The 122,432-nt window shown below is 48.6% G+C and overlaps 6 protein-coding genes and 2 non-coding genes across 14 annotated transcripts; 4 read left to right on the forward strand and 4 right to left on the reverse strand.

The window, feature by feature from the left end:
* The first annotated feature begins 230 nt into the window (after nt 1–230).
* Nucleotides 231–41,620, forward strand: CEP250 (centrosomal protein 250). Its single transcript, XM_090286310.1, has 34 exons — nt 231–328; nt 2,873–2,978; nt 5,007–5,058; nt 6,794–7,082; nt 7,550–7,606; nt 8,544–8,626; nt 8,852–9,017; nt 9,789–9,895; nt 10,148–10,399; nt 11,839–11,935; nt 13,638–13,739; nt 14,249–14,407; nt 14,894–15,072; nt 15,397–15,579; nt 16,863–17,007; nt 17,951–18,097; nt 19,315–19,545; nt 20,339–20,532; nt 20,757–20,884; nt 21,081–21,250; nt 23,525–23,692; nt 24,070–24,204; nt 25,552–25,695; nt 26,318–26,451; nt 28,395–28,533; nt 29,502–29,844; nt 30,334–30,455; nt 31,483–31,603; nt 32,675–32,796; nt 33,265–35,874; nt 38,305–38,460; nt 38,965–39,066; nt 39,566–39,625; nt 40,983–41,620. The coding sequence occupies exons 4-34, from the start codon at nt 6,897–6,899 to the stop codon at nt 41,250–41,252; spliced, it is 7,212 nt and encodes a 2,403-aa protein (XP_090142436.1). The 5' UTR covers nt 231–328; nt 2,873–2,978; nt 5,007–5,058; nt 6,794–6,896; the 3' UTR covers nt 41,253–41,620.
* Nucleotides 41,621–52,688: 11,068 nt separating this feature from the next.
* LOC150003484 (CMP-N-acetylneuraminate-beta-galactosamide-alpha-2,3-sialyltransferase 2-like) lies at nt 52,689–54,647 on the reverse strand. Its single transcript, XM_090285044.1, has 6 exons — nt 54,396–54,647; nt 54,062–54,297; nt 53,779–53,976; nt 53,581–53,629; nt 53,346–53,480; nt 52,689–52,844 (listed from the first exon to the last, which is right to left on the reverse strand). Exons 1-6 carry the CDS (start codon nt 54,645–54,647, stop codon nt 52,689–52,691), a joined length of 1,026 nt encoding a protein of 341 aa, XP_090141170.1.
* Nucleotides 54,648–60,060: 5,413 nt separating this feature from the next.
* CUNH20orf173 (chromosome unknown C20orf173 homolog) lies at nt 60,061–61,463 on the reverse strand. The gene is made up of 4 exons (XM_090285045.1): nt 61,152–61,463; nt 60,757–60,920; nt 60,513–60,606; nt 60,061–60,237 (listed from the first exon to the last, which is right to left on the reverse strand). Exons 1-4 carry the CDS (start codon nt 61,461–61,463, stop codon nt 60,061–60,063), a joined length of 747 nt encoding a protein of 248 aa, XP_090141171.1.
* A 4,556-nt stretch (nt 61,464–66,019) lies between these two features.
* On the forward strand, nt 66,020–77,824 carry ERGIC3 (ERGIC and golgi 3). Of its 7 annotated transcripts, XM_090286316.1 has the most exons (14): nt 66,025–66,167; nt 66,306–66,376; nt 66,497–66,584; nt 66,803–66,922; nt 71,272–71,365; nt 72,209–72,374; nt 72,518–72,575; nt 74,783–74,797; nt 75,449–75,480; nt 76,242–76,338; nt 76,415–76,479; nt 77,172–77,308; nt 77,385–77,440; nt 77,628–77,824. In XM_090286316.1, the coding sequence occupies exons 1-14, from the start codon at nt 66,080–66,082 to the stop codon at nt 77,705–77,707; spliced, it is 1,167 nt and encodes a 388-aa protein (XP_090142442.1). In that variant the 5' UTR covers nt 66,025–66,079; the 3' UTR covers nt 77,708–77,824. The 7 variants fall into 7 exon arrangements, with proteins under 7 accessions (XP_090142440.1, XP_090142437.1, XP_090142441.1 ...); XM_090286317.1 differs by lacking the exon at nt 74,783–74,797 and having other exon boundaries at nt 66,026–66,167; XM_090286314.1 differs by lacking the exons at nt 77,385–77,440; nt 77,628–77,824 and having other exon boundaries at nt 66,020–66,167; nt 76,396–76,479; nt 77,154–77,278.
* An 878-nt stretch (nt 77,825–78,702) lies between these two features.
* On the reverse strand, nt 78,703–111,971 carry LOC150003487 (fer-1-like protein 4). Its single transcript, XM_090286318.1, has 45 exons — nt 111,890–111,971; nt 111,560–111,615; nt 111,076–111,164; nt 110,876–110,975; nt 109,620–109,711; nt 109,389–109,430; nt 108,964–109,128; nt 108,405–108,465; nt 108,152–108,283; nt 107,820–107,882; nt 107,657–107,741; nt 107,290–107,449; nt 106,990–107,173; nt 106,716–106,902; nt 105,759–106,117; nt 105,239–105,347; nt 104,879–105,053; nt 104,666–104,786; nt 104,160–104,260; nt 99,463–99,550; nt 99,269–99,385; nt 98,546–98,698; nt 97,657–97,810; nt 97,423–97,547; nt 96,858–96,992; nt 96,561–96,734; nt 95,990–96,106; nt 95,734–95,895; nt 93,346–93,541; nt 93,148–93,206; nt 92,928–93,059; nt 92,284–92,326; nt 92,089–92,189; nt 91,875–92,012; nt 91,664–91,780; nt 84,873–85,000; nt 84,514–84,684; nt 83,936–84,090; nt 83,195–83,355; nt 82,547–82,632; nt 81,270–81,368; nt 80,806–81,047; nt 80,047–80,327; nt 79,868–79,968; nt 78,703–79,748 (listed from the first exon to the last, which is right to left on the reverse strand). Exons 1-45 carry the CDS (start codon nt 111,966–111,968, stop codon nt 79,544–79,546), a joined length of 6,000 nt encoding a protein of 1,999 aa, XP_090142444.1. The 5' UTR covers nt 111,969–111,971; the 3' UTR covers nt 78,703–79,543.
* Nucleotides 88,502–88,627, forward strand: LOC150003488 (small nucleolar RNA SNORA40). Its single transcript, XR_016512900.1, has one exon. It is a non-coding gene; the product is annotated as a small nucleolar RNA SNORA40 (small nucleolar RNA).
* A 1,621-nt stretch (nt 111,972–113,592) lies between the features above and the next one.
* Nucleotides 113,593–113,665, reverse strand: TRNAK-CUU (transfer RNA lysine (anticodon CUU)). The gene has a single exon. It is a non-coding gene; the product is annotated as a tRNA-Lys (tRNA).
* A 2,126-nt stretch (nt 113,666–115,791) lies between these two features.
* On the forward strand, nt 115,792–120,149 carry SPAG4 (sperm associated antigen 4). Its single transcript, XM_090286319.1, has 12 exons — nt 115,792–116,167; nt 116,606–116,710; nt 116,952–117,018; nt 117,216–117,277; nt 117,508–117,551; nt 117,859–117,881; nt 118,002–118,110; nt 118,368–118,443; nt 118,618–118,733; nt 119,108–119,275; nt 119,767–119,856; nt 119,948–120,149. The coding sequence occupies exons 1-12, from the start codon at nt 115,852–115,854 to the stop codon at nt 120,095–120,097; spliced, it is 1,326 nt and encodes a 441-aa protein (XP_090142445.1). The 5' UTR covers nt 115,792–115,851; the 3' UTR covers nt 120,098–120,149.
* The last annotated feature ends 2,283 nt before the right edge of the window (nt 120,150–122,432 follow it).

A 122,432-nucleotide genomic window follows, 5' to 3' on the forward strand; every position in this document is an offset into this window, starting at 1 on the left:
CCCTTTGTCGAATCCAACAACCCTGGCCGCCGTCATTTCTGGCTAGGAATCTTACTTTTTAGAATATAATCTTCCCTTTTCTACTGTGCCACTCCAGTAAATCGGCTGCCAGTAGTCAACATGGCGGGAGGCCCCTAAGGCGGTGCGGTCCTCCTATAGGCGCGCTAGTAGGAGGGGAGGGACTCTCGGAAAGGGCGGGAGTTTGGGGGAGGCGGGGCGGGGCGAGGCCCCAGGCGGGTGGTGGGCCCTGTCTCAGGTCAGGCCTTAGCTGCGGCTTTAGCCGCTGCGGCGCGGAGGAACCAGCTGGGGATCCATGGAGCTGAACGTGGTGAGGTGGGGCCTTAAGGGCAGGTGGGAGGTACCCAGGTTAACGGTCTGAGGCCCACAGACCCGCCCGGCTAAGGCGCCTTGGGGACTCAGGTTCGGGCAGCGGCCTCAGTTTTGCCGGAGGACCCCAGGGCCCACCGAGAAGTTGGGACCTGCTCTGGGGCTCCCGGCTCCTTGCCTCCGCGTCCTGCTGTCGCCACCACTCTGGGCTCCAGTCCGCGCAGAAAGGGACCTTCCCGATCCTCTCTGCCAACAGCCTAAGAGCCCAGGGTTGTCAGGTTAATAAGGCGCTGCGCTCGCCAGCCCATCCCGCTCCCTCTGCCCTTGGGGTTTTTTGCTGTGATCTGTCCGAAAGCCCCGGCCCACTCGCCCATACTCTGAAACTTTAATTCTTCGCTCAAGTGTCACAGATCCCTTCCTCGGAAACCTTTCCCAGCCTTTCTACGGGCGCAGTTAATCTCGCTGCTCGGTGTTTGCACTTGCTGCACCGAGTCACTTTTCCTGCCTTCTTTTACGGCCATGCACATGTTGGGGCGTTATGCTTTGCCTTTTTCGTCTCTGTATCCCAGAGTCTAGCACATGATGATGATAATAGCATTTATTGAACAGCCACAAAATGTCAGGTGCTACTTAATGCATTGCGTGTTAAAGGTCCATTTTATCTTCTCAGCAATTCCATAAGTTGGATTCTGTATCCTCACATTTTTTGCAAGAAAAAGTTGAGGCACTCATGGATCAATAATCTCAAAGGGCTTTTTTTAAAAAACGAAGATTGCAAATAACGTCGTGAGAGACTTAAGTGCCATACAAACTACATGATCTGTTTTTTACCTTTAGAAGGTTACAAAACTGTCAGCATTTTGCAAGACCCTTGGTGATATGGATCATGTAACCTAATGTCCTTATATTCATTCAGGCACTGTTTTAGGAGCTGGGAATTCAGGAGGCAATAAAACAATGTTCCTGCACTTGGGAAATTTACATTCTGAATAGGTATATTACACACAATAAGCTGGGATGGACAGATGAAGCATGGTAAGGTAAAAAGAAATTTGTGTGAGGGTGTGGTGGTATTTTATTTTGCGTGGTTAGGGAATAAGTTACTGAGAAGGTGACATTTGAACAGAGACTTGAAGGTGGTAAGGGAGTGAATCATGAAGGCAACTGGAGGAAGAGGCCCTGAGATGTGTTCCAAGCTTGGTATGTTCCAAGCATGTATAGCAAGGAAGGCTGCATGGTTGGAAGAGGAGTAAGAATGGGAGTTAAGACAATTGCGAGTTAAAATAATTAGGACCCTGTTAGCCATTATAATGATCATGGTTTATACTCTGAGTAGTATTGGAGGGTTCTGAGTGGCATAATCTGTCACTGTTTTAAAAGGATGACTTTGACTAACTACTCTGTTGAGAAAAAACAAATATCGAAAGCAAAGTTGAAAGCATCATTACCATCTAGGTAACTTTTGCAGCAATCCAGATGTATTAGTTATCTAATTTCGTGTGTGTGTGTGCAAGTAACTACCCCAAAATTTAGTAGCTCGAAGCAACAATCATTTATTATCATACACTTGTGGGTTGGAAATCCAGGAGCAGTTTAGCAGGATGTTTCTGGCTTAGGATCTCCCAGAAAACTGGAGTCAAACTGATGACTGATCTGCTCCCAAGATGGTTCCTTATCACTGAGCCTCTTTCTTCATGGGGCTGCCTGAGTGTCTTCAGGACACAGGAGAGAGTGTGAGGGGAGTCAGGAGGAGAACTGTACTGCCTTTTATGATCTTGTCCGAGAAGTCATTTTGACTTTATTCAACTTTATTAACTTTATTCCAGCTCACTCTTAAGGGGAGAAAATTAGGCTCCACCTCTTAAAGGGAGAAGTATCAAAGAATTAATAGGCATACCTTAAAGCCACCACAGCAGGCGAGAGAGAGTGGCTTGGCTCATGATGGTGGTTGTCAGAGGTTGAAAAGTGATAGGACCTGGTAGAGTCAACAGGATTTGCTGATGGGTTGGTTATAGGGTGTGGGGGAAATGGGGGAAATATGACTGTAAGGCTTTTGGCTTCAGCAACCAGAAAGATGGAATTGCCATTTACTGAAATGAGGAAGATTGGAAGAGCAGGAGTTCACTTTTGGACAAGTTAACTGGTATTTTAAGATTTTACTTACTTACTTTTAGAGAGAGGGAAAGAAACATGGATGTGCAAGAGAATCATAAGTCGATTGCCTCTCTCACACCCCCAGCTGGGGACCTTGTCCGCAACCCAGGCACGTGCCCTGACGCGGAATGGAACCGGAGACCTTTCAGTTTGTGGGTTGATGCCCAACCCACTGAGCCACACGGGTCAGGGCTGGACAAATTAGCATTAAGATGCCTGTTAAACATCAATGCAGAAAAGTTAAATAGATGTTTGGATTTAGTATAGGAGTGTGACATTCCAGAAGGAAGTGTGGGCTGGAGATCTAACACTGGGAGTCATGGGTGTATAGATGCTTTTCTCTCTTTTTTTTAATCCTTACCTGAGGATGTTTTTTTCATTGCTTTTATAGAGAGAGGAACATTGATGTGAGAGAGAAACATTGATTGGTTGCCTCCCAAGCACTCCCAGACCAGGGATCACAGGTGGCTGGACCCAGGATTGGACCCGAAACCTAGGTATGTGCCCTGGACCGGGAATTGAACCCATAACCTTTCTGTTATGGAAGACACTCCAGCCAACTGCGCCACACCAGTCAGGGCTAGATGCTATTTTAAGCCCTGAAACTGAATGAGATTACCTAGGAAATAAAAGTAGATGGAGAAGAGATCTGAAGCCTGAGCTCTGCGACCTCCAGCTTTTAGATATTGGGGAGATGAGGAGAGCCAGCAAAAGAGATTGAAGGGAGAGATTAGAGAGGCTCCCATAAAGAGATTTATATAAGGAGCTGCACGTTAATTTTTTTCTGCAGTAAGTAACAAATGGTGTCTTCAGACAAATATATAGTTTCTTTGCTCAGGAAATAAAATGTTTATACCCTCAAGTGTTTTTCCTTCTTTGTTTTAGGTGAAAAATTCTATTTAATAACAGCAGTCCACATTTTAGTCCTTGCAGCATTTACACCTCTACTCTAAGTTTAGGTGGTGTTGCTTCTGTCTTAAACTTTATTTAAACACTTATTTTGGAGTATTTTGAGTGAGGGGAGACTAAATACGTAATTTATGTCACTCTTCTATCACTGTCCACCCTAGATTCAGAGGCTACTGCCCTTCCCAGTCTGGACCCTGGCAAAAGTAGGAAGTTGGTGTTGTTCATTTCAGTATCACTGGTAGGCAGACTGCCTGGAATTCATGACCTGGAATTCATGAGTGTTTATGGGATAAATTAATGTATAAAAGAAGTGATTCTTTTTCCTTTTCCTACAGTAATGATAATATCTATTCAGTGGTTTACAGTTTACAAAGCACAGTGACATCCATTATCCCATTTGAATGCAATCCAGTCTGTTACCATTTGCCAACTACTGACCTTTTCCTTTTCTGAGGGACATTGAAACCTACCTTTTTTGGAGCTGTGCTAGTTTATTTTCTGGCTGGTCTGACAGCCTGTTCATAAAAGGGTGCTGAACTACATTTTGAGGAAGAGAGAACTAAATCTTAATTTCAGAAAGATTCCTGATATAATTTTTCTCTTCCCCTTCCCTCTTTTTATTCTTCTTTTAGGGAATTTTAGTTTTATAGGGATGTTTTTATTTTTATTTTGGTTTTAATCATAAAACACTGCAAATAATTTGTAAAATAAACTTTATTTTTTTAGAACAATTTTAGATTTACAGAAAAATTTCATAGTACAGAGAGTTTGCATGTACCCTGCACCCAGTTTTTCCTATTAGTAGCATCTTACATCAGTATGGTACATTTGCTGCAATTTCAATTCATTTTTTGAGGTAAATGGGGCATGTAAATAAAATGTGAACAGAATGAAGTTACTTCATCTCTGTAGACTTCAGGTTTCTTATTGTAAAATTAGAGGGTTAGACTAAATTTCTAAATTTATTTATTTATTTATTGCTTTGAGAGAGAGAGAGAGAGAGAGAGAGAGAGAGAGAGAAACATAGATTTGTTGTTCCAGTTATTTATGCATTCGTTGGTCGACTTGTATATGCCCTGACTAGGGATCAAACCCACAACCTTAGCATATCAGGACAATACTCTAACTAACTGAGTTCCCTGACCAGGGCAGACTAAATTTTTAAATAGCTCTAAAAATATTTAATTATCTGCTAAGGTAAAATAATCATATGATTCAATTTCTTTACTGAGGTATTACTATCATCTTAAATAATATTTGCATATTAACAGCAATCTTCTCCTAAAAGAGGATTTAATATGAGAATTCTGGGAACTGTGATATGGCTGCTTATACAGATATTAGGTTGAACTACATGAAATTATTATTCTTACAGGTTTTAAAAATGGGCACATATTGGCAATTTCATTAGGTTCAACCAAATATTTTGGGGGGTGGGGATTCAAAAGAGAGTAAGGGAGCCTTTATGGCCTCTGAGACTCCCACAATGTACAAAAGCCTAGCCTACTCATAACAGTATAGTATTAGGGGGAAAAAGGCTCCTCGGGTCCCTTAAAGCAGCTTGTAGCTACTCTTATTGTTGGTAGTGTTGGCAGTTAAGAGCTGTTTCCCAGCAGGTTTGTGACTCCAACCAGCAGAGAGATTGAGCCTGCATCTTACAGAGCCATGGTGAGTTGGTTGACACAGCCTTGGTGGGAAGCAAGGGCAGGAAAGGAAGATGTTTGTAGTACGAGAAAGCTGTATTAACCAGGTTTATAGGATAGGAAGGGGCAGCTGGAGGCATCGGTACCACTAAGCCTTTATTGGTGCCACTCAACTCTTCCTACCTGATGCACTTCCCTTGCTGTCTGCTACACGCTCTGCAGTTGCCCAGGGGGTAACATAAATTACTAAACTGAGTTTTCCTCTGTAACTCTTGTTGTAAGAGAAACACAAGGTCAAGTGCAATGGTAAATGACAACTGAAATCTGCTATTGGTGTGAGGGAGAGAATAGGCTGGGGGAGGGGCAGAGACTGGTGAACTGGAGAGCATCAGCTGTATCTAAAGGGGACAGACACTGTCCAATTGCAGGAGGTTGTTGCCTTGTGTGACAGTGGGTCAAGGGTCACTAACTGTTCTGATTTTCCAGAAATATGAATTGTTTTATGCATTTTCCCAATGGTAAATGTTGGCCCCTAATTTAAATTCTTTAAAATTCTTTGTATGGGCCACACAATGGTTGAAAAGAGGCATCAGGCCATATTTGTAACCTCTGGCCAAGGGTTTAGATCTGCCAGGAGAAAGACCCATACCCATTTCTTGATTATGCATTGTTGATACCTCCTTACTAATAACTTACATGAACTAGCTCTTGCCTTTGAGGCACTCACACATTAGTAGAGGAGATAGACAAATAACAATAAAATGTAATATAGACATTATATTTTCTCTCTCATGTATTATATAAAAACATTTTCATTATATAATGTCTACTTGATAGAATACTGTGTGTGTGTGTATGTCTGGGAGGATGTGATAGGAAGTGACATTTGGGCCAGGATGCAAGAGGTTAACAGTTCGAGTCATTAAGGGGATTTGGGGCCATTTTCTTGATAGGTAGTTGGAAATACAGATATCTCTTAACCCCTCTGGTTGGAGTCCTGGGGTTAATAAAATGAGAGAACTCTAACCTGTCTCCCTCCTCCCGGGTTTTAGAGGCCTAAGAAACTCAGAGATCATGTAGCTGGTAACCCTCATTTTTAGACAAGGAGACTGAAAGGGAAATGGCATGCTCAAGGTCACAGAGCCCATTAGAGGCAGAGCTTGGACTTGCACCTGGAACTCATCTGGGGCACTGTGCCTGCCTCTCTCCTGGATGCATCTGAAGCTTACTGGTTAGGTTGGCCGTCCCTGCCTGCAGTGGCCCACTGCCCTGCTTTGGCCCAGCTCCTGATCGGGGAGGAGGGCTTGCCATCCTGCTGAAGCTGCTTCCTTCTTCCCTCTCTCTGTCTGATCCCCTGCCTGCAATGCCTGCTACTTCATTTCTTTGTTGGAGAGTCCAACTATTTGTGTTCAAATCCCTAATCAACCAAATGCCAACTGTATGAACTAGGACAGATTGCTTAATTGTTCTAAGCCTCAGTTTCCTCATCCTCTTGGCCTAGTGCAGAGTTCCAAAAGGTATGCCAGGAAACACTAGTCCTATGAACTTGTTTCATGATCAGACAAATTCAGGAAATGATGCTCATCAAAGCCCCCCTTACAGACTGAGGTCCATCTTAGTATTTTCAAGGCTCTAAGAGGTCCTGTAGTAAAGGAACCTGTTTACTTTGTCCAGCTCTGTCAGACTTCATGAGTATTTGCTGAATAAATTAGAGTCTTGCAGACAGTCCTTTTAACTCCATTGTGTGCTTTGGTCCCCAGCTCAAGAGGAGGTCCAAGTGGCAAAGCAATGATTAGAGACCCTACAGTGAGCGAACAGCCTCTGGCTGCATAGGGGCCTGTGGGCTTACTGTCTGGTGCCTCCATGGAGACGGGAGGCCCCAGGTTGAACAATATGAAGCCCCAGTCACTGCAGCTGGTGCTGGAGGAGCAGGTGCTGGCGCTGCAGCAGCAGATGGCAGAGAACCAGGCAGCCTCCTGGCGGAAGCTGAAGAGCTCCCAGGAGGCCCAGCAGAGGCAAGCAGTCCTTGTGAGGAAGCTGCAGGCCAAGGTGAGGTAGCTGCCCTTTCAGGGAGGGGTAGAGAGGCGCACACCTCTTAGAGTTGGCTGCTGAGGTGGGATAAGGGTTGCAAGAGGCAGAACCGTATGGTGGGAAAGTCCCAAACATCCTTTCTTTTAAGGCTCACAGTTATCCCATGAGATATATATTATCTCCCTTTAAAAGATGGTGTTCACAAGGGTTAAATTAGTTGTCTAGGTTTGCTCCCCTAGTCTAGAGCCAGGACCTACCATAGGTTTTCTGGTTCCAAAGCCCATGATCTTGCCTGTAATACAAGAGATATAGTGAAAGTATTATGTAGCTGCCCACATAGAAACTATGCAGTTGTGTGGCCTTACCTCAATATCATCACCCAGTCCCCTGGTCACAGCAGGTTTGCCCAAGATTCCTGAGGCCTTCACTCTGGGCAGTTTGTCCCAGCTGTGCCCATTGCTCTCACCCCGCCCTGTTTGCTTCAGGTGTTGCAGTACCGGAGCTGGTGCCAGGAGCTGGAGAAGCGGCTGGAAACCACTGGGGTGAGTGAGGCTGTTCTGTGCTGCCCCCAACCCTGAGCCCTCGGGTGCACACACCTGTCAGGCCCCGCTTGCTGAGAGAGGTTGGGGGTGATAAAGCGGTGTTTGATAGAAGCCCCTCTTCAGCCCTGGAGGGCTTTATCACGCAGACACCTGCATTGGACCTAGCTGCTCCCAGCCTGTCAGACTCCAACCGTTGGCTCCCTTAAGACAATATGCAGCTTCAGGAGACTTAATCAGATTAGAAGGGTTATGGAAGCAGAGGGAAGAAATGCATTTTTCCTCCAGAAGGTGTCAGTGTTTATCTGTCGTAGAGAGATGTGTGCCTTTGCAGGCCGAAAAAACATGTTTCTGGCAGAGGGCTTTGTTTGTGCTCTTGGCTGGGGAGAACTGGCTTTGAGCCTCATTTGCCCTTGTTCCAGTTCCCTCTCAGCACCTTCTCACATTCCCCTCCGGAAAGTTCAGAGGAAGGAAAGAACCAAAACTTACTGAGTACTAGTCTATGTGGGCCAGGCACCATTAGGCATTGTCATATAGTTATGTCACTTAATCCGCAAAACAACCTTCTGAGGGGAATGCTGTCGCCCTCATTTTGTAGCTGAGTGTTTTTGTGGTTCAAAGTTAAGTAACTTCCCTGAGTCCAAAAATCGGTGTGGTAGAAGTCAAGGCCGTCAGTGAAAGATACCACCTTAGGCTTTTTAGGTTGGAAGTTCTTTTCACTACCGAATGCCGCCTTTCGGGGGAATTCGCGGGTCCACTTTTGCAGGCAGTGATGCCGTGGACTTACTTTCAGGATGCAGTGATTGAGAAAAGAGGCATATTGTTAACAAAGGGGAGAAAGAATAAAAAGAAAGCAGCTACTATAGCAGGGGGCATCAGGAAAGTGGTCTGAGTGATGTTCTCTTTGGAGGTAAATGTGGCTTGTCTCTGTCTGACTAAGGGATCGATCCCTCAGAGGTGGGAAAATGTGGAGGAGCCAAACCTGGAACAGCTGCTAATCCGACTGGAGGAGGAGCAACAGAGGTGACGGACCCCAAATTCTCTGGCCTGGGTGCTTGGCCCGTGGGTGGAGAAGGCTAATGGGAAACCTCTGTCCCGAGGGCTAACACGGATTGCAACCATGGACTTTCAGCCTTAGCCCTCCAATCCTGGCAATGGAAAATTCCAGAGCTTGTCATCTTACTCCAAGAAGTCCACGGATGGACCAGGCCTTGATTTTGCACTTGCTCCTACCCCTCCCCAGTGCAGGTGTGAGAGTCTAGCAGAGGTGAACACCCAGCTTCGGCTGCACATGGAAGAAGCTGACGTGGTAAATAAAGCGCTTCGGGAAGATGTGGACAAGTTGACAGTCGATTGGAGCCGGGCCCGGGATGAGCTAATGAGGAAGGAGAGCCAGTGGCGGATGGAGCAGGAGGTAGGAGGGACGTGGGGCTGGGACTCTGGGCACTACCCTGATCAGTGTTGGAAGGGGTTTACTTTAGGACTTGGTTGGAAACTGGGCTGTCATCGTAAAGTCTCTGACCATCCTTACCACTCATGTGGACAGCTTTGCCCTGCCTGGGCCTTCATCTTAGGTCTGCCCTTACCTGCTTAGTTGAGGTTTTGCTGGCAGATGACTCAACACTCAAAGCAACTCTGTTCCTCTGGAAGTGACTAGCTTAGGTTTTAGATGGATCTGAAAGCTTACTGACTCCCTTGTCTGGAGGTCTGCCTATGTAGATACTAAGGAGGTGGCTATTGAAATTGAATGGGGAAGAAAGATCAGATATGGGCCGTAGGGAATTTTCAGATCTCAGCAAAAGGATACTAATGTTTCTGAGCCTTTGCTCTGTGCCAGGTATTGCATTAGGTGATTTACATATGTTATGCCATTTAATCCTTCTTATAAGCCTGATAATGTAATAGATCCCATTTGTTGAGCAGCTACTGTTTATCCTTTTCTAATCTAGCTCAGAGGAAGGTCATAAATCCAGGCCATATATCCCAGGTCCTTGGGCCTCTTGAATCCGTCTGCTAACTTTATTAAGCTCTTCAGTGAAACTTTAGTAGAGACACCCACTTATAAGCTATCTCCTGTAAGTCCCTCCTTCCCTCCCCACCAGTAGTCAGGAGGAATCCAAGACTCCTGTGTTGGCAAAAGATAGCCCTCTGCCCTTTGGTATGACCTGGGTTTCTGGACACACAGTTCTTCAAGGGCTACCTGAAAGGGGAGCACGGTCGCCTTCTCAGTCTATGGCGGGAGGTGGTGACCTTCCGACGCCACTTCCTGGAAATGAAGTCAGCCACTGACAGGTTAGTGGGGCATTTAGAAGGGACGAGGTTTGCCTCTACCATTCTGGACTAGGATGGTGGGCTGCTGTGGAAGGGGATCAGATGCCAGAGGGCCGGGGTTGGGGGGAAGTAGGTGAGTGGAACAGTTGATGGGGAGCAATGGTGTTACTGGATTCAGATGATTTCTCCCAGACTTGGTCCTCACTGGGCCTCATCTCCATGTTCCCCTCCCTGGTCCCTGTTGGAGTCTACTCTTTCCTTGCCTGTTTTCAGAGACTTGACAGAGCTCAAGGCTGAACATGTGAGGCTTTCAGGATCCCTACTGACCTGTTGTCTGCGCTTGACTATGGGAGCACAATCTCGGGAGTCTGATGGATCTGGGAGACTAGATGGGAGTGAGCCAGCCCAGCTGCTGCTGCTATTAGCCAAGACCCAGGAGCTGGAGAAGGAAGCCCATGAAAGGAGCCAGGAGTTAATGCAGCTGAAGAGCCAAGGGGACCTGGAGAAGGCTGAGCTTCAGGATCGGTGAGATGGGCTGGGGTCCTAGAAAGGGGTCACTGAGGGAAAGTTGACTCCTGTAGGGTGTTAGAGATAGGTGGAGAAGGTAGGAAGAGCATCCCTCCCACGAAAGGGGAAGGAGATGTGCCAGAAGGAGTCTAGTTTGAAACCCAGAGCCACAGGTGTGGCCCTGTCACTGCTCTCTGCTCTCAGAGTATCTTGCAGCTCAGTTGCCTTACAGAGCTAGCTGTGACTCTGTCCTCTGCCAACACCAAACTTTGCCATTCGCAGACCAGCCAAGCTCTTCCATGCTTCACTGCCGTTGTACATGCTGACTTAGCCTGGAATGCCTCCTTTCCTTATCTCTCAGCCTTGTCCTTTAAGACATAGGTCAAATGCCACCTCCTCTGTGAAGCCTTCTCTGATCTCAATAGCCTGTTAAATTACTATGCCCAGATGTGGTCTTTGGACCTGCTTGATATAGCACTGATCTCATTGTATCTTATTGTTTAGTTTCATTTTTTTTGTTAGGCATTTTTTATTTTTTGGATTATAATAAAATAGGATTTTTAAAAAAATAATGGTAAGGACAGGGACATAAGCCAAGAGCTGGTTTGAATCTCAGGGCAAAGTTCAGTTTATACCCCATGGCCTGGGTTGTATCACCACCTGTTGGTGGGGTCCATAAATTGCAGTTTGTTTTGTTTGGTTGTGAAGGTGCTGGGAAGCACAGCAGAGACTTAGTAAGTTTTGTGTCTCTAGTGCTTTGCACTTCATCTGTCGTATAGTAGATGATAAATGTTTGTTGAGTGATGCGATAATTAAGTAAATGTGCAGTGAGTTAAGGCTCTTAGAGTTGGTACAGAATAAATTATTAAGATTTTTGAAAAAAGTTTTTAGACTCCTGAGTGACATTAATTCAAGAAATATTTATTTAGCTTCCCATGTAACACCAGGCGCTGAGCTCCAGGATAGAGAATTAAAATGACAAAGACATGTGGCGGTTTTCCTGGTCTTTGAAATTAGTGTCAGGGAGGTTGATCATAAGCTCCCCCAAGGTACACCTCCTTTTTCCCTATCAGAGTGAAAAACTTGGGCTGGAGGGACCTTGGGACTATCCCATGTGGCATTTCTGATGTTCTCATTGACTTCAGGGTGCTTGACTTCAAGATCAAGTGGGGCCTGGAAGGGCCTGGGCCAGGGCTTACCTTCAGCTCTCAGGCCCCCAAACACGTGTTCCAGCCTTGAGATGTGGTAAATCCCTGCATGTGTCTGAGTGGCTTTCGGCTTCCCCCCAGTCCACAGCGATAGTATCCTGTGGTATTCAGGGAGTGCAGGGGCTGGGGGCACCCGGGACTCTGTGGGGGCTGCAGTGGGAATGTCTGTGTTGGGGATGAGTGTGCTGCACAGTCGCTCTGTCCACATGAGGGGCTGCCCAGGTGACAATGCTGTGCTCTTCTCTTCAGGGTGACCGAGCTCTCTGCTCTCCTGACCCAGTCTCAGAAGCAAAATGAAGATTATGAAAAGATGGTAAAGGCTCTGAGAGAGACCATGGAGATCCTGGTACATGGTCCTTTGTTTTGGAAGCAGTTGGGAGTGGGCCTCTAATTTCCTTGTCCTTCAGGAGCAGGCAGTGGAGGGTACCAGTTAAATCTTTCTCAATGAGATCCCTTAAAGCTAAAAAGTAAATTTTGGCTGAATCTGAAGATTAATTAAACTCATTCCTTTATTCATTCAAGAAATAGTAACTGTCTACTATCCCCTACTGTATTCCTGAGGAGACTACAATGATATGGGCATGCAGTCTGTCCTTATTAGAAAGAGGCACACACATGAAGAGGCACACTGGCAAACTAGGAAGGGGATATGTGGAGAAATTCAAAGCCTGGTCATAAGGGAAGCAACTGAGGAGTGTGGCGAGGTCAGCCCAGAGAGGGGAGGGCTTGCGGAAACCATGATGGCCGCCTTCACGTCTCTGAAGGACTGACACTGGGGAAGAGAGATGACTTTTTTTTATGCTCTCCGGATGGACACAAGCAATGTCAATGACTAGAAGGGACAGGGTGGTAAGGGTGTGGCTAACAATTAGAGCTGTTCAGTAGGTGAACAGTCTGTCTTGGGAAGGAGTGAGGTTTGAGTCACTAGTTTACCATCTGCCAGGGCTGTTATCAAAGGGATTCTCTGAGGTTGGGCGTTAGAATCTCTGGCTTGGTCCCACATGTCCTTTCGTCTCTGAGAATTTTCAGGTCTCTGCTTTTGGGCAGACCCTGAACCCTTATCTACATACACCCCCTAGTCTTCTTATCCAGGCTGGAATCAGCTGGAAGCTGGACATTTGTGTGCCTTTTTTGGTTCCTCTTTGTCAGGAACTTGCAAAATTCAAATGTCTGCAGGGCCCAGGTAAGATAACTGAGTGAAGAATTCTGATTTTTCCAGAATTCAGTATAGGGGACTCTTGGTCTCAATATTTAAGTAAACAAGGAAGAGTAGTAGGGACTGCAGGACCCTGAAGAATACATGTCTCATTGGGAAGAGGTATCTGTTGCTCAGCTTCAGTAAATTATTGCCATGTAGGAATGAGGGCTCTTATGGCCCATTTGTTAACTTTTTGAGAAGCCAGAAGTTTAGATCTTAATTCATAAAATGTCTCAGTTTTATAAATGTTGGTTCAACAAAACATCACTGCAGATCTATGTCTTTAGGTCTTCACTAACACAAAATGCTAGGGAGAAGAGAGGAAATTGTGAGGCTTCAAGTATATTTCTAGTTTGGGGGCTAGAGGTTTCTCTGGTTTAACGTTATGTCTCAAGCATCAATTTTTTTGTTTAGACACAGTAACTGTCCTCCAGTGATAGCTTACATTTATTGAGCATTTGCTTTATGCCAGGCACTATGTTGAGTAATTTGCATGCATCTTTCCATTTAAGATTCAAAACCTGTTAAGTAGTTACTGTGACTTATTTGTATTTTAAAGAGAAGGCAGCTCAAAGGAGCAGTTGCATAAAGTTACCAAGCTAATAAGTGATAGGGCAAGAGCTCTAATCTAGGCAGCCTAATGTGGAGCTCCTGATCGCTAATCTGAGTTCTTCATTACCGCATCCTGTTGTCTTCAGAATCCTGGGACCGCGTTAGCATTCACACGTGGTCAGGGAAAAAGTGGGGTTGACAGAATAGACAGAATGAGACTCTGGTTGATTTAGGGCCTGAAATGATAAATTCTTTTCTGAGAGTTTGGCTCTTCGGCTCTATTTTGTTCCCTGTTCAGGAGACAAATCACACAGAATTAATGGAACACGAGATATCTCTTAGTAGGAATGCCCAAGAGGAGAAGTTGTCTTTACAGCAGGCGATCAAGGATATAACCCAGGTACTGGTAAGCCTCCTGCTCAAGGTCACCAGGTTATGCCCCACTCCTCCCCAGGCCTCCAGGTACTCTCAGTCATGCCAAGATTTCCACTCTCTGAGATGTTCGGACTTAGGGTCAGGAGCGTATTTGAAGCCTACAACCTTCCGGGCAGCTAAGCACTCATGTGTTCGCACTGCCTGCTAGAACAGGTCCTCTGGCTTATTGCCGGCTGTGATTCTCAGGCCAGTGGCTGGACTCGGAGATACATTACCTCAAAAGCCTCTACTTCATGTCTTCATTTATTATTACATCAGAGAGTGCTCTAGCCTTGTTGCTAGTCCTAGGATTGGGTGACGGAAGGGGAAGAGTTGAAGGAACCAACTTTTTTGCTCTTAGATACCCTCCTCCCGCTCCCCAGGGAGAGGACCCAAGAAGGAAAACATCCAGTTTGCCCAGGCTGTAGTGTTAGTCCCCTGTATGGATGGTAGGCCTTGGTCACTAGGGTGGTGACCCTACTGTGTGGGTTTCAGGTCATGGTGGAAGAAGGGGACAGTATGTCCCAAGGCTCTGGTCATGAGAGCACCATGGAGTTGGACTCTAGTGACTTCTGCCAGTTTGATTCCCAGGACCCAGACAAGGCTCTTATGCTGGTGCGTTCAGTGATGACTCGGAGACGCCAGGCTGTGCAGGTGAGAACCCAGTGTTCCCTCAGCCACACAGTGGGTGTCTAAAGTGACTTGTGTCCCAGGTGCTCCTAGCCTAGACTGCCCCTTTCCCTATGTTGACCAGTCATGAGGTGTTTTGTCAACACCCCCAAAGTGCCCAGTAGACTCTCTGTGTCTGCCCAGTTGTATGCGTGGGTAGCAGGCACATTCTCTGTGCCAATGAATGCAGAGATCGGCAGTGGGAGCCCTGGGAGAATATGGGTGAGTGATCCCCGGTTCTAAGGGCTTCCCCACACACTGTACATTTGAAGATGATGAGCTCTGAGACTGTAGGGGCCACAGAAGCCAAGTAATCTGATCTCTGCCTTCTTGACTGGTCGCGCCTCTCCTTAGCTTACCCATGTTACCGTAGCCCCCGGCCCTTGCCCAGCCCTACGTTCAGGCTTCTGACATCCCTCCTTTGCCTGCCCTCTTGTTCCCCATCTCACTTCTGTTACTCTCCCTCCACAGGAGCTAAGGCAGCAGCTTTCAGGCTGTCAAGAAGCTGTGAGCTTCTTGCAGCAGCAGCATAATCAGTGGGAGGAAGAGGGTGAGGCCTTGAGACAGCGGTTACAGAAGCTCACTGGGGAGCGCGACACTCTGGCGGGGCAGACTGTGGACCTCCAGGGAGAAGTGGACTCGCTCAGCAAGTGAGCAGGGGTTGCTCATTCTGCCCTTCCTCCCCTGGCTCAGTCCTCACATGGTCATTGACCTTCTCCCATCGTGTTCCTGGTTGGCTGACCCTGCTCTCCCTGAAGCCCAGGGCTGCTCAGGGCTGCCTCGCTTTGTGCTCTCTTGTTCCTGCTCACTCAGTTTTGGGTTCTTGTGATGATAAAAAAAAGTTTCCTGCTCAAAAGGGAAGGGGAGATATTTAAAGGAAACAGATGCCTCTGTCCTTTGACCCTGTGATGTCTGCTTCCAGGAAGGACTCTAGGTTCCAAGGTTTCTGCTCATCTCTGGTCTCCTTCTTCCAGGGAGCGAGAGCTCCTGCAGAAGACCAGGGAAGAGCTGCAGCAGCAGCTGGAGGTGCTGGAGCAGGAGGCCTGGCGCCTGCGAAGGACAAACGTGGAGCTGCAGCTGCAGGGGGACTCCGCTCAGGGCGAGAAGGAGGAGCAGCAGGAGGTGCTGCACCTGGCTGTCCGTGAGAGGGAGCGCCTGTGAGTGTGACCTGTCCCCTCCTCACTGGGGCTTGATCTTCCTGCAGTTCCACACCCTTCTCCACCCACTCCCCTCTTTTAGGGAGTGGAGTAGATTGAAGCCTGGCATGCATTGAGCTCAGATTAGCTTACTGCTCCTTCCTTTGCAGAAAAATGAATGCAGAAAGTTCATCCAGGCTTTGTTCAGCACCCGTAAGGGATGAGGCACAGTGGGGGATACAGAAATAGATAAGACACAGGCCCTACTCCCAAGCAGTCTGATGGGGAAGCCAGACAAAGAACTAACTATGGCATGAGGCCAGATGAAGTATGAGCTAAGTAGACTTTCAGGCCAGGTCCTTCGGGAGCTCCTAGGGGTAACAGTTAATTATTGAAAGCTTCATGAAGGAAAGGGTAGCCTTTGAGCTGGGCCTGGACATGTTTTGATTTGTAAAGAATGAGAGAAGGGCTAAAGGAACAGATTAGCAAAGGCAAGAAGGCAGGAACATTAATGGCATGTTCAGAGTAGCCTGGGCTGGCTAAAAGGTAGTACTTACCCTGGGAAGTAAGGGGAAATGAGCAGGTCAGGAAAGGGGGTTCCTGAGTAAAAGGACCCAGCTAATCTGTAAAAAGCAAGGCCTTTCAAGCTGGGCAAAAGCTTGGTTTAAATTATGACTCTGCCTCTTGGACAGATTACTTTATTTGTAGAATGGGGTTGATAATATTTACCTTGAAGAGTCATTGGGCAGATTAGAGAAGTGTTTTGCAAAATGCCAGCATAGAGCCTGGTATATGGTGGGTTTTGAGTACCTGGTGGCAGGGACTGTATCTTCCTCCCCTGTGCCCTCCCTCCTTGCACCTAGTTGGCACAAATAGTGGAATCTTGAAGGATTGCTATAAGAATCATGACTTGTGCAAGGAATGGGTCTTCCTGTACCAAGGAAAAGAACTAACAACCCACAAAAATAATTGTCTTTAAATTTAATTTGTTTGAATTGATAATACTTTTATCAGTATTTGTATGACTCAAAAGTCAAAACTATTGAAAAAGATATACACAGAGAAAGTCTTACTCCCCTCTGCTTCATTCATCAGTGCTGTTTTATGCAGATTATGCATAATTCTTATTTTCCCCAACTTCTTACATACACTGTTCTGTTTCTTGCTTTTTTCTACTTTCTGTCTTGGAGATCTTTTCAGTTAATTTACTTCTTTGCATATCAAAGGTAATTATATTCCTGTTACCTTTTGGGGTGTGGCCACTCCCTAAGATTTCCTCTAGCCCCCTCTCCTTCCCACCTTAGTCAGGAGACACTGGCGGGCCTGGAAGCCAAACAGTCAGAATCACTCAGTGAACTGATCACTCTTCGGGAAGCCCTGGAGTCAAGTCGCCTGGAAGGGGAGTTGCTGAGGCAGGAGCAAAGAGAAGTGGTCGCAGCGCTGGCGAGGGTGCGTAGGCCTCCCCCTCATTGCTGGGTGGGGTGGGCCGCTTAGAAAGCTATGTTTCTAGGAAAAGGTTATGCAGCCTGCCTCACTCTTCTCCTGCAAGCCATGACCCTTTATATTTCTTGCCTCATTTACTAGTCTCTGCTTTTGGGTTCTTTCCCTCCCAACATACTCTCTATATTGAAATTAGAATGGTTTTCCAAAGTAAGGATTGGTTATGTTAGTCTCTTTTCTAAAACCAGTTAGCGGCTTCCTAGCTCCTTGGTGCTGCATTCAAAGGCCTTGGCCATCTGCCCCAAACAGCTTCTAGCCTCCGCTTCGTTCCAGATCCCTGTCCTAACTCCTCCTATGCCTTTACTCCTGCCACAAAGCCCTAATGCGATCTGTTTCACCGTGTTTTCATGACTCTAATACTTGGCATGTGTTGGACTCCTCCCTTTGCCCGGACTGCTTCTTTCCTCCCCATTTAGTACGAGCCATTCCTCATCTCAGAAGTACCCAACTGAGTTGTCCACTCGTCTGCCAAGCATTTCTGATTCCCCTGGTCCGAATCAATGCTTTCTCTGTGCTCCCAGAGTGCTTTGTGCTTACGTCGTCTGTGGTATCATGACAGTTGCAGTCATTTACTCATCCTGATGTCTGTGCTTCTATACTGTGAGCTCCTCTCACTCCTCAACGAATGAAGAAATGAATGAAGCTGCTAAACGGTTTTAGAAAAGAGACTGACATAATCGATTCAGACTTCAGAAAAACCATTTTAATTCCAATAAAGAGAGTATACTGGGAGGAAAGAATGAATGAAGGGAAAACTTGTTGGGAAGGTGAGGGCAGGAGTGGGGTGTTAACGAACCTCTGTACAAGGAGAGCAGCAGGTGGTGGAGGTGAGAGCTGTGAGCTGCTGCGGGAAACCTGGAAGTAAGAAACCTGGAACTCTCTTTGTTCTTAGGCAGAGCAGTCCATTGTGGAGCTGTCCAGCTCTGAGAACAGCCTGAAGGCGGAGGTAGCGGACCTTCGGGCTGCAGCTGCCAAGCTCAGCGCCTTAAATGAGGCTTTGGCCTTAGACAAAGTTGGGCTGAGCCAGCAGCTTCTCCAGGTGAGCAAAGATTTTTCTGATGTGTAGGCCGGGGCCCTCACTGTGGGTAAGCCAGTGAAGGATGAAGCTGATGCCTAGGATGAGAAAGTCCTTAAATGGATCAGCCCAAGACAGATCAGCTTCCCAAACATGGTCCTGAAATGAACAAAAAGAACATTTACAATGCAGAGAAGAGCAGGCTGTATGGACTGGTGTAGCTAGCCATTAAAAATAGCTCCCTCCCACACCTATAACAGAACTACCTTTGGGCTTAGGGTAAAATCACCAGGGCTAGGAAGGAGGCTCATGCCCTTAGGAAAGAAGACTAGATTTTTATTTTATTTATTTATTTTTATTGTTGGAGAGAGGGGAAGAGAGGGAGGAAGAAAGGGAGAGAAATATCGATGTGAGAGAGAAACAGATTGGTTGCCTCTCGTATGCACCCCGACTGGGGACCGAACCCACAACCTGGGCATGTACCCTGAGTAGGAATCAAACCAGTGACCTTCTGCTTTGTAGGATGACATTCTACCAATTGAGCTACACCAGTCAGGGCTGGGTTTTTATTTTTTTTATTTATTTTTATGAGGATAGCAATTTATTAGCAAACAAATGACACCTTTAGATCTCAACACATATATGGTCTAACATAGGAAGGCTAGGTTTTTCATCCTGTTGCATGAGATACCAGCAACCACCAGAAAAGCATCTGCTAAAGCACCTAAGTCTCAAAGAATCTTCTCTAGAGGTTACAATTTTTTTTTCTTTTTTATTTAAAGAGAGGGAGAGGAACAGCAATGTGTGGTTGCCTCTCGTGTGCCCCCAACTGGGAACCTGGTCCATAACCTAGGCATGTGCCCTGATTGGGAATCAAACCAGCAACTCTTTGGTTTGCAGGCCGGCGCTCAGTCCACTGAGCCACACCAGCCAGGGCAGGAGGTTGCAAATTTAATGTCTCTTCGATACCTGTTCCCTTAAGCCCCAGAAATCTTCAATGTTTTCTTACTCTGGATTTTTTGAGTAAGATTTTGCCTTTTTTATCTCTATTCCGAACTTCAGTTCATCCAGTACCTGGTATATAGACACTAGACCAAATGACTACATAGTTCCCCTCTTATAAGCACTCCTGTGTTCATCTTTGGAGAACAGGTTTATATCCCATGTGGATTTCTGTGTCAGCCCCTGATCTCTAACCTGTAACCATTTGTCTTTGGTGCCCTTCCCTCACTGGTCAGTAGTTAGAACAGGAGAACCAGTCTGTGTGCTGCAGAACAGAGGCCGCAGAGCAGGCGAGAAACGCTTTGCAGGCAGACCTGGCAGAGGCAGAGAGGAGCAGAGAAGTCCTGTGGGAAAAGAACACTCACCTGGTGGCCCAGCTGCAGAAAGCGGAGGAGACCGGGGCTGAGCTGCAGGCAGATCTCAGGGGCATCCAAGAAGAGAAGAAAGAACTTCAAGAGAAACTAAGCGAGGTAAGGCAAAACGCAGACCGTCACATTAAGGGATAATACATGCTCATTGTAAAACACTACAGAGGTGATTCAGAAAGTGACAAAGTCTTACTTCCTACAAATGACCGGTGTTGCTAGTTTGGGGTGTATCTACCAATTTTTAAAAAGACTTTCTACAGAAATCCTCCAGTGATTCCCCATTACTTCACACACCCCAGTTTGAATTCGATGCTCTGATAGTACCTAGGGCACATTTCAACTATCACCCCCTTCATACTATAATATAATTATCTGTTTACATGTCTTCATCATTAGATCAAAAGCTCCTTGAAGTCAAGGCTATGCCTTATTTGTTTCTGTTCCTCCAGCTTTTAGTACAGTGTCTAACACAGAGCAGGGGCTCAGCAAGTTTTTTTCTGAATCAGTGACCCAGCTCAAAGGTCATCTTTCTCCTCTACCAAATTTCTCATTGCCCTAATAATTATACATAATCTCCCTTCTCAGAGTCCCTTTCTTAGGGCACTGACCACTTTCTTTCTGATATATGTGTGTGTCTTCTCCTTTAGACTAAAAGCTCCTTAAAGGTAGGTCTCTTGCAGCCCTGGCACAGGCTCTGGCTCAAAGGACAGCTTGCTTCCTGGGTTGGGGTCTCTATGCGTTGATAGGGAAATACATAAATACCAGTTGGTATGAGAGGGCAATGCCCAGGGCTCCCAGAGCTGGGTCCAGAATCTCTGAGGGGCCCTGACCTGTGGTAGCAACTCTGGGGGGAATCCTGCCCCTGTTCTGTGTCTCACCAATTTCTTCCCCTCAGGCTCGTCACCAGCAGGAGGCAGCCTCAGCTCAGCTGGAGCAGCTGCATCAGGAGACAAAGCGACAGGAAGATGTGCTGGCCAGGGAAGTCCAGGAGAAGGAGGCCCTAGTACGGGAGAGGGCGGCTCTAGAGGTGCGGCTGCAGGCTGTGGAGCGGGACCGGCAGGACCTCTCTGATCAACTCCTGGGGCTCAGGTAGGGCCCAGACCCAGTTCAGGCAAGGGCAGAGAGAGCTTTGCAAGGCAAAGGGTGGCCAAGCTAAGTTCCCTGCCCAGACCGTATGGGTTCTACATGAAATATGAATTTGTTGATGCCCCCCCTAACTTCTCCAGGTAGTCAGTACTTAGAACCCCACTCCTCTTAAGGAAGGGTGAGGGGCTTGATGGGTAAGAACTCTTCCTGATTCCTGAACCTGACAGCTCAGCCAAGGAGCTACTGGAGAGCAGTCTGTTTGAGGCCCAACAACAAAATTCTCTGATAGAGGTCACCAAGGGGCAGCTGGAGGTCCAGATTCAAACTGTTACTCAAGCCAAGGAAGTAATCCAAGGTGAGGACCTAACTGAGATGGGCACACTCTTGTTCCCTGGGGATCTTGAAAGCCAAGAAGGGAGTGGGAAGCTCTGGAGGGCCTTCTCCAACCAGACCCAGGGCCTCTGAGATGGGAGTTGTTCATCAGGTCTGGGAGAGGAATAAAAGGAGGCGGGCAGAGGCTCAGAGACCAGATCCTGTCCCTGGCATCTTAGGGGAAGTGAGGTGCTTGAAGCTGGAACTGGACACTGAACGGAGCCGGGCAGAGCAGGAGCGGGAAATAGCAGCTAGACAGCTGGCCCGGGCTGAACAAGAGGGGCAGACTGCCCTGCAACAGCAGAAGTCAGCCCATGAAGGGGAGGTGAAGCGGCTCCAGGAGAAATGGGTAGGTGGTGGATGTAGCTGGGGGTGGGAGAGGCAGACCTGGCCTCCCTCAGTGAGTGCTGCTCCTGCTGGCTCTCTGTCCGGATATTACCACTTATAAGAGTGAAATCTGAACAGGACTAGCCTGGTTACCAAGGTGCAAACTTCAGCTGCTAGCTCTTTTTTTTTCAATTTTATTTTCCAATTCCAGTTTACATTCAATATTATTTGTATTAGTTTCAGGAGTAGTTAGACAACCACATATTTTACGAAGTGTTCCCCCCATATTTCCAGTACCCACCTGGTACCACACTTAATTATTACAATGTTAGTGACTGTGCTGTACTTTACATCCCCGTGACTATTTTGAAACTACAGATTTATACTTCTTAATTCTTTCCCCTTTTTTACCCAGACCCCCAACCTCCCTCCCCTCTAGCAATCACCAGTCTGTTCTCTGTCTCTGAGTCTGTTTCTATTTTGTTTGTTGATTTTGTTCTTTAGATTCCACATGTAAGTGATGAAATCATATGGTGGTGTTTGTCTTTCTCTGACTAACTTATTTCACTTAGCATAATACCCTCTAGGTTCATCCACACTCTTGCAAATGGTAAGATTTCATTTATTTTATGGCTGAGTAATGTTCCATTATATATATTTACCACAATTTTTTTTATTCACTCGTCTATTTTGGGCCACTTGGGCTGCTTCCACATCTTGCCTGTTGTAAATACTGCTGCAGTGAACATAGGGTATATATATTTTTTTGAGTTAGTGTTTTGGGTTTCTTTGGTCCAGCTTTTAGCTCTTAAATAATATGTGAAAAACACTAAGAACAATTTCTAGCATATATTGAGCTCTAAATATGTTATTATTATTGTTTGGGTGTGTACAGAGAGTTAAGAGTAGATCCTGGGATTCAGAATTGTTAAACTGGCCCCAGGCTGGGAAGGGAGCAGAGGAATGAATGAATGCCTTGCACCCATTCTTGCCCAATTCAGCACTGTGTTTCTTTTATCTTTTAATAACATACCTTAGGCCATTTTCTTTTATTGTGATTGTAAGTGTATCTGGATTCGTTTCCACCATCTTATGCTATTTGTCCTGCCTTTTTATGTCTTTTAGGGAGGGGAGATCACCTTTCTTAACTTCTTCTAGAGGGTTAAATTGAAAGATTAAGTTGTAGTATTTTCTCACTTCTTTTTTTCTCTCTACTGCTTTGGATCATTATTTTTTATTCTTTTAGTTGTTTTCTTTAACATTTTAAAGTATATACTCAAAATCTCTAGTAGGATAACAGAAGGAAACCAGACTTTGAGTGGTGAGCACACAATAGAGTACTCAGATAACTAATTATAATGCTGTAGACCTGAAATTGATGTCATGTTATTAACCAGTGTTACCACAATAAATTTAATTTTTAAAAAAAACCTTAAGTTAATCCGTATATTTACCTTTTCCCTAAATGACACAGAACCATTCAGAGTATTTTTCCTGCATTTATTCCTCTTGACCTATATACAATTTTACTGATGATGATAGAGATTAAACTCTGAATTCTTTCTGTATGCTAAGCACCATTTAAAGTGCTTTACATGACTTATCTTAATGCTCAAAACAACCCTAAGAGGACACTGTTGTTATCCTCATTTTTCTAGACGAGGAAACTGAGACACAGAGATGTGATTGAAATTAAGTGAGGTCACATTAGTCATGTTAGACCGAGGATTGTAGTGGCCCGGCCCCTGAGCCCTTCACCACTATCCTGAGAGCCTAACAGCAGGTGCTGGGTTAGTTGGGGAGGTTAGGGAAGGCTTTGGTCACTGGTGGACCTCTGAGAGGACCAGGGTGCTGCATCCTAATGCTCTTGTGTCATTTAACAGGAGACATCCCTACTGGGCTCTTCTTGACTTTTCAGAAGGCTAACTCCACCACCCTGAGCAGGGGAAAGTGGGCAACAGAGAGCGGGTCTGCCACCTCAGTTCATTGTTAGCAACTGTCAACCATGATGTGGTTGCTTTAAAACAGCGGCTACTCATAGCTTATATTAAGGACAGTTGCACTTTGATGTGTGATGTCATTTTATTTTTTTATAAATCTCATTTGAGTCTCATAAAGTTTGGTGAGTTAGGTAAGACAGGGATTATTGGCCTCACTTCACAGATGAGGAAACAGGCTTAGAGCAGTACCAAGGTCATACACTGGTGTGCATTGGGCTTCTTCTTCTCAGCCAGGTCTTCCCCTGCCTCCTTTCCTCTCCCACTTGGTTGTCACAGTGTTCCCTCTGTATGACCAGGAGAAAGAGTGCTCCCGGCACCAGCAGGAACTGGATAAGGCTCTGGAGCGCCTAGAGAGGGAGAAAATGGAGCTAGAAACAAGGCTGAGGGAGCAGCAGGCAGAAACCGAGGCTCTCCAGACCCAGAGGGAAGAAGAACGGGCTGAGGCCAAGAGCGCCCTGTGCCAGGTGGGAGGCTGGACAGCCAACCTGCGGTCCCCCTACCGCTAAACACTTCCTTTTCTCCTCCAAGAGCAGTGCCGCTGGGGCTTCTAGAAGAGAATGTAGCTGCTTGCTTGGGTACCAGTGAGCATTAGCTGCAGGGTCGGCAATATGTCATACTTCCTGAGGGAGGGCTGATGTTTACCACATCCTGTCAGCTAGAAAACCAGTGGCAATCTTTGCACTTCCTGGTTCTCAGTCAGGAGGTCCAGACCTTCGTTGGTTCTCAGCCCCCGCCCCGTTCACCGGAAGAGCCGCAGAGCTGCTGGGATGTGCTGGTGGCCTGGTGGGTGAGCATGGTGACCCCGGTCCAACAAGCCCTTGCCTTCCTGCCCCCCCAACAGATGCAGGTTGAAACAGAGAAGGAGAGGATGTCCCTCCTGGAGACACTGCTGCAGACCCAGAAGGAACTGGCTGATGCCAGCCAGCAACTGGAACGGCTGAGGCAGGACATGAAGGCTCAGAAGTTGAAGGAGCAGGTATGGAGCGTGGTCCCGATCAGGGAAGGAAAGGGAACTGTGGTTTACTCATTCAACATTGGGCCAGGCACCGCGCTAGCTGCTGACACATGGCAGGGTAAGTGTGGCCTGCAGTGCACGTGACAGTCGCTGTCCCTCACCTCAAGGAGCTTGCATTCTAGCTGCAGAGACACACAGAGATGAGCAGGCACAAAATGAATGAAGTAATTACAGGTTGCAGTAGGTGCTGTAAAGGAAGTGAGTAAGGTGATATAACTGAAAGTGATTCAGAGGTGGGCCACTTTAGGCAGGTGGTCAGGGAGAACCCCAATGGGAAGGTAACATCTGAGCTGACACATGAGGTTAAAGAGAGCCAGCCCCATGGAACAAGGGGAATGATGCTTGAAAACATTACGCTAAGTGAAAGAAACCAGTCACAAGAAGCCATACACTGTATTACGCCATTTATAGGAAATGTCCAGAATAGGCCAATCTATAGAGACAAGGAGTAGATGAATGGTTGGGAGGGAGAATAAGGGATGGGGACGTTACAGGGTTTCTTTCTGAGGTGATGAAAATGTTCTAGAATTGATTGTGGTGATAGCTGCAAATCTCTGTGAATAGAATGCACTGAAAAACATTGAATTTTACACTTCAAATGGTGACTTGTATGGCATGTGACCTATATCTTAATAAATCTTAAAAAGCAAAGAAGCCAGCCATTTGAAGAATAGTTTAGGCAGAGGAAATAGGCATCATAAGGGCCCTGGGACAGACAGCAAAAGGCTTGGGGAGTCCAAGGACAGAAAGGATGTGGCGTGGCTCCAGCATGATGGATTCAGGAGTGAGTGGAGAGACGGGCAGAAGCCCTTTGTCAGCCATGGTAGGAGCCTGGATGTTGTTCTGAGGACAGTGGGAAACTGTTGGATGGCATTTAAAAAGCAGAAAAAGACATGATTTAGTATATATATTTGAAAATACTTTATTGATGCCTAGAGAATTGTGTGTGTGTTTATGCCTGTGTGTGCATGTGTGTTGGGGTGGGCCATAGTGTGTAGTGGAAGTAGGGCCGGGCAGCAGGAGGCTGTTGTGATGGTCTGGGGAAGGGACCGCTGCCAACTCAGGGACCCTGACCGAGGAGTCCTGGGTGAGCCAGTGTACTTTGTGAGGGAGGAGAGGAATAGGAGGTGAGGAGTGGAGGTGGTGGAACATGACGGAAACAATGTGGATTGCTGGGTTCTGCCTCAGCTTTTGCTAATCCAGCTAAAAAATTAGTTGTATTATACAACATGGATTTCTACAACATGAACTCTAGACCAAGGCCCCTGTGAATACTTCCTCTCTCACAGCTGTCTTCTCCCTTTGCAGGAGACCACTGGGATGCTGCAGACCCAGCTCCGGGAGGCTCAGCGGGAGCTGGAGCAAGCAGCCCAGCAGCACAGAGATGACCTCGCTGCCCTCCAAGAAGAGGGCAGCTCCCTCCTGCAGGATAAGAGAAACCTGCAGGAGCAGGTGCCTCTTCCTCCCTCCCAGCCCCACAGCCCTTCCCCAGAATAGCCAGGCTGCCTCACTCCCTGCTGCAGGACAAGGGAACCCTGGGAGCTTGGGAGGGGAGGCCCCAGTACTGAGTGGAAGATTGAAGGATGCTGCGAACTGAGCACATGCCCCTGGAGCCTGGGGTAGTCATCTGTCTGCGGTGATCACAGAACTTAGATTTTCTCAGACAGTCCGGGTGTCGGTGGTTCTTCTCCTCCTCCTCATAGATCAGTATTTTTACCCAAATTGGTTTTTTAATTCTGATTGCTTTTCCTTCTCAGAACCCTATATCAGATGGTGTTCTGATTGTTTATTTAAAAACATACAATCACTACACACTTGCCCATCACTTTGCCTTTGGGTGTAGCTATGTTCAGCCAGGATTTTCATTTGTGCCTGCCTTCTTCCAGCATGTGTGAGTCTGGGAGACAGACCACGAAGCTGAATGGTGTTTGGGGAGGGGCTGGTGAAGAAGAGTGTATAAGGATTGGAGATGAGCTGGTGACTGTGGTAAACCTGGAAGGACCATGAAGCCCTAGATGAGGAGCATCCTTCCACTGGCCCCCTGCCCTTGGTTCTCATGCCCTTAATTTTCTAGGTGGAAGACTTGAAGTCTCAGCTGGTTTCCAAGGATGATTCCTGGAGGCTGGTGGAGCAGGAGACTCAGGAGAAGCTGAGGGAGGTCCAGGAGTGTAGCCGAATTCAGAAGGAGTTGGAGAGAGACAAAGCCAGGTAGGTTAGACAAGCTATGGAGCTGGCTTTTGCCCGTCTGGCTACAGTGGCCACTGATGTTGACAGTTATTAGCTCAGATCATCTAGCTGGGGTTTTTTTAAAGATTTTATTTATTGAATTTTTAGAGAGAAGGGAAGGAAGGAAGAAAAAGAGGGAGAGAAACACCGATACACGAGAGATACATTGATTGGTTGCCTCTCACACGCCCCAAGCTGGGGATGTGGCCTGCAACCCAGGCATGTGCCCTGACTGGGAATTAAACCGGTGACTTTTGGGTCTGCAGGCCAGCACTCAACCCATTGAGCCACACCAGCCAGGGCTAGCCTTTTTTTAATTGAATTTATTGGGGTGACACTGGTTAATAAAATTGTATGGTTTTCATGAGTACAATTCTATAATACATCATCTGTACATTGTATTGTGTGTTAGGTCACCTCGCCTTTCATGTCTCCAACTGTGGGCTGTACAGGTAGCCAAGTAGGTAGGATACATGTAGTCTCTGTCTTCAAAGCCTACACTTTACTTAGTAAATATTTAGACAAATGCATTATGTACCAGGCACTATGCCAGAGGTTGGGATACAGTGATAAACAAGACAGTAAGGTCCCTGTTTCAACAGAATTTATAGTTTTGTGGGGAAGGCATTCATCAAATAACCCCCAAAATAAATTATTGCAGATTATATTTCATGGCAAGAAGGAAAGAAATCGGAAGCTGAAATAGAAATGGGGGCGGGCTGGGGATGGGCTTTCTTTAGATGTTAGGGAAGACCTTCCTCAGGAGGTTGCTTTTAAACTGATCACTGAAGGAGGAAATGGAGCCCCCACGCAAAGGGGTGGGAGGGTTCGGTACAGCAGGGACAGAAATCGCATGCAGTGGCTCAGAGCTTGGGGTGTTTGGGGAACCTGAAGGTGTGGCGTGACTGGAGCCTGGTGACTAAGGACAGTGACCTGAGCTGGACAGATCCATATCATTCAGGATTTTATAGGTCACAGGAAGGAGCTGGTAGTTATTTTAGGTTTGGTAGGGAACCATTGCAGGATTTTAAATAGGCAACTCAACACAATCCAATTGATGACGTATTTATTATAAGGGGTAGTGATGACATGAAACATCAGGAATAGCGGAAGATCGCCCAGAATGAAAAGCAGCGTGTCTTCTCAGGCCTGTGGGAGTCTGGGGAGGGCCAAATCCTTTCGTTGATGAAACTAGAGGCAGGAAGACAAGTTAAGAGACTGGTACAGTTATCTAGATGAGAGATACTAAAGCTGAACCAGGGTAAGGGAGTGAGATGGGAGGGGGAAGGGATCTACTGGATGTTAAGGAAATTGGGATCAGTTATTTACAATCATAGATTGGGTTTAGGTGGGATGAGAGAGAACTCTGTGATATGGTCAGTGCTTCTACGTTGGGGTTCACTGAGCTTGGGAACATAATAAGGGATCATTGGGGGCAGGGGAGGTGCAGAGGGGACAAAAGAATTGGACATGTTGAATTTGAGGTATGGTATAGATATTTCTGGAATTTCCCAGAGCAGAGTAAACTATGAAGTTACAGTGAGGTATCATATGCAAGAAGTATCTAAAAGCATTCAGTAGGTGCTCAATAAATAGAAGCTTTTATTGTCACACTGTAATCGTTATCATTACTATTTTTTTTTAATAACTTGTTTATTTATTTATTTATTTTTAGAGAGAGGGGAAAGGAGAAAGAGAGGGAAAGAAACATCACTATGTGGTTGCCTCTCACTCGCGCCCCCAACTGGGGACCTGACGTGCAACCTAGTCATGTGCCCTGACTGGGAATCGAACTAGCGACATTTGGCTTGCAGGCCGCCTATTTCTATTTTGATTACCAATGCTATGTTTGGAACAGTCAGATGAGAAGGTAGTTCTTTATTCCCTGAGAGAATAGCCTAGCCCTCTGACCCCTCTCCTTCTAGCCTGACTATGTCTCTGATGGAAAAGGAACAGAGACTCCTTGTTTTAGAAGAAGCTGACTCTGTTCGACAACAAGAGCTGAGCTCTCTGCGCCAGGACATGCAGGAGGCCCAGGAAGGGCAGAAAGAGCTCAGTGCCCAGGTACTTCCCACCCTGGTGACGGGCCCTGTTCCCTGGTGGCAGCCTGCTCCTGGGGTTGGGGGGTGATTGCTCAAAGTCGTTCCTGAGGAGGACCTTTCTCTTTTTCCTCATTACAGGGTATGCTGGCACTTCAGCAGGACTGGGCAGGGTGGGGGTTTGGGAACCTGACCCAGAGTGGAGAACAGCTCCCAGTGCGGACCCTGATGGCCCAGAACATAGTGCCCAGAGGGGCAGAGCTCACACAGGCCTGGTTCAAGCGTGGTCACATCCCAGTGTGCTTGGTCTGCTTGGCAGGACACTGCAGGGGAGATAAGTACTCCAGGTTAGGTAGGCAGCAGCAAGGGGACTTCCAGGAACTCGGTCTGCTAACGAGGACCCCAGTCCCTGGGTACAGAGGAACGATGGAGTTGGGAGGGGTCGAGCGAGGGGGTAAGAAATGGAGAGTAGACCGCAGCAGATAAGGACCTAGACCCTGAGTTTGACTCCCAGCTCTCCTGCTTCTGGGTATGAGCATCGGTTTCTTCATTCATGAAACAAGGATGATAATTTTTAACCATTATAGGTTTATACAAAGTGTCATGAACACAATAAGCATTTAATAAATGGTAGTCATTATTGTGACTGGTCTTATTAGACTCCGTGTCAGGGTTTCAGGTAGAGTTCTAATCATAGCAGGGAGTTGGCAAAGTTGCCCAGGAACTAGGGCCAAAACTCACTTATGTAGCTTACACCCACATGTCAGGAGTGAGTAGGCAGCCTTGCAGGTCAGATCTAGGGCAGCATTCATTGCAGAGCCCCACTACCTGCTGGGGAGCTGAGCCCACTGAAAACCTCCCAGCCCTGATAAAGGTTTGCGCAGGGATTGAGAAGGGTTGGGCTTGGGCTTGGGCCTGGGCCTGGAAGTGGGGCACAGTCTGAGGAGCGGGTATCTACCCCCCACTCAGAGTAACTACACTCCCTCCCTGCAGGTGGAATTACTGAAGCAGGAGGTGAAGGAAAAAGAGGCTGATTTTCTGGCCCAGGAAGCACAGCTGCTGGAGGAGCTAGAGGCATCTCGAGTCACAGAGCAGCAGCTGCAAGCTTCCTTGTGGGCCCAGGAAGCCAAGGCAGCCCAGCTGCAGCTGCGACTGCGCAGCACAGAAAGCCAGCTGGAGACACTGGTGGCAGAACAGCAGCCTGGGCACCACGCTCAGGCCCAGCTAGCCAGCCTCTATTCTGTCCTGCAGCGTGCTCTGGGGTCTGTTTGTGAGAGCAGGCCTGAGCTGAGTGGTGGGGGAGACTCTGCTCCCTCCCTCTGGGGCCCTGAGCCAGGTGAGGCTGCCACCCAGCGGCTCAGTCCTTTGGGCCAAAGCCAGGCCTAGCTCCCAGGGAAGAAGGAAGGAAAATGTGGTTCCTTAGACAGTGAGCATCAAGGCTAAAGCCATAGGCTCTGGAACTAATCCAAACAGTTTGAACACTCAGCTCTGCCATTTGCTTGATGCGTGTCCTTGGGTAGGTCACCTGTCCTCTCTGAGCTTGATTTTTCTCAACTACAAAATGAGGGTGCTAACCATTCCTACCTCTCAGGATTTTCTAAGGAGTTTATGAGGTTACAGAGGTCAAATAGGTCACACAGTGCCTGGCATATATTAAAAGCCTAACAAATGATAGCTAGCCACAGCGCCTGGCACACAGGCAGAAAGTGCATGATGAGTGAACTACTTAGAAGGGCTTCCTTGAGGAGAGGAGGCATCAGTGGGAAGGCCAAGGCCATGTTTCCATGGTGCAGCCCAGTCAGGAGGTGTTTCCTCATTTGTTCAGATCAAAATGGAGCGAGGATCCTCTTTAAGAGAGGGCCTGTCCTGACGGCTCTCTCAGCTGAGGCGGTGGCATCTGCACTCCACAAGCTCCACCAAGACCTGTGGAAGACTCAGCAGGCCCGGGTATGTTTCCCCGCTCTCCCCCCTAGACCTCTTCACCTCCCCCAAAAGAGTCATGCAGCAGTTTGAGCTGTTTTTTCCTGAGATCAGGTTGGGATGAGTTCCACCTTGATCACTTACTGCCTGGCAACCGTGAACCAAGCATTTAGTTTCCTGGGCCTTGGTTTTGCTAGTAAAGTGGGGCAAACCGTGCCTGTCTCCCAGGGTGGGGAGGGTTAAATCAGTGAGGGAGTTATGTGAGCCCTGTAAACTAAAAACCCTGTACAGATGTATGATACCCTGTAAACTAAAAACCCTGTACAGAAGTATGATACTGTTTTGCACCCTTGTCCTCTCAACCAGGAATTATTCTTGGTGCCAAGCCTCCAAGAAAAAACCAACAAATTGAGACCACTGAGATTTGAGGTTGCCGTTTGTAGGAACATTCTAAGCCTAAGAATGAATTAAATGTCCTGCCAATTCCACTTCAGAGGGAACCTATCCGCCAATAAAAATTGAGTGCTAGCCACCCTGAGCTGGGGACACAAGATGCAAAAAGACCTGATCTCTGCCCTCAAGAAAGCTCATGATGTGGCTGAGGAGCCAAACTGCATTCTAAGATAAAGCAGAACCTATAGAATTAACTGGATCAATAACAGATGTATATGATGATAATAGGAAGAAGGGACAATACATTCTGACTCAATGAAAGTCAGAAGGAAGGAAGAAGTGACCTCTGAGCTAAGCTTTGAAGAAGAAGTTGCAGGAGAGGAAAGGTGACCCTGAGCTGAGACTTCAGCAGGAATTCTGTTTCAAATGACATAGATGGGACAGAAGGGAGTTCTAGGCTCCAGTCAGCTAGAGCAAAGCTTGTCATCACTTCAGGAAGCCAAATGCATATGTGTTCAGAAGTAAACCCAGCAACAGGGGAGTAGATACTGATGGCAGGTCCCCAAAGAGGCTGAGAGAGAAGAGAGGGCTTGGGCCTTGGACTGGGATAGCTTTGTGGGAGATGAGGATCTTGAGTTTAACCATGCCCTTTCTTCCCCAGGATGATCTGAGGGATCAGGCACAGAAGCTGGAACAGCGTCTCGTGGATACAGAAGCTGAGAAGAGCCAGCTCCACACAGAGTTGCAGGATCTGCAAAGACAACTCTCCCAGAACCAGGAAGGTGAGAAGCTCAAGGCTGGCAGGGGGTTTTGTAGGGAGCAGAGAGGAAAGGGGAAGTCCAGAAGGGGCAGCGATAGGCCTAGCAGCCACTCTTCACTGCTTACCACGACTGTGAGAAGATGCCTAGAGGCACCTCCACATGGGTGATGACCCCGTGAACTACTTCTCTGCTTTACATGGCCTTTGAAGGCCATCCTGGCTGAAGGGATTCGGAGGAACAGATTTGATGAAGTGAGAAGTTGCTGGCCAGGCTTCCATTTTCTCTGTCTGCAGATTTAAAAACTGGCAACCCAGGGCCAAGAATGTGAAGACATTATAAAATTCTTTATTTTTTGTCATTTATCCATGTTACTTATTTTTGTCATTTTCAACTATGTCCTCAAAAATGACTAACATTTTTATCCTCAAAAATGATTAACAAAAATGATTGACAGCAGGATTATGGACTGTTTGGGAGAGAGCAGGAGGGGGAGTCTGGGGAGAACGATCTGGGCCACAGCCAGGGCTGAGAAAGGTGATGATTACTTGGAAAGAAAGGAGAGGGGAGGATCTTGAGGCTCAAGTCTCTACTGCAGAAGAGAAGAGGACAACTTGGGGAGTGGGTCTGGGCTTTGAAAGTGTCCCAGAGGCCTCCCTGAGAGCCATACACACAGAGCTGGGTTCTGGTGCATTTGGCAGAAATGGTGGGGATGGGGCGCAGCCAGAAGAGCAACCCGGGTATCTAGGAACTTCAGCAAAATCATAGAGTTGGGGACTGGCAAGGATCTCCAACATGATCAGCTCAACCCTGTCTGGAATACAGGGCTGAGGTTCACGATGAGGAATTGTCGGGATGGTTAACTGTCAGGCAGTGCTGGAGTCGGGCAGCACAGGCGTGAGTCTGGAAGCATCCAGGAGCCTAGACAGACAGGAGCAGCTGGTGGATGGGTGATGTCTCTGAAACTAGATGTAATTCTCTCCTTGGCCTTCTTCCCCTTTGCTTCTGTTCCCCATTTACCATCTGCCTCTACCTCCTTCTTTTCTTCCACCTCCAACCATGGGCCTTGCTCCACTACCTCTCCTCTTCCCAAAGAGAAATCCAAGTGGGAGGAAAAGCAGAAGTCCCTAGAGTCTGAGCTGACGGAACTGCATGGGACGGTGGCATCTTTACAGAGCCGCCTGCGGCGAGCAGAGCTGCAGGGAATGGAAGCCCAGGTATAGTGGTACTGGCTTGGAGGACGGGGGTGCTTCAGGAGTGGTCCCTCAGGACCCAGGCTCTAGCTCCCAGGCCCATTTTGGCCCGTGGTCCTACCCCATCCATACGTAGTGCCCAACTTCCTTCAGCAGGGTCTATTTCTCTGACTGTCCCCACACCCCTGAGGGCCATTCTGAAAGCCCCAGTGAATTGGACTTCAATTGAAGTTGAAATTTTTGGCCCTTGCCTTCAAGAACCAGAGTCAGGGATGGCTCATTGGCACCAGGCTTCCTCCTCTGGGCACAACAGAGCGCTGGGACATGGCAGAGGTGTCCTTTCAAGGCATTAGCCTAACTGGAATGCATGAGCTCTTTTGGTCCAAGTCCTTGGCAATGCTGGTGCTGCAAAGTAAGGAAAGAAAGGGCCTCTGTTAGAATGACGGTGTCACAGAAGTGTAGTCTAAGGTGGCTGTGCATCTTGTTTTCCAGAATGAGCGAGAGTTGCTTCAGGCAGCCAAGGAGAAGCTGACAGCCCAAGTGCAACATCTGCAAGCATCTGTTGCAGAAGCCAGGGCTCAGGCAAGTGCTGCTGGGGTCCTGGAAGAAGACCTGCGAACTGCCCGCTCAGCCCTGAAACTGAAGAACGAGGAGGTGGAGAGTGAGCGCGAGAGAGCCCAGGCTCTGCAGGAGCAGGGTGAGCTGAAGGTGGCCCAAGGGAAGGCTTTGCAGGAGAACCTGGCTATCCTGGCCCAGGCGCTATCCGAAAGAGAAGGGGAAGTGGAGGCTTTGCAGGAAAAAATCCAGGAACTGGAGAAGCAGCGGGAAATGCAAAAGGCGGCTTTGGAGTTGCTGTCTCTGGACCTAAAGAAGAGGAACCAAGAGGTGGATCTGCAACAGGAACAGATTCAGGAGCTGGAGAGGTGCCGGTCTGTTTTAGAGCATCTGCCCATGGCCGTCCAGGAGCGAGAGCAGAAGCTGACTGTGCAGAGGGAGCAGATCAGAGAGCTCGAGAAGGATCAAGAGACACAGAGGAATGTCTTGGAGCATCAGCTTCTAGAACTCAAGAAGAAGGATCAAGTGATCGAATCCCAGAAAGGACAGATTCAGGATCTGAAGAAGCAGCTGGTTACGCTGGAGTGCCTGGCCCTGGAGCTAGAAGAAACCCATCGCAAAACGGAGAGCCAGCAAAAGGCAATGAAGGAGCTGGAGGGCCAGAGGGAAATGCAGAGGGTGGCTCTGACTGACCTTACACTGGACCTAGAAGAAAGGAGCCAGGAGCTGCAGGCGCAGAGCAGCCAGATCCAGGAGCTGGAGAGCCACCGCAGCCTTCTGGCGAGAGAGCTGCAGGAGAAGGACCAGGAGGTGAAGTCCCGGCGAGAACAGATCGAGGAGCTGCAGAGGCAGAAAGAGCATCTGACTCAGGACCTCCAGAGGAGGGACCAGGAGATGGTGCTGCAGAAGGAGAGGATTCAAGTCCTAGAAAATCAGAGGACACTGCAGACCAAGCTCCTAGAGGAGGACCTGGAACAGATCAAGCTGTGCTTGAGAGAGCGAGACCGGGAGCTGGCCTCGCAGAGGCAGCTGATGCAGGAGCGGGCAGAGGAGGGGAAGGGCCAGAATAAAGCCCAGCGAGGGAGCCTAGAGCACCTGAAGCTGATCCTGCGTGATAAGGAGAAGGAGGTGGAATGCCAGCAGGAGCGCATCCAGGAACTTCAGGAGCACAAGGGCCAGCTGGAGCAGCAGCTCCAGGGCCTGCACAGGAAGGTGGGTGAGACCAGCCTACTCCTGACCCAGCGAGAGCAGGAGATCGTGGTCCTGCAGCAGCACCTGCAGGAAGCCAGGGAACAGGGGGAGCTGAGAGAGCAGTCCCTCCAGGGCCAGCTAGAAGAGGCCCAGAGAGCCCTGGCCCAGAGGGACCAGGAGCTGGAGGCCCTGCAGCAGCAAGAGTGGCAGGCCCAGGGGCAGGAGGAGAGTGTGAAGGAAGAGGCAAGCGCACTGCAGAGAGCGCTGGAGCAGGCCCACGCGACACTGAAAGAGCGCCAGGGCGAGCTGGAGGACCACAAGGCACATGTGCAGAGGCTCCAGGAAGAGCTGGAAATGGAGGGACGGCGGGTACAGGCCCTGGAGGAGGTGCTGGGAGACCTGAGGGCTGAGTCTCGGGAGCAGGAGCAGGCTCTGCTGGCCCTGCAGCAGCAGCACGCGGAGCGGGAACAGGAACATGAGGCGGAGGCCAGGGCCCTGCAGGACAGTTGGCTGCAGGCCAAGGCGACTCTCAAGGAGCGGGACCAGGAGCTGGAGGCCCTGCGGGTGGACAACCAGTCCTCCCAGCACCGGGAGGAGGCTGCCCGGGGCCAGGCTGAGGCTCTGCAGGAGGCCCTCAGCAAGGCTCAGGCTGCCGTGCGGGAGAAGGAGCAGCATCTCCTTCGACAGGCTGAACTGAGCCACAGCCTGGAGGCCAGCACGGCCACGCTGCAGGCTGCCCTGGACTCCTGCCAGGCACAAGCCCGGCAGCTGGAGGAGGTCCTGAGGAAGCGGGAAGGTGAGATCCAGGACCAGGCTCTCCGGCACCAGGCAGCCATGCAGGAGCTGCAGCAGGCACTTGCACAGAGGGACGAAGAAGTCAGATGTCAGAAGAAGCAGAAGCAGCTACTGGAGAAGTCTCTGGCCCAGAGGCTCCGAGAGGACGTGATCCAGGAGACACAGAATCTGGGGCCGGAGAGAGAAGAGAAAGAGATGAGGGGCCTTCGTGAGAGCCTCAGGGAGCTCCAGCTGACTCTAGCGCAAAGGGAAGAGGAGATCCTGGAGCTGAGGGAGCAAAGGAAGCATCTGGAGGACTCAGCCCACAGCCACAAAGCCTCCTTAGGGGAGGAGCCCTCTCCAAAGTGGGATTCTGCAGGACCCAGGCTGCAGCAGGAGCTGGAGCGACTGCAGGCAGCCCTGAGACAGACGGAGGCCAGGGAGATCGAGTGGAGGGAGAAGGCGCAGGACTTGGCGCTGTCCCTGGCCCAGAGCAAGGCCAGTGTCAGCAGTCTGCAGGAGGTAGCCATGTTCCTTCAAGCATCTGTGCTAGAGCGGGATGCAGAACAGCAGAGGCTGCAGGTGAGTCACACAGTGGGTCGTAAGGACTGGTGGGCAGAGCCCTGTGTGGCTGAACTGAGGGGCTGCCTGCCACCCTGCACTTGTGGCACCTCAGGGTGTGGGAAAGCTGAGATCACAAGCCCCTCAGTGTGTGTGGAATCCAGATTGTTGTGTTAGTCTGAGGGGATACAAAGAGAGTAAGACGCCCACAGTCCCTGCCCTCACACCGCTTTCGGTCTAGTGGATAAGCAGTTAGAATGCAGTGCCTAATTATAATCCATGCCTCACTGGGGAAGTTTCCTGTGCTCCAAGTGTACTAGTGGGACAGCCTACCCTTCCTGGGGGTGTGTCCCGAAAGGCTTCCTGGTAAAAGTGGTGTTTAAGGTTAGATCTGAAGGGACCAGCAAGGAATCAGCCAAGCACAGGTGGGGGAGGAGCTTTCTGGGGAAGACGGAGAACAGGGAGCATCTGTGTGGGGAGTTCAGGCTCCCGGAACATCGGAACATCGAGGAGGAGTTGGCAAGGGAAGAGAGGCCTGCAGGGGCCCCATCGCCCAGGGCTTGGAAGTCATGTTAACGATGTGGACGACCACTGGGAAGCAGACAAAGGGTTGGGGCAGGGGAGTGACATGATCACATGTACCGCTCAGGAAGGTCACTCAGGCTGCTGTGAGCAGCAACAGCAGACCTGGGGAGACCAACTGGGAGGCTCTGTAGTAGAAGTCAGGTGTCGGTGGACCCAGGTGATCCTAGGACATCAGACAGCTGATTGGCTGAGAGACTGGGAAGTAGAGGAAGGACAGAAAGACATCAGCTCCTAGGTTTCTGCTCACTGAGATGGAGGAAGGCAGGCTTGGGAAGAGGAGGGGAGTGAGTTTGGTTTGGAAATGGCATGAGGTGCCTATGGAACATGCAGGGGAGATGTCCAGCAGGCAGATCTGTAAAGTGATCTGAAGTTAAAGGATGCAATTGAGACTAGAGGCTTTGGAGTCATCAGCGGTGAGGAATCAGTTGGCTCCTCAGTAGAATGGTGAGTGAGGAAGGACGTGACCTTAGGATGTAACATTTCACCCCAAGGTCGGGGGCCGTGTCTTAGTCATCTCCGCAACCCCTAGCCCTGAGCACATGGCACACACAGTAGGCAGTCAGGAAACCTGGGCTGACTCTTAGATCTGGAGAGGTGCTGTCTCTTTTGCCAAGAGCCAAGCCAGTTTCTTCTGGGGGATAAACTCTGCATCTTTGTGCTGAGCCCCAGAGAACCTCCTTCATTGTCTCAGACACACAGCTCCGAAGGAACTTGGCTTCTGGGAGCCCCAGTACTCTTTGGAGTCAACTTCCTAGGCTGGCAATACAGTTCTGCAATTTATCAGCTGTGTGACCCTAGGTAAGTGCCTTCACCTCTCTGACCCTTGGCTTTCTCATGGAAAAAATAGGTAGTGATGGTACTAGCCCCATAGTGCCATTTTGTGTATGAAATGAGATGGTATGTACGAAGTGCATAGGAAGGAAGCATTCAATACGTGGAACAACTTTCCTATTTCCAGGGCTTTCTTACCAGACAAAGAAAAGATAAGGTATACAGTTGGGCAGGAGGGTACTTTCTGTCCATATTATTGGGTTACTGAGCAGTATTCACTCAATAATGTAGCTCCAGTTGGGGTCTCCCCTCCCACACCCACTCACAGCCATTCTCGGCGGTGCAGATAGACACTTAAGAAGCTACACCATCGTCTCTCGAGACGGACGGCTGCCGACGACCCCTTCATCACAGGGGTGCCATTTTTTATTTTAAGCATTTTATGTGCCAGGCATCGTTACTCTCACTTTCTTCCACAACAACCCTGAAAAGCAGAAACTGTTATTATTTTCATTTTATAGTTGAGGAATGGCAGTTCAGAGAGGTAGAATCACTTGCCCAAGGTCATACAGCTAGTAAATGGCAGGAGAATTAGATCCAAGCAGTCTTTTCACTATGGAGCGCTTCCTGTCTCCCAGACAGCCTGCAGCCGCACATGCACACTCGTCTCTTCTTGCCCGTCATCATTTATGAAACACAGGGCGCCTAGAACATAGCTAGCACTAGGTTCCCCACTTCTCTAAAGGGATTTAACTCCAAAGGTTTGATTTCTGCTTCACGGAGCATATAATCATTTTACGAAAGAGAACATTGGGGCTTGGAGAGAGCTCATCTCCTGACCAAAGTCATCTAGCCAGTAAGTGATGATGTAATACCCAGCTCTGCGTGGCTCCAGGTACACAGCTGGGGCAGGTGAGCTGGGGGCCTGGTGGGAACCAATGGCCCAAGAGGGAGCTCCTGCCCGGGGGCTTGTCCTCTTCTCTTGGGAATTGTATCCTGAATCCCAGACCTGTCAGGCTGGTTCCTTCAAGCCTGTATCTGCTCCCCACCTGTCTAAGGGGCTGCCCAGGTGAGATTCACAGCTCTCTCCCACAGGTCTCGGGAGTGGAGGGCGAGCCCGCTGCTGGGACAGAGGAGAAGCAGCCGTGGGCACAAAGGCTGGAGCAACTACAGCAAGTAGTGGCACAGCTCGAGGTTGACCGGAGCAGGTTGCAGCACCACAACGTCCAGCTGCAGACCACCCTGGAGCAGGTAGCTTCTATCCTCAGCTCCTTCCTTCGGGGTCCAGTGGGCATGATCTCTACTTCCGGTGCAGCCCCCCGAGCAAGGGCTGGGAAATTGCAGCCGCAGAGCCAAACTCAGCCTGCTGCCCACCTCTGAAGATGAAGTTTTATGTGAACGCAGCCACACCCAGTCATTCACATACTGTCTACGGCTGCTTGCGGGCCACAGTAATGGAGTTGAATAGTTGCAACAGAGATCAAATGGCCTACAGAGCCTAAAATACCACAGAAATGCTGGCCGACCCTTGCTCCAAAGACCTGAGAGGCCAGCCCTGCCTCTCCTGCCCAGACTTTTGTCCCTGCACTCAGCACTGCCTTGGCATGTGCTCCCCACAGCCGGGAGTTGAGCTTCCCATGACTGCTGGCCCCTTACACTCAGACCCACACGTGCTCTGGCCTTCGCTCGAAAAGGGCAGCTCTGCACCAGCCCCAGCACCAAGCCGAGCCCTGACTTCTCACTTGCATCTGGCAGGTGGAGCGAGAGCGGAGAAAGCTGAAGAAGGATTTCCTGCGTGTATCACGGACAGGGGTCCCAGAGAGCAGCGAAGCCACAGCATCATCACCCACACCTCAGGTTTATCTCTTTTCATTGACTGTAGCTTCAGGAGAGCCCATTCCCAGCCACCAGAAACAGCCCACTGCACAGCTACCTTTGCAAGGGGGCCACAGCCAATTCCACCAATCCAGAGAGCCCCTCCTGACTGGTTTCTGCCCCAGCCAATGCGACTCAGTCTGTCCTGACCCAGGAAGGAGGCCCAACGTCGGGGGTGGGGGGCGGGGATAACACAGAGCATGTGCATGGTGGTGTATTTCTGTAAGTGAAAAGGTGCCTTCCGAACCCAGTACCATCCACACCTTTCAGAAGTTCAGCATCAGGTCTCTGCAGGCATCACCCATTGGACTGGTTTGGGCCTCTCCTTGCCCCAGGGTCATGGTGACCCAAAGCACTCAGTCCGAGTTCAGACACTTCTGACCCGCAACCCCCGGCCCTGGCACCCAGCATTGTGGTGAGCTGGCTGAAGCCCCAGGATGGGGAGGCCTCTTCCAACAGGAATGGCATTTGTCTTCCGCAGAATGGAAGAGGGCAGAAGGGTTCCTCAGAGGCCAAGCCCATGGCTGAACTGCAGAAAGAGGTACGTTCTAGAAGGATCTGTTTAATGAGCCCCCTTTCCCTCCCTTGCACTCAGGCAACCAGCTTTATGCCTGCTGTGTGCCTGGCCTGTTACGAACCTCCCGCAGGGAGCAGGGAAACAGTTCCCCCTCAGAGAACTTCACTCTGCATGGGAGACAAGAAGAGCCCAGTTCTAACTCACCCTCCTCCCATGTGGTCAGGGTGGGGGTGGGGAGGAAAGCGTGCTCCAGGCCCCAGACCTCCAGGTTCCTACTTAGGAGGGGGAAGGACAGGGAAGAGGACTAAGGAGCAGAGGAGTCTAGGAGCACAATCTAGAGCAAGTGGAAGTCTCCGGGCCTCCTCTGCCCACTCCTGAACCCTCACAGGCAGGTCTGGCCAGCACACCAGGCGGAGTAGCCTGGCCCCAGCCCCCACCGAGATCCATACCTCAGAGCTCAGGTCAGTCCGCCAGGCTCAGAGAAACGGTAAAATGCCTTCTGGCCTCTTAGGTCTCACTAAAGGTTCCCCCTGTCTTTCAAGGCCCAAGAGTAAAAAGAACTGTGGAATATTTACTTCTGAGAAATCAAGTCACTGCTGGCAGGGCCTGACTATACAGCTAAGCCTGAGCTATTCCTTTGAATTCATACAAAGCAGTCCCTGAGACGGGGCCCAGATTGGGATGAGGCAAGAGAGGCTCCTTGGGAGTAGAACTAGGGGGCCCTAACTGTCGTCCTGGCGTGCCTCCTTAAATGTTGCACCCGAGGAGGCTCCCTTCCTCATCCTAGTCCTGTGTGTGCTGAGCTCCCAATAGTCTCAGTATACGCCTGAGAGGTGGAGGACTGATTAATCAGGGATTCTCAACCCTGGCTGCACATCAGGACCGCCTGGGGGGCTTTGAAAAAAAATCCTGGTGCCCAGGCGTTTCCCCAGTCTAATTAAGTCAGTATATTTCTCAAAAGCTTCCAAAAAGGACACGATGGAACTTTCTGAGGTGATTAAAATATTCTGTATCTTGAATGAGATAGCGATTATATCAATATATGGGTATGTACATTGTCGAATTCATCAAGACATACACCAAAACCTAGGCATTCTATTACATGTCAGTAATTCCTCAGTAAAGGTGAGGAATAGTTTTGTTGTTGTTCAAGCTCCCCACCTGAGTCTCCTGTGCAGCCAGGGGTTGACAATCACTGGATTCTATGGTTCCCAGGGGGCCCTCCCCCAAATGCTATAAAGCCTGATCCTGAGATTTGTAGATGTGATCACGTTTATTCAAACGCTGGTCTGACAGCCACAGGAGCAGAGCAGGAGGAGCTGGGGCAGCTTCGAGACCCTCAACTGCTTGCTCTCTCCCTCTTGGTTTTCCTGCCCACCAGGTAGCCCTGCTGAGGGCCCAGCTGGCCTTGGAGCGGAAGCAGAAGCAGGACTACATCGCTCGCTCGGTCCAGACCAGCCGGGAGCTAGTAGGCCTGCACCACAGCCTCTCCCACTCCCTTCTCGCTGTGGCCCAAGCCCCTGAGGCCACTGTCTTGGAAGCTGAGACCCGCAAGCTGGATGAGTCCCTGACTCAAAGTCTGACCTCCCCGGGGCCAGTCCTGCTATGCCCTAGCCCCAGCCCCAGTGCTTCCCAAGCCACCTCCAGGTAGCAACCTCAGCCAGGGCAGGATGCAGGCCAGCCTGCGAGCACACAGACGGACAGATGGCTGCAGAGTGGGTCGTGGCTCCTCCACACAGCTGCAGGCTTGCCAAAGGACAGGTCTAGCTCTGCCACCCAACCTGGGAGTCCCAGGTCAGCCGGCATTCCCAGGAAGAGGGAAGGAAACCTGCAAGGCTGGGGGAAGGCCCCCGTGACACGGGAATGAGGCACATTACCCTTGCCTGCCAGCCTGCAGAGTCGCCCAGAGGAGCGCCTTGCCCTGGCCCAGGGGCATTTACTGCCTGTTGTCTAGAATTTATTACCCCAGCCCTTACCTTCTTTTTCATCTTCCCTTCAACAATAAACCTTGGATCTTCACATTTGTCCTCTGCTGCTATCCCCTCTTGTGCAGCTGGGCGGTGGTAGCACCGCGGGCCCTGTGAAGGAGGAATTTGCTAAAGATTCCTGTCAGGTGGCATGAATTTATCATCTGCCTGCGTTCTGATAGAGAAGGATTCCAGAAGATACAGAATCAAAGCCCTGTCCACAGGGAGCCGGAATCCAACTGCCAAGAACAGACGGACACTCGTCAATGAGTCACAGTTCTGTGTGCTGACGAGAAGTGCTGCAGGGACTCCAGGGACTGAGGAAGGCAGGCCTGAGCTGCAGAGGTGGTGGGAGAGGGCTAGCATGCTGGGGAGAAGACTGGTCTGCTTGGCAGTGTTGGGGCGGAGGTAGGATGGGTAGGGAGGGAGGTTATGGAGGCCTTGGGACCTCATGGATAGTGAGGAATTATTGTATGTTCTTGCCTGAAATCATATTCTGGGGCTTCAAACACTGAGTTGACTTGTGGCTAAAGTCAGTCTCTGAAATTCAGAAGCTCTGTGGCCTCATTCCCATCTGCTCTGGGTGAATGTCCATGGGGTGTCCCTCACTGGACATATCAGCTGGAACCAGCTCTGGTCCCCTGTAGCCCAACCGGGTAGCAAGGTGTAAGGAGCATGCACAGGGCAGCACTTGGCACTATGGACTGGCCCTGGTGGAGGCAGTCTGGACTGAACCCAGTTCACAGGCTTAAGACCTGTCATTGGCAACTTCCCTCAAAACCTAAAAGAGAACAGTTTTCTCCTCTGGCACTCCAACCATGATCTGGAATTCCTCTTACCCAAGCCTGAAGATGGAGCTAAGAATGTGGGGGTTTGAGAGCAGCACCGCACACACCCAGACCTGCCTACCGGGGCCTAGGCCCCATTGCATCCCATTGCCCCACAGAGTAGAAATGGAGCTGTTCATGACCCGGAGTTTTGTTCCAAAAACCCATGAATAAGACTGAGCAAACAGATATTTAGTAAAAAGATAGTACAGGACCCCCCCAGAGATGCTGGCCTTGTTCCTGCCTCTGGGCAGATTCTCAGCTAGCCTTTTCTATGCTAGGAGTTCTCAAGGACAAGCAAGACTTCTCTTGGATCCTTACTTCTTTGACATCCAACTCTGATTTTGTGGCTTAGAGGCTGACCGAGGACACTTTTTCACCTTGGAGCTTCTCAGGACTGTTACCAAGAGGTCGTGAGCCAAGGCTTTGAGTCCCCCATAGCTATTGGTTGCAAGGGAGAGAGCTTCCAGCAGGTGAAAGGTATTTTAGAGGCTGCCAAACAAGGCCTTCATTCAGTAATAAACTAATTATTCTTTCCTCCCCATCCAACCAGTCTAGACCCCAGGCTATGGTCTCCCGTCCCCACCGGATATTAGGTCGGGTTGGCCTTCAGTCCAGCTGTAGACTGATCTTGCTCTCACACTAGCTGTGAATGGCTTTCTACTCTAACTTTTCCTTGACCAATATGGTGGGCTTGCCTGTGTGGAGGGTCCTCCCAGTAATGGTGCCAATTGCTCATCTCCAGCTCCAAGCCCAAGGAGAGAGACCTGACATGGAGGAGCATAAAGGGAGGTCTTCCAGGCAGGACCCAACTTTGCCTATGGGCATCAAGCCTTCTTGTCACATGCAACAGGGCATAACCAGAGCAGTGTCTCTGGTGGGTGGGGCATGTCTGACTAGCCAGCCAATTCTCATGGATACATTTGATGGACTGATCACCAGAACCCAGGGGAAAAGAAGGTCAGACCCGAGTGTGGAGGCCTCCTTTCATGAAATGCCCCCCGGCCCCCGCCCCCAACCCAACCTTCTCCTTGTCTGCTTTGATAGAGGCTCGTATAGGCCAAAAAGTCCTGAGAGCAGGAGGGGACAAGAGTTGAGTCAGTCTGGGAAGTGCTCTTGTTCCTAGGGAGGCCTGGCTCGGGTGCAGCGCCCTGTCTCCGTAAGCCTCCGCTTTGTGCCGCAGAGTAACAATCACATCACAGCACGGCTCCCTTCGCTTCTCTGCCCACAGAGCACAGGCAAGCAGAGAAGAAAAGCTGGTGGTGTGTGTTGGGGATGAGGACGGTGGGGAGTTTACAATCACAGGCTGCAGAGTGAGGGCAAGGTCGACATTTACCCCTCTGCCCAGGCCCGGGGCCTCCACCAGGCCCCACCTGAGGGAAGATGTCCTTTTCTGTGTTGGCTCAGGACCGTTGCAGCTCACACTACATCCAGAGGCTTCAATGACACCAGCAGCAGGTGGGAGTTCTTGCCAGGTTGCAGGCATTCTCAGGTGCATCCTGCGTAGGGGCGTCCCCTTGCCCTTGTTCTCAGAGTCCAGAAGTGAGGCCTGACTTCATTTTGCAGAGGTAGGAAAGGAAGGGCCAGGGCTCACAACCTGGCTCTGCTCAGCACCTCCCCTCCTGCCCCCACTGGAGCACAACTTGGTCCTCACCACGGGTTATCCCATGTTCCAAAGATTTCTGATTCCCTGAGTTCCCCACTGTATAGCAAAGAACTTTGGGGGTGGAGGAGGGCGGGTCTCAAGGTCTGGCTGTGGGGATCAGCCTGACTTGGGTTAGGTTTCTGGGCATCGGTGCCTATGGAGAGGAGTGCAGACCTCTTCTCACTTCACTCCCATGTTCTGGCACAGAGAGGAGGCTGGGCCCCATTGCAGTAGAGCAGGGGCTCAGGGAGGGGATGCGACTCAGAGCCCAGGACCTCTGGAGACAGGGGTTCTCCAACCCCATCAGGAGCTCATGGCCCATCGGAAGCACTGGGCAAACCAGGTGGACGCCCTGTGGGCGGAGGCAGGCTCTGTGGAGAGGCCTGGTAAGCAGCCTCAGAGCCTCTGTAGCTCTGGGGCCAGCAGCAGACCCTCCTAAGGTAACCTGTGGAGCTGGGGATACCTCACCCACAGAAGCACCAAGGCAACTTTCAGCTTTAGACTTTGCATGCAGGCCTCATCTCAGCCCATGGGACGGGTCCCTTTTCAGGCAGCTGATTGGTTCAGTTTTGTCTTGGACAGATGACACTTCCAGCTGTGTCCCCACCCGTACCTCAGCCCCACACACAATACCTCACCTCCTACCTTTGGACCTAATAACCAGTTATGTGCTCCCAGAGCTGAGGAAAGGAGTAGCTGAGCTCTAAAATGTGGGTCCTGAAGAGCAAGGGTAATGGTGGACAGGGGCAGGGAGGAGGCATGAGTAGGGGCTGCCAGTGCGCTCCATGCAAGGCTATCCCTCTGTGGATTGGGCCACTGCAGGGAGGGGGCAGGCCCAGCCCTGCTCACCACACTTAGAAAGTGGGTCTGGGAGGAGGAAGAACAAGAACATGGGGTCCCAGGACCCCTGTGCCCTGGGGATTAGAATGTACTCAGTCGACCCCTCTGGGGCCAGAGGTTGCCTAGACCCCGAAGGAAGTGAGGAAGGGAAGTGTGGCTTCTTCAAAGAAAGGACTACTTCCCTGGTCTGCTGATCTCACTCAGCTCATTTACACCAGCAGCCTTTGTTCCCAGTGCCACCAGCTCTGTATACCTTCCTAGGGCCTGAAGCTTGACACCAGTGGGAAAAAAGTTGAACGGGTCAGGGCTCAGCAGAGAGATGTGAGTCTCTGCCAAGGCTGGATGGTGTCCCTCTGAGCATGGGTGCTCCTTGTTCCCCTCACACGGTCATTGGTGTGAGGCAGGGAAAAAGATGAGAATTAGTCTTCAGGTTTGGTTCTTCTTTAATTAGTACCAGTAGTTGCTGAGGTGAGGGAATGAGGAAAGGCTTTTATTCAGTGCCTGCTAATTCGTGCATTGCTCCTGCACTTCCTCTCTCGTTTCCTGTCGTCTCTCCTGTATCTGAATATTCCAGGACTATCAGTCAGAGCCAAGAGTCTAAGGCTTGTTGCTGGCCAAGAGTAGTCTCCCATCTGAGCTGGCTGTTTTTTTCACCTTTTGCTGTTGCATTAGGACTCCACAAGCCATACTTTGGATGTGACTGTCCTCCCTGAGTAAGGGCCCACCTCTTCAGCTTGTCAGCCCAACCCCAAACAGTGAAGCCTTGTGAGTGAGATAGGATGGGCTGGTTGCTGCCCCGCCCCTAAGCCAGCTTTTCATTCATTTGGCAAACACTCATTAAACCTGTGTGTCATAAGCTCCACAATAAGCATCGAAAGGGGTAGTTCATCTCCACGGGAGACAGAGCCTGGACACAGGCACTAGCAGAATGACCTCGATGCCCAGAAGAGACTCTGGCTGCTCAGGATGTGGCCAGGTAAAGTGTCACAGGACATCTTGGATGAAGAGGAGGCTTGAGGACCCTTCCAAAGTGTTCATCAAGGTAATTGGATTCACTGGGTGTGTGGAGTCCAGGGGTGCACCTGTGGGTTCTGGGTGCAATGGTAGCCTCTTGGAGTTGTACCAGCTAGCATCTTCAGATTAGACCTTTCTGACCAAAGAGCAGAAACATCGGCCACAGGTGAGCGTCAAGGCAGCTCACAAACCTAAAACCCATCATTATGGTGTTGTTTCTGTCCCAAGGGCAAGTGGCAGGCTGACTCCAGCACCAAGCACTAGGAAAAGCAGGAAGCTACGATCACAGATCCCACCACATCTCACTGTCCGGGGAGCCTCCATCACTTCCTCAGCCCTCCTCACCACTCCTCCTTCCAACACTTCCCCTCCCTTCGCCACAGCTACCTGCTGTGCCATACAGGGTGCTCTGCTGAGGAGGCTGAGAGGAGACAGGGGATGGGTGGCATCCGGTTTGTCCTGTGACCTCCCTGGAGAAAGGGTTGATGCCCAATGGGTTCTTTCATGCCAGCCCTGTTATATCAGGGCCCCTGCCATATAAGTCACATTGTGAGTTCCTGTATGTCAGCTTTGTGGATTAGACCACCTTCACCTTGGCATTCAGCCCCGGATCCAGCTGGTAAGGGAGGACTTGGAAATCAAGTATAATGGTGACAGGAATGAAAAGGGCAAGAATACATACCAAGGCTTTGAGAGGAATGCTGTCTAGTCCCAATGCAGGGTTGTTAAGCATGAAGCAGGGAGGGAAAAGGAAGAGCCTTTGGTCCCTTTTGAGAAATGAATCTACACAAAAACTTTGTAATGTGGTTAAAAGTAAATATCTACCCAACCAAACTGTTTTTGGTCAATTTTATTTTTATTTAGTTCAGATGAAACAATTGTATGCACATGTTTTAAAAATTAAATAGAAAAGAAGGCAGCAATTTCCTACCCCATTCTTTTCCAACCTCTCTCCAGGGGCAACCAATATTTTTTTAACTGTCTTTATAGTGGGTAACTTTATTCCTCTGAGTAATGTGTGTATGTAAAGCCATAATGGGTTCAGTATCTGGAACAAGATGGTGATGGGTAGCTTCACTGGCCACACTTTTGGGGGTTCTTGGAATCTGGCTCTGAGCCCAACACTAAGATCACTTTAGTGTCCTTGGGGAAGTGGTAAATGTGCTCTAAGTTGTAACAGGGGTATTTGCGTTTTGTTAGGTTGTGTTTGTTGGATGTATTAGATATTTGTTTGGGATACCCAGTCACTGAACACCCTAGTTAACTGTGGCTGTTTGTATATCTTGAACTACTGCTTCTACCAAGAAGGCAGGATAAATGATCCCTCTCCAGTTGATGTACTAAGTCTCCTCCAATGAATTGTTTTTGTATCTCTTTGAGTATTATGGTTTCAAGGATTTTTACGTATTCATTGTGATTCTATCATGACAACTGCTATTTCTGATGCTCAAATTGTCCCATATTTAATGTTCAAGGTGGCCTTGTAATTTTCTTGTCCAAACCTGGAATCTTTTAGTGGAAAAAGTATTTAGAAAATAAAATCTGAGTTCCAGGATTGATCATTGCTGCTGGGATGTTATGACATTTAGACTATTCAGATGACAGAGCAGAAAGTGTGCTTTGAAAATTATAAGTTCAAGGTGGTGATGTTGCACAATATGAATTCACTTAATGCTACTGAACTATGCAATTTAAAATTATTTAAATGGCTGGAGCAACTAATCCAAAACTTTATATGAAACCACAAAAGACCCCAAATAGCCAATAAAATCTTGAGAAAGAATCAAATGGGAGATATCATACTTCCCAATTTCAAAGTATATTACAAAGCTACAATAATCAAAACAGTATGGTTATGGGGACTTCTGGCCAAGATGGAGGTGTAGACAGACATGTTGCATCTCCCTCCACAACTCAGAAGGAATACAACTACCTCAAAACTAGAAACAACCAGAAGTTCCAGAAAATTGAGCTGTATGGAAGTTCAACAAACAAAGATATAAAGAAGAAATACTCATCCAGACAGGCAGGAGGGTCGGAGCTGGGGCAGAAAGGACTCGGTGTGGTGGTGGCAGCAGCAGTGGCAACAGCAGCAGGCTAGAGGAAAGCTGAGTTATCCTTTTTAAAAAGTCAGGAGGGACACCTGGGGAGCGCTCCCAGCCCCTCACCAGACCCGGCAGCTCACTGTCCCAGCACCGGAGAAAATCAAGCCTCATTGCTTTTGACTGTGCAAACCAGTGGGGGTTGGGACGGAGGCAGAAAATGCTGGTCTCTCAGCAGAATCTGCTTGTTTAAAGGGCCCCCACAGACCGAGAACATCCGCAGACTCACCCGCTCTGGGAACAACAGCCAGGGCAGCAGCTAGATGGGCGCCAGTCCAGTGCGGAAGTGGGAGAGGTGCCTGGAAAAGGGGCGAGTGCCAGGCAAGCAGCATTGTTCCTTCTCAGACCCCTCCCCTGCATACAGCGCCACAACGTGGTGAAACAGGTCGCACGTTACTGATGAATACCTAAGGCTCCACCCCTTACAATGTAGTAGGAGTGACAGCTCTCCCTGGGACACAGAAACAAACAAACACAGGAGACTTCTGGCCAAGATGGAGGCCTACAGTGACGCGATCCATCTCCCTCCACAACTAAGAAGGAATACAACTACTGTAAAACAAGAAATAACCAGAAGTTCCAGAAAATAAATGAAAGTCCAACATATGAAATTTAAAAAAGTGGTGCTCATCCGGACAGGTAGGAGGGGCAAATCTGGGAAGAAGAGGTCAAGCTGTGCTGTCCGCGGCGGCGGCAGTGACGGCGTCAGGGCAGTGGTAAGCACAGACACCTGGTTTTAGGTGAAGGTGAGAAGTGCCTGGGGAGCACCCCTGGCTGCAGACCAGACCCGTCAGCTTGCGATTCCAAAGCCAGGGAAGGCAGACCTCCATTGCCTTGGACTGTGAGGCCCAGAGTGGGTGGGGAAGGAAGAGGAGGCTCCTGGTCTCTCAGCAGAGAGTGAACGACAGGAAACCATCTTGGACCCCCACCCCCGCAGAAAACGCCAGTGTGGTGAGACGGGTCGCCCGGCTGTGACGAGTGCATGGGGCTCTGCCCCCTATAGCATAGGAGGTTTGACAGCCCTGCCCAGGAAGCAAAGGTAAATACCAAACAGTCAGGATGGCACAGATCATGATAGAGATCCCAGTGATGCAGCTGACCACACAGCAAATATCTAATCTAACGAAACAGCAGAAGGGAAATCTTTCTGAGGCTTAGTTCAGAGCTTTGCTTATAAAAATGCTTACAGACCTAACAGCAGACCTTAAACAAGACAGGGAAGGAATGAAGGCTAGTCCTGCTGAAATGAACAAAAACACATATGAAACTAGTGGTGTGGGCAAGAAAACCAGGGATCAAATCAACAACTCAGAACATAGGGAAGGGACAGTCAATCAGTGCAGAAAGAGGAAATGAGAAGTGAGGAAAATGAGGAGAGGCTCAGAAACTTATCAGACAGCTATAAGCGGGCCAACATCTGAATCATAGGGCTGCCAGAAGGTGAAGAAGAAGAACTAGAAATTGAAAAATTATGTGAAAAAATAATGAAGCAGAACTTCCCTAACTTGGGGAAGGAAATAGACTTACAGGTCCAGGAAGCACAGAGAGTTCAAAAAAAAAAACTGGACCCAGGGAGAACCACACCAAGACACGTTATAATCAAAATGTCGAAAATTAAGGATAAAGAGAGAATCTTAAAAGCAGCAAGACAGAATAAGAGAATTACATACAAAGGGGTCCCAATAAGACCCTCAGCTAATTTCTCAAAAGAAACTCTGTAGGCAAGAAGGGACTGGCAAGAAATATTCAAAGTAATGAAAAGCAAAAACCTACAACCACGATTACTCTATCCAGCGAAGCTGTCATTCAGAATAGAAGGGCAGAGAAAGTGCTTCCAGGACAAAGTAAAACTGAAGGAGTTCATCATATCCAAACCACTGTTATATGAAATGTTAAAGGGACTTGTTTAGAAGAAAGAGGGTCAGAACTATGAACATTAAAATAAAAACTACATTATAACAACCAACAACAGAAGCTAGGGAATTGAAACAAAGGCAGACTAAGTAGGCAGAGAGTGTGGGAAAAGAATTATAGGTATGGGGAACATTTTGGGGGGAGGTCAGTGGGGAGGGGGAAGGGGGAAAGGGAGGGAGATGATACAAGAATTAAGAAGCGTAGTAGGAGGAAGTGGAGTAGATCGAAAGATGTTGAGAAGAACTATATGCACAACCAATGGACATGGACTAAGTTGGGGACAACTGGAGGGAGTGGTATCACTGGGTGGAGGGGAACAAAGGGAAAAGAAATTGGGACAACTGTAACAGCATAATCAATGAAGCATATTAAAAAAAACAGTATGGTTATGGCATAAAAATATATAGAAATCACTGGAATAGAATAGAATATCTAGAAATAAATCCTCACTTATATGGTCAATTAATCATCAATAAAGGAGACAATAAGTGGTGTTTGTAAAACTGGACAGATAACATGCAAAAAATAAAAAAGGAAGAAAGAAAACAGGCCACTTTTTTTACCATATACAAAAAAAATAATAATAACTTCAAAATGGATTAGAGTTAAAGTCAAACCTGAAACCATAAGACTCTTAAAACATGGGCAGTAAATTCTTTTACAGTACATCAGTGTTAGCAATATATTTTTGGCTGTGCCTCTTTGGGCGAGGGCAACAAAAGCAAAAATAACAGGACTATATCAGACTAAAAAGGGTTTGTACAGCAAAAGAAATCACTAACAAGACAACCTATTAAATGGGAGAAGATATATGTGATAAGGGATTAATATCCAAAATATATAAGGAATGCAAACAATTTACACCAAAAAGCCAAATCCAATTCAAAAATGGGCAGAAGACCTGAATACACATTTCTCAAAGAAAAATAGAGATGGCAATAGACATATAAAAAGATGCTCAACATCTCTAATTACCACAGAAATGCAAATCTAAACCACAATATTACCTCACACCTGTCAGAAAGGCAATCATCAAAAAATCAACAAATATTACTCTATCCAGCAAAGCTGTCATTCAGGATAGAAGGGCAGAGAAAGTGTTTCCAGGACAAAGTAAAACTGAAGGAGTTCATTAGATCCAAGCCACTGTATACGAGATGTTAAAGGGACTTGTTTAGAAGAAGGAGGATCAAAACTATGAACATTAAAATGAAAGCTATATCACAACAACCAATAGCAGAAGCTAAGGAATTGAAACAAAGGCAAACTAAGTAGGCAACGAGAGTGGGAAAAGAATTATAGGTAGGGGGAACATATTGGGAGGAGGTCAGTGGGGAGGTGGAAGGGGGAAAAGGGAGGGAGATGGTGCAGGAATTAAGAAGCATAGTAGGAGGGAGTGGAGTAGACAGGAAGATGTTGAGAAGAACTATATGCACAACCAGTGTTATGGACTAAGGGGGGATACAACTGGAGGGAGGAGGGGAGCAGGGGGGAAATAAATTGGGACAACTGTAACAGCATAATCAATAATAATAAAAAAATTTCACAAATCAAAAAAAAAATCAACAAATAAGTACTGATGAGGATGTGGAGAAAAGGGAACCCTTGTACACTGTTGGTCGGATTGTAAATTTGTGCAAAACAGTATGGAGATTCCTCAAAAAGTTAAAAATAGATTTGCCATATAACCTAGTCAAACCATTTCTGAGTATTTGAAGAAAATAAAAACACAACTCAAAAAGTTATATGCATCCCTATGTTCATTGCCACATTATTTGCAATAGCCAAGACATGGAAGCAACCTCAGTGTCCATCAATAGCTGAGTGGATAGAGAAGATGTGGTATATATATAATGGATTATTACTCAGCAATAAAAAAGAATTAAATCTTGCCTTTGTGAACATATGAATGGACCTAGAGGGTATTATGTTAAGTGAAATTAGTCAGACAGAGAAAGACAAATACCATATGATTTCACTTATATGTGGACTCTAAAGATAAAGCAAATGAATAAACAAAACAGACAGACCCATAGATAGGCAACAAGCTGATAGTTCCCAAAGGGGACGGGGTGGGGAGGTGGGTTAAAAAATAAATAAAATGGTTAAAATGGTCAATTTTATGTATATTATACCATGATAAAAATATTTTTAAAATTGAGTTAATACTGATATTTCCAATTTGAATTTACTGTCACAGGGTTTTTACTATACATATTTGATTGCGTATTTGGTTCCTAATAACATTAGTGTAATTACTTATTTACTTTATTCCATGATATATATTATACAGTTTCAAAAATAATAGCAATGTTATAATAAATCTATTGAGTGAAGTTTAAAATTTCTTAGTAGTTCTTTTTGCCCACAGAGTTCTCTGCTACAAAGGATACACAGCATATTGTGTTCTAAGAAAACTTGAAATAATTTTTTCTCGGTGATGATGTTATAAATTTGATATTCAGTTAGGTCCATTTGATTTGTCTTTAACTTTAGGGTTTGCCTTTTCCCCTTTTTCATTTAATTTTATTTAGGGATACAGTAAATATATACATGAGTAACGCAGTGACATGTTTGCTGTTGAGAAGCTGGAAGAGAAAGCGTTCTCTAAGGCCACCAGGAATCCAATGAGAGAAAGAAGCTAGGGTTTTATTCAGTAGCAGAATGATCTCCATTCAGGGTCCTCTTGAAGCCCCAATGCCTCTGACACTCCAAGGTCCCCTTGATTACCTGTCAGCCTCCTGCAGCCTCCAGTGGCTGAACAGGCTGACAACCAGTTCAGCTGTAGACAGCAACCTTCCCCTCACACTGCAGGCGAAAGATGATCTCTCTCTCACTTGTGAAACTGTGCATGTTGCTTGTGAACCAGTATTTATCATCCCAGTAATGGGACCACCTCAGTAACCGGTCTGTCCCAAAACCGAACAAAGATACCTGGTAGATAGGATAAGACAGGAGAGAACCATGGGGTGGCAGGGTAGGTCCTGTCCTGCATCCATGCCCACCTACCTGTCTTTCAGCAAACACTCACTGAACAGCAAGCTGGGAGGAAAACGGAGCTCACCTTCTCCAGGGAAGACAGACTCTGAACACTGACCCAAGAGCCCAGAAAAGAGAGCATCAACTAGCAGCTCCTCCTCATATTGGTGGAAGAGAGAGAATTCTCCAGGGAGACAAGGAAAGGGCATTCCAGGCAGAGGGAACAGCATGTGAGAAGTCACAAGGCAGCTGATGTGTTTGGGGAATGCCAACAAGCCCAGTGTGTGAGCCTGGGAGAGAGGAGGGGAGAAGTCAGATCATGCAAGGTCTTGAAAGCCAGGCAGAAAACTTTAGACTTAACCTAAAGTCCCTGGGGAAAACAGCCATCATCATCATCATCATCATCATTTTAGTGGCAGAGGGATAAAAGTCTGTGAGTTGCAGAAGACACCTTACCTGGTCACAGGTGTGCAATGCATAAAGCAAAGCCACGAACCCCAAAGATGGAAAATAGTCGTTTCCATCATTTGGTTGTAAGTTCAGCCAACGGTATTGCACATACTGGAGGAAGGTGAGGCTGATGATGGAGACCTGGGGAAAACAGAGGAGTGCTGACCTGAGGCCACCTCATGGTTGCCCACAGCCACAGTGTCCTCCTACTCCTTCCCTTTTTCCTTCCTGAGCCTCTCACCTTGTCTTTGCTCTGTCTACTTCCATTGGGGAACTTGGCTATTTGAAATCTAGAAAAGGATTGGGAGTGGGGGAGTTTCAGAGTCATTGACACAGCAGTTCCAAGCTTACATAAGCCCTTGGGGTGCCCAAATGCAGCAAGGGTCTCTCTGAAGTCCCCCCTGCCACCCCCTACAGGCCCCTCCCCTTGCCACCATACCCAGGGTTTCTCGGCTTCCAGATGAAATCCTGATTGTCCAGTGCTTTCATGAACCACTCCAGGCCAGATGCATTTAAAGGGAGCAGCAGCAGTTGGGTGCCAGGATACTGAGTGCTGGCTGTGTCAGGGTACATGATGCGTATGGTGGTCACATTCCCCACGTCTGTCTCAAAGCCTTGGACAGGGGCCTGGTTCATCCTGGGAAGGAGGGCAGGATGGACTTTGGGGGAGGAGGAGGATTTGGCCTGACCTTCCTGGTCTCCTCCTCCTACCCTGCACCCACCTGAGGACCACGTCATGCTGGTTAATCCTGAAGCCAAGGCCAGAACCCTGAAGGAATCTTGAGTTTCCAACCACTGCGCAGGTCCGGCAGCTGGACCCCTCATGGCCCAGGGAAGGGCTAGAAGACATTTTAATCAGCTGCTGCTTCTGATTCTCAGGCTCCCTCTCTGACTTCATGCCCTGAAGTTCATAGCATAGGAGGGAGGATTTTAGGGGCTTATTCCAGATGCCCACTACCTGTGAAAGAAGGTGAGAACCTGGGCTGCGAAGGGAGGGAGGGCCAGGGCCTGGGGTCATGGGCAAGGAGTGGACAGAGACCAAGATTGTGCACTGACCAACCACGCCATCAGAGCATCAGAGGACATGGGCTCTTCTGACCTCAGCAGGGGCTCGATGGCCCTTTCAAAGCGTCTGTCAAACCAGTCAGAGTCTCCAGGAGTGTGGAGGCAGGCAGAGCACTCGCGGGTCTCAGATGGACACATACAATCTCTGAAGGTGTCGCTGGGGCAGTTGCAGGTCCTTGGGTGTATTCTGGCCTTTTTACTGAGGTCATTCTGACTAGACTCCCTGCCCAGGAAGAAGGCCATCAACCACAACATGAACATACAGACAACTACCAGACTCAGCTTCCTGTACTGAGCCTTCATCTCTGGCCCTGACGATGGTACCTTTGGAGACAGACAGTAGATTGGCTCTGAAACCTGGTTGGGAAGGAGGAGGGGCTGGGGTCAACAGACAATCCCAGTGGCCCCTGTCCTGGGGCTTCTATCCCTCCCCCGACCCTTTACCCCACACCTCCTCCTAACACTTCACCTCTTGCCTCCCCAACTACCTGCCAACCACTAAAAGAAACCCTGCCAAAGTCTGAGGCTAGAGGCTGAAAGGACAGGAGAGGTGACACTTGTGTCCTACAGTCTCCTAGAGGAGACCGATGCCCAGTGAGGTCTTTCATGCCAGCCCAGTTATATCAGGAACCTCATCACAGAGACCACATTGTGATCTCCTCTGTGTAGGCTACTGGCAAGGCAGCCTCCACCCTGGCATTCAACCCAGAGTCAGCTGACAAGGAAGGCTTGGAAGTTGGGTCAAAGGGGTGGGAGGGCGAGGAGGGAACAACTATGGGACAAGCCTGGTGTGGATGAGCAAGACACACAATGGGGAACAGAAGGGCAGCTTGGAACCTCCTGGATCAGAGAGAACTTACCACATTGGTATAGTCAATCCTTAAAACCTCCTAGGGGTTGGATTTCTTTTCTTTTTGAAAATTATTACCAAGGTATATACATGGAAATATTTTTTACAAAAACATCATGTAGTTTGGAAATGTTTTTAATGGGGAACAGCAGCCTGCTCTCCTCCACTCCTCCTTCCCTTAAGGCCTCTCTTCACAAGCCTTCCCTTCTAACTGTTCTTCCTGGCATTTGCTTCGATATCTCTAAACACTTATACCGTGATGTTACATATGGACTACCTGCTCTACATGATCATATCATTATGCTTAGTAACAGCCACTTGGTCACTTTGTAACTTTACATAATGGACCCTAACCTATATTTTCCATCTTGTCACTTCAAGACAAGGTTTCTTTTCCCTTTTTTCAATCCTCACCTGAGGACATGTTCATGGGTTTTGAGGGGGAGGGGGAAGAGAAATACCAATGTGAGGAAAACATTGATTGGTTACCTCCTGTACGTGCCCCAACCTAGGTATGTGCCCTGACTGGGGATCAAACCTGGAACTTTTTTGGTGTACGGGACCATACTCCAATCAACTGAGCCACCTGGCCAGGACAAGACAAGGTTTCTTGAAGCCCTTTCTCTAAAATGATTATATTGTGTCTGTATTTGTCAACTGTTTTGTCTTTACATTTCCCAATATTGGTATTTTGAACTTTTATGTCATCAAGGATAACGCATTCTTTTATGAAATTATCCTGTTGCATCATTAAGTTTCACATGCTTTGTTTATAGCAGTGCTATCCAAAAGAAATATGTGAGCCACATATACAATTTTCTGGTATCCAAAGTTTTAAAAAATGGAAAAAGAAACAGAGGAAATCCATTTGTGCCTTTTGATTACCTTCATCCTTTTCCTCAACCCTTGTTTCTATGAGGTTGTTTTTTTTTTTTTAGATTATTATATAAGGCCATATGGTATTTGTCTTTCTTGTCTTATTTCACTTAGAAGAATGCCCTCAAAGTCCATCCATGTTGTTGCAAATGACAGGATTTCCTTCTTTCTTACATGGCTGAATAATATTTGTATGTATGATGGATGTGTTATATATATGTTTATATTTGACATTTTCCTTATCCATTCAGCCATGATAAGAGACTTAGGTCGTTTCCATGTCTTAGATATTGTAAAAATGCTGCAATAAACATGAAAGTGCAGATATCACTTTGAGATAGTGATTTTATTTCTTTCAGCTATATATCCAGAAGTGGAATTGCTGGGTCATATGGTAGATAATATGGTAGTTCTGCTTTTAATTTTTTGAGAAATCTCCAAACTCTTTTTCATAGTGGTTGCACCAAATTTACAACAGTGCTCAAGGATTCCCTTTTCTCCACATCCTCATCAGCACTTTTAGCCATTCTAAATGGTGTCAGGTGAGAGCTCATTGAGGTTTTGGTTTGCGTTTCTCTAATGATTAGTGATGCTGAGCACCTTTGCATGTTCCTGTTGACTATTTATATGCCTTCTTTGGAAAAAATTTCTCTTTAGGTACTCTGCTCATTTTTAAAGCTAATTGTTCATTTTTTTCTATTGACTTGTATGAGTAACTTAAATATTTTGGATATTAACTCCTTATCATATAATTTGCAAGTATATTCTCCCATTCCATAGTTGTCTTTTCATTTTGTTAATGGTTTCCTTTGCTGTGCATAAGCTTTTGATGCTGTCCCACTTCCTATTTGCTTTTGTTGTCTTTGAGAATTGACTAGTATAATAAAAACAAACAAACAAACTATTACCCAAGCATGCAACTTTCTTTGGTGAGTTCATGCACACCTCAACTTGTCAACAGTTCTTCCACAACTAAAATTAAATTCTAATTACTATAATTATTTTAAAGACTTTTAAGTTTACTTTTAGAGAGAGGGAGAGAAACATCAATGTGTGAGAGATACATTGATTGCCAGCTGGGCACCTGGCCTGCAACCCAGGCGTGTGCCCTGACTGGGAATCGAACCTGTGACCTTTTGGTTCATAGGCCAGCACTCTATCCACTGAGCCACACCATCCAGGGCTAATTACTATAATTTTTTTATTGTGATAAAAACACACAAGAAAATGTACCATGTTAACCATCTTTAAGTGTGCAGTGTAGTAGTATTAAGAGTATTCACATTGTTGTGAAACAGAGCTTCCGAATTTTTTCATCTTGCAAAACAGAAAGACTACACCCATTAAACAATGACTTTCATTACTCTCCATCCACCTCGACCCCGAGAAACCACCATTATACTTTCTGTTCCTATCAGTTTGACTACTCTAATGAGGAATCATATACCATATTTGCCTCTCTGTGTCTGGTTTATTTCAATTTCACTTAGCATAATGTCCCTCAAGCTTCTTCCATGTTGCAGCATGTTACAGGATTTCCTTCCTTATTATGTCTTTAAGTATTATAAAGTATTAAATATATATAAGGTATATATATATATATATATATATATATATATATATATCATTAAAAACCATGGGTAAAGAAAAAAAAACAACCCTGGGTGCTCCTTCTTTGCCAGATGTTAACACTATTGGGAATTTTGTGTTTATTATTCCCTTGATTTTTTTCATTTTTTACACATCTATGTATAGCTAAACAGTGTATTATTTAATTTTGTATGCTTTTAATGTTATAGTTGTAATAATATTACATGCATTTGTGTTCAACTCCTTTTAAAAAAATTTTTTTTAATTAATTTATTTTTAGAGAGACAGAAAGGGAGAAAGAGAGGGAGAGAAACATCAATGTGTGGTTTGCCTCTTGCACGCCCCTGACTGGGGACCTGGCCCACAACACAGGCACGTGCCCTGACTGGGAACTGAACCGGTGACCCTTTGGTTCGCAGGCTGATGCTCAATCCTCTGAGCCACACCAGGCAGGGCACAATTCCTTTTCAATTGAGGTGAAATTCACATAACATGCAATGAACCGTTTAAGTGCACAATTCAGTGGCATTTAGTATACTCACAATGTTGTGTGGCCACCAGGTCTCCCTACCCTTAACACTTTTTAAAAACATCCGTACTCATCAAATAATCATTCACCATCCTCTTCTGCCCCAACCCCTGGTAACCACTAATCTGCTATTTGTATGGATTTGCCTTTTCTGGATAGGTCATATACAAGGAATCATACATATAATATGTGCTCTTTTGTGCCTGGCTTCTTTCACTAAGCATAATGTTTTTGAATTTCATCCAAGTTGCAGCATGTATTAATACTCTGCTCCTTAAAAAATTTTTTTTAATCCTCACCCGAGGATATACTTATTGATTTTAGAGAGAAGAGAAGGGAGGGAGATAGAGAGGGAGAGAAACATCCATCAGCCACCTCAGATGCCCAGATACCAGAAATAAAAAGAGAATTGAAAAATAGAATGAGTCCTCGCTGGTGTGGTTCAGTGGATTGTGCACTGGCCTGGCCTGGGAACCAATCGAGGGGCTCATGCTTCCATTGCAGGCAGGGTTCCCAGTTGGAAGCGTGCAGGAGGAGGCTGATAGATGTTTCTCTTCCTCTTTTTCCCTCCCTTCCTCTATCTTTAAAAATAAATAGGAAGGAAGGAAGGAAGGAAGGAAGGAAGGAAGGAAAGAAGGAGGGAGGGAGGGAGGGAGGGATAGAGGGAGGCAGGGAGGGAGGAAGGGGGGGAAGGAGGGAGGAGGAGAAAAAAAGACAGCATGGGGAGCACTTGAGCTGCTGGAGCAGCTGCCTAGGAATTCAGGAGTCCAGTGCCCATGTGGGCAGAGGACCCTGAGCCCAGGGGAGGCAGAGAATTGGAACGGAGGCCCCTACAAAACCCCGAACCTTCAGTGAAAAGCTGAGCTAGAAAAAATTTTACTCTCCAGCATAAAATGAAATGAGGAGGCTCATCCCTTTTATCCCATGGGAAAAGAGCCTCAGAGAACTCAGTCTGGGCTTGTACTTTGCATGGGGTCAGGCCTAAATTTACACCATGTGCATGATCCAAGGACTCAGGCAGAGAAAGTCACAGAAACATTGGCCTTGAGATCTGGAAATCAAGGCTGGCACTTCCTCCCCTGACACTGTCCTCACAGGTAAGAGAATCAGACCAGGATTTTATTCAGTATCCAACTGACATCCACACAATTTCCTCTTGCCCTTCTCTGCTGTAAGTCCTCAGAGTTCTACTTTTGCTGCTACAATCCCAAGACTCTCCTGCTTTCAGGACCAAAGGACTAATATTCGTGTGGACCAGCAGGGCATCACATATGGATGGTGAACTTGCCCACTACACACTTGCTGACTTCCATTTCCACTTCTGTGCTAGGCAGCAACCTCCTTAGGGCCACTATTCTGATTAACATTCTCCCACTTTCCTGGCTTCTCTGATCCAAATCCAAAATGGGCATCCTGGTGAGAGAGAGAGAAATGTATGTGTTAACAGATGAATCCTGCCCTGGTCCTACCTCCCCTCATTCAACATTAAGTGTGACAGGCTGCCTCCTGGAGCTGGGAAGAGAATGTAACTCACCTTCTCCAGGAAAGACAGACTGAACACACAGACCCCAGAGCCCAGAAAAGAGAGCATCAGCTAGCCCCTCCTCCTCATATTGGAGGAAGAGAGAGGATTCCCCAGGGAGGCAAGGGAAGGGCATTCCAGGCAGAAGGAACAGTGTGTGAGAAGGCATGAGGCAGCTGGTGTGTTTGGGCAATGCCAACAAACCCAACATGTGAGCCTGGGAGAAAGGAGGGGAGAGGAAGGGTCAGATCATGCAGGGTCTTGAAAGCCAGGCAGAAGTTTTTAGGATCTATGCTGAAGGCATAGGGGAGGAAAGTTTTAAGTGCAAAGGAATACAACTCTTAACTGGGTCATAGAAGGACAAGGCACAGAAGAGAGCCACGAGCCCCAGGGATGGATACTGGTCCTGGTTATCCAGCCTGTCGCCCTGGCTGTTCCTGAGGAAGGTGGGGCTGATTACCAGGACCTGGGGAAGAACAGCGTGAGGGCCTACCTGGGGCCCTTCCCACAGCAGCCCACAGCCATATCTTACTCCTTCCTGTCCCCTTACCTGGTCTTTGCTATCTTCCATTCCACTAGGGAACTAGATCATCTTCCAAAATCTAAGAAAGAATTAGGAGGTGGGGAAATATCAGCAGCCCCTGAGACTTGGGAGTGTCCTGCAGCTGCCCTCAGTAGGTTACCCTGCAGTGATCACCCCTCACCCCCATGCTAAGAATGTCTGAGTTCCCAGACCATCACCTCTTGACTCAGAGCATTTGAAGTCCATGCCAGACCAGAAAGCTTCAGGAGAAGCAGGAGTAGGTGTCTCCAAGAGCCCTGGACTCCAGCAGTCCTATGGCAGGTGAAGCCAATGGTTTTGTTCCCTGCCATCCTGAAGCCCTGAACAGGGGCCGGGTTCATCCTGGGAAGGAGAACAGAAACTGGCACAAGTCTGGGGGCAGGCCTGGACCTTCCTGCTCCCTGCCCTCTCCTCAGCACCCACCTGAAGACCACAGTGTGTTGGGTGACATTACCAAGGCCAGAAGCTTGCAGGACCTTCGAGTTCCCCACCAGCACACAAGTCCCACAATGCCTTACTGAGGGCCTGGGAATCACCTTGAACAGCTTCTCCCACACTCTGCCCAGCTCACTTGCTGAGTCCATGCCCTGGAAACAGCCGGAGGAAGGAGACTGAGGGCTAGGACCCAGGTGTCAGCTCCCGGTGGAAGGGAAGCAGACCCAGGTGGGTGAAACCCCCATCCAGAGGTCGGGCTGAGGCTCTAAGGATGGGAGGTGCACTAAGCCAGGGCCAAGGGCAGGGGTTTGGGCCAGAAAGTGGGGGATGGGCTAGACCTGGGAAGAACAGGGGAGGGGTTAGGCCCAGTCTTGACCACTGACCAACCACCAGAGCACAGCATCGGAGGTCATGAACTCTACTGTCCTCATCAGGTACCCTGAGGTCTTCTCATAGGCTGCATCAAACCAGTTCTGTTCTCTGACTGTGTGGTGGCAGAGGGAGCAGTTGAGGGTCCCAGATGGACAGCCACAGTTCTTGAACTTGAATGAAAGGCAGTTGCCACACCAAGGTACCGAGTATGTCAGTTTTCCCTGGGGTGCCAATTCAGGCTTCTGATACAGGCAGGGGATTGTCAGCCACAAGATGAGCACCCAGAAGACCCAGAGGACAAAGATCTGCCACACACGCTTCATGTCTGACCCAGGCAATGGTTTCCGTGGCAGGCATCAGACTGGCTTCTCTATTGGGTCAAGGAAAGAAGAGGTATGAGGCCATAATCAGTCCCACAAACCTCTGTCCCATGGGCCTCTATGGCTCCCCAACCCTTCCCCCTCCACACTGTACCTCGTCCCAACCCCTCATTTTCTGTCTCCTTAACCATTTGCTCACCTCCAAATAGGACTCTAACTGGGTCTGGGATGGGTGTGTCCTGTATCCTCCCTGCAGGAGGAGAGCTTAGCTCTCGGTTGGGTCCATCTGCCACCCAGTTATGGCATAGATCTCATCACAAAGTACACATTGTGACCCTCCTTTAGCCTGCCTGGGCGAAGCCACCACGCTCTCCTGTCTGTAGCACACGGATGCCTACACTGCCTACACAAAGAAAGGGGCCAACTTTGTCTTTTTAATTCTGCATCCCTAAGACTTAGAACCATTTACTAAACATTTATGGGATGCATGGACAGAACTGAGAGGGAATTTAAATCCAGTTTATGTGTGATGACCCCTCTCCAATTGAGAAATCGGCTCAGACCTCTCTTCTCTTCTCTAGACCCTGTACCTACAGACTGTTGGACCTCACTGAGATGTCTCAGAGACCTCTCACACTGCACAAGCCTGAGACTGAACTCAGGACTTTTCCCTTTAAACCAATTCCTTCCCAAGACTTCTCTGTCCCTCAGTGGTCCCACCGCTGACCCAGTTACTGAAGCCAGGAGCCCATGCATGTGCTATCTTTGATTTCTCTCTCTCCTTTGATTTCCAGATCCATTTTTAAGGCCATTTGCTTCTATCTCCAAACTGCCTTCTTCTCTTCATCTCCACTCAATTCAAGGGGGAAAAGGTCAGAAACCCTTTTATTATGTTTTTAAATCAAAATGTTTTCTTTCATGGGATGAGAACAGTAAAACAGTTTGTCTTATCTAGTGGAAATATGCACTGGGTATTTTGTAGCTTTTAAAACAATTCACCAAAAACTCTCGAGTAAGGTCTATAGTCCAGCTAATTGCATTGTACCAATGTCTTTTCCTGGTTTGAATAATGTACTATTGGTACTATATGGTAAGAGAAACTGGGTGATGGGTACATGGGACCTACCTTTACTATTTTTACAATTTCTTATGTGCCTATACTTATTTAAAAATAAAGAAAATTTTAAATCATCTAGAAAAAGATGCCCAGTAAGCTTTAGTGATGTTTTATTTATGTCAAATGATAAAATAATTTTTTACCACTGTAAAACACTAAAAAACTTTACCTTTTTAACCATTTTCAAGTGTACAATTCAGTGACAATACATTCACAATGTTACGCAACCATTGCCACTAGCTAGTTCCAGAACCCCACACCCATTAAGCAGTCATTCCCCACTTTTCTCTTCTCTAGCCCTTGGGGGTGGGGTGGGGGAATGATCTTTTAAAAATTAAAAATATCTCAAAACGTTAGCTTTGCTTTTCAACAACTTTATCAAGGCATGATTTACACACCATAAAATGCACACATTTTAAGTGTACAATTCAATGACTTTTAGTAAACTGATAAGAGTTGTGCAAGCATTACCACCAATCAGTTTTAGGACATTACCATCAAAGATCGCTCATTCACATCTGTAGTCAATCCCATTCATGTTAGGCAAACACTAACCTGTTTTCTCTATAGATTTGTCTTGTTTAGTCATTTCATATAAATGGAATTATACAGTATGTATAATTATGATGTCTCAGAAATGTTTTATTGAGGCCTCAAGATATTATCTCCTCTCTCTATATAGTCATTAATACCCAATATACAAAGAAGAACACACACACCCCGTCCCAATCTATTTTGACAATGATAATAAGGCAAGTAAAATATGGTCATGGGAGGTTCAAGCTACACTGATTAAAAATACTTTGTGAAACCATTTTCTTCCCATCTATTTGATTCCAATAAAAAGCCACTTCCTTCCAAAGCCTTTTTAAACTAATGTAGCATCTTACCAAATTATAGCTTCTAGAAACACGTGTTACCTTTCAATGAGCAAAATCATTTACATAAAAGGGCTTTGTAAACTGTAAATGTCTGTGTTAATATGAATTATTATTGTGCTTAAAAGAAAAAGGAAAGGAAAGGAAAAGCAAAAGCTGTAAATTGCTAGCACACCAGCTCCATGAACCAGCACTCCCTGACCCATGCCCAGAGCCACAAAGTCAGTTCACGACTTTACTGCCTTTTTCAACTCCTTTACTTTAGTGCCCGGGAATTTTCTTGTTTTTTCATGAGTCAGCTATATGTTCAAAGGGATACTTGTTCAGCATTTCAACATGCTTTGCAGCAGGAAGGTTAAGTTTACATATTGCTGGAACTAGAATTAGAACCTTTATAATTAATTTTCTCATTGGTTATTTTATGACTTATGTAATTATTTAAATAATGCTCTACAAATATTTTTAAAAGGTTCTTCCTTAGGTGAATTGCACTGTAGTGCAAATAAAAAGTATTCGCCTGAGATTCTTCTTAGCTCAGTGCTTCTCAAACTTGAGTATTCATCAGAATCACCTGGAAGGCTTAATAAAAACACAGAATGCTGAGCACATCCCCAAAGTTTCCCATTCGGTTTTCCTGGGGTGGGAGGATGAGAATTTGCACTTCTAACAAGTTTCCAGGTGGCAACAATGCTGCTGGTCCAGGGGAGAACCACTGCCTTAGCTTAACATAATTCAGCCAGCAAAGTATTTTACAGAGAAAAACTGATTCCTTTACTAAAATGGATGCTCATATTTGAATTATATTTTTCCTTTCTCAAGAGGGGCTTCGAATATTTTCCTTCCACAGTCTGTAACGGCTTCCTAACTGGTGTCTCTGCCCTGTTCTATCCATTCCTTCATCCACTCTTCACCCAGCAACTGGCATGACCTTAAATTAATTTCCTGCTTGGATCCTTAAAATGCCATCCCATTGCACTCAGAATGAAATCCAAAACCCTCACTCATCTCACCCATTTTTCAGTCATTCTGGCTTTTTCCTGTTTCTAGAAATTGCCAGGTCCCATCCTGCCCCAGGACCTTTGCATTTGCTGTTCCTCTTCGTGAACACATTACTCCCTCCCACTCGTACCCTCAGCACTTCACCTCCCTAGTTCCTCCCCTTTCTTCAAGTTGTATTTTACATGTCACTCATTTGGGATTCCTCCCCTGGCCCCTGTATTATTGAAGTCCCTAAGAAGCTCTCCTAATTGGGCCCTGAGATGCCCTGACACGTCCTTATTCACCATGGTATAAATACGTATTAAAGGAGTGAAGGAGTGAGTCATTTAGTCTGGAGTCTCACTGAGGAGGGAGGGCTTTGAAGTCAAACATGCCTGAGCACAGAATGGACACAGGTCAGAGAGGACAATTTCTGCTAAGGTTACCCCTGGGGATCCATCTGAGAACAGGTGCCTCTCACACTTAGTGGTGGAAGCTTATGCACGGAAAAGACCCAGGCTCTGGAAGCAGAAGAAAGAGGTCGTGGATCCTAGCTTGGCTCCATTAATGAACCCTGCAACTTTGGGCAAAATCGATTCACCTCTTGGCTTCCCCATCTATAAAATGGAGTTTGAAATAGGACCTGCCTCCCAGGGCTGGTTTGATGGTAGAATGGATAACAACACTCAGGATATCGTCAGTTTTTAATTAATAGGAGTTAGTCCTTTCCTCTCCCCTTCCCTAGCAACTGAAGCCTGAGGGCAGGAGGGGGACTCTGGTATTGCTCAGCCTCTCCTGAGTCACCGCCACAGGCACCCAGCTTCAGTGTCCCTCCTCCTCTTCCTGGAAGCCCTCTCTAACCTAGCATGTCAGTCACTTTACACCCCTCATCCAAGTCCTGGTCTGATATCACTGAAAAGATTTGAGCCGTGCACCCCCGTGAGCCAGGCTCAGGAGAAGCACTGATGCTGTTTGAGTAAAATCAACCCCAAGGCCCCGGCTCCCGGAGTCCTTTGAGGTCCAGAATAAATGGGTTGGAATCAGGCCCTGCCATTAATCGGCTGGGATATCGGGCAAGTTGCCTAGCTTCTCCAAGTCAGTTTCTCCTCCAGAAAATGGATGTCGCACCTACTTTCTACAGTTGTGATTCTCAAACTGTAACCTGGGGGCAACACCTAGAGGTTCTGATTCCGCAGGTCTGTGGTGGGGCCCGATAACTTTCATTTCTAACCAGTTTCCAGCTAATAATGAGGCTGCTGGTTGGGGACACTTTGAAAACCACACTTCTAGGAGGTTCCAAGTTGTTCCAAGAGTCTGATGTGACACCCTAGGCGATGGTCCCAGCGCAAGCTAGACAAACGAATGCTGCTATTGCTGTCTGTACCCCGCAGAGACCTCCTCCGGGCACCCTGGTCCACAGAGGACCACCCTGACTGAGGGAGCACTTGCCAGTGGGTGGCGTCAAGACAAGGTCGCCTGTAGCACCTATGGGACGGACGGCCAGAGAGAGGATGCGGGTGAGGGGTGGGGCCGACCGTGCGCATAGCTGCGCCTGCGTGCTGAGAGGGGGTGGGGCTCAAGCCCCGGGCCGGAAGCTGGAAGCTGCAGGGGCGGGCCAGCTGGCATCGCCTTTCCGGCGGGTCCCCATGGAGGCGCTGGGGAAGCTGAAGCAGTTCGATGCCTACCCTAAGACTCTGGAGGACTTCCGGGTCAAGACCTGTGGGGGCGCCACGGGTAGGCGGTGGCTGGGCCAGGGTCTCGGGGGGAGGGTTGTCCTGGAGCTTGGCCGGCGCTCCTGCACTCTGTCTGGCCTGCCTAGGGCAGAGGGGGGATGAACAGAGTCCATTCTGACCCTCGCTCCCTGCCCTGCAGTGACCATTGTCAGTGGCCTTCTCATGCTGCTGCTGTTCCTGTCCGAGCTGCAGTATTACCTAACCACAGAGGTAAGGGGCGGGGCCGGGTACGTTTTCGGACCTTGACATTATAGGAATGGGATCTTTAGGAATGGGAATGGGGAAAGAAGAGGCATGGGGCCAAATCCTACTAAGGTAGTACTGCCCCAGGTGCATCCTGAACTCTACGTGGACAAGTCACGGGGAGATAAACTGAAGATCAACATCGATGTATTTTTTCCGCACATGCCTTGTGCCTGTGAGTACCTTCCCCAATGTGGGAGTTGCAAGTCCCAAGGTTCTCAGGTGGGTTTTCAGATGTACCCCTCCAGCCTTAGGTTCTGGACTGGACCCCAGGACAGCCCCCTTCCCCGAACCCACTGCTGCCCCAAGACAGGCCCAGCATCCCGTAATCTTCAAAACCCAGGTTCCCTTGCCCCTGGATCTCAGTAGCTTACCCTGGCTTCCTATTTCCAGATCTGAGCATTGATGCCATGGATGTGGCTGGTGAACAGCAGCTGGACGTGGAACACAACCTGTTCAAGCAACGGCTGGATAAGGATGGCATCCCCGTGAGCTCAGAGGCTGAGCGTCATGGTAACTGGGGGAGGAGGCCTGATCTCAGATCCCAGAACTGGACATGCCCAAGCCCTACATCTGGCAAGTGGGCTGTGGCTGGCCCAGTGACCAATGAAGCAGCTAAGACCCAGAGACGTCAAATGGCTTGCGTAGGGTCCTCCAGCTATTAATCAAAGAGTGAGCTGAAATCCAGGCTTCTAGCCTTTATATGTTGAGAAGAGTACCTGGCTATCATTCTCAGAGGTCCCCAATCCTTGCATATCATGTAACAGAAGTTTGAGGATAGGTCCTGTTGCCTTGAGAGACTTCCTCTGGATGGACCCAAGCTTCTCTGAGTGTTTGTTTTCCCATCTTTGTGGTTGAATTGAACCCTTAATGCTCTTTCCTTTTGGAATGTAGGGTAGCTTAAAGTTAAGGGTTTACATTCTTGAGTTAGATTACCTGAGTTCAGATGCAGCTTTGTCTTTTTCAGTCTATGACCTCAGCTATAAAGTTGTGGTAAACAATGGTACCCACCACATGGAATTATAGGATCAGATGAAGTTAATATGTGTACAATGCCTAGTACAGTGGTCATTCACTTTTAGTTTTTTCTCCTCTCTCTCAGCAGCCTCCCAATACCTTCATTAATTCAATTTCCCACCATACAAAGCCCTTCTCAAAGCTATGATTTTCATACCTTAGGGATTGCTCTGTTGGTGAGCTTTATCATTTATTCGTTCAATACATACTTGTTGAACACCAATAAAACCAATAGGACTTGCTGTAGGATTGCAGTCAAGGCTTTGGTTCCAAGGCTTTTGGCCTGAGCAAATGAATGAATTGAGATAAGAATGACCAGAGAGGAGGAAGAGGATTTTTGTGTCTGAGTGGGAGAGGCAGGGGAATATTAGATATCTGCTACTGTGTAACAAATTACCCCAAAAGTTAGTAGTTCTGGTTTAGGGTCTTATGAGATTGCATTGCAGCTCTTGGCTAGAGCTGCAGTCATCTGAAGGCTTGATTGGAGCCGGAGGATCTGCATCTAAAGGCACTCACACATCTAGCTGTTGGCAAGATGCCTCAGTGGCTTCACCACCTGGGCCTTTCATAGGGCTGCTTGAGTGTCCTCACAACTTAGCAGCTGGCTTCCCCCTGTGCAAGTGATCTAGGAGAGGGGAAACCCATGTCTTTTATGAGCTAGCCTCAAAAGTTGCACACCATCATTTCTGCAATATACTGGTGGTTACACAGGTCCACCCTATTCATGGTGGAAGGGGAATGCATAAGGATGTCCTTTCCAGGAGATGAGCATCAGTGATCCTTAGGGGAGGATCAGGATTTGAGGAGAAATTTCAGGTTTGAAGCATGTTAAATTTGGGATGCCCACTTTATACCCTAGTGATGTTAAGGAGGCAATTAGATGTACTAGTCTAGACTTTGGGGAAACGCTAGAGAAATAAATGTAAGAGTTATCAGTTTATAGATACTATTTAAAGCCATTGGACTAAATGACAAAACCTAGAGAGTCAATGTAGGTAGAGGAGAGGTCTAGGGATAGTACCCTGAGCCCCTGTCAGGAAATGAGGACCCAAGAAGGAGTATTGAGAAGGATTAGCCATTAACATAGAAGAGGACCAAGAGATGTACCAAAAGCCAAGCAGAGGAAGAGTTTCAAGGAGAGTGAGCAACTGTCAAAAGCTACTGATGGTGCAGTAAAATGAGGAGTGAGAATTGATCACTGCCCTTGGTAACAGTGAGGACTTTGAAAGGAATAGTTTTGATATTGCTGGGAATGAAAATCTAATCAAAGAGCAGAAAAGGAAGTCGGGACATCTAGTATAGATGACCCTTTCAGGAGTTTTGCTGTAAGAGAGAGCAGAGAAGGGGGGGGGTGGGGGCGTTGCTGAAGGAGAGCTTGGGAGTGGGGGTGAGTTTGGTGGTAAGATTGAGGTTCTGTTGTTTCTCTTTTCTTAGTGGAAATTGACAGCAAGGTTATTAGCTAAGAGTGAAGAAAGGGGAAGGGATTTTGGAAGTGTAAGGAGAGAGGAAAGCATAAATTAACCATCTCCGAGAATGGGAGAGTGAACTCACTCGTGAAATAAAGTAGAGTTGGACCGTCATGCAGTCTTAAGGGAGGCACAGGCAGCAGTAGTCACAGAGCTGAATTTAGCGTTTGGCTTTTGCTAGGCTTGTACAATGAAGGGAGAGAGGACTAATGCGTTGTGGTTATGTGCAAGAGAATAATTACAACAATGGACCATGGAATTTATTTTCCAGCTTTTTTTGAGACATTGTTGAAATAAAACACTGTATAAGTTTAAGGTATAATTTGATATATGTATATATTGCGAGATAATTACCACAATAAGGTTAGTTAACGCATTTATCACATCAGTTACCATTTTTGTGTACGTGACAAGAATGTTTAAGATCTACTCTCTTAGCAACTTGCAATGAAAATATACAATACAGTATTATTGTTCACTATAGTCACCGTTAGATTCTCAGAACTCATTCATTTTATAACTGAAAGTTTATAACCTTTGACTAACATCTCCCCATCCCCACCCCCACCCCCACCCCGGCAGTCCCTGGCAACCACCAGTCTACTCTTTGTCTCTATGACTGTGGCATTTTGGGAATCTGCCTATAAGTGAGATCGTACAGTTTTTGTCTTTCTCTCTCTGACTTACTTCACTTAGCATAATGTCCTCAAGCTTTTAGCCATGTTGTTGCAAATGGCAGGATTTACTTCTTTTTAATGGCTGAATAATACCCCATATGTATCACATCACACCTTCTTTATCCATTCATCTGTTGATGGACACTTAGGTTGTTTCCATGTCTCTTGGCTAGTCTGATAATGCTGTGGTGAAGGTGGGACTGCAGATAACTCTTTTAGATACTGATTTTATTGATTTCATTTCATATCCAGAAGTGGGATTGTTGGAACATATGGTAATTCTATTTTTAATTTTTTGAGAAGCTTCTGTACCGCTCTTCACATTGGCTGCACCAATTTGTATTCCCACCAACAGTACACGAGGGTTCCCTTTTCTCCACATCCTCGCCAACACTTGTCTCTTATTTTTTTGCATTGTTTTGTTTTTCTCTTTTGGGTTGTTGTTGTTAATAGTCACTCTGACAGGTTTGAGGTCATACCTCATGGCTTTGATTTGCATTTCCCTGATGATTAATGACGTTAAGCACCTTTTCATGTACCTGTTGGCTATTTGTATGTCTTCCTTCGAAAAATGTCTATTCAAGTCCTTTGCCCATTTTTAATTGGACTATTTGGGGTTTTTCTGCTATCGAGTTACATGAGTTTTGGACATTAACCTCTTATTAGATATATCATTTGCAAATATTTTCTCCTCTGCTGTAGGTTGCCTTTTCATTTTGTTAATTGTTTGTTGTGCTCTGCAGAAGCTTTTAATTTTTATGTAGTCCCACTTATTTATTTTTCCTTTTGTTGACTATGCTTTTGGTGTCAAATCCAAAAAATTATTGCCAAGACCAATGTTAAGGAGCTTTTTCTCTATATTCTCTTCTAGAAGTTTTATGGTATCAAGTCTTACATTTAAGTCATTAATCCATTTTGAGTTAATTATTATGAGTGATGTAAGATAGAGGTCCAATTTCATTTTTTGTATGTGACTATCCAGTTCTCCCAGCACTGTTTTTCAAAGAGACTGTTCTTTCCCCATTTGGACCTTGGAATTTAAGTGGGGAAGTAAGGACATGAATGGATGATATTGTTAGTGGTGCCAAAGCATTGGTGGGTTCTGCACACCAGACATAGTGAACTGGGATACTTGACATTGAATTTTGGGAAGTTTGCAGTAATTGCTAATGACAACGTCTAGGTATGAGCATGGAAATGGATAGCTGAGGTGACATGATGAAATAAGAAGAGTATTGGAGGACAGGTGGTCATGGTATTGAGTATTGAAAAATCCAGGTATGATGGGGTAGTTAGAGTCAGGGAGCTGGTGCAGAGAGAGAGAGGTCTGAGAAGCACCATGGGAAGTGGTTAAGGGCACTTTGGAATTAGAGCTGAAATCTGCCACGATTGTGCAAAGTCACTTCTCATCTCTTTGCCTCAGCATCTTCTCAAGTACAGAGGGAATAATAACCTCACCTTCACAGAGTCATTTTGAGGATGAAATGAGATGAGGCATATAAAGTACCATTGCTTTATTACTATTATTAAAAGAAATAATGCATGTGTAGAAGTGCTTGGTGCTGGACACATAGTATGCATTGTGTAAATATTAGCTATTATTATAACTTTTATTATTCCCCAAAGGGCCTGTGGAGGACTTGGCGGTGCAGATTGCACTGTGCGTGCCCCCTGCTGATTCCCACTTCTGCTCTGTCTTTAGAGCTTGGGAAAGTGGAGATGAAGGTGTTTGACCCTGACTCCCTGGACCCTGACCGCTGTGAGAGCTGCTATGGTGCTGAGACAGATGACATCAAGTGAGCCAGACCCTGGTGGCAGGGGGCAGGGAAGGGTGCAGGGCTCCCATCAGGTGCTCTATGTCAGCCCTCAGCCTCAGTCGGAGGCAGGTGCGGAGGTTGGACCAAGAACTTAGAGGGCATGGGGTATGTGCCTCAGTCGCTGGCCCTGGGGTGAGGGAATAATGGTCCATGCCCAGGCCCTGCCAGGGGCTGCAGACTTGGAGAAGAGACTAAATGGCCCTTGCTGTGGTTCAGAGCTGTCTCTGGAGTCCACCTACCTGGTTCCACCCAGGTGTCCTTGGGCCAAGCCATGTAACCTCTCTCATGAATGGGGATGATGATAGCACCTTTGTCTTAAGAGTCCCATCCAGATTAAATATATGTATATTCTATATAAAGCGCCAAGACGGAAGGCCTAGTTCAGATTATTAAGCCTGTGATATATAGCAACTGCTCTTATGTTTCCCACCCCTGACCCCTGAAAGGCTCACTCAGGTCTGGGGTGGGTCCTGGGAATATGTATTTTTAAAATTTTTTTATTGTGGTAAAATACACGTGACATAAATTTTACCATTTTAATCATTTTCAGATGTACGATTCAGTGGCAGTAACTACACTCATAGCCTGTGCCATCATCACCACTATCTTTCAAAACTTTTCATCACCCCAAGCAGAATGGGAACATGTACTTTTCACAGTTCTGCTGCCACTGAGGAAACACACTTAGAGAACGTTTGGTGGTCAGGAAGGAGGCTGATGGAGGCTCCATTAGCAGGCAGAATGGCTCAAGCTTGACTTCCCAAGGTGTCAGCACTGTTTGCGTGCCTCTTTGGTACTCAGCCCGCTCCCCCTCCCCTACAGGTGCTGTAACAGCTGTGAGGATGTCCGGGAAGCATATCGCCGTCGAGGCTGGGCCTTCAAGAACCCAGACACTATTGAGCAGTGCCGGCGGGAGGGCTTCAGCCAGAAGATGCAGGAGCAGAAGAATGAGGGCTGCCAGGTGTACGGCTTCTTGGAAGTCAACAAGGTATGGGAGGGACTGAGGCCGGGCTGGGCCATGTGGGCTGTGGGCTGGGCCCACTCCACTGTGAATCGAGGGCCTGCTCAAGCCCTCAGGAGCGAAGAGAAGGGAGGAAATGGCTGGACAATGAGAGGGGTTGTCCCCTGCAGGTGGCTGGAAACTTCCACTTTGCTCCTGGGAAGAGCTTCCAGCAGTCCCATGTGCACGGTGAGTGGCCCCCCATCAGCCAGGGCAGCTTAGACCCTGGACCCCTTTGAGAGTTTGAGTGCCCCTTCACCTCCCTGATGTTCTCTTGTCTTTGACCCAGAGCAGACCCTTATATCAGGGTGGCAGTTTGGTAGAACAGTTAAGAGCATGGGATGAGGAACCCGATTCTTGGGTTCAGATTTCAGTTTCAGACCTTACTGGCTGTGTGAAACTTCGAGCAAGTTTCTTAACTTTTTTGAGCTTCAGTTTCCTACTTCACAAAATGGTGACAATAGCACTTATCTCCTAGGGTATTTGTGCAGCTTAGAAACTATAGCATAGAGTCTGGTTTATGGTGGGCACTTGTTTAAAAGGTAGCACCCAGTCTCAGGTGACCTGCGTGTGAGGCTTTGGGGGAAGCAGAGCCAGGCTAGAATGCAGGTTTTTCCACTCCCGAGTTATGTCCTATTTGGGAAGTAGTGAGCCCTACTCCCTTTCTTCTGGTAAGTGGGGCTGAAGGTACTAGTACCTGCCTCACAGGAATGAATAAATGAAATTTACGCTCATTCCTTCATTCATTCATTCATGAAGTGCACTAGATATTTAGTAATCCACTACTGTGTGCCACATTCTGGTCTAGGTGCTAAGGATGCAGCAGTGAACAAAACAAAGTCCCCGCCCTTAGAACATTCTAGCAAAAAAAGAACATTCTAGCAAAGAAACAGATAATAAACAAGCATGTGAAATATATGGCATCAGATACCATTAAGTAATAGGAACCAAAAAAGGTGGAGGTGAGGGGCTTGGGTGAGACGACACACATGCTATTTTCTGTGGGGTGGCCAGGGAAAGACTGACGTATAGAAATCTCAGACCTGGCAACAGGAGGGAAGGCAGACTTCCCAGGTGCGGGGAGGGCAGCAGCTCGGAGATGTGGAGTCATGAGGAATTACGATGGCATATAGGAGAGAGCGGTGGCCAGCGGCCCGAACCGTTGAGAAACGGCGCAGGAGGGCTGACCTGGGGGTTCTGTGTGGAGCCCTGAGTGACCGAAACAAGTAGGGCTCATTGGTGGAATCGTTTGCTGTGAGCTGCAAAGCTGGAGACTGTTAGGGAAAATTGAGGGACAGTGATCTGGAAGTGGCATCTAGGAGCAAGGACGGGCTCCCTTTAGACCAAGGAGGACGGGTATGGGGGATAGGCTCCCTTGTGGGGCTGCAAGGGTAGTAGTACCTTCAAGGAAGAGCCCGACTGTGGTTGGAACAGGAAAGTAAGGGGACCGTGTGGAGGTTTTGCTGATGAGTACAGAGCCCACAGCAGGCCTGGGAGGAATGAAGGTCAGGATCCTGTCAGGGGAGGTCCAGAGCCACGTGGTGACGGGAGTCTAGCGGAGGAGAGATGCCCTGACAGTCCTGAGCTGCCCGGAGACTAAGATGAGCAGGAGTAATGGGCCCAATGGAGATGGCCCTGCTGGTCTTGAAGGCGGTGTGGAGGGCTGAGGCCAAGTGTTGGGGAGGGACAGGCAGGTGGGTCTGGAGCCCCCTCTACTGTGGGGGGAGCTGGGTGAGGGTGGGCTCTGGGATTGTGGGAGGTGGGCAGGCTGTTGGCAGAGGGCCTGCAGGCACTGAGCAGGAGGTGGTGCTGGAGGTGGGGGCAGCATCCCTGCTTCTCCACCTGGGCTGTTGTCGGAGTCAGTGAGCCCAGGACGTAGGGTGCTATGTACCCTAGAAGGATGTTCAAAGCACAAAGCTACAGTTGCCCAAGGCCTGCAATCTAGCTGAACTGAAGGTCAGGGAGCTAGTTTCTGGCATCCTTGTTAATTTGGGGTGAGGTGGGAGGAGGGATTATGAAGTTTACCAAGTATTTGTCTACCTTAGATCCTTCCCGTTCCTCCGGACAGCCCTATGCAGGGATCACTGAGGTCCAGAGATGGGACGTGATTTGCTCCAGGCCACACAACTAGACATGTAGCTGTTTGGGCTCTAGGTCTTTTGTTCTTCCTAGGCCACCATACTTCTGCCCCCAACCCTCTTTGCACTTGCTGGGTCAGGGAAGGGCTCCTCTGGACCGGGGGGAGGCTTGTTAGCTGGGTCCAGACCCTGCTGCCGAGGCAAGCAGATTCTGGTCTTCCCTTCTAGCACGCATCCTGCTCCGTAGTTCTCATTATGAAGCTCTGAACCTTCTTTCTCTTTCTCCCTCCCCTCCCCCTTCTTGCCCCCATGCTGCAGTACATGCTGTGGAGAGTAAGTGGCCCTGTCCCTGGGAGGCCAAGTGCCCACGTGTGGGGCAGCCTACCCTCCCAGGATGGGGAGGGTTTGCATGGGCCTGGCTGCTGGGGTGACTCTAGATGAGTTGGGGTTCCTTGCAGCAGGAGGGATCAGGAGCAGGGGGCAGGAAGAACTTATTCTGAAACAGGTGGTACAGGGTACCCACAGGGCTTTCTTTGGTGTGGGGCTCTGCGGGAGGGGGAAGAGGAGTCAAGAAAAGAGCTTGGACAGCATCCCCAGGTCCCACCTCACTTTGGGATTCAGTGATGGGGCATCGGCTCCAGTTAATGAGAGACCCAAGTTGGCAGGTTTCGTTTCCTGAGATGCAAGCAGGGCCTTGGTGGGAGTGAAGGCCTGGAGTGATGCCCATGAAGGGCTGCCTGTATGTCAGGGGAGAGCTGGGGTCTGTGTTCTTAAGAGCCCCAAGGAGGCCGCGGCCTCTCCCCCAGGCTCTTTCTGGCTGCCCTGGAGCAAGGCCAGGCTGGGAGGGGGAGGGTGGGATGGGTCAAAGAAGAGCCAACAGGTCACACTCCAGAGGGGAGAGAGAGGAGGCCTGACCAAGGACTCTGAGGGAGTCAGGTGGCCAGTCCTGCTCCGCCTGGTGACACCTTCCCCCTTCTCTCCTAGTCCACGACTTGCAGAGCTTCGGCCTCGACAACGTACGTACCAGGTGGAAATCATAGAGGGCAGATGGGGTGGGAGGTGGTTGCTGCCTTCATTTCCCTGCAGGGACATCCTGGGTTGGAGAGCAGATAAAGAAAAATATACCACATTCCGACAGGGGATCCAGACAGAGGATTGAGTATCTGGGAATGACTTGTAACCTGAGATCTGTGCGGGCTGGAGATGGGGTGGAGTTGGACGAGAGCATTCCAGACACGGTCAGGCGGGACTGTAGCACTTTTCACAAACCGCAGGGCCAGTGTGGATGGATGAGTCTGGTCTGTCCTGAGGGCAGTGGGAGGCTGTCCACCTACCCTAACCAGGGTCACAACATAATCAGATTTGCACGTTTTTAAAGACCCCTCTAGTGACTGAGTTTGATATAGACTACAACAAGACAGGAGTGGGAGCTGGGGCCCCTCCAGCCTAGACTTCCCTGGCTTAAAACCTCAGGGAAAGCACCTGCCACAAAGGGCCCCTGCCCGTCTGTTTCCTAAAGTGTGGATGCAGCCGGAACCTCAAACTTTGGAGCTCCAGCAGCCCACTGACTCTGTGAAGGAGGAGTTCCTCGGTGGGGAGCAGGAGGGGCCTGTCTCAGATTCTCCCAGACAGGGTCCCTCCCTCCCACCTCCATCGCACACATTCACTCCCAGACCCAGGTGTCCCTGTCTGCTACTGTCCTGCAGAGCTTTTGATGGGATAGGGCTTGCTGGGGGCCTTGACTGCTCCGTGTCTCAGGCACTGTTGTTGCTTGCAGATCAATATGACCCACTTCATACGGCACCTGTCATTTGGGGAGGACTACCCAGGCATTGTGAACCCCCTGGACCACACCAATGTCACCGCGCTTCAAGGTAGTAGCCTGGGATGAAGCCCCCAGCCCCAGAGCCCTGCCCGACACCCATGCCCAGTGTTCTCTTCTCCCTGCAGCCTCCATGATGTTCCAGTACTTTGTGAAGGTGGTACCTACTGTGTACATGAAGCTAGATGGGGAGGTAAGTTTGCGGGACCTCAGATACCACAGACCCTCTCAGTGTCAAGCACTTGAGTTTCTCCAACCTGGGAAGTGAAGTGCTGCTCTTATTCCCATGTGATGGGTGATAAGCCGAGGCTCAGAGTGTAGGTGTCGTGCCCTCCCAGGCCTCAGGCTGTCAGATTTCAAAGCATTCACTCTTTTCACTTACTCAAACCACATCCATCCATTTGTTCAGTGCGAACTGCTTCACTGTCCCCTGCGGTCTGCCCTGGGCTGGGGGCTAACCCTTCCTGGGCCCCCTGCTCCCCTTTCTGCTGTGGCCTGTAGAGCAGCACCTCAGTGGACTGGTAGAATGCATGGGGCTGAGTTTGCAGAGGAGGTGAGGTCCAGCCTTGCCACGAGCTCATGGTGCAGCCTTAAAGAGTTGCTTCTCCTCTGTGGATCCCCATTAAGGGGATCCACCAAACATAGCTGGGATTGGTAGACGAAAGAGCTGGTGAGCGGAGGGAAAGCTGGGGCTGTTAGGCTGGGAGAAGGCCTCCAGGTGGGCCCCCGGCCTCGCAGTGTTCATTGCCACCATGGGGCCTCGTTTTCTCCTCCTCAACACTCGAGGTACTGCAGAACACAGGGCACGAACCAGGGTAGGCTGGAGGGGGAGTTGGGAGTCAGGCTGTAGACCTGGCTCTGGCCCAGTTCCCCATCTTGTCCCAGGTGCTGAGGACAAATCAGTTCTCTGTGACCAGACATGAGAAGGTCGCCAACGGGCTGCTAGGTGACCAGGGGCTTCCTGGAGTCTTCGTGCTGTACGAGCTCTCGCCCATGATGGTGAAGCTGACCGAGAAGCACAGGTTAGGCCAGGGAAATGGGGGGCACTGGGCCTAGCAGCAGCAGGGCTACCTTCTGATCCCCTCACCCCTCTGTCAGGTCCTTCACGCACTTCCTCACGGGCGTATGTGCTATCATCGGAGGCATGTTCACAGGTTAGCAGCTCTGGGCTATCTGGGGTTGGGGTATGTGGGGGGTGTAAAGCCTGGGTTCCCCCCGGATTTTGGTTCGGGGAGAAGGGGCACCTCAAGGCCAAGGGGAGATGCTGGCCTGGCCATAAGGCTCTGGAGGTCAAGCCAAGGGCCCAGCGGGGCCGGTGCCAGCCCTTGTCCCTTTCCCCAGTGGCTGGACTCATCGATTCGCTCATCTACCACTCGGCACGAGCCATCCAGAAGAAAATTGATCTAGGGAAGACAACGTAGTTGTCCCCTTCCCCCGTGTTCTCTCCTTCTCCTGTTTCTCTGCTCACCCCGCCCACTCCCCACCCCCAGAGAGTCCATCACAGCCCAGGGTTGATAAATCTATTGGTTGTCATAGTACTCATTGGTCTCTGTGTGGTTATTGGGTCTGGCCAGAGCCTAGGGACAACCCCTCATCATAGCCACCTATTGAAGGCCATCAGGACCTACAGGTCAGGCCAGATGTCCTCTAGGAGCCCCACATGGACATCCCCTGGTTTATAGGGCTTTGTCCAAACCAGACTGATGTTTGCCCCGCAGTCCTGTCCTCAGTCCCTCCTCCACTGTGCTTTTTGGGCCTCTGGTCTCAGCCTCAGGATGGATCTGCTGGAGCCACCATATCCCCCAGGTCCATGAGCTTCCAACCGTGGTGTTAATAATAGAGCCCTGGGAGCAGGCTTGGGCTCACCCAGTGACTGCTAAAGCCAGGGCCCCTGCACCCTTGGTTCAGTCATCTGGATCTCTGACTCTGCTCTGTGCCAAGCCTTTGCTGGCTTCTGGAGCCAAGACATGTCTAGCCAGGTCCTATGCAGTCTCCTATGTGGAGGCAAAACTGAAGAACAGGGAAGGAAGGTAGCAGTGGCCGTTCTGGAGCAGGGCTAGCATCAGACCCCAGCTCTGGATGTGGTGAGAGCTTCCCATGACAGAACTGGGCCCCAAGACCTCACCCCTCCCCAGAGACATTGACAGCTGGTCAGTTCACCCAGTCATTTCTCAGGGAGTTTCAATGTGAGACAGCGGTGGGAGAGAAGTGGGGAGAGGACAGAAAGCATAGTAGGGCAGTGATACCAAAACCTCTGCAGGCAGGCAGACCTCAAATCCAACTCTGCCGTGATCACTTACAACCTGTGAGATGTTGGACATGTTATTTAATCTATGGGTACCAGTCTCATCTGTAAAATGCAGATGATGGCTGTAGGGAGCCTTGTTTTTTTGGCCACCCAGGAACCATTCCCACTTGTTAACAGTATCCTGAATTTCCTCTGGGAACCTCCCTTCAGCATCTCAGCTTAGTGGTTTGGGAGGAGGGTCTGTCTCCAACCCTGAGCTCCAGGGGAGGCCCCATCAGCAAGTCCCAACCCCAGCCACAGTGACATGGTGCAAGCCAGGCTCTTGTCAGGACAAGGAAAGCTTTCCTTCAGATGTGAGGGTGCCGCAGCCATCCTGCAGTTCCCTGCCATTGAATGAGCTACCCCCAGAGGACAGCAGAGCTGAGCCCAGAGCCTTGGTGACATTGTTTGAACCCTATGACAAGCTACACCTGAAGCCAGCCAGCAAAACCCTGGGAATTACAGTTATTCGAACCGAAACATTCCTTTTGTGCCCAAGCCAGTTTGAGTTGGGATTTCTATTACTTAGAGCCAAGTGTCCTTAACTGATACGGCTACTCTCAGGGTTGGTGAATAATGAAGTCTGTAAAACGCTTAGCTGCTGTGGAATGACAGAAGCCATAAGCAGATTAGGAGAGAGGGACCCAAACATTGCCAGTAGCAACAGGTGGGCTGCTCAGAAGGTATGACACCTCAGGACCAGGGCTCCTCCTCAGCCCTGAACCTCCTGCCAGGCAGTGAGGCCACGTGGGCAGCCTTTCATCCCTGTGTATTCATTTACCCAATGAGTGCCCAGCATCTGAGGCCACCCAAGAACATCTCTGTTCTCTGCCCTCTGTATTCTGCACAGCACATACTCAGGCATCAAGAGTGGATGTGTGTGAAGGTTTCTTCAAAGGGAACTGAAGTAGGGGGAGGACTTAAGGGGCGGGTGCTGAGGGGGTGGGTGCTAGGGGATGAGTGTCCAAGGTCAGTTAGGGCCAGGGGGGCGGTGGAGGGGGCGAAAGATGGCCTGGCTGATCTGGCCTGGCATGGTGTAGAAGACGAGGAGGAGGAAGACGGTAATCAACGCCAGCAGCAGTAGCAGCACCAGCATGCGCCAGTACCGGCGCCAGATGAAGAAGACGAAGGTCTTCAGCGGGTTCACAAACCAGTTGAAGGAGGTTTTGGGGCGACTGCGGGGGTTGGGGAAGGTGGTGTGGGAATGATGAGGAAGCCGTGGGCCTCCCGCACCTCCCGCTCTTCAAGCTCTGCCCGCCACCCCCCGCTGCCCTAACTCCCGGAGCCCACTCACTTGGGCTTCTCCAAGGGCTCAGGCTCTTTCCGCCCCCTCCCCACTGGCCGTTTCTCAGCCTCCTCCACCGTCAGCAGCTCAAACTCTGCCTCCACCTTCCCCTGGAAAGGGTAGGAACAGAGACTGAGCTCTTCGGTGGCTCCGACCTGGCTCCCAGTCCCCGGCCTGGCCACACCCACCGTGAGGATGTAGATGTTGCCTCCCTGGTCTGCGAACTCTAAGTCTTCGCGGCGGCCCTTCCTCCAACTCCTCCGCCTCTTCCTGCCGGCCTGAGCCTCCCGCTGCTCCCGCTCCTCGTCCTCTGGCGCCCGCAGCTTCACCACAGGCCACCAGCCCCGCAAGCGGCGGCAGCGAAACAGATTGCACCTGGGCCCAGCCCCATCACGGGCCAGCCGCACAGAGCAGAGCTCGGGGTCCCTGGCGCCCCGCACCATGTCCGGTAGCTGCAGCTCCAGGGATCCTGCAAGTCCAGAGCCCCCTGGGTTAGGCGGGAGATCAGGGGCTGTCTGGGCCATGGGGGAGGAGGCAACAGTGGAATTTTTGAGGCCAGGGCTTCAGAAATTAGAATGTGGCAGTCAGTACACAGCTATGGACCACACACCACAGTCCCCAGTGTAACAGGTTCAAGGGCGGGACCAGACTGCTAAAACAGGCACCAAAGGCCTTGAGCTCTGGTCACATGTGGATTGACATCTTCCCTGGATCAACCTGAGCTTGGGTCAAACCAGAGGACTGAGTCAGGGACTTTGGGTAGGAATGAAGGACGAGGTGCTCAAGGCTGAATAAGTTCAGTAATTAGGCCAGAGAGCAAAGGTTAGTGACCTAGGGGCTGAAACCCAGGAGCCAGGGCTGCGTTAGAGTAGGAAACCAAGGACCAGGGGCAGAGCAATGAGGGCAGAAACTGGGGCTAGGCTGAGGCGGGAGGAAGGCTCCAGTACCCAGGAAATCATTGGCGGAGATGCGGTCGTAGTCCCAGACCTGCAGGGCCAGCACTGCCGGCTGCCGGAACTCGGCCTCCTCCAGGGCGAAGGGTCCGGGCCGGCGCCGGACGCTCACCTCCCGCTCGGTGGGCAGGTAGTCAAAGCGGAACACGAAGCGCCAGTTGAAGTTCCCCTCCCCAGTCAGAGAGTTGAAGTGCACGTCTGTCTCCTGCTTGTCGTGCTCCAGCCCTTTCACCCAGCTGGAGCCCGGGAAAGCGACCCTCTGAGGCAGCATCTGCTGGGGCCAGAGCCAGAACCCAGCCTGCCCCATGGCTCACCACCCAGGCCAGTCCTTCCACCCAGCTCCAGGCACCTTAGAAGGCTCAGGGGACAGGGCTCTGGCTCAGCCCCAGGGCCCAAGGCCCAGTTTGGGACCTCACCTTAGTGTACGGCCATGTGTACAGTCCAGCTGGCAGGCCTACCTTTTCACATAGATGTCACTCGACATTTCTCCAGTGAGCGGGTTTACATCATCCAGAACCACATCCTCCGTGTTCCAGATGATGACTCTGAGCTCATAACTGGGGGGTGTTTGGGGGGGCAGATTCAGATTCTTGAGGGGAGTCCTGAGAAGGGCTGCAGGAAGCAGGAAGGACCTGGGCCAGGGCCACTGACATCCATTGAGCACCTGATGTGTGCCCAGCTGGGTGATCAGGATGTCCGTGAGCCTTTGAAAGGCAAGTATCACCCCATCCTCTGTGGACCACCCCAGCCACAGCAGGTGGCACCAGGGATGGTCTGCTGACCCAACTGAGCCAACAGGGTTCTCACTCGCATAAATTTGGAACCAGGACCCTGACAAGTCAAGTCATGTAGCATCAGATGCAGAGTTGGAGCCATGGTAAGCCAAAGTGACATGCAAGCTGAAGTTTGGGGGAGCAGAGGAGGGGCAGGTGAGCACAGAAAGCCAGTCTGCAGAAGAAAGTGGAAGGCAAAGAGACAGTGTGGTGATGCAGCATGCAGCCCCTGAGGGGCAAAAGGAGGGGCTGTAACATTCTTTATCCTACCCCAGATAGCCCTGTCCTTGGCTATCCAGGATTTCCTGGATATTTGTTTTCTCTTGCACAGTACCAATCCCCCACTTTGTTGACAGCACCCCGATTTTCTCTTGGTGACCCTCACCCCCACTACTGTCAATCTGTGTGATTCTAGTGGGAGAGACAGATTTCCTACCTGGCTCCAGAGGTGGGTACATCACTTAAGACATTGCTCAGAACTGGCCAATCAATTCTACCCCATGACCACTCTGAGTGGTTCAGGGGTCAGCATTTGACCCCAGCTGGCCCCCTGAGAGTCAGCCCTGAGACTTTTGCTCCAACTGGAAAAGAGGTGTGTTTTTCTGCTCTAGTAGTCTAGCTGGTCAGATGGAAACCTGGCGCCATTAGAAGTGATCTTGCCCCCAGGCCATGAAAGTCTCCCTGAGAGTGACACCAAGGAAAGCGGAGCCCAGAGGAGGGAAGTGACAAATTGCTGACAACATCGGAAATGCACAAATACTACACAAACCCTACTCAGTCGGCTTACTGGTATTTGGAAGTGTCATACACCCAACCCACAATAGTTTATTTTTAAAGGGGGGGATTTAATGGCTCACCTAATTGAAAAGCCTGGGTCAGCAGACTGCCTACTTCACTGGAGGCCTGGGCTGCACTAGTCCAAGAGGTGCCCACCGCACGGGAAGAAAGGCCAAGACTCTCACCTGATTGGCTGCCGAGGCTTGATGTCAACTGGGGGTGGCGCAGGCACATCTCGGGGGAAGATGTCAATCCACATGTGAAGGGATCCCTGGGGATACATGTGAAGTGGCAGCAGGCTGTAGGGTCTTGCTGGGGTCTCCACCTCCCCTAACAGCCCTGTGGCCAGAGGTTGTGTCTTGCCTCAGGTGAAGAGAAGAACCAGGATCAAGAGGGCATGGCTGGGCAGACTGTGGGTAGTGAGGATGAAGGTGGAGTCCCAAGTGGAGGTTCTAGGGTTGAGGTTAGGTTGGGGATTCAAGGATGAGGCCCCAGAGGGAAGGTTGAGAGCAAAAGTAAGATCTGGTGTTCTCAAAAAAAAAAAAAAGGATCTGGTGTTCTCGAGGTCCAGATCCTAGAGATCTGGGGTCAGGTTGGGGGTGCCACATATGAGCCTTGGTGGCCCAGGGATGGGATTCCTGAAGGACCAGAGTTGAGGGAGGGGGTATGAGGTCCAGGATGGAGGTCTAAGACTAGATGGCAGGAGCCAAAATCAGAAGCAGCAATGCAGTGCCAAGGTGGAGTTCTAGGGGAGTGGGCATCCTGTGGGCCCAAGGCCCAGGACCAGCTGGGAGTCCCAGGGTTCTGGGGTTGGGTACTGAGCCCTCCGTCACCTGTAGTAGCCCCGGGCTGCGGGGATGGTAGAGGGGCCTCGTTTCTACATGCTCAGGCACCAGCTGGATCCCAAGACCTGGCATCTCCTGCCAGCGCCGCAGCACAAGCAATGCCTGGGCCTCCTCAGAGACCTCACTTGCCACCTTGGAATCCCTACCACCTGCAACAAGAGGTGTGTGATCTTGGGTTCTGCACAGCTCCCAACTCTCCTCCCTTTTTTCCCACCTTTCAGTAGAAGCTCTAAGCTGAGGCAGCTGCTATGGTGGACAAAGTCCCTGTGCTGGGAGGGCAAGGCCACAGCACACAGTAAGTCAGGAGATGCTGCTATAACAACTTTTGCCAGTGAAAAGCCAGCAGTCAGGGGGACAAAAAGATTGGAGGTGGCTGTGGCCTTTGCCACAGACAGTTTAGACAGACCACCAGCCATTTATGAGACCTGAGCTCAATTCTATAAGCACATTTTGTTGTATGGGAACCCCATGGGCCACACTGTGATCTGGGAACTTGATTAACTATGGCTCTGAGGAGTTCACTTTGGTCTTTGGGCATCTCACACCAACAAAGGCCATTTTCTCCCCAGCACCCAAGAATCTCATCCTTACTCAGCCAAACTCACCTTCCCTGTTCACAGACAGAGGCAGGCTCCTTGGGGAGCACACTAGGCTGGGCACCAGGAGCCCCCTGTACCTCATTCTACCATCTGGCTCCCTATGGACTGTCCAGCAGAAAGGGGCTGGTACCTGGCAGCAGGGTCTCAGGCAGTGTCAGAAAGACCTTGCTGCCCACCTTGACAGCCCCGGCTCGGTATTCAGGGGCGGGGAGGCCACAGCGTTGGCACAGCCCCACCAGGATCTGTGAAGGCCGGAATGCATCACGCCAGGCATTGTACCCATCCCTGCAGGCGGAAGAGGAATATGCCTCATTTGGGGCCAGCAATGGACACAGTTGGACACAGGGCAGAGATGGGGACCCTTGAAGACATAGGATCCAGGTTCATAACCCTGACAAGACAGCTAAGTCATCACTTATGGTAACCATGGAAATCAAAATTGTATGCCAGGTACTCCTAGGAAGGAGATATTGATATTATTACCTCCATTTTGCAGAGGAGGAAACTGAGGCCCAGGGAGAGAAAGTGACTCATCAGTTACAGGATCCCAATTCCCAATACCAGGTCTTAACCACTAAGCTATAACATCTTGGTCATGGGGAGGTCCCCGTCTATGAAATCAAAGGATCTGGAGACACTAATGGAAATGTGACCTTGAGTGTCTTTAGTAAGACTAAGAATGGCTCCTGAGGGCCCTGTCAGACTCACGTGTCATACTGGGAGGCCAGCCCACAGTTTGCCCTGTGGTGGCTATAGAAGCGGTTTTCCAGATCAATGTGGGTCTCCCCGATGAGGTCATCAGAACCCACCAGGTCATGATCAAACACAGCCACAGTCAGCTCTGGCTCAGCAGGGAGAGAGATGCTGAGCTCCAGGACCCTGGCCAGGAGGAAGAATGTCTAAGGACACCTCCATACCCCAGAGGTGGTCATATGTGGGTAGGGGTTTCAGGGGTCTCAGAAGCCTCTGTCCATTCCACCACCATAAGCACATAAGCTGCTGGAGCAAGAGCCGGACCACAGGGCTGTATGGCAAAGTTGTTCCCAAAACCCCGTGCCCAGCCTCACTCTCCAAAGATGGGGTTCAGCTGCTTGGGGATGTAGCGCTCCTTGCTGTCCTGTCGCTCCCGGCCAGCGCTCACCACCACATAGGGGTCTGCTTTGCCATTGGGGTCCGCGGGAGCCAGGTTGGTAGCCTAGGGGGACAGTATGCAGTGGAACTGAGAGAAGTGTCATTGTCATAACCCAAGGTTACACTTGCTGAACCTAAGCTCAGATTGAGTATAAGCAGGAAGTTACCAAGGAGAGATCTCCCTCCCACCACAAGGAGTTAACTAGAGGTTGCACCAAATGACTTTTATTCGCTTTGAAATCAACTGTGAAATAGTTAAGACATATAAATCAATATAACAAAAACATAATGAAGCAAAATATGTGGGAAAATGTATAAGGGCTTATTATTCAATTTATAACTTTCTACATTGTTTGACTTTTATTTTTTATAGTGAGCATAGTTTACTTTAAAAATTAAGAACTTTTAACTAAATAAAAGAATACAGTGGGCATATGTGCCCAGCTTAATCAATAAAACACTACCGACAAATGGAAGCCCCCTGAGTTCCCTTACCTGACTTAATTCCCTTTCCATCCCTGATGTAGCCATAATCCTTTAATAGAGGTTTATTACTCACAAAAAAAAAAAAAAAAAAAAAAAAATATATATATATATATATATATATATATAGTAAAAATACTTTTACTACATACACATGGATCCCTAAGCAATAGGTAGCACCAGATTGTATGTTTTTAACCTGTATATATTAAACTTACTATCAGAGAAGGAAAACTCTGACTCCAAAAAACCTCCGCTGCCTTGCGGCATACCTCTTCAGGGAAAGGCTAAGGGAGTAAACCCCGACAGAAAATCCGGAGCCGGAGTCCCTAAGGCGGTTTGACGTTGTAGTCAACACCGGCAACTCCTGCGGCGCACCTGAAGCCAAGCTGTATTGACTCCGTCTTTCCCTTGGACCCTTCAGCTGCGAAGAGAGGGGGGGTCTGCTGCATGGGCAACAGCAGACCCTCCATATCACCCTGCCCAGGCTCTGTAGCTTCAGCTTCACTGGAGAGGACACTCCAGCGTCATCGCAAGATGTCGATTCAACACGGGAGGAGACAGATACAGTGTCACTCCCGAGTCAGACTGCACAGCCATTTTCGGTGCAGATAGACTCTTAAGAAGCTACACCATCATCTCTCGAGACGGACGGCTGCCGCCGCCGCCGATTAAACTTACTTTTACTGTTTTGCTAACTATATAAATGTATAACATGTACAAATTATTGAAGTATAATTCATGTACAGAATATACTTTTAATGGTTTTTACGCTCCTTCCTACAATGTATGGGAATTCCAGATGCTCCACATTTTTACCAATACTTGGTATTATCAATTTTTTTTTTTTAAGATTTTATTTATCTCTAGAGAGAGGGGAAGGAAGGGAGAAAGGAGGAGAGAGATCTCGATGTGCAAGAGATACCTCAATCAGTTCGCAGGCCAGCACCCAATCCACTGAGCCACAGCAGCCAGGGTTTGTCAATCTTTTTTTATTTTATCTGTTGGAGTGTGTGTAAAATTGTAGCTCGTTGTGGTTTTAATATGCATTTCCCTGCTGACAAAGTATGTTGAGTGTATTTGCGTGTGTTTATTGGCCTTATGTACATTTTCTTTTGTGAAGTGTATGTTCACAGCTTTTGCTCTACCACTGAATTTTTTCATTTTAAATACTACTCTTATAATTTCTAAAAATTCTCTCTGGTCCTTCAAATTTGCTGTTTATTTTTAATAGTCTCTTGTTCCTTGTTCATTTTCAATTTATTCTTTAAACATCCTATACATAGTTATTTTATATTCTCTGTCTAGTTACTCCAATATCAAGGACTGTGGGGATCTGAATCTCTTGTTATTTTTGCTATTCTTATTCAGGGTGACTTGTTTCTTTGCAGTTCGGTACTTTTGATCAGGACTCATAGTTGGTTGAACTCATCCTAAACTGCAGGTGCAGTCTGACAGAAAGGGCTCGCTTTCACTTCTGCCGGTTTCCTGAGCAAACTGCTAACTTGCACCACTTTAAATTAAGTCCTCCAGCTGAGGTTTGGGGCATTACTCAGGTGCTGGGAACTAGGCCCAGACCTGCATTAAAGCCAGCTGGTGGGCACGAATGCTAGTGGAGGCCTCTTCCTCTCTAACCAATGCCAAGGTTGAGACAGGCAAGGCCCAGCCCCTTTCCTTTCTCCCAAGGTGAATAAAAGCTTCTCTTCGTGAATTCTTTCACAGCCTGCAGCACTGGCCCCCCTAACAGTATTTGTTAATGACTAACACTCCCCTTCCCTCATCTCCTCTCCTCTCCTCTTTCTCTGTATATTCTCTTACTTAGCAACACTTAAGTTATTTCTAAGTATGTATTACTACAAATATTGCTAGAATGAGCAATTCTTATCTGTTTTCTTGTACATATACATAAGAAATTCTCTGGGATTATATCTAGAAGTAGAATTACTGAGCATTAGCCATGAAAATCTTCTATTTTAGCAAATATTGCCTAATTGTTCTCCAAAGTTGTTATAGCAGTTCACATCCTGTGGCAGGCAGAATAATGACACCCCAAAGACGTCCACCTATGTATGTGTCACCTAACATGGCAAAAAGGATTTGGCAGATGTGATTAAATGAAGGATCGCAAAATGGAGACAGTAGCCTGGATTGTCCAGGTGAACCTAATGTAATCACAAATGTTCTTGTAAGTGAAGAGAGAGACAGGAGAGTCAGAGGAGAGATTTGAAGATGCTGCACTGCTGGCTTTAATGCTAAAGAAGCCACGAGTCACCTCAGTTAGTGTGGCTTAGTAGATTGAGTGCTGGCCTGTGAACCAAAAGGCCACCAGTTCGATTCCCAGTCAGGGCACATGCCTAGCTTGCGGGCCAGGCAAGGTCCCCAGTTGGGGCATATGATACGCAACCACACACTGATGTTTCTCTCCCTCTCTTTCTCCCTCCCTTCCCCTCTCTCTAAAAATAAAAAAAAAGTTAAATTAAAAAAAGAAGAAGCCATGAGTCAAGATACACAGGTGGGCTCTAGAAGGTCAAAAAGACATGGAAACAATTCTCCCCAACAGCCTCTTCTCCCCAACAGCCTCTAGCAGGAGTGCAGCCCACCCCAGTAAGCTCTATTTCAGACTTCTGTCCTTCAGAACTATAATAAATAAGTGTTATCTAAGTTACCAAGCTTGTGACTTAGGAAACTAACATGCCCTCCCAGCAGTACCATGGCCTCTCCAACCCAGGTTGGTTAGCACTTCTAATCTTGCCCTTTGAAAGGGAGGAAATTAGTTTCCTGTGGTTTCAATTATTTGCCTATCCTGATTACAATTAAGATTTAGGATTTTTCATATGTTTATTGGCCATTGGAGTTTCTTCTTTGGTCAGTTTTCTTATTTTTTTCTTAATTTTTTTTCTTTTTTGTCTGTGTTTTACAGATTTGTGACAGTTACTTCAACACTAACCTTTACTGATGATGCATAAAGTAAGCCCCTTCCCCATCTGTGGCCAGTCCTTTCATTTACTTTAAGCATTTACAGATGCCCACAAGTTTAAGCTGAATATAGTCACGTGTCATTTGTTTCCAAATATGTAGTTTGTACGCTTTTATGTATTAAAAACGGCCACCCAAGACTAACATACAGGTGCAAAAAAAAAAAAACCCTCTTTTGCAACCCAGAACTCATTGTTCAGTATGAGTTTTGATACATATAAGAAGGAACATGATAAAAAATAAATAAAAATAAAATAAAAATGGCCACCCACCCAAGATCACAAAGATATTTTAATATTTCCTTACAAGTTTGCTTTTCATAATCATATATTAGGTTTAGCTGGATTTTTTGTGGATGCTATAAGTCAAGAGTCTAATTTTATTTTTTTCCACATGGATAATCAATTTTCATGGGACCACTTATAGAATAGTCCCACCCTGTCCCCACCCCCTATCCTTAATCAATAGCGCCAATTCTGGTAAACTTTTCCATCTATGTCTGGGTCTGTTTAGTTAAATCTTATCCTGTCCTATCAGCCTAGTAATCTATTCCCATGCCAGAACCACACTGTCTTAACTGCTATAACTTTATAATCAGTCTTGTCTCCCCATGCTGTTCTTCAAAATTGTCTTGGCTATTCTTGGCACTTTGTTCTTTCATAGAAATTCATAAAAGTTTTAGAATTATACATAGCTTGTTAATTCCAGGATAGCAGCTCTTACCCTCGTGCCTGGCTTATGGTAGACATTATACTATTTGAATACTATCCTTATCCCATTTTCTTCCACTTCTTTACCATTCACCCTCTTTATAGAACCAGTCTTTTTCATGTTCAGCTTATTTTTCCAGTATTTCTGGTGTACAAAGGAGCAAACATGTACTTTCTTGTATCGCCTTTCTTTCATGGAGAAGAGGCAATCCTATAGGTACTTTTGCACTTTGCTGTGTTCACTTCATACTCGTCGTCGGCAGCCGTCCATCTCGAGAGACGATGGTGTAGCTTCTTAAGAGTCTATCTGCACCGCCGAGAATGGCTGTGCAGTCCAACTCGGGAGTGACACGGTATCTGTCTCCTCCCGTGTTGAATCGACATCTTGCGATGACGCTGGGGTGTCCTCTCCAGTGAAGCTGAAGCTACAGAGCCTGGGCAGGGTGATATGGAGGGTCTGCTGTTGCCCATGCAGCAGACCCCCCCTCTCTTCGCAGCTGAAGGGTCCAAGGGAAAGACGGAGTCAATACAGCTTGGCTTCAGGTGCGCCGCAGGAGTTGCCGGTGTTGACTACGTCAAACCGCCTTAGGGACTCCGGCTCCGGATTTTCTGTCGGGGTTTACTCCCTTAGCCTTTCCCCTGAAGAGGTATGCCGCAAGGCAGCGAAGGTTTTTTGGAGTCAGAGTTTTCCTTCTCTGATGTGCCCTGACTGGAAGATCGAACCAGCGACACTTAGCTCGCAGGCCGACGCTCAATCCACTGAGCCAAACCAGCCAGGGTGTTCACTTCATACTATGTTCTGGAAATCACTCCATATCAGTCCATAGAGATCTTCCTCATTCCTTTTTTTGTTTGTTTCTTTCTTTGTTTTTAATTAATGTCTGATTTATTTATTTATTTATTTATTTATTTATTTAATCTGTTTTTAGAGAGAGGGGGAAGGAGAAAGAGAGGGAGAGAAACATCAATGTGTGGTTGCCTCTCACGTGCCCCCAACTGGGGACCTGGCGTTCAACCTAGTCATGTGCCCTGACTGGGAATCGAACCAGCCACATTTGGTTCACAGGCCTATGCTCAATCCACTGAGCCACAGCAGCTAGGGTCCTCATTCCTTTTTTCAGTTGCATAGTACTCCACTGTGTGAACATATCATTCTGCTATGCATGGGCATTTAATATAATTTTATTTTTAATGGTCTTTTATTTTTAATGGTCTTCCATTTTTAAAAAATTTATTGGATTACTTTCAAATAATCAAATAAATAAGACTTCCAAGTCACTTCTGACAGCCTTTTGTTCTCTGCTTGTGAAATATTTTAAACAGTTGTTTTACAGTTCTAAAATTTGAAAATTCTAACATCAAAGTCCTTAGAGGTTTATTTCTCCTTTGTGGTTTTTATTCCTGACAATTTTTCGTGATAGATTGTTTTCCTATATATTTTATAATTCAGGAGTTTGTAAATTTGGTTATCTAAATCTATGGAATGTGTGAGGCCTGATTTGGGACCCCTTTAAGCCAATCTCTCAGCTTTGAGTTTCCTGGACTCAATAGATTATATCAATTCAAGTCTTAAATCAATATGAGGACAAAACTCTAATAATAAATTCTCAGGGACGATTTTTTCTCTATTTCCCCCAATCGGAACAGAGGCTGAGACAGAACTTACAGGTTCTTCTCCCAGGGAGTGGGCTTCCTCGTGCCCACTTCACTGAGAGGAGATCCCTTCCTGGGTGCTGCTTCCTGCGAGGGTCTTGGTTGTGGCTCCCACCTTGGATAGGCAATAAGAACCTGAGGCTTGGGGTCCAGGTGAGGACAAAACCTCTCAAGACAACCTGAGCTTCAGGGCTTGTCTTGGGATTCCTGTTGCCTCTTCATCTAGGGCCCACTGGAATTCCCTTTCTTACAAGCTTAGCATTTAGTTAAAAGATTGTTGATCTAGCATTTCTAGGTACTTATATCAGGAAGTTATTTCTGACCATCTAGTTTGCAGGAAGCAGAATGTCAAGGTGAATCCTATTATGCCTTTATGCACTAAGATTCTTAGATTTTGGTAGAACAGTGACACAGGACATTTTTTTAAAAGTATATCTTAGTCCAAATCCCTACATTTACACCAGATAAAAGTACAGCATCTGTTCTGGTGCTGGGAGGGAAGGGGCAGAGCAAACCCCCTCGTTCCTCTCACATCCCGTGATGCCCTTAAGGGCTGTGCTGAGCGCTGCATAGGAATCACAGCAATGGAAGGACCTGCACAAAGGTATGTGATGACAAGCCATCATGAAGCTTGGAATTCAGGGTTGTGCTCTTTCTGGAATTATACTCTCCATTCTATGGGACCAAAACTATGAACCAGGAGTCAGGAGACCTCAGCTCTAAATTCTGGTGCTGCCATGAGCAAGTGCTGTGACCCTGGGGAGTCTCAACTTTGTGCCTAAGATTCCCTACCTCAAAATGAAGAAGGTGGACCCTGATCCCTAAGGTTCCCTCCAAATCCTTCAGTCTATAGGTTTCATGTATGTTACCTTTGTGGGAGGTGTGCCGGGCTGATGGATACTCACCTTTACGACATACACTCTGACCAAGAGCTTGATGGGCCGGTTTTGTGGGATCCCCCGGGAGATCTGGGGCTCAGAGAATGACACTGCCTCTGATTCTGGGTAAATGAGGAAGGATCCCTGGAGTGGGGGGAAAACAGGCCCTGGTAAGAGAGTCTTCCTGCCACATCTGCACCTGTGCTCCCTGGTCCCTTCATTCCTTCTTCAAACACACCTTAAACTTGCCCACAAGGTGCCCAGACCCTTCTTCCTCTCCATCTCCGTCCTGACCCCCTTGCCCTCGATACAGGGGAAACACATTCAGCCAGTCTTCAAAGTGGTTAAACTCTTCCTCCAGAGAGCTGTTGTAGATCTGAAAGGCAGGGGCCTTGGTGACAGTCCAATGTCCAGAATCCAAGCAGAATCCCCTCTCCACAACACCCAGTCACCTTCAGAGTGGCGATTGCTTTTTTCAGGGACATGGAGCCTTTGACTTCAGCCTCACCCTGGTCTTGGGCTTCCGCATCCACAGAAGTGAGGTTGACCCCTTCTGGGAACAGCAGAACGCCCCAGTTAGAAATACTGGTGTAGGGGGAGGGGAGGGCGGAGAAAGGGAGCAAGAGTGAGAAAGCCCAATTTCTTACCTAAATCCCCAGGATCATCCATTTCATCCTCATCAAAGTTGGGCTGAAATCAAAGGTCAGGTGAGAGATTCTTCCCCAACCCTCACCTTCTTACTCGACCCTTTTTCTGAGACAGGGAGTTGGGAAACTTGAGTTCAGGTTCCAGCTGGGTAAGCTACTTGCATTTTCAAGGCTTTAGCTTAGCACCTAGTCCTGTGCTATCTAAGACAGTAACCCCCAGCCATATGCATCCGTTGAACTCCTGAAATGTGGCTAGTCCAAACTGAGATATGCTGTAAATGTAAAATACACACCATATTTTGAAGACTTTGTATAGAATAATCATGTAAAATATCTCATCATTAATTTTTTATAATCATTACTTGTTCAAGTGATTTTTTACATATATTAAGTTAAATAAAGTACGTTATTAATATTAATTTCACCTGCTTCCTTTCATTTTTTTCTAAGGCGGCTCCTACAAAAGTTAAAATTACATGTGTGGCTCACATGGTATTTCTGTTGGACAACACAGCTCTAGATAATGGAGTTAATAATCCCCAGTTTCTAGAACTGAAGATGAGAAAAGATGACTGTAATGAGGGGATCTGAGTTCCACATTTGAGGAGATCCTTCCTCTTGCTCTTTCCCTCCTCTGCCCCCACCTGCCCCTGGAGCTCCTGCAGTGAGGCGTAGTACTTGGACCACCAGTCGAGCTCTTCAGGGTCTGGGATATCCTCCTCCAGTTCTGGGCCTTGATTCAGAAGGCCTGTCAGGGGGAGCCTCTTCAGAGGGGCCTGAAGAAGAGAGAATTCAGCACCCCTAACCCAGTACCATCCCCAGCCCTGCCAACCCCTCCTCCACACATCTCCCATCTCCTATCACCTTCAGGAGCCGTCTGGACATCCCTGCTTCAACCAATGAGGGATCCAGGGACTTCCATCCTGGGAGAGCGGGAATAAGACCAGGAGGGCAGGTGAGCAGAAGTCAGGCCCCGCGCCCCATCAGAGGGGCTCCTGGAGCCACCTCGGCCTAGAACCAGAGGGGCTTCGGTCTGGTGGCCTCTGAGAGAAAGGCTCTTACCTTCAGGTTCCTTGGGCACCAAGTCCCCTGTGTCCTCTTCTCCTTCTTCCTCTGGGGGATCCTCCTGACCCCGGAGTGTAAATCGCATCATGTGGGGGACAATGTGGGAACCTACGAGCACTGTACGGCCAAAGGCCCGGCGTTCAATTACCAGGATGCTGAGGGGCGGCTGCAGGTAAGGCTGTTCTGGCAAGTTCTAGGGGTGGAGAGAGAGGACCTGTGTCTCTGAAGACCTGGGGAGGTGGCAGAGGCGGCGGCAGAGACAGATGCAAAACCATATATTTAAACAAGCACTCTCGGCCCAGTTCTGCCACAGCCTCATTGTGTCATCTGGTGAGTCATTGTGTTCTAGGCCTGTTTCCCAGCTAAAAAAGACACAATCCTGGATCTGAAAGACTGTAATGGACACAAAAGTACTTTGGAACCTACGAAGTACTATCAAAAACATGAGGTACTTGTTGTTATTGTTATTATGTAAAGAACCAATGCTCGATTTGCTAATATAAATTTAGAACCCTAAAAATACGTATTCCCTTTAACCCGCAAATTCCATATCTATCAGTGGATACTAAGGGAGGAAAACAATAATCATAATACTGTATTGCTGGGCTTATCTTATATATATGTTACAATTACAGCATGAAGAAGGGAGGATGGAATGGAGCTATAAAGGAGAAAAGTTTCTATATTTTACTGTACCTGAATTAATATTAATCAAGTATATAATAAAAAGTCAGTATGCATATTGTAATCAACAGAGCAACAAGTAAGTAAAAATCAGCAAAGGAATTAAAGTAGTATACTAATAGCCATCTATTTAATACAAAAGAAGGTAGTAAAGGAGGAACAAAACTATGAGACAAATAGAAAACAAATTGAAAAATGGCAGCTGTAAACACAACTATATAAAAAAATAACATCAAATGTGACTGTATTAAATACTTTGATCAAAGGACAGAGATTGTCAACTGTTTTTTTTTAAGAATATGCGATTACATGCTGTCCAAAAGACAGTCTTTAGAAAGACACATGTAGACTAAAAGTAAAGGAATGGGGAACGATAAAGCATGCAAACAGTGACCATAGACAACTAGAGTAGCTAAACTATCAGACAAAATAGATATTAAGACAAAAAGATTTTACTGGAGAAAAAGAGGGATGTTATAATGATAAACAGGTTCATTCATCAGGAAACTAACAATTATAAACATATATGCACCTAATAACAGAACCTCAAAATACAAAAAGTAAAAAGTGACAAAAATAAAGGGAGACACAAATGATCTGACAATCATAGTTGGAGACTTCAGTACCATTCTCAAGAATGGGTAGAACAACTAGACAGAAAATCAGCAGGAAGGCTTACATAACACTATCAACTAGTTCGGCCTCATTGACCTCTAAGAACGCCCCACTCAACAGCAGAATAAAACACCTCATTTTTCAAGTATGCAGTAGAGAAAGGGGTGCACTGTGAAATGGGAAATGAGATGAAATGGCCCCTGGAAGTTCAGTGAGCAAAGTGCTTTCAGTTTCGTCATCTTATAGCACAATCAAGTTTTCAAACTGAAAACTCCTGCAGGTGGAACAGAATCAGGAAACAGTGTTGGGCTTTTTGTTGTTGCCGTTTGCCTCCTTGTAGTCTGGTACCACCGTGCTTTGTCCTAGTCACCCCCCCACCACACACACACACAGGCATAGCACTTTTCAGTTTACAAAGCCCTTTCACCGAGATCCTGTCTCCCACTGGCTCCTCATAGCACTCCTGCAAAGGAGGCATCTGGTGTTTTCTTCAACCTTTTTTCTTTTGTACCAGTTACTCCCTTTTACAAATAAACAAAACACTTGAAGCTCAAATAAATCAAGTGATTTAACAAGCTCCTAAGTGACATAGCCAGAATTGGACTCCAAAGTCTGTACTATTGTAATTATAAATTACACAAAGAATGAGCTTTCCTTCTCAGCCCCTGGTGTCTCAGAGACTAGACAGATTCCTTCAGACTCATACTTCATAACACTTGGCTAATCCGCTCATTCAGTAGAGCCAAGGGAGCACCACCAGTTCACGGATTTACCCAGGGATCAGCAAACTATAGCCCGTAAGCCAAATCTGGCCCAGTGTTTGTAAATAAAGTTTTATTGGAACACAGTCATATTCATTCATTTACTTGTCTATGAATGTTTGCATGATACAATGATAGAGTTGAGTAATTGCAAACTTTAAAACTATGTAGCTAACAGAGCCTAAAATACTTACTACCTGCTGGACTCTTTATAGAAAGTGTGGTTGCCCCTGTGATAAGCTAAGAGAACCAGCCGGGAACCCGCCACCACACTGTCCTCTCTCACTTCCCAGCCCGGCGCTCTTGTCCCATCTCCTGCCCTCACCACTGTCAGGTGCCTGACGAGCTCAGTGAAGTTGGGGCTCTGACGGTAACTGGCCAGGACCTCAGACTCCACACGTCGCCCAGCCACTTCCAGCACAACCTGGGGCTGCTCCACCTCAAACAGATGAACACGGCCGAGGCCCCTCAGACCCCAGAACAGCACCTAGGGTCAGGAAGTGGGAGATTCAGGCGCCTGTATCTGACAGAGTGGCACCCAGGTGTGGGGAAAGGAAGGAGATGTGAGTGCCTGGTACTACCTCAACATGGAACTCCCTGAGCACTGGGCACACATTGGGTGGCAGGGAGAGGCGTTTGGAAAGAGGATCAACCAGGGGTGTCAGGTCCTGGGGTTCCACATCACTGGGCACTGAGGGCTGCAGGGGGCAAGAGGTCAGAGGTCAAAGAGGTATCAGGCCAAAGGAGAGAAATCCTGGGCTCTGGAAAGAAAAGTGAAGAGTTGCTGGTGAAATATAAATCCAGAGGGCCTGAACAAGGCTGGATTGGCAAAAGGGGGTTGTCTAGGGAACAGACATGCACAGGAATGATAGGTGGGTGTCTGAGGCATGAGGATCAACCCATGGCCTGGGTTCTCTGGGGTTGGAAGCCTGGCAAGGTGAACCTAGAGTATGTCTCCTTTTAGTGTTCCCTGGAGTCAGGAGGTCCAATGAGGTGACCCCAGGTCAGATCTGTAGCCTGCATTCTCTTGGGTCAGGGGACTCGGGGTAACCCTGGTACATGTCCATGTTCTGTCTTCCCCGGGGCTGGACAACCTGATGGAATCACAAGAGGAATCCACAGCTCATGCCCACTAGGCCACGGCACTCTGACCTCAAGTCGGCCACTGTAGTCCAGTTCAATGAGTTCAAAGGTGGCGATGAGCTCTCCGGCTGCCCGGGGCCCCTTCCTCAGGGGGAAGAACTGTAGCTCAGGGCATTGGTAAGGGTCCTCCATCAGCTTTACCCTCGGGGCAGCCAGCGCCCTGCCCAGGAACACAGGGGCACCCTGCAGGGAGCAGGCCAGTGAGGACGAAAGTGGAAGAGGCTCAGGAGCTAGGGGAGGGGGCATCAAGACAAGGAGTGGGGGTGCTCAGGGGCAGAGACCCAGGGGTGCCTAGGCCACACTCACAAGCTTATTGTGGTCAAAGACATTGATGATCACTAATGGAGGCTCCAGCTGCAAGTGCTCCCTCCTTCCATCCACGATCAACTGATCAAACACCAGGAGCTCGTCCCACAGAGGGCTCAGCGTCTGCTCCAGGACCTTGGGGACCGTGCAGGGGAGGAGGCAATCATAGGCATCAGGAGGAGGTTCCCAACACACATCCCAGGTGAGCACGGCTGCGCCAAAGTGACACTTTAAGTAAGTGTTTATCACAGAAGGAGTGAGAATGTGATCAAGAGGGAAAAAGCAACCTTCGGACTGGTGTTGGGCCTGCCCTTCCAGCCCCGGTCTCACCATACTAATCTGCCATCCTCAGAGCTTGTCTTGGAGTCAACCTCAGAAAACAACTCCTCACCCCTGGGACCCTCCAGTTCTACACCACCCTCTAAATCAGGGCAGCCCAATCCAATATTCTGTCCTGAACATCCAGGGTGGGAAGAGAGATTTAGGGACCTGGGAAAAAAGCTCAGCACTCACCCGACCTTGTCTCCCAATGCCTCTCCACCCACACCCTCAGCCCAGCCCTCACCCGTGTGGTCTGGCATTGGGTAGAAATGAGGACTCGAGCAAAGGGGTCCGAGAGGCCACTGTCATCTGCTGCCAACACGCCTCGGGCCTGGTACAAGTGAGCCCGGAGCTGAAAGTAGCTGAAGTCTGGAGTAGGGGAAGGAAGGGGCTATGGAGTCCCTGACCCAGACCCCGCTGAACCCCAGCTGAGCATCTAGCCCCACCCCGTGGGCCCACCGGTCACGCCAGCACTCACCATCCCGGTGCAGGCTGTGAGGCAGTCCGACAGGGGGCTCCGGCAGCAGGTCCTGGGGGAGCTCCGAGGTGCAGGCCTTGGCTTGCTTGCGCAGCCCCAGCCACAGGAAGAGCTCCAGCTTGGCACAGACCTCACCAGGAGCTGCCCCAGGTGCCTGTTGTGGAGAGAAGGCATATTAGGGCCAGTTCTTATTACCCCAGTGAGACCAACAGCCCTGCTCCCCCGGGAAGTACCTCAGCCTCTATACCATCCAATGACACCCCAGCTCTCTAATTCAAAAAGTATTCCCTGTGCCTTACCCTTAGACCCCACTCTATGCCCTCTACCCAGGACCCCACCACCCTCACACTCTATTCCTCTCAGCCCAGCACTGTCACTTCCTATACGCCAAACCCCATACCACAAAGCGACACTCAGGGCTCTGCACTCCATACCCCACACTCACCCTCTCTGTCCTCTCACCCCCAATACATTTCCTGCCCCTTATCCCAGTGGTCACAGCTTCTCACCCCTAGGCATCCCTCTCGCTACCTCTGCCAGGAACACTTCCTCTAGAAATATTTTGCCCCAACCCAGCTGTACTTAGAAGGAACTAGCTAACCACTCTCCCATTTTCAGTACCCTGACCCTCTACCAGAGGCTCCTCAGCAAAAGGGCCAGGGCAGGCCCAGAGCTGGCAAAACTTGGTGTTTGTCTCACGTCAAAACTGGCCTGGGGAAAGGTACAATATCCTTTTGGCTTTTAGATAATTGAAAAGAGTTTGGGTATACTTTTAAAGGTAACTAAAAATTGTAAAAAATTAAAATGTTTTAATTTTTAAAAAATTAAAATAAATACCAGCCTCCCCCAACTCCAGATCCCAGCACCTTTGCCCCCAGGCTCCACTCACTGTAAGCAGCAAACTCTGGATCTTTCCACAGTGCTGGCCTCGTTCTTCCTCAACCACAGAAAAAAGCACATCTTGGGCTGGGATCCTGGCCCAGGCCACCCGACGCCGCCCACTGAGCATCCAGACCAGCACGTCTGGGAGGGGTGGCTGGGGCTGTGGGTAGAGGACTGGGTCATCCAGGTGGATTCAGAGCTGAGACCACCTGTTCCCACAGCTTCCACTGGATGGACAGACCAAATATCCATCTCCAGCTGAAATTACCCATCTTTTAACTCTCTATACTTTTCCCACTAGGTCTTCGTGGCTTGGAGGTAGCCAAGTTTTCTCATACAGGCAGCAGAAAGCAATAAACATAAAAGAAAAGTTATATGTTATACTTGATCAAAACTTTCTGGAAATATATATTATTTTAGCCTCTGCTATTCTTTTATACAAAAAAATCCAGGGATATAATAAAAATTTACAAAACATAAGAAAAGAAAATATCTGACCCGTGGCCAAGAGAGAATATAATCATTAGAAATAGACCGCAAATGTTGGAATTGTTAGACGGGGACATCAAAAGAATTGTGATAAAAATTCTAAAGAATTTAGTGGGAAGAAGACACAGAGTTAAAAGATAAATAATTTCAGCAAATATATGAAAACTGGAGCCAAACAGACATCTGGAATGCTTAGGGGAAAAGGTATTTAGAGTGGAGAAATTGGTGAGTGAGGCATTACTTCTTGGGCCAGGAAGCGCAATTTTGCCAGGAGCTTCTTGGCCAGTGCCACCTTCTCTTGCACATTGCCCTGTCTCAGGCCCCGGAGAAGGCGCAGTCCTAGCTTTGCCAACAGGTTCTGGAAGGGCAGGAAGAGAATGTGAGCAGAGGGCCCCTGCTGGGTGCCCGAGATCCCCCTTCCCAGAGGCCCCATACCAGGCTGTGCACCAGTAGTTTCCCTCGGCATCTATCCAGGGCGTTGGGCCGGGTCATTGTCCTGTGCTCAGCTCCATGGCAAAACTGTCTGCAGTGAGTAGGAGGGGACGTGGCAGGTGGGAGCCAAAGAAGAGGACACTGACCCTTAGGGCCACTTCCCTCAGGGCTGGCATCCCACACCCAGATTCCCACACAGTCTCTGTCAGTCTTGTTCTCAAAGAGAGGCTCTTCCTCAGCCAAGGAGGGCTTCTGTATTTGGACCACTCCCAAATTCTTTGAGGTCTGCCCCACTTTTGAGCCCTGGAATGCATTCATGTTTAACTATCTACTACCCTGGCTACTACAATATGTGGCCCAGGACCAACAGCAAGGTATCACTTAGTTAGAAATGCCGGATCTCAGCCTACCGCACACCTCCTGCCATAATCTTCACATCTATACCCTGAGGGATCCATATGCACATTAAAGGCTCAGATGAGTTGTATTTGACATTTCCAACAATTTCAGCAAAGATAGCTCAACTGTTACCTGCCCAAACCAAGCACATGATTCTCAATGACTATGCTCCCCATTAAAAAATTCTTGCTTTACTTCAAAACTTCAGTTATTCTTCACTGCTCTTTCTCTCTCTCACATTCCACATCAGTCCATCAGAATGCAACTTAGGCTCTACCTTCAAAATATAATCCAGAATATGATGACTTTTCTCCTTTCTCAGGACCACTGTAGTCCAAGCCACTATCCTTTCTCACCTAGGATTCTTGCAGCAAACTCCTAGCTCTCACTACGTCCACTCTTGCCCCCTCTCCTATAGAATATTCTCAATACAGCAACCACAGTGATCTTTTCACTGCTTTCCAGACCATTTCACTCCTCTCCAGAGGTTTCTTATCTCAGAAAGAAGAACAAAGTTTTTTAAGTGGCCTAAAAGGCTCTACATGATGTGACTTACTTTATCTCCCTGCCCTCATCAAACATTTCTCTCCCTCCCTGAACAATCCTACTGGCACTTTTGCTCCTCTGCGAATATGCCAAGTCCATTACCACTTTAGGGGCTTTTTGTTTGTTTGTTTTACTTAAATATTTATTTATTTATTTTTAGAAAGAGGGGGGAGGGAAAAACATAGATGTGCAAGAGAAACATCGATCAACTGATCAGTTGCCTCTCACATGCCCCCAACTCGGGATCTGCCCCACAACCCAGGCATGTGCCCTGACTGGGAATCGAACTGGCAACCTTTTGGTCCATAGAACAGGGCTCAATCCACTGAGCCACACCAGCTAGGGCAACCTTAGGTGCTTTGTATTAGCAGCTCCATCTGCTAGAATGTTCTGCCCTTAGATTTTTGCATGGCTCACTTCCATTCTTCATTCAGGTCTCTGCTCAGATGTTACCTCCTCACAGGCCTTTCCTGGTCATCCAGTCTAAAAAGCCCCTGCCACTCTCTCTGTCCTCATACTCTGCCTTATCTCTCTCTCTAAACAGAAAGTAAGGCAAGGCAGAGATTTCATTTTGATTACCACTGTATCCTCAGGTCCTGCCTCCTAACAGATACTTAAAAAAATTTGTTGGGTAAAGTAAAATGATTTTTGAGATATGATATTTTAGGCTGTTTTTGATCTTCAGTGATTTAAGATTTTATTATGGAAAATGTCAAAAATATAAAGTAAATGACTCAAGGATTTTTGCACCAAGAGCAAAGAAGAATCTAGAAATCTAGGAATATTTGCTATTGACAGAAGAATCAAATCTTCTTGACAAGATTCAGATCCACAAAATTGGAGTCAGGGCAACTGGGTCTGGTAGAAATAATAGCCACAAAAGAAAACCACATTGGACAAAGCTATAAATAGTGAAATACGATATGGGCAAATCTTTCACTGAAATTTCTCTGCCCAAACATAATTTCAGTAATAAAATAATTTCAGTAAAATACAAGTGGAAATAGTTTAGTTGCACTGTATAGAAAATTAAGCAAGGAATTAAATTGGATTAAAGGCAATTGATTGCTCCTTTGGAGATATAGAGAATGGAGACAGAGAAGAGAGCCTTACAATGAAGGCCTGGGACATATAAGATGAGATCCGTCTGGAAAAGGTCCAGCCATTGTTACTATAACGAGAAGGGTTTGCCTGGCATTGATGTAACCTGGCAGCCAAGGAGAGTGGACTGGAATGTGCGTGTGTGAATAATGACAACTTCAACTGTACTAGTCAGTGGGGGTGGTAGATGCCATTGAGTGAGCATGTGTACTATGTGGTTATTGCATTCAAAAGGACTGATTGAGTAGAGCAACAATCTGCATCAAATTTTGCATTAAGCTTGAACATAGCTCCATGGAAACCATTGGGATGATTCAGAAGACTGCAGCTGTGGGCAACTGGTGGCTGGCAGCTTCATCACAACAGTGCACCAGCTCATGCATCACATCTCATGCAGAGCTTTGGGTGACTCAGCCACCCAACAGCCCAGATTTGGTGTCCTGAGACTCCTGATTTTCCCAAAACTAAAATTACCTTTGAAAGGGAAGAGATTTCAGACTGTCAATGAGATTCAGGAAAACACGATGGGGCAGCTGATGATGACTGGGAGAATTGTGTGAGGTCCTAAGGTACCTACTTTGAAGGGGACTGAGGTGCCATTGTCCCATGTACAATGTTTCTTGTAACTTGTATTTCCTTCAATAAATGTCTCTATTTTTCATATTACATGGATGAATACTTTCTGGACTGATTTCATCATACACATGGACATTTGGAACGTTTAGAGGTCAAGAAGAGAGGGAGCCAACAAAATTGATGGGAAGAAATAGCCAGGGAAGCAGAAGGAAAACCAGGGGCATGAAGTCAACAGCTGAGATTTCTAAGAAAGAGGGCGGGATCAACTGTGTCCACTGACACTGAATGATTAAGTTGAGGACAGAAAAGTGACAACCTGCAACCAGATCCTTGGCTGAGTCTTCCTCCTCCACACTACCTCTAAATGCCAGAGCTCTCCAGGTCCTTAAATTTTTCTTTGCTCTGCTCCCTAGATGATCTTATCCAGTTCCATCTATATATTTACAGCTCCCAATTTTTCATTTCCAGCCTCGAATTCTCCAGAGAACTCAACTTATATAGCTAACTGTTTAGCAGACATGTCCACTTATAAGTCTAATGGACATTTATCTCAAAGTCAGCATGTCTAAAAATGAGCTTCTGATATTCCCTTCGATCCCATCAGACCTTCTCATGTTTTCCATAGCTCAGTAAATAGCACCAATATATAGTTGTGCAAGCCAACATCCTGGGAGTTATTCATGACTCTTCTTTGCCCATTTTCTTCATCCCCTATACCTATCCGTTAGCCAGTCCTAAGGTGTCACCTCCAAAGTCCAAAATTTCTCTTGAATCCATTCATGGCATTCTATGTCCTCTGCAACCACCCTAGATTCAATTAGTCTTCTGTAGTCTGGATTTTTACAATGCCCTCTTCAATGACCTCTCTGCTTCCTCTCTTATATCAACCCTCCCCCACTGATTCTTTTTAAAGATAAGTTAGAGCATATCCCTTCTCTTTTCAAAACCTTTTGTGGCTCTTTCTCTCACTCAGAGAAGAAGCCAAAGTCATTACAATGGCCTACGAGGCTCCCCCATACCTCTCCCACTATCATCCTCCTTTCTGTCCCCGCCCCACCCTCCAGCCTCATCTACTCTGCTTACTCTCCTGCTCTTCTTCAAACACAGCAGGAATGCTTCCTTTCAGGACCTTAGCGCATGCTACCCCTTCAGCATGGAACAGCCTTACACACATGGTTTGTTCCTTCATCTTCATGTCAACTTCACAGTGACCACCCATTGCCACCCTTTGTAAAATTTCAACACGTCTAATACTTCCTTCCTCTATTTTCTCCCTAACATTATCCTTATCATACTTCTTCAATTTCTACCTTTCAGTTTGCATGGTTTTTTAATGTGTCCCCATCTATCCCTCACCCCACCACCACCACCAAAATAATAAGTTCCAGGAATTTCTGTGGGCCAGAATGCTTTTTCACTGCTATTCCTGTGCCTAAAACAGTGTCTAGCATAGCAAGTGTTGTAAATATTTATAGGAGAAATGGATTAATGACTTTTTTGAGAAGAAGGTCATAAAAACACTGAACTACCTGGAGCAGGTTATGGAATTCAGGTCAGTGAAGGTCAAAGATGGAAATGACTAGAATAAGTTTATGTGGTGACATAATGACCTGGTAACTAGGGACCACCTGAATACCTCCTCCAGCAGGTGAGAGGAGAGGAAATCAAGGTCACAGCTGTGACTGTGGGAGCAAGGACACTTCCTGCTCTGTAGCAGGAAGGAAATAGAGGAGATGGTTGCAGAAACTGGCAAAGGTAGTAGACTGTTTGGAGGAAGGTGAGTCTTCTATTTTAGCTATGAAGCAGGAGAAGAGGTCATTAGCTAGAACAAGTATGGAGGAAAGAAGCAGGGGACACCAGAGGAGAGGAGGAAAGGCATAAGATTCTAGGAGCACACTAAAGGGAGTTTATTGGATGGGACTGCCCTAATCCCCAATAATTTCCATCAAGCTCCTTCCATACGGACAATCATCTCCTTCTCATTCTTCTGTAAAGCCAAGTAAAGGCAGCTTCCATCCACCCTTGGGTCCAAACAGCCATCACTCTGGAGCTGGCACAGAGACTGGCTTTCAGCTCACCTGCTCCCAGCCACCAGCTCTTCCAATGCCTGCTTGAGTCGTTTGCAGGCGGTGGGTCCCGGCCTGCGCTGCAGACTCTCAACCTCCTGGAGCCCTTGGTCCTGCACAACGGAGCCGGAAGGCCAGAGTCACCCAGCTCCCAGACTCCCACCTCTTTTAGACTACACCCCCACCAAGAACTCCGCCCACTCACCAATGCACCTTTGGCTCCTAGGGGTTGGTGGATCCGTTTTTCTACCACCCCACTGACTCCACGCCTCTGGGGCCATAACCAACCAGTACTTCTACCCCTTTGCTGGCCCCTTTCTGGGTCCAGCAATTCTGGATCCCCATCCTTCTACAATTCTGGTTTCCTCAGTATGCCCATGAGCTGTGCTCTTTGGCGCTCTGGGCTTGCCCTGGTGCTCTACCCATTTAGCCCAGTTCCAGAGCTCCCTTTAAAGACTTCGGTCTCCCGCATGCCCCAAAGTCCCAGCCCCTCCCTGTGGGTTCCGCCTCACTCTCACCAGCCTCTCGGCCACTTTCCACACACAGTTACTGCTCTGCAGGCGCCATGTGTGATCCTCCCAGCGGCTCCACACGTGCACACATGGCTTGTGGTGACGCAGGGGCAGGCAGAGGTATGGCCTGGGTGGGTGGAGAAGAACAGAGGCTGTGAGGGGCAGTCCTGGGCTGCGGGATCCCCCAACACCCTCCTTCTAGCCACCAGGAACACTCACCCGCTGCCTTCCATGGGTTCAGGCCGCTGAGCAGGGGTCCCCAGCTCCTTCTCCTCCACCAGCTTGACTCCTACCTCTGATTCCAGCAGAGGCTGCGCCTCCCCCTCTGCGCCCTCCATTCCCTCCCTGGCCCTGGCCCCTCGGCCCAGTTGCTCCTCCTGCCGGCCTGCACGACCTGCCCAGAGCAGCAAGGGTCAGTAAGCACCAGGCTGAGGATCTGACCCCTCCCTCAGCCTCCTCTGCCTTAATAGAAGTGAGAGTTCACCCCTTGCTGAGGTTAACTTCCAGGGCCCTTAAGTCTGGAACAAGAGTGACTGCCCTCAACCCCATGACCCTCAGGGGTTGGACGGGGCCACACACCAATGGAGATCTCGAGGCTGATGGGCTGGGAGGCCATGGCAGAGTCAATCATGGTGGCCTCGAAGAGCACACCAAAAAGCAGGAAATCTTCACAGGGCGCCAGGGCATTCTGAGAAAGGCATTTCAGGCTGGAGTCAGCTCCCACTCTCCCAGGTTACAGCCCAGGCTAGGCCTGGGCAAAATGCCCGCAGAAAGATATCGTAGGCCCTAAAAGAGTAACTGCAGGTATCCTACCTCTCTCTCTGACCCTTGCAGCCCCAATCCACTAGACCCAGGGTCTAGTTCTTTCTGGCCCATCTGTGATCGATCATCCCCACTTGCCCCACAGGTGTATAAACAAGTGAACATGTGTACACACACTGCAGTCTTCACCCAGGCCCCTAAATTGAGACACCCCACATACACACACACACACATACACACACACATTGCACTCCTAGGTTTTATGTCTTGGAGCTGGTTACATACACACTCCAGAGCTGAGGGTGATCCTGCTCCTTTGCTAAGCCCCAGCCCTCACCTCTGGCAGCGGCAGCAACTCCTCCACTTCCACCTCCATTGAACTAGGAATCTCAGGCCCACCAGCGCTGGAGCTGGCATCCAGGTGCTTCTGAACCCCTGTTGGGGTCTGGCTCTGCCTGGCTTTCTTCTTCTTTCCCATGAGCTTGGACAACCTGGACCTCTGTGGGGCCTGGAGAGGCTCAGGTTCAGCTCTCCCTTCCAACACCTCCATGGACACAGCCACCAGCAGGCGGCCACGGAACCAAATGCCATGGCCAAGGCCTTCGTTGAGACTTTGAAGACCATCCCGGAGTCCCTCGCTGGGGAGCGAGCCATAAAGAGGCACCCAGGCCGGACCGAAGGTGGGGTTAAACCCCACTGTGGGGGACAAGAACAGTGTATTGGAGGGAAACATGGGGCAGGTGGACCCTAAGTTGATCTACACACTGCACCCTTATTTCTTGCACGTTCTGGGTGGGGGCGTCAGATGGGGCCTCTGGGAGGGAAGTCTGCGCACAGCTGCGCACCACCACCTAGGAGCACTTCTAAACCAGCTCAGCGCGAAGGCGCTGCCAACAGTTGGTCTCTGGTCTCTAGGGGTGAGCAGAGCCCAAATCGGAAAGGTAGCGTCAGGACTGGGGCAAGCTACAGGTGGATCCCTTAGAGGCTGAGATAAATGGATAATGTGGACTGGGCTTGTTTCTGTACGTGTAAATGTGTAGGGAGCACAGGTCTGGAGTTGTTACTGGGTATGGAGCTGTAGTTAGAATTCTGTCAACAGAGCCAAACCAACGGTGGGCTTTGTAGTCTGGGGGTGATAGGTGAGTCTCCGAAGGGAGGAGCCGTCATAGAGCACAATTTGTCCTGTGGGGTGGACCTGGCTTTGTAAGCAGAGGATGGGGTTCGCCTTCGGGGACGGGACCCAGGGTAGACAGGTTCCAGATGAAGGCGGCGCCCCTCGGCCAGATGCGCTCACCTGCGCGGCCTGGGTGTGAGATCTGCCTCAGGTCCAGCACGTGCGTGGCGAGGGCCACATCTACCAGGGGCGAGTCATCCCTCAGCTGTAAACGAAGGCTGCGCGTCAGTGGTGGGAAGAGCTCCACGAAGCTCAGCTGCTCATTCCACTCGGGTGCCTCTGCTTCTTCGCGCATCGACGTCTCACCCTGAGGGTGGAGGCAAGGACAGGTGGAGAGGGGTCAGCAACGAATCAGAGCCTGCGCCTCAGCCGAGTGAGGACAGGAGGAACTTACCTGCTGGCCCAGGAAAGATACGCGCACATAGGGATCCACGAGGACACGCTGGTCATGCAGGGCGCGAGCCAGACTGCCCAGCAGCCCCGCGCGCAGCGAGGGCAGCCCTTCCGCACGGTACACACGCACGCGCAGCCGCGCCCATGGCCTCTCTGCCGGCAGCCGGCGGGGCAGGAGCAGGTTCCTAGGGGAAGAGGAAGGCAAGAGGCTGGGAAGCTGGAATCTCTGCCCCTCCGCCTCTTTGCATCCTGTAGGCCATGCCCCGTCCTACTCTCCCCTCCCCAAATCACCCCAGCTCACTTCTCGATGTCTGAACTCTGCCCTGGGCCGAGGGGTGGCAGCGGAGGGGGCAGATCCCCACGGGCCCTCACAGACAAAGTGACCTTGACGAAGCCTTTGGTCCCAGCGCGGGTGTCCCGGGGGTCGTGCAGCGGAGCCCATTTCTGGTAGAAGTGGCCATCTGGGGGCAGAGAGGTGGGCCAGGGAGTCAGGGGAGACCAGTGAGATGCGTGGGGTGCTTATCCAAATAATGGGACTCCTTAGGGAGCAGCGAGAGTGCTCAGAGGTCAGCCTTGGGAAGCTATTGCCGTTTGACAAGCATCAGTGCCCAGAGGGTTAGTTTCCCTTGTCCTTGCAGAGGAGGCTCATTGAGATACAGGATCAGTACCTGGATGGTCGAAGATAATGCCCAAGTCCATCCTGAAGGTGCCAATCTGGGTGGCCATAAAGGGGAGGGTCTGCGAATGGAAAGCCTAGGGGGAAGTGGGTTAGTTCTGGAGCCTCAGCATGCCCCTTGTCTGAAAGCAACATCTCACCCCAAGCCCCCTCACCGTAATTTCCAGCAGCAAATCTTGGAGGTGACATCGGGTCTCACGAAATTCGAACATAAAGTACTGGATTGAAGTGGGGTAACAAGAAAGATGAGAGAAGGTTTTTCTGTGAAGGTTTCACACCAGCTGGGCTCTGCCTCTTGAAAGAAAACTCCCTACTTACCACCCCAACCCCTATGGCACCCTTTGCACTGTCTCCCTTGAAGAGCCCATTAGACTTCAGGCCTGGCACTTGGCTCAAGTCCACCTAGGCCACACTCCCACTAAAGACAGTTCTTTATTATGAGTCCTGCCCATTCTTTTAGGCCTCCCTCCATGTTGGTGACACCCACCTCATTGTAGAAAGGGCAATTGGTCCCACGCTGTGTGGCGGTCACCCGGCGCTGCTCCCCAACACACACAACTACATAGGGGTTAATGTTGACTCCCACCAGCTTCTGGGCCTCCAGCACTGTGACCCCCACCTGAAAGGTGCAAAAGGAAGAGAAAAGATAGCCAAGCTGGCCAAAGGGTACGGGGGTAACATTCTACAGTAGAGGACTGGTGGTATTCCTCAAGGGTTAAGACCTGGAGGGAGAGTAGTACCTGGAAGTCCTGGGCTCTGGATACCTGGAAGTGATCCCTACGGGTTAGGCCCCGGGCTCGGCTGCAGGAAGAGTTAAGATCAGGGATTGCTTCACTTCCTCCCCACACCACACCTACAGTTTTGCTTAATGCTTGAGATATGATCTCCACTCCCTCTGAACTTTTTGATTCTGAGTCCTTCTGGTCTTGTCTTGTCCCTATCTCAACCCTATATCCACTCATTCATTTATTCAACAAAGATTTATTGAGCACCTACTATGTGACAACACTCTTCTAGGCATTGAAGTGACCAAAAGAGACAAAATGTCTTCCCCTCATTGTTTTCATCACCTACCTGGGTTCCATAAGTTGTGTGTGAACCAGTGTAATTGTATGTGTTTATGTGGCAGTGCCTATGCCTAGGAGTGAGTGACCATTGACCCCAGGATATCCATTCTTCACCCATATCCTGGGACCATGTGTTTGTGAGGGTGGATGCGCATTGGATCTGCATGTATGAACGAGTGAGGTTGACACACTGGTGGGGTGTGGGAGCAGGTGTGCAGTGCATACAAGTTACCTCTTGAGGGGGCTGAACATGACACCAGAAAGCTCCACATCAGGCTCGTCTTCCAGCTCCAGCTCCAGATCCAGTTCATTGTCTTCATAGTCCTGCTGAGCTAGGCCTCGAGCTAGCCTGCGTCCCAATGCCATGGCCTGCTGCTGCAGCCGGGCCTCTCCAGGCCTGATAGGAAAAGCCTTCAATGGACATGTCTGGGTACCCCTTGACTTCCCTGACCCTGGGACTGACCTCTGACCCTGAGACTGACCCCACTGATCCCAGGACTGACCTCTAACCTGGGATATCTCCAATTCAAGGATTGACTCCTGATTCTGGGACTGACTTCTAACCCTGAAGTTGATCCAGTTCTGATCCCAGACACTGGAACTGGTTCTCAATCTAAAGACTGCCCTGGTGACTCCAGGTCATCCCCACATACTTACTCCAGCTCCTGGAAGCCCACATTGAGGATGACCAGCTCCGAGCTGGAAGAAAAATGAAAGAAATGAAATGGCCAGGCCCAACTACAGAGCTGCAAGCTGGGCAGCCTGTGTGCAAAGGTCACCATATCGAGCAGATCCAGAGTGGAACTGGGTACCACTTCTCCTTTCCCAAGGCCTACCTGGATGGGAACCACCAGGCTTTGCTTAGGTTTCAGGGGTAAGATGGTTTACCTGTCCCGGATGGGTGCCCCAAAGTCTTCCTCTGCCCAGGCTCCACTTGCACCCTCTGGAGGCTGGTACTTTAGGTCAAGCTCCACCTGGATCTGAAACCAGATACGCAGGTGCCCTAGGGCCCCTCAAACTGCCAGGGGCCTAAAAGAAGCCCAAGGACAATACCTTTTATTCCACCTAACAACAGAGATCCTTCTGGCCTGCATCTATGGTGACTGGTGATTCCTCTTTGATCATTGCTAATATTGACTACTCACAACCTATTAAGAACTTACCTCTTGAAGAGACTGAACAGGACTCCAAAATTCTCTCATTGTTTTTGGAAATTGATTACTGTGACCTTCAAAGCTCTGCATGGTCTGGCCCATGCCAACCTTTCCAGCCCCATCTCTTAGGGGACCTGCTCCTGCGCCAAACCCCAGTTACACTCTCTCAGGGCACTGGGCTTTTGCCTATGCCAGTCCTTATGCCTGGAACAATCTCCCCTCTTACTTAGTTAACTTCCATTATCCTTCATTTCCAAGTTCAAGCACTACTTCCTGAGGGAGCCTATCCTGATCCCCAAATAGACCGCATCCATCTGTTATACACTCTTCAAGCCCCCCACCAGCTCTTTGGTAAGACGAGTCAGTGGCAGTTTCACACTTATTTGTGTAAATATTTGTTAATGTTTACCTCTCTCTTTAGATATGGAGTTCTAAGGGGGCAAATCTTTATCTGGCTTTGCTCACCACTCAATCCTCACTGCTCAGCATAGCACTTGGCTTATAATGGGAGTTCAACAAATGATGACAGGCTGAATGAAAAAACTAATTTGGTATGACTCCACACAATGTAAACGAGAAAACAGCTAGAAAAACTAAATAACTTGTCCATGTTCTCAGCTGGGAAATGGTGGCTCTGCAATTTGAACCCACCAGGTCCATTTTTACCAGGCTCTACTGACTCTCATGACACATCAGGAAAATCCAGCCAGATCTAGCTTTGTCTCTAACAAGAACTGAGCCTGGGACAGGGCCAGAGAGCAGCACAGAATTCCTTACCTTTCCCCATTGCCACACCCCTGGCCTTCAGAAGTGAACCTGTTCTTGGCCCATGTGGGGCTTCAGCAGGGGCTGCAATAAAAGGAACCCTGGCTGGGGGGCCTTGTTACCACTCCTGTCTAGGCCTATGTTTTCCCTTCTGGGAAATGTAGCCTTCTATTTAGAGGGACTCTCAAGCTTGGGAGTGGCAGGCTAGGGGCTGGTGGAACTCACCGGAGACACTTGCAGATTCTTATCAACTAGGGCCTCACGCAGCACCAAATGACCAGCATTCTGTAGCTGCTGCAAGGAGATCACCAAGGTCCCCAGAGACCTAGGGGCATTGCATGGAGCAGAAAAAGGAGTGACCTGGAAAATGGCCCCAAGTCACCCCGAGCCCCACCTGCATCCTTGGCTCTCCCAGGCCTGCTTACCTGGGGCTGAACACACGGCTGCAGTTAACCACCTGCACGGACAGACACTCCCCAGTCAGCGGAGCCCCATAGTGTGGCCAACGGAACAGCTGGGGTTAGGAAGAACCTTGTGACACCCAACGTTGGACTGACTGACCCCCAGTCCAGAGCCTGTTCCCAACCCTGAAACAGGAGCCCATCCTCCAAACTTGGAGCTAATCCTATGACTGATCTTTCAAACCTAGAACTACCACCCCACCCCCAACATGAGGCTGATGCTAAACTAGGGCTGATCTGGGATAACTACCAGTCAAGAACTAACAATCATAATCCCCCATCTTGATTCTGACTTGTCTTAAATGGGGTCAGACCATTCAAGCCTGAGGCTGGCCAAACCTCCTGAGACTATACCTCTCACAACCCAAGAATGAGCCCCCCAACTCCAGGATGGACTTAAATGGGGCACGGATCAGCTTCTCCCCATCCAGGATCCAACCCCACTGACCTCACCAATATCTGCTTCTTGGCCACAGTGAATTCTTCTTGTTTTCTGGGTAAAACCTGCTCAGAATTAAATCTTGTCATTTATCAGTCCTTCCTCAAGTACCCCCCCCAACACCCGCAACCCTTGGCCCAGAGTCCAGTCCCCCTGGACGCAGCCGTAAAGAAAGGTAGAAGATGGGGAGGGAAGGAGGCAGAGAACTGGAGATATTCAGCTGGGGGAGAAAGGAAACAGGCTGTAGAGATGCCTAAGGATAGGATTGGGGGCCTTGGGAACATAGGAACCAGAGCCCCCTAATCCCAAAAATCTTTAGAGCACCCCTGAAAGCCTCACCCCGAAAGCTGAGCCTCACTTGTCGGTCGTGGGTGCCTGGCAACCCTGTCAGTCGCCGCACACACACGGTCAGAGCCATTGTCCCAGGGCCACTGGCTCTGCCTCTGCCCGCCTGCCCTCCTGCCCACCTGCCTGCACACCTGAATCGCCTCTGAGTCACTGGCCTCACCTAGCAGGTTCAGCAATCCCTGCCCTTTAGTCAAACACACGGAGAACAGGCCTGGGTGTCATAGGTGGGGAAGATATTGGAGGACTAAGAGATGGGTGTAAGGTCCCTATGCTCAGCTCAGTCTCCCCTACCTGCCCTAGTTTCAGTCTTCATCCTGCATTCTTGTGGGGTAGGAGCTGGGATTGGGGTTGGGGGGGAGGGAGGCAAGGGTTCAGGATAGCATCTCAATTTGGTCCAGCAAGCCTGTGAGGACTTAAGGGCATGGGGTCTCATGTTGTTCCTTGTTCATCATTTCTGTCCTCAATGCCCAGCTCAGGATCTGGTTGCACAGTAAACCCTCATAACACTAGCTGAATAAATGGGTGGATTAATAAATGAATCCCATAGCCCCCAGCATTAGTACTGTAGGCACTCAACACATTTAATGAATTAATGAGTGGTTGCATATGTCCCTAGCTTGTACATTACAGGTGTTCAAACAAAGGATTTCTTTAAAAATATTTTTTTAAATTTATTTTTAGAGAGAGAAGAAGGGAGGGAGAAAGAGAGGGAGAGAAACATTAATGTGTGGTTGCCTCTCACACGCCTCCAACTGGGAACCTGGCCCTCATGTGCCCTGACTGGGAATCAAACTGGCAACCCTTTGGTTCACAGGCTGGCACTCAATCCACTGAGCCACAGCAGCCAGACAAATGATCTTCTTAATCAGAAGTCAAAGGTCCTTATCTTAGGTTTACTAATGGGACCACAGGTGGGCTCCAGGGAGTCAGCAAGCCCTTAAAATTCTCTGTAAAATATTGAGCACATGTGCATCTTTCTGGATATAGACTTCCTAGCTTAGGTTTAATAATCCTTTAATAGATGTGTAGTATTTTTACTGAATTTACGAAGGCATGAATGTATCTCGCTGTCTGAATCCATGGGTGACAATAACTGTGTGTTAAGTGTATTTCATGGCCACCCACTTAATCATTCTATTTAACGGCCTCTCCTATGTGCAGGACTTGTGCTGCGACACCCTGAAGGAAAGGGATTCCAGCTAGGATGCACTGGACGTGTTCTCTGTCTTTCAGTCGTCGGCAGCCGTCCGTCTCGAGAGACGATGGTGTAGCTTCTTAAGAGTCTATCTGCACCGCTGAGAATGGCTGTGCAGTCCGACTCGGGAGTGACACGGTATATGTCTCCTCCCGTGTTGAATCGACATCTTGCGATGACGCTGGAGTGTCCTCTCCAGTGAAGCTGAAGCTACAGAGCCTGGGCAGGGTGATATGGAGGGTCTGCTGTTGCCCATGCAGCAGACCCCCCCTCTCTTCGCAGCTGAAGGATCCAAGGGAAAGACGGAGTCAATACAGCTTGGCTTCAGGTGCGCCGCAGGAGTTGCCGGTGTTGACTACAACGTCAAACCGCCTTAGGGACTCCGGCTCCGGATTTTCTGTCGGGGTTTACTCCCTTAGCCTTTCCCCTGAAGAGGTATGCCGCAAGGCAGCGGAGGTTTTTTGGAGTCAGAGTTTTCCTTCTCTGAAAGTCACATTTCCGCCCAACGTGGGGCTCGAACCCACGACCCTGAGATTAAGAGTCTCATGCTCTACCGACTGAGCTAGCCGGGCATCCCTGTCTTTCAGTAGCTTTGTGCATTCCAACATCAAACAAAGCCCAGAAAGACCATCAAAACAGAAACAAGTCTGGCTGGGTTGCTTGGAGGATGGAGCCCAGAGGGGCATTTAAAATGGGCTCAGCGGATTGAATGCCCGCCTGCAACCCAAAAGGTCACCAGTTTGATTCCCAGTTCAAAGCACATGCCTGGGTTGCGAGCTGGGGTCGTGTGAGGGGCAACCAATCGACGTTTCCCTTGCACATCAATGTTTCTTTACCTCTCTTTCTCCCTCACTTCCCTTTATCTCTGAAAAATAATAAGTAAAATCTTTAATAAAATAAAATAAAAATGTGCTTTGGGGACAAGAGTTGATCAGAGATGGAAATTCAGGCAGTGGGGAAGAATGCAGGGCGTGTTCCTGAATCTGTGATTTGTTCAGTTTGGCTTGTGTATAAGGAATGTATCAGACAGCCACAGCAGATAAGATTAGGCTGTCAGAGGAGCTGGGGCCTTGCTATGTGGCTTTGAGCCAGACATGGTCCCTTTTTATGTTTCAGCTTTTTCTCAATAGTGGGGCTAGAAAGCCCTGTTCTATCTATTTCCCAGGCATTAGGTACTCAAATGTCTTTTGGGGTCTATAGAACACCAGACAACGCACATAGATTGTTCCATTTCTAAGCAAGGTCCAAGTTAAACCTCAAGGCCCCCAAATGTTGGGGGAGGACTTCACCACCCCATTTGACAGGTGGGGACACTGAGACCCAAAGGAAGGCAGAGGGGGGACCAGAATCCTTAGTTTGCATTGTCTTGGCCCTTCCCTTCCTTCCTTCCCTGAGCTCTGTGGCAACTAAACAAGCAAAGTATAGTTCCCACTCCTCTGGAATCTAATGTAGACCCCTCCTCTCTGGGCTGGAACCCAGCCTGGAGATTCTCCCTAGGCTTCAACCCCTCTAAGAATGGCCACTTTCACTTTTTAACATTCCAAAGAATATGGGATGTGGCAGAGAACATAATGGATTTTGAAATTCTAACCTCTATCACCCATCGTGTGGTTTTAGAAGCGTCCTGTTTCCTCTCTGGACCTGTTTGCCTACCTGTGCAATGTGTGGTCCTTTTTTTCAAAGAGTGGTCCTTAATCAGGATCACACATGTGGTTGTTAAAAATGCACATTTCTGCAGCCACTCCAGAAATGCTGAAGTAGAACATCAAGGTGTGCCTGGGAACCTGAATTTCTGTCCACTGCACTAGTATGCTGTCCCACAGAAGTCAGTGAACCTCTGGTCTCTTGGCTGTGAACATCTGTGATTCCTCATTCCATTCTTGAAGACTCAGATGATTGGTTTGACTGTGGGTATGATGATTGGTGGGTACTCAATTCTCACCCCACAGACCCCTGGTGAATATGGTTCTGAGAGAGGGATCCACTGATCTTGATGTCAGAGTTCTCAGCCCTGGTGACTAGGATAAGAGGAGCGTGAAGGGCTTGCAGAGCAAACGAGACCAAACATTTATTTAGAAGTACCCTGGGAGACCCCTTGCCCAGCCCCCTTTTTTAATCCTCACCGAAGGACATGCTCATTGATTTTAAAGAGAGGGGAAGGAAAGGAGAGTGAGGGAGAGAAACATTGATGTGAGAGAGAAACGACTGGAACGACCGAACCCACAAACCAGGCATATGCCCTGACTTGGAATCAAACCCATGACCCCTTCGGTTTACAGGACGACCTCCCAACCGAATGAGTCACACTGGTCAGACGATCTTGCTCCTCCTTATTCATTCATTCACAAATGTTTGGAAAGCTATTACATGTTAGGCCTATCTACAATGCCAGAGGATGTAGAGGGATAGAAAGCCTTTTAAGCCGACTAGTTTTAGATAGATAAAATATTCTGGGAAGTGCTGTGATGTCATTGCTTGCTTTAACATGAGAAAATGAGATGGCCATGGCTCCCAGTAACGTCACTACTAGCTCTGTGACCCTCGGTCAGGGTGTTCCGCGGAGACCATGGTCTCCTCTATTACGTCAGCAGGCAGGCTCAGAAACAGGGGAGAGGGTTGGGTCCCGCCGTGGGGCCGCCGGCTACACCCAGGCTCGTGGGGTCCCCGCGGCGCGCATCGGTTGAAGGAGGGCCGGGTGCCTTGGCAGCTGCGGCAGCGACTTTGGCGTCAGTGAGGTGCCGGCAGGCCCAGAGTCAGGATGCGGCGGAGTCCGCGCGCAGGCTCGGCTGTGTCCCCGCCGCACAAGCACACGTCCAACTTTTATAGCGACAACAGCAACAGCTCCGCGAACACCACTTCGGGGGACATCAGCGGCCACCGGTCAGCTGGGCAGGAGCCCGGAGAGCTCAAGGGCAGAAGAGCCGAGGGCTCGAACTGCAGTGAGCCCGCCTTGAGCTCAGGAGTGCCCGGAGGAACCGCATGGGACCACGGTAGCTCTCGGAAGAAGCTGGCGCTGCGGAGCCGCAAGAGGCCAACCGCCGGTGGCGCGGCAACCGTGAGGGGCGGGGCCTCGGGTGCGGGCGGGGTCGAACCCGGGTAAGCCTGGGGGGCGGGGCATAGGGGCAGGGCGGGGCACGGAGCCAGGATGAAACTAAACCTGGACTCCTCCTAAGGGGCGGAGCCTATAGGGTGGCGAGGGGAGGCACTAAATAGGACGCTGTGTGATGGACGAACGGGGAAGGGAGAGGAAAATCTTGTGACGAGCACCAATGAAGAGGCGTGGCCTCGGTGTTAGCAGGCGTGGCTACCTGTAAACGGGCCGAACCAGAACCTAAGATTGGGGGCGGGGCTTCCGTTTGGGGGTGCCCGGAGACCTGGGATGGGCGATGCAGTGGGACCAAAGCCTGTGACAGGTTCCCCAGCTTCTGGGCTGGAGAACCTGCGGCCGGGTCCCGGGGAAAGAGTGGGCCTGCGTTGCGCAAGACCCCAATGGAGCCCTTGGGCTCCCGCAGAACCGGCTGGCTCTCCCGTTGTCTCTGAGGAGCACTTCGACCTTCTCTCGACCATGAATCTGAGGCAGGAGATGCAGTCCCAGCGAGTATTCAAGAGCTTCCTGAGTATGGACCAGGCTAGCCCAGATCCCCTCTAACTCTCCAGCCTCCCTCCCCGAGTTCAGTTCTCGTCTCTGAGATCCTGCTCTCCGTTCTCAGCCCCTGGCTCATGTCTGAGTCTACAACCCCTTCTCTGAGCCTAAACTCACTCTCTTTGGCCCCATCTAATATTCTTAGCCCACCCCTCTTCGTTTCTACCCCTCTCTAAGCCGTAGTCCTGTCTCTGAGACCTCTCTTCTCTCCTCAGGCCTATTTTTTCAGGTGCTGAGCATGTTTTTATCCCTGCTAGGAGACATGCTGGTCAGTGTGTACAGGTCAGAGGGAAGAAAGGGGGAGCCCTAGGGGCTGCTCTTTGGAGGAGGTGGGGAGCAGGGGCTGACCCGGCTGAGGCCTGAACTGATTCAGACCTAGTTGAGTAGTGTTCACAGGAGCTGCTGGGTCTAGGAGCCTGGGGTGGGGACTGTAGGGTTCACTAAGATCTAGGGACCTCAGTCTCCCTCTGGTTCTTTAGGGAGATCTGTTCTACTCGCTTCCTGCTCACGGCTGTGTCATTGCTGAGCCTCTTTTTGACAGGTGAGGGGTGGTGACTTCCCTGGGGCCCCAGCCCTGGATATTTTGGAGCCAAACCAGGCATCCTATATCCCTCAGCCAACTCTGCCCTTCAGCTCTCCACAGTCCCCTTCAGAGCCCTGTAGTCCCCCCTCAAACTCAAACCGCTCAAGACTGTTCTCCCTCACTGTCCTTTACGCCAGAGAAATCCTCTTCCACTCCTCTCCTCTGAGACCACTCCCCTCTTTCTCCAGCACTCTGGTGGGGTCTCCTGTACCTGGTCCCTCCTTTGGAGAATGTGAGTCTGGGAGACTGTCCTGGGGTAGGTGGTTGGCAAGCTATGAAACGGGAGGTTGTAAGGTGTCCCCTGTGGGCTGTTGGGAGGAGGGAGCAGTGCTGGAAGAACTAGATATAAATAGAAGATCTCTGAGAGATTGTGCCGAGGGGTGCTTGAAGGTCTCTAGGGGCCCTGGGAGATCAGGAGAGGGGGTGGCAGTCCTCAGAAGGAAGCCTGTTTGAGTCTCCCTGCTCTCAGAATCAAGTGGGACAAGGGGGTGGGTGGGAACTGAGCAGCGCTGTATTTTGTCCCTCTCCCTCTCCAACAGGAACCTGAGATGCTGACTCTAAGGTGAAAGATGGCACCTGGGGTGTGGAATTGGGGGACTCAAAGGTGCTCCTGTGGAGGGGGTTATGGGAAGTGTCCGGGGAACAGGGAGCCAACCACACTGTGTCAACCTCCTGCCTGCAGCGAGTACCAAGAGCGCGTGAGCACCCAGGGGCAGCAGCTGCAGCAGCTCCAGGCTGAGCTGGATCAACTCCACAAGGAGATGTCCAGCGTTCGCGCAGCCAACAGCGAGGTGAGCCTCGCAGCATCCGGCTCTCTTGAATCCTGCTCTCAGCCAGCTGGGCCCTAAGGGTGTCCAGGAGCTCCGCCCACTGCACAGTCCCTGCCTTTAGAATCGCCTTTCGAAGCCTGGCTCTCTGGGTCCCGAGTCTTGAAGCCCTGCCCCAGAACCCCAACTTCAGGGTTTCTTTCGGGGCCACAAAGCCCGCCCCCAGACAACTATGCTCCCCTACAAAACCAGCCTGCAAGCCCTGTCCTCCCTCTTTTCAGAGAGTGGCCAAGCTCGTATTCCAGAGGTTGAATGAGGACTTTGTGAGAAAACCCGACTACGCGCTGAGCTCTGTGGGTAAGACCCATAGACACTGAGAGACCAAGACACAGACACACGGAGAGAAACGCAGATATTGGTACAGAGCCCTATACACATGGCCGACCCAAGGAGTCCGACCTCAGACAGGCCCTGACCCCGCTGTCGGCCAGGACTGGGAGTGCCTGAGTGGTTGCTTCTCCCCTGTTCCAGGAGCCTCCATTGATCTAGAGAAGACATCCCGTGACTACGAGGACTCGAACACTGCCTACTTCTGGAATCGCTTCAGCTTCTGGAACTACGCGCGGCCACCCTCGGTTATCCTGGAGGTGGGCCTGGAACATGGATCAGCGGGACCAGGGACGGGATACTGGGAAAAGAACCCAATAGCTCCCTGGAGGTGGGACCTTCCTGAACCGAATGCATGGAACTAGGCGGGCCCGTCCTGGGCCCACAGGCGCCTCGCTTGGCTGGACTGAGCCTTGTTTTGCTGGGAAAACCTAGCTATGCTAGGGACTGGGGTCTTGGGAGGCATCTGGCTTGGCAGAGGCCCGGACTGGAGCTGGAGGACTGAATTTGGTGAAAGACAGGGTGGAGCTGAAGGGCGAGGTGGGGTGGGGGTGCAATGGAACCCACGCCAAGGGTAGAGAAGGGCAAAGTCGCTCTATTGGCGGGTCCTGATTGACTCTCGGTCCACTTGCAGCCAGATGTGTTCCCTGGGAACTGCTGGGCTTTTGAGGGCGACCAGGGCCAGGTGGTGATCAGGCTGCCAGGCCGAGTGCAGCTGAGCGACATCACCCTGCAGCATCCACCTCCCAGCGTGGCACACACCGGGGAAGCCAACAGTGCACCCCGGGATTTTGCAGTTTATGTGAGTGGGATTGAGGCCAAGGAGGTGGGGGACTTTGCTTAGAAAGCACCAGGCACTCATGAAAACTGGTGCCACGGAGTCTTCACTTGCGCATCTATAATCACCACTTGTCTGTCAAAGCTGCCATAGGTTATAATTATAACCATATCCAAATATTATAGTTAATTGAGCGCTAACTCTATGCAGAGTACTGTACATGGGTTATGTCCTTGCATCCACACAACCTATACTCACCTTCATAGATGAGGAAAGTAATGCTCAGAAAGGGGACCTTACTTGCCCAAAGTCACACAAGCTAACAATTGGCCAGACCAAAATCTGCAGCCTGGTTTCTTTGAGCCCACATTGCACACTACACTAACTTGACAACAAAAAACAAAGGAGAGCATGCTAACAGCTATTGAACACATACCTAGTAGGCCCTCAACAAAACTGCTTTCTTTCTCCTCCACCTGTGCCTCACTGTTTCTCATTCACTCTTCACATACCAGGGTCTCCAGGTTGATGATGAAACTGAAGTTTTCTTGGGAAGATTCATCTTCGATGTGGAGAAATCTGAGATTCAGACTTTCCACCTACAGGTGTGTTTGTCTCTGGGAATGAAGATGCTAAGGCAATGGGACAGAGAGAAGATTGGGGGAAAAGGCAGCTCTGACCCATTTGTCTCCCCAGAATGATCCCCCAGCTGCCTTTCCCAAGGTGAAGATCCAGATTCTAAGCAACTGGGGTCACCCCCATTACACGTGCTTGTATCGAGTCCGAGCCCATGGCATGAGAACCTCAGAGGAAGCAGGGGACAGTGCCACAGGGGGCCCCAATTAAACATGCTTATTACTGTTAAAAAGAGTGGAGGTCTGTGCTGAAAGAAGCTGAATCACTGCTGGAGGGTCTGTTGGGGCTTCTGGTTGCCTTTGGTATAAAAGTATGGTAGGGGATTACCTCCTAATACACCCTCTTTTCTTGGAGAAGATCAATGTAGTAGCAGCAGCTCATATTTATGGAATGCTTCCATGTAAGAGATAGTACTCTGGACATTATACACAATACCTACCTAATCCTCACAGCCACAGAGGGGGGAAACCACTCAAATCAGAAAACTTGCTTAAGGTCACATAGCTGGTAAGTAACAGTGTCACAGCGGAGCTCAAGCTCACCTTCTTCCAGAGCCACCCTTTTAACTGCAGAGCTGCTAGTCAGCCTGAAGCCATGCTTGTGAACCTTAATTCCCATTTGCATCCTCTAAGACTTGAGAAATGCTAGGAAGCCTTTGAGTCAGAATTGATGCAGGCCTGGTAACCCCTACTCAGGTTGTCTTCTTGAGACCTCAGTACCCAACTCTCTGCGAGGCACAGTACAGATGGTTCACCAGTCTGCCCTTAAGGAGCCTGATAGGAAAGAGAGGATGCACTAGGAAACAGGACAATTCATTTACTGATCCAAGAATTCTTCATTGAAAAAGAATTGGAGGAATAAAAGATGGAGGAGACAGTAATTAAAGGATTAGTGAATTCTACCTGGGCAGAGTAGAAAAGGGGGACCAGCATGAGCAGACATATGCAACATCTTGGCTGTTAAGATCCTTTTCAGTGTGCTCATATTTTGGAAGAATATACACACTATTAACAGTGCTTATACCTTTAAGAAGTGGAATACTGAGTATGTGTGGGACTGGAGCACAAATCCACCATCTGTTAAATTTTGTGAGCTTTTGTAATTTGAAGACAAAGGAAAAATATCCCCTCAAGTGGTCTCAAAGCTTAAAATTAGAAACAGGAACTCTTACTACATCTTTCCTGGAGGGCAGTTTCACAATAGAAACCAAAAGCCTTAAAATTTGTATACTCTTTAATCACCGCAATTCCATTTCTAAGAATGGATCCAAAGGATTCATAGGTGTAATCAAAGATAATACTTGTAAGAATATTCATTACATTGTTATTTATAAAATGCTGAAGCCCTGACCAGTGTGGCTCAGTTGGCTGTGCATCATTACATGAAGCAAAATGTGCCAGTTCCATTCTCGGTCAGGGCACATGCATGGGTTACGGGGTTCAGTTCCCAACAGGGGCACCTACGAGAGGCAAGCATCAATGTTTCTCTCCCTTTCTCCGTTTCCTTCTTTCTATAAATAAATAAACAAACAAACAAACAAATAAATAAATAAATGTGAAATCTTAAAAAAAAAGAAAAAATTATTCTACAAAAATTATATGCAGCCAATAGAAATGGTATATAAGGGATTATTTAATGTTATGTAAAGTAATTAATGCTTACATGGCTAATTTCTTTAAAAGCAAGCTAGATTAATATATATAAAAAGTTTAAACTTCCATATGAAAATAGTTCTAAAGACCAAAGATACTATAAATGAAAAGACAGTGTCTTGGAAGGAAATATATTCAACATGTATAAGAAAGAACTGAGTAATTATAACAGAATAAAGGCTATAAAAACCTATAAATAGGCTATTTGTACAAAATAAAACTCAAGGGTTGCTCAGTTGGTTAGAACGTTGTCCAGATATGCCAAGGTTGCGGGTTTGATCCCTGATCAGGCACATACAAGAAGCAACCAATTAATGCATAAATAAATGAGATAACAAATCAATATTTCTCTCTCTTCCTCTAAAATCAATCAATTAAAAAAATTTTAAATAAAAATCGCAAAAACATATAACTAGCCTTCATAATTAATAAATTCAAACAAAATTAATATAATTTTTTGCCTTTCAGATTAACAAAAGGGGTAAAAAAAACTATTGCTATGGAGGGCAATTTATGATATTAAAATTTTAAATATATTGATTTAGCATTTCCACTTCGAAGAACAAATCCTTCAGAAACATTTCTGTAAATGCACAGATAAGTATACAAGGATATTCACTACAGTATTGTTTCTAATAGAATAAAACTGGAAGGGACCCAAATCTCAATAAGTAATGAATTGGCTAAATAAGATATAGTACACTTACATACAGAATGTATAGGTAGTAAGAAGAATGAGGTCAGCAATTAAGTTCTGATGGGTAAGATACCCAAAATATAATGAAAGCAAGGTGTAAACAGTATGTATAATATTCTATTTAGAAAAGAAAAACTGTCAGGCCTAGGAAAGACAGGGGCCCCTCATTTGTTCCATTACCTGTTTTAAAGCATGT

This window comes from Furipterus horrens, unplaced genomic scaffold (assembly GCF_987537825.1).
Source record: "Furipterus horrens unplaced genomic scaffold, mFurHor1.1.pri manual_scaffold_8, whole genome shotgun sequence".
NCBI lineage: Eukaryota > Metazoa > Chordata > Mammalia > Chiroptera > Furipteridae > Furipterus > Furipterus horrens.

Coding starts and splice junctions, on each gene's coding strand:
- CEP250 (XM_090286310.1), top strand. CDS start 6,897: ATGGAGACGGGAGGCCCCAGGTTGAACAATATGAAGCCCCAGTCACTG. Junction 9,018..9,788: donor AGTGGCGGATGGAGCAGGAG/GTAGGAGGGACG, acceptor CTGGACACACAG/TTCTTCAAGGGCTACCTGAA. Junction 14,408..14,893: donor GGAGACGCCAGGCTGTGCAG/GTGAGAACCCAG, acceptor CTCCCTCCACAG/GAGCTAAGGCAGCAGCTTTC.
- LOC150003484 (XM_090285044.1), bottom strand. CDS start 54,647: ATGGCCTTCTTCCTGGGCAGGGAGTCTAGTCAGAATGACCTCAGTAAA. Junction 54,298..54,395: donor ATGCTCTGATGGCGTGGTTG/GTCAGTGCACAA, acceptor CTTCTTTCACAG/GTAGTGGGCATCTGGAATAA. Junction 52,845..53,345: donor CATTGCACACCTGTGACCAG/GTAAGGTGTCTT, acceptor CCTATCTACCAG/GTATCTTTGTTCGGTTTTGG.
- CUNH20orf173 (XM_090285045.1), bottom strand. CDS start 61,463: ATGAAGCGTGTGTGGCAGATCTTTGTCCTCTGGGTCTTCTGGGTGCTC. Junction 60,921..61,151: donor ATGCTGTGCTCTGGTGGTTG/GTCAGTGGTCAA, acceptor GGCTGTTTCCAG/GGCATGGACTCAGCAAGTGA. Junction 60,238..60,512: donor CAAATGCTCTGAGTCAAGAG/GTGATGGTCTGG, acceptor GTTCTTCCCCAG/GTCCTGGTAATCAGCCCCAC.
- ERGIC3 (XM_090286316.1), top strand. CDS start 66,080: ATGGAGGCGCTGGGGAAGCTGAAGCAGTTCGATGCCTACCCTAAGACT. Junction 71,366..72,208: donor GCTGAGACAGATGACATCAA/GTGAGCCAGACC, acceptor CCTCCCCTACAG/GTGCTGTAACAGCTGTGAGG. Junction 77,309..77,384: donor AAGCTGACCGAGAAGCACAG/GTTAGGCCAGGG, acceptor CCCCTCTGTCAG/GTCCTTCACGCACTTCCTCA.
- LOC150003487 (XM_090286318.1), bottom strand. CDS start 111,968: ATGGCTCTGACCGTGTGTGTGCGGCGACTGACAGGGTTGCCAGGCACC. Junction 111,165..111,559: donor AAGAAGCAGATATTGGTGAG/GTCAGTGGGGTT, acceptor TCCTAACCCCAG/CTGTTCCGTTGGCCACACTA. Junction 110,976..111,075: donor AGCCGTGTGTTCAGCCCCAG/GTAAGCAGGCCT, acceptor CAATGCCCCTAG/GTCTCTGGGGACCTTGGTGA.
- SPAG4 (XM_090286319.1), top strand. CDS start 115,852: ATGCGGCGGAGTCCGCGCGCAGGCTCGGCTGTGTCCCCGCCGCACAAG. Junction 116,711..116,951: donor AGTATTCAAGAGCTTCCTGA/GTATGGACCAGG, acceptor TTCTCTCCTCAG/GCCTATTTTTTCAGGTGCTG. Junction 118,734..119,107: donor CACCCTCGGTTATCCTGGAG/GTGGGCCTGGAA, acceptor GTCCACTTGCAG/CCAGATGTGTTCCCTGGGAA.